The sequence below is a fragment of the Blennius ocellaris genome, assembly GCF_963422515.1.
Source record: "Blennius ocellaris genome assembly, chromosome: 11".
In the NCBI taxonomy this organism is placed as follows: Eukaryota; Metazoa; Chordata; class Actinopteri; order Blenniiformes; family Blenniidae; genus Blennius; species Blennius ocellaris.
The window spans coordinates 20,380,207-20,481,267 of record NC_137660.1 but is presented as its reverse complement, the minus strand read 5'-3'; the positions used below and the strand labels follow the sequence as shown (position 1 = coordinate 20,481,267).

Below are 101,061 nucleotides of genomic sequence, written 5' to 3'. Positions count from 1 at the left end.
AAGCTGGCAGAGACAATATACTTGTATCAGTCACAAAAACTCAGGGATATTTGACTTTCTGTGAAATTTATGGAAAACATAAAAGGCTCATGCGACTGATATTATACCATAAAAGTATGGTGGTTAGATAGAGGCATGCAATAAAGGATTTCCTCATCTCAAGCAATGGTGGGTATATCACAACAAAAAATGTCTCAATCTCAATAACTTCAGCATCGATTCCAGCTTGACAGCGACATCTCATACTGTGTAGCATAAATACTCCCTGGTCCAGGCAAGACAAGGCCTGCGCCCGGTGGTGTGGTCAGGTACTCTTGCAGGTGGTCTAGCATGCAGACCATGCTGATGTAAATGTTTTCCAATGGTCTGAAATCACTCTTGGTGCCTTTCACGTCCCTTAAATGTGCCTGGAATTGAGTGACACTCATCATCCGGTTCTGCAGGGCACCGTTCACCATGAAGCAGTCATCAGCGTGGGATATGACCAAAGGACGTCCTCATCTATGTCTCTCTGTGACGCTCCGATCTCTGTATCTCTGTTCAACCTACTGATGACACTCTGACATTCTAAGCTTGAAGGAAGGAACAGCTGGAACCTTCGTGGAGGGCTAAAGCTGATATGGTACCTGTAGTAGGAGCTCTTGAGCCGGTGGCTCCCAAAACTGGAGAATGAAAATCTCTTGCGCGCACAAGGAAAAACATGTCCGCTCCACACAGACAGAGCCGAGCTCTAACTGAGATATAAACGTAGGTATTCTCTCTATGAGAGGAGAGTGCTGTCGTTTAAAACACGACCGCCCAGTACAGAGTCAATGCCACAGTATATAAAAGCACTGACTGAACGGCGGTCTTTCCTGCTGGCTTGGGTTTCTAATGATTTCAACCTCAACATAACCTACATTAAATCATGAAAGCAGGCAACATGTGCTGTAAAAACACTGCTTTAAATGTCATGTTAATCAAGTGTGTGTGTGTGTGTGTGTGTGTGTGTGTGTGTGTGTGTGTGTGTGTGTGTGTGTGTGTGTGTGTGTGTGCGTGTGCGTGTGTGCGCGCGCGCGCGCGCGCAACTGATAGATGCAGCGAGAGTAAAATGACGTTATTACTGGAAGTAGGGATGAATGTCATATCATTTGAACTTGAAGAAGTTACCGCGTGCCAGCTCACCACCGTAGAGGAGTTTTGATCGATTCTCGGCAGTAAATAGCAGATTTCCTGAACCCCAAAGAAGATGGACATGGCAACCAAATGACAGCCAACAAGCCCTGAGTGATGCCCTGCTGAAACCGAATGCGACCTGTAAGTCAAGGAGGTATTGGACCAAATCCAAGCGGGTACTTTAGAGGGAGGCATAAAAAACAAAACAAAACCGAGGTCAGACGGCAGCCAGGTGAGCACTCAGTAGAGATGTCGATTTTGTAGCTTGTTGAATATCTTTTCAGTACAGAAATAATTCATGTGATTTCCTCACAGCCCAGGTAGAGCAGGGAGATGAAGGCAGTAACATAACAGAGTCTTGGTTAAAGTTGGATGTCAGACTGGAAGCTGGGCAAACACTGAACAGAGAAGAGTTCAAACTGTGTGAGAACTCGGTGCATGGCAGCTTCCTAAAAAGAAGATTCTGGAGAGGTGGGTATGAAAGGTGATGCCTTTCAGCTGAGTCACTCCAACAGAAAGTCATTTTTTTTTTTTTATTTCCGTCTTTTGAATTTTGTGAACCTTCTTTAGCCATTCTGAACCACTCCATTAAACTTTCAACGAGACGTGTGCTATTAAATATGCCCTGTATGTCCCCGCTCCTCTACTATAAGCCTTGACTAGATTCTCGCTGACACATCCACATCTGTGCACATCTGGGCTCCTTCATTTCTAATTTAGCAGTGTCGGCTGTCTCACAGAAAGTCATTTGTTTTCCTTTTAAACACATTTACATTTTACATTAAGTTTAAAATTAATCATCGCAGCCGAGAACACTTTTCTCCTCCTTTATTTCTACTGAAGTTTGTGTCAGGTGTTGAATGTTTAAATAACTTCGGAATATCCCACGAGAGAGAAAGAGTTTGAGTAATAGCAGGCTGCGACTACATTGTAGTCATACATGGCTGTGCTGATATTTCACCGTACATACGATGTTGCGTTTACACAATAGATAGATGAACAATAATTTGTTAGTTGATAGCAATTAAAATTTAATTTATTTCTTCATTTATTTTGTCTTATTAACATGAAATAGGGGGGGGGGGGGGGCACTAATCCACAGTTAAAAACAATGCAAACCATTTGTTTCAACATGACTGCGAGTTCTGTTCCTTTCAATCATGTACTTTAATGTGCAACCAGAGAAAGAACAACTACTCATGTCAATGTATGACACTAGCAACACCGAGTCGACTGTTATTAGTGTCATTAAGGTGGAGCGACACCACCAATCGTGTAAAGTCTCAGCGCTGTAATCCTGAATGTCAGCACACATTGAACATGTCTCGCTCGATCAGCTCAAGTCAGACCGTCGGAACCAACCGTTGTATAATGAGTTGTTCTGAATTTGTAATATATTTTCAAGGTTTGTTTTTTTTTTAAGGTTTTTTTATTCAAATGTTTTATTAACACAATGAAAAACTAAATGTGGCACAAACTAAACTATAGTATTTAACTGTACAAGTGCATGGAAAACATAAAAGATATACAAAAGTCCTGCAATTGTGTAAAGAATAAAAGATAGATATAATGTTTGAAATGCATATCCTGTGCTACTTTTTAAGTCACTTTTAATAGATATTGTATGTGTTTGCAGCCACTCGTCCAGCCAATCTCAGCGAACTGGTCATTTACTTTGATCAAAACTGTTACTGTGAATTTTTACTCCTGATCGCCCTGGACCGGAAGAGATTCTTTCTCATGATTATAGTGCAGGTGAAATGATACTACAGCATTAAGAGTCCAGTTTTTGCAGCAGAAATTACATCAAAAGCTTTACTGGAGTTGTAGAAGAAGTTTACAATAAGGAATTAAAGATGGGTTTTAAAAAATTCAACTGACTGATACAGTAGTGAGACAAATAAGTGCAAGTTGTTTCACAGTTTTGTTGTATAAGCTATTTCTTTTTTCTCCTCCACCGCTGCTCGAAATCGAGTCCCAATGCGAGAAAAGATGAAAAGAGGGAATTTGCTGCTCAAAAGGCAAACTTTGAAAGATACAACTTTGATTTGTTTGGCGCAGTTCACTGCACCCTCATATAAGTTTCATTTGAAACAGACATAAAAAAAGAAAAAAAAAGAAAAAAGAACTGGAGTACATTCTTCTGTAAAATCCTCCCAGATGAGGATCTCCTAACAGCCAAGTGTGGACGTAGGAGGAATTATTAAAGTGACATCCAACTGTTTCTATGCATTTTGTTTCAGGGCTGAATAAATTTGTTTTTCAAACATTAAAACTAGTCGGATTTCTTCCAAACCTTTTTTTCTAACTGAGATCATTATGCATGTAAAAGAGACAATATTGTAGGATGACGAGTTTAACCACTTATGTTACACGACGGCTTTGCAATGAAACTTATTACATATTTCAATTTGATTAAATTAATTCTGACTTTTTTTAATCTATTTATTTTGCTATACCTTCCACTTATTATTATTATTTTTTTATTGTGAGTCTGAAAGGAAATCCTATTGGAAACAAAGCATCCCCGAACCCCCTCGTTTTTCTCCTTTTTTCCTCTCACAGTTCTCTGTTGACCGCCTCAGGCGGAGAGGCCCACCACAAACTTCAAGAACTACAGACAAAGTATGTGATGCTTTGTATTGTTTCTGGATCACAATAGAAAAACATCTGGAATCAAAAATCTCAAATTCTTGTGAGAAAAAAAAAAATCAAAAAATCAAAATCCAACTTCCTTTTACACTCTGTCAATCCTTGTACTGAAAAAAAAAAGTTAAAAGAGTTAAAAACAAAGACCAACGCCAATCCTTTCTGCTGCATTAGGCCTGTCAGTTGTCTCTTTCAGGCAAAGCTGTCTTTCGCTGTCACAGGCCGAGGGGGCAAACTTCTACATGCCCAGTCAGGCTGCACCTGGATGTTGACCACACCGCGACTGCATGACCTGTCACTTTCACTTCAGTCTGACTCAGCTGCTGGAAGGCAGGGTGGTAGATTTGTGTGCAATGAAGGCAACGTGAGGTCAACAGAAAACATTTGAGATGACAGCTGGAGTGAATACAGCTGCTCCTGGTTGTATTTTTACAGTATAACAGTTTCTCCCAGCAGAATCGGTACCTTTGTGGCTGTGATCATATTTAAAGGTGCACTATTTGACTGTGAGCTGCTGTGGCTAAATCCACAGCAGTGCTCAGCTGCAGATCGTTATTGTGGTCACGTCCAGCTACAAGAACTCTGCGGATCCATTCGACCAGAGCTGGATCTTTACTTAATGCACAATCAGTATTCATCCCAGTCAGGCCGATCATTTTCACTCCATCTGCCACTATGACTGCTCCCTAATTTGGATTGAAATATACCCTGTTTCACATAAATCTGAACAATAACTAAATAAGTCTTTTGACAGAGTGAGACTGGACGAGCACTTAAATGTGCAAAAGATTTGTTTAAATCAATCTAACTCGAACGAAAAGGGAGTAAAAGTCTATGAGGATTATTGTTTTCGCACTACTCCAACAGCAATGTCTCCAAACAGACATAGCTGTTGTTTCTGCAATAAAGAAATAGAAAGAGCATCACAACAATCCACACGCATACCTGACAGATTCTACCTGACAGATTTCTGCTATAAAATTGCCTTTTTCATATTTCATGATTTATTTGTGTAGCAGTGGCGGATCCAGAGAATTTCAAAAGACCAGTGCAGGGGCAACCAAAATATTAATGTCGGAGGGAACTAAAAACGGATACAATCAACGACTGGTAGTGAAGGCTCTTTTTAATATTTAGTCCACTGATGAGAAATAAATATTTATTACCAGTGTTGCACCTTTTAGTTGACCTTTTAACAAATCATTACTGCAAGCTTGTTGGAAAATGTATGATCTACACAAAGAGTCGATCCTCAATGGAAATCATAACTTATTTTTGCATCATAAGACAAGCTAAATAATAAACCAAAAAAAATCTGTATTTTACCAGTGTTTTCAGATTTGAAAATGGAAAATCATCACAAACTCGTATTTTTACTGATACAGGCCTGCAATGTGTTTATACAATAGAAAGGGCAAAACAATTTGCCAGCTTAACAGGGTCAACAAAACCAAAGACAGACCTAAAGTACAAGGCAAGTATTGATCTTACACAAACTAACACCATGTTTGTCGTACAGCAATATTTGAAACAGAGTGTGATTGAATCAAAGGTCAAGAGAGCAGAAAGCAGACAGGAGTTCCCAGGCACGACAGGCTCTGCAGTTTCTTCGAGTGACCAACAGGAGGCGTCAAGCTCGACAAAGCAACTCGGTTAAAGAAATTAAATACTCCTATTACTGTTGAGTGATCACGATTCAGCCGGTCATAGGAGGCTTCAAATTCTACATGTGATCACAAATATTGAATGAAAGAGTTAAGATCAATTCGTTCCGTCGATGTCGTCCCATGGTGTAATGGTTAGCACTCTGGACTCTGAATCCAGCGATCCGAGTTCAAATCTCGGTGGGACCTGAGTTTTTTTCTTCGTTCCCAGCAATCACCTTTGAAAATATGTATTTCGTGTATGTCACGTGTGACACGTGCCTTTACTTGGCCGAAGTCCAATTTTCAACCTAAGGCTATACTTCCATGCATCACACATGGAGGACAACGTGCATCCCTCACTTTATCCCACCAATTGGTATATATCAGTGTATACACACGCACACGCACACGCGCACACACACACACACACACACACACACACACACACCCATGTGGGATAAAAACAAATCCAATCCCATCCCATTTCACCTACATGTTGATAGTTTACCTCCAGATTGTGAAGCACCTTTCTCCAACTCTTGCAACTTCAGGAAATGAATTTTTTTTTTCTTTGCAGAAGCAACCAACAATTCAAAACACTGATTATGTGATCATAATGTAGGCTGCACGCAAAGTTGTTTTGCAGCACGAAAGAACCGTTGGACATCAGACTGAAGAATGCTTTTTCTCCTTCGACATGCAGACCACAGTTATATGTTTGGTTATAAGGTATTTTGTGGATGTCTTTGAAGAACAATGCATTCCAAAAAAGCACATGGAAGATACTAAGAATGTGGTCAATCTAGTGCAGACTGTGTGACCAGCCAGCGATGGTCTGCTGTCAATCAGGTGGTCAAATAAAAGCATTGACCTTCCTGGCTACATTATTTCTCATGCCCTCAAGTACCACTCCACAATAGCAGTTAAATCAATGTGGATGTATGCAGGAATGTCAAGTAAAACTTTAGTCTATAATCCAATAAAAAGAAACGTACAAAGATTTGAAATTGCTGTTTGGATCACAAAGCTCGACCACAGCTGGTTCTCATTTTATTGTATCCTCAAGTGCCAGCAGAAAAAGTTGCTTATGTAACAAAAAGAAGAAGAAGAAAAAACAACAACAACAACAACTGGCTTCTGTGTCTCTTACGCTGAATCCACGTGTTTCCTGTCAGTATTAAAATAGTGTTGTGTAAATTTTACATCCAGTCAATGTGTTGAAAGTTCTGTTCGGCTTCAACCATGTTGTATCTTCCTCTTTTACACAACAAACAGCATAACGTTTAACATCTTTGTTGAAATACTGTGTAACTAATTTCAAATATAGCCTGGAACTGTTGTAACTGAATGATACAGCTATGATTTCACACAGAAGCACATTTCATTAATATATAAAAAAATAATAATAATTGGGAAATGTTTAACAATTTTACTCTGCATTTTTTAACTGTGATTCCTTCTCAAAATTGAATATATATATATATATATATATATATATATGTATTTTTTTTAATGCTGTGAAAAAAGCTTTCCCCAGACACTTTCCTGCAGCTGAAGCTCCCTGCCCTCATGGGAAGTTTGCCACACACTTTAAAAAAAACCCCACTGAATTAGATCAAAACAACCTGGCTTCACTGTTGTGATTGCACAATATTGATGACACTGTTAACTCTACCTTGATTAATGTCTTCTAGCAGTTAATTTTTAATTTGTTTGATGTCCCACAGTTTTGTTTCCTCATAGATGTTCTGTTTCCTCCTCCAGACAGCAGCAGTCTTGTGGTTACTGTCATCTTTAAATCCTCCTTGTTATTGCATGGAAGCTAACACCTGCAGACATTTAATGTTTCTGCTTCTGATCTATGGCTCCTGAGCTCATACCCAGCATCCCACTAAGATTAAAACACGTCATGTGAAGCCAGCGCTGCTGATTAATGTTTCTGCAAAGGCAATATGACTGAACTGCCTCATGTTTTAAAAAGCAAGGAGCGTGTAAGAAATGTAAAAAGATAGTTGCATCGCAAGTGGTGGTGACGATGGGCCCATCAGTGCCATGAAATGTGACATTTCAGTAGCAGCTTATTTGTCATGTGGGGAAAAAATAAATCAGTATGTACACGAGGTAGCAGCATACACACGTTAAATAATCAACCACTTTTTCCTTTGCAAAAAAATGCCTTTTCCACTCCAGCTGGTTTTATGGAAAAGCATGGTCATAACTAAGACACAGTCAATTCACAGACGGTAATAGTGTAACTATTAAAGTAATTTACTGTATCAGGAAGACAGAGGGAAATCAGAATGAGAACCAATTTATTAATCCCAGAGGGGAAATTGGGTAGTTTCAGAGTCCGGTATCGTATGAGATGTTTCATATAGTGTGTTAAAAAAAAAAAAAAAGAAAGGGTAAATTCTAAATTTGAGGGTTTTTTTGGAGGTGACTTCATTATTTCAGGCCTTTGGGCTCTTTCACTCTGTGAACTTACCCTTTTTCAACCTTTACTACTCTCGTGACATCTTTGGACGTCTGTAGTGGATATAGATAAAACCAGAAGCTATCGACAACAGTAATGGAAGATTTCAGTTCAGTTGAACAGATCTGTTGGTTTTATTTGAGGACAACATGGGCGAAAGAATCTTTACCCCAGCAGTTATGTTTATAGATACATAACAGGTGGGACAAAAAAAATGATATGAATTTAAAAAAAATGTAAACAACTATCACCTCACTGAGCTGACCTGTACATACAAAACCTGCACTTCCGACAAACACAGATATTATTTCACAGTTTCTGTACAGATATCTTCAATTCATAGATAGATTCATTCTGGGGCTTTCGGTCTGTGTGTGATTCAATCTCACACAGACTAATGAAAACTCTGACAGTCTGCTGCGGCTGCTGACTGAGCATTCAAGCTGTTATTCAGACTCACCAGGCAGATTTGTAATTTTCATATTTTACCCGATAAAAGATCTCCAGTCATGGGAGGAAAGTAACCATTCCATACGTAATGTGGTTATTCAAACGTTATTCCACTCTGCCTCCCTTATATCTCATTTTGTCATCTGAAATATTCATATCTCTAAAGGTAATACTATATCTGACATGATGATTCAGCCGCTGTCTGACCTGTTATTGTCTCCTCAGTGCACTTGATATGGATCTTCCTTCAATTCAACATTGAAATGACACGGCAAGGTATCTCAAAAAAACAATCTGATAGTCTGGTATTAGCAAATCCCAATTTGTTTATTTGTATGAACTGTGTATCTTGACAACCACCACAGAAGGGCAGCAGAGGGCAGGACAATGAGGACATTTTGTCCTTGTCCACAGAGCAACCTGCCAGTTTTAATTTGCATGTGTCCCCTGATTGAATGTCCACAGCTGTTTTGATGACAATGAAATTAGTACAGTCAAAACTATTGCAGTCAAAACTGAAGTGAAAACCTTAGATTTTGTTTCGGGTCAATGAAACGTAGGATATTTCATTTTACATTTCTCAGTGGCTTGATTAAAAGCCAGAATACACATAGAAACACATACTGGGATAAAAGTCTAAATCCACATTTGAACATTTGAACACAAGCAAATAGAGCATGAGGATCAATGTTTGAATCAAAATTAAAAATGTTATATTACCTTTGATAAGACAGCTGTCTAATGTTTGGAGTAAACAATTATGAATAAAAGAATTGTCAGGCCACCAAAAAGCCATCGGTGTGCAGAAACTGTATTATTATATTGTTATATTATTGTTTGCTTGTCTGCTGTTTTCTCCCTTTAACTTAACCAGTGGAGGGAGATGATGAAAGCCCACGGCTAAGTCTCCTGTGATTATATCCTGAGTAACCAGAAGTGACGAGGTAATCTCTCTCTCTCTCTCTCTCTCTCTCTCTCTCTCTCTCTCTCTCTCTCTCTCTCTCTCTCTCTCTCTCTCTCTTTCTTGCTCCCTATTTATTCTGTTTCGCACATGTGTAATAACAGGAACAAAATATAGCCTACAATGGATTTTAGCACCCAAAATAAATTGGAAGTGTAAACTGTCTCACAATACGTATCTACAATTGGTTGAAGATCACACACGGCACCTTGGTTGATTTAGAAGAAAGAAAATAAAACTTTGAATTGTCTTTTATTCATCATGTTACTGCATTGGTAACTCTCCCAAATTAGTATATTGTTATTACAAAATAGTCAAAGAAATCATTTTACTCATTAAAGATATTTTCTGATGTTGTTTGGCCCCTTTGCCTTGGTAGGATATGGCTTCACATTTAGTGCAATTAATCGATCATTTTACCTTAAAATAGGAACAAAAATGAATGACAGTTTGCTTGGGGGATACATATTAGTGCAAATGTGCTTTTTCAATTATACAATACAGTTTTAGGAAGTCATATAGGATTATTGTTATTGTTATTACATCATAAAGTGGGACAGTGGTGCTAAGTAGTGTGCCACCATTCTGTATTACTGAAGCCCAGTAAGAAATAATCTGATTCAGAGAATTTCATTCTTTGATGGTAAATTATGAGTGATTTTGCTTCGTTTAAAACAGGTTTAAGTTTTACATTTTCAAGTAATTTGTTAATTGCCATACAAAGGGTAAAAAGCATGTTTTGTATATTGCTGTTTTGATATGTACAAGCAGTAAAAACACATTGGGCCCGACAGAGGCTTCCACTTTGAAAGTAAAAAGTGGCAAAGGTATGGGCCTGTAACTGTCATCTTATGTTGCTCATTTGCAATTTCATTCTTTCTTTTTCTTTACATTATATTGCAGTTTTAAGATATATATCAATATTAACCTGCGTTCTAAACTTTATTTATTCCTTTTTGTATGACCATTTAAGACATTGCAAGTAACTAATTTCAGTGAAACTAAACAGAAATTAATTCAATAGCTTGCATTTCATTTACCAATTTTAGTTTTATACAACTGTGTTGTACAAAACAATCCCAGTAATATTGTCCTGTATGAGTCAGTATTGCTTAAGTGTCTAAAATGTATTGAAGGATTGCAGTTTGTGATGATTTCATGTGTTGTTTGCATTTTTGGTGTTGGCAAGGATTGTCCCACACATTTTGAATCATCTGCCATGGCTTGAATGTACATCTCTGAAGAGATGTGCTGATGTTTTATTTCCTTCTTCTAATTATTATATTGATTAATATTAAACAAGCAAGAAAGCACTGAAATAATGATGACTTCAACAACAATACATGTACGTTGCAGTATAAGCACAAATGAAATCATACACATATTAAAAATGAAACCAAAAATTCCTAAAATTGTTACAGCTTTTCATATGAACCATTGTCTTCTACAATAGTGATAAGTTTGTTTACAATAACATTTTTCATTATTTTACATTTAGTCATGATAGACAGTTATTAAAGAATTTGTGTATATGTTTTCTAAAACAATTTTCAACAAAAAGTCTAACTTCGTGTTCTATAGTGAGCCTATAAATTATATCCACTTGAACTTGAACCCATATTTACACAACAGTTGTCAGTTAGTTGCAAAACTAACTGACTTTCGTCCTTTAGAAATAAGTTATTTATTTTTCAGATACATTTGTGAGATTCGGTGATGTTACCAAATTCTCCAGTGTTTTGTTTAAAATTGTTATATCACTTAAAATGACAGCTTCCGGTTAATATTGGTGGAATGCCAGGAGGAGGGGGGGATGTCAAACACATAATTGACTCGGGAATGGGGTGAATTATGATGCTCAGAGTCACCAAACTCAAATGATTTATCAAAGAAAGCAGTTGTGAGATGTGTGACGCTCACCTGAGCCGCTCAGGTTTTCTCTCTCTGCTCTCAGCCGCGAGGCGCGTCACCAGTGACGTCGGGGAGGGTTGTAATCAGTCACGTGACGCGCGCACGTCTGGATAAAGCGGCGCTTGAGACTACACAGTCCATCTCGACCAGTCCAAGCCCACTCAGTGATAGTATTATTGTGATTTCGGGGAAACGGATTTAAAAAAAATTGGACAACAAACGGACAAATATTCTTCCTCTACAGAAATCTCATCTTTTTTTTATTTCGACCTGCGCGCATATACTCCACAGATCGTCTCTGTACATCGTCGTGATGTGAGTAGAATTCCTTTAATTATTTTATTTATATTGTGACTAGAAATACACGACGTTCACACTCTGCTTTTGTCTCATCGAGGTGGTTGTTTTGTTTTGCTTTTTGATAACCTGAAATCGAGTACTTGTTGGTGGTGGTAGTTATTCGTGATGCTTTCAGTTGTTATTTTGACGCCGGCTTATTTATTTGCACAATTCATAGTCAGATAAGCATGTTTTGTTAATGTTTGAAGCTATAAGCATTGCTCCAATAATTTAATTCCCCACGTTGGAGCGTTGATGTGTGTGTTTGATTTGCTGTACAAATAATGCGCCCATTGGTTACGGCGAAGTCATATGGGGGATTATTCTATTGCATCCCATGTAGATGCTCCATAAGATGGCTTCTTCTTCTGAGGTGTGCACCAGAGAAATCCCCTCTGTTATTGTGTCCATTTGTATTATTTGCCCTCCTCTGCCGGTGTGCGCTTTACGCGCCTGTCACGCAGGGCTCTGGAACATTTCGCTCTTTCCAGCATCACCTCATACTATTTTCTCTCTCATCTCTTCTCTGTGTTTATCCTGGGCGTGTGTGGTTTCCTCATCAGGCAGCCAGGGTTCCCCCTGTCAAACATAAGGAATGCAAATGGCTGATGTGGGTGAGGGTTGTCTCCGTGGCTAAGAGGGAACAGATGCTGAGTGAAATGTTGTGGTACTTCCTCCCTGCCCCCCTGCTGTTGTCACGGTCCTCTAATCTCCACAGCCTCGGACTGTCCAGCAGCCTCTGCTTCCGTCTCTTTAGGCCTTGTTTACAACAGCACTGTGATTCTCAAAGGCCTTGATATTTCAAGAGGATTTACAAAATGCATGATTCAATATGTCCTCGGATAAATTCCAGAATGAGACAAAACAACAGTCCTGATATCATCTGAATGACAGTTTTGTGATGAGTTGCTGGTATATTAGTGAGTTATCCGAATTGCCCCAGCTTGTTCTGTCCTGCTATGTGTGTTTACACTACAAGGTAGTATATTGACTCACTCAAAAATCTATTAGGATGAATCAGGTGTATGCCACATCCCGAAACAGAGCCAAGCCAGGCCTAAGACAGCCTGGCACTACAGTCGCTCAACAGAGTACATAAACAACAGAGGCATGGCTTATATTTTACATAGTGGCCATTTGAGGTTTATTAAACAAGCCAGGCATGGTCTTAAGATGAAATATTCTGATTGAAAAGACGGTCGATGAATAATCAATAGCATTTTTTTGAAAATTTAGAAAAATGTTTTGGGAGTGAAATTGTGCTTTTTAAACATCCATACAGTTCTGGACCCAATTCCAGGTAACTGTGGGCAAAGGCAGAGTTCACCCTGGACAGCTCACATGGAAAACACAGAGAGACAGAGTAGCCTATCGTACATTTATAGTATACCCACGTTCAATGTAGCGTCACTTCTTAACCTCACAAGCATTACAAGCAATTATCACAAAAGGTTCATTGTATTCTCCAGGTGAGTTCACAACGCAATAAATGCATAATATGCAATAAGCAAAACGCATTTTAAAAGTGGTGCAGAGGTAATGGACATAGAAATTGCAGGTATAAACCAAACGAGAAAGAGCAGTCTGTGTTATCCTGAATGGAGCAGTGCAATCAGAGGAAGCAGAACAACGTGCTGGTCTCTGACAGTGTGGGAAAAATATCATGTTTGTGATTCCTGAAGGGCCAAGCTGAACCAAGTGCTTGGGAACATTGCGGCTTTACAAATTTCTGCTGCTGACGGTTGAAGGTGACTCACAACAACAGTAGTGGCTACGAATAGAGAAGTTGGTTTGTTAGCTGGCTCAAAGAGGAAATCCGCTATGTCTTTATTTGTCGCGTTGTTGTGAAAAAAGACTGGTGAATGAAGAGATTGCAGTTTCTTTGGGGACTGAGAGTGACTCACTTCCAGTCTTCAACTAATGCAGGATTGCCTCCAATAAAAGAAGTAGGGAAACCTGTTTGAAAATCACATTGGAGGTAAAATATTGAATCTGATGGAAACAGATTTATTTATGTCTCCCGTCCATGACCAGGCCTCAAAGAATTTCTCAAGATAAACCATCATAATTTCAAAATATTTATTTACTGAACTCTACCCATTTGCGATTTCAACAGAACTACCCATTAGCCCACAGGATTCTAGTTAAAAGCACCCAGAAGCACTCAGATGCTGATTTCAGCATCAGAGTGAGACATGTTCAATCTGCAGTTCACTGCTCACTTTTAATGTTGTTGCTATGGAGAAGATTAGATTTAATTTTAGGCCTCCACTTCCTGTTGAGGGGGAGGAAGAGACGCAGTGGATGCCATGGTAGTGGGAGCTGGAGATTACATCTATATTTAATCCCAAACCTTCCAAGTATTATGCGACACATCTGTCATGCTACCAGCTGTATATTTAGCAGTGTTCATGCGATGTGTACTGAGAGCAGGTATTTTACAGGCTCTAGAGCACTGCTTCGCTCATACAGGAGGAGGATGAGATGAGTGGAGATATGTTGGACTTTGGCCTGTTAGATCATTAGATTAAATCCGTTGTAAACACAGATTACAAAAGAAATGGTTTTTCCATCATGACTGTGCTTGGCTGTCTCCATCCTGACCATGTTTGTTGAAGCTTTTATGGTGACGAGGCACAATTTGTGACCCGCCGGTGAACCGTCTTAATAGTACATTGCCTCATGATATTTGATAACCTTGAGTATGGGGAGGACTGGCGGGATGTGTTTTAATGGCAGACATTATCTGCTATCGGGAAGACATGTAATATTATAATCAATCTCATATGAAGAGAGAAGTCATCGCATATCATCTTTCACTGACTAATACTTGGAGAAAAACACTGTTTTCTATGTGTAGTTGATTAAACTCAACTTGTCAAATTGAAAATTGCAAACTGAGAAGTGACATTGTGAAAATTACAGAGTTAAGCAACATTTTAAAAATAGCTTTTAATAGATGCTATGTTTCACATTGTAGATAATTCTAATAATTTTAATTATTGGATCGTAACATTTATTTGCAAGATATTTTTGTTTCTCAGCCTCAAGCTCTGTGACCAGCTGCCTTCTCCGCTGCCATTTTATGCATTTAGAAAGACATCTACTTATATAATCTATCTCATGTAAGAAAAGGGTCATCATTTATCTTGGTTGAGTGAAAAATCTGTTTCATTGACTTGTTCCCACTTCACTGTGGAGTCACTGCAGCTTACGGTCTTTTCCAGTGGTCTCGGTCCAAAGCATCCTCCCTCACTGATTTTCTCTGTATCTGAAAAGTTGAGTTTTCATCTCCTGCTTCTTCTCTGGAGCTCCATATTCACAGCTCACAGTGGGTGAATGACTTTCTTTTATTTCAATAATATATTATTCATATGAATATTTTCCATTACTGAAAAACAATGCAGTAAAAATGCAGAGTTTCTAATAAAGTGTTTCTAAAATGTCAAGAATGTCAAAATGTTTGTCTTCAATCTTTCATTGCTTTTAGACATTGAAATATAATAAATATTGTTTCATAAAAGATTGACAAAACATAAAGAGAAACATTATTCACATTGTGCACATATCGATGTGTATTTGTGCACATGCAGAAACACTTACAAAACAGGCAAGTAAATATCCAGGATAATAAAATGAAGTAAAATTATGCAGCAAGATTAATACAATCTGAGACAGTTGGACAAGATTGAAAATGACATATAGGAAGCCTTGGGACTCAATTTTGTTTCCATTTGACTGCATTTTTTTTGTTTGTTTTTATGTTTTTGTTTTTACCACAGATAAAAGATTATGTAGATGAGTGATGAAGAAACCATTGAACATGACAAGTGCATATATTGCATCTAGTGGTATAAACTATTCCATATAAAGAAAAGAGTTCCATTCAATCTCTTTTCATCAAAAATATATGTTAATGAATTCACACGTTAGATGATGGACTTTTAACCCCCTACTGAAAAAAAGAGACTCATGAGAAAACTGAAAAAGCTTGAGCAAACATTATAAAAGCAGATATTTTAAATACACTGGGTTTTTTTTGCCTTGAACCTTAGAATTCACTGTCCATCATGTTTGTTCTTTACAATGGAACAAGCTGTTATCAGGCTTCTGCAGAACTCGATGTCGACCCACTTATTGGAATCAGGTGTGTTGGCATGGAAACATGTTAAGCAACGTTTCTCGGTCTGGTCCTGGGGTCTCACTGCCCCACATATTTCACAAGTATTCCTATTACAGCACATCTGACTCAAATGAATGAGTTGTTTTGATAAAGCAGGAGGCTGGCGATACTCAATCATCCCAAAACCAGGGGTTGAGAAACACTCCTGTAAGTGCTGCTGTTCTATACGCCTCATTTGCCAGGAAGTGAAATCCACTACTGAAAACATAAGGCAGTGTTCAAGGATACCAGGAAAAGATGAGAAGGTTTTTCTGTTGTTGATTCGTCAGATTTACCCAAAAGGCTTTGCACAGCAGAGCCCAAGCAACAACAAAACAGCCATCAGCTCATAAGAGAAAATTTGACATAAACAAATGCAAATGAAAAGACTTCAGGAACCATGAGCGACTTTGTGTTGTTGAGTCATAATTCATAAACACACTGTTTCTGATGTGCCGGACAAACAGGGTTATAAAACAAACAAATAAAAAAGTCCACTGGATTCAAATTTACAGATAAATCAGTTGAAAGCCTTCCTGATTTATGATCAGAGGTTCAAGCAGAAACTGTCATTCTTATTGGAGTACTTACCGACTCTGAATTGCTCTCATTCCCCTGCACAACATTGATTATCTTCTATAGATTCATTCTTTTCATGTCCTTGTATTTACAGCCACTTCTACACTGTGAGCTAGTAAACAGTGACTGGCTGTTGGTCTTATTACAGAGCCACAGGGGAGGAACAACACACGGGCCCATTAGCTTTAAAGTCTGTAGAAGCCAAAGTCTTAAGTAGGTGAGATATGGGCACAGCCTCTTCTGCGCCACAGTTCCTAACAAGTGACATGTCCAACACGGAGGATGACATTATGCTCACTCCCACATATCCCAGTGGGGAAATAGGCAGCTGTTTATCAGTTTGCCAGTGAGTGTGGAAGAACTGCTGAGAGAGATAAAGCAGGCTCTTCAGCTGCAGTACAAAACACTGGCCCAGTGCTGAGAGGGCTTCCAGGGCTCCCTGCTTTGTGATAAAGCCATAGCAAGCTGATTCATAGGCGCTTTCTCTATTCCTCGCGCTTTCATGACATTGTTGAGCCCAGAATACACGCCGGCTGAATTTTACTTTGCAAAAAGCCCAATAAAAGTTTTGCTTGCTGCACTACAATGCACCTTTTTCCTGAACGCTGTGTCACAGCCCCTTGTTCTTATGCCGTCTGCACATGTTGTTTTTCTCTGTTTCCTCCACCGAGGCATGTGTTTTATTTTATTTAACTGGCCATGGCTTATAGCAAGGTCAATGGTCGCCAGCCCTTCTATATTTCTTGGTGAAGTATCGTGTTTTTGCAGACAGGAATGTACGGTAAATGCTTCCAGATGTTCTCATTATATGCTGTTATTTCTTCTTCTTGTAATGTAAGTGATGCCTGCATTTTTCTCGCCGCGTCATATTTCAAGTTTAAGACGGCGAGTACACAGGGAGGGAACTCAAAGAGGTTACAGTTTTTGCCAGCTTAAGATATTGAGATTGTCTCACTTTTCTTGTTTGTTTTCAGGATAGAGGACATTTTGCTGTGATATTAAAATGCATAATGGAGGCCCTGCTCATTTCTCTGCTTTTACAGCCCCACATTGTGGGAATGGGACATGATGGAGGATAAAGGGCCTCGTGTAGCCGACTACTTTGTGGTTGCCGGCCTCACTGACTCATCCAAGCCTCTGGAGGAAGACCTGCACTTTGACGATGCCGGTCCCAAGTCAGTAAAACCCAAAGCCCCCATCACAGATGTCGCTGTGGTGATCCGCTCCCTGGGCGAAGAGGTACCCCCAGGTTTCACCTGTGTAGAAAGCACCCCTTCAGGCCTCTCTGCAGAGCTCAATGGAGCCAGCCTCAGGGGCCAGCAGATATTCTTGTGCTTCAAGCGAGGCCGAGATAAGCCTCCACTGACGGATCTCGGGTAAGAAGTAATCCTTCCTCACGACCCTTCACTCACCTACTGCCACTAATCACCTCTCTGCCTCGGGTCACTGTAATCGGCTCTTAAACATATCCTCTAGTTAGACATCTCTTAAATCTGTAATTTATCAAAGCTATCCAGTTTTGGGAAACATTATATGTAGAGTCACTTCAACGCTGCGTTGACTTCCAGGATCCTGTATGAGTGGAAGGAGAAGCTGAAGTCTGGATGTCACATAGTCCAGACCACGCCTTCAGGCCGCCCTGCCAACATCAGCAGCTCGTCCTCTCAGCGCATCTACATCACCTACCGCCGCGCTCCAAAGAGCCAGCCCCACACTTCTCTGGCCGTCACTGATGTCTGCATCATCATTCCCGGGAAGGGGGAGACGCCCCCTCACACCTTCTGCAAGGTGGACAAGAACCTCAACAGCAGCATGGTAGGGCGAAGTAATACAATATTCATTCATATAAATAAAGCATGTTTGTAGATATGATTTACAAAGTGTTTTTGTCTATCTCTCTCTGTATTTTTCCAGTGGGGATCCTCAGTCTACCTTTGTTACAAGAAGTCTCTGGCTAAGGCAAATGCGATTGCATACAAAGCAGGTGAACTATAGCACTGAAACATGTTGAATAAAAGATTTCTTTCAGTAGTTATACTGACTGCGTGAAAATGGTTTGTGTATGTGTGCACAGGTCTGTTGTGTAGGTACCCCGAGGATGACTACGAGTCTTTCCCACTGCCTGAGTCGGTGCCCATGTTCTGCCTGCCCATGGGGGCAATGATTGAGTGCTGGCCAGCACACACCAAACACTCCCTGCCTGTTTTCTCCACATTTGTGCTTACCGGGGCCTCTGGAGAAAAGGTAGAGCCTCTGGCATGTATTTCTTCCCCCAGTAACTGTGCTCAATTATCCTGCTGTCTTTTTTGCATCTTCTCTGATACTTTTGCAGTCACAAGCAGGTTGCCAAACACAGACTAATACAAACTCGCATTGTGACATCGCCAAGAAAAATACCACTCTCTGTAAAATCTGGCTGTTTCTGTGACATCATCATTGATTACGGAGTTCCCCAGAAGTTCACATTTCTTTTTTCAGCCTTTTAAATACAGAAATTCTCCTTTAATGGCCTCTTTTCAGCTCCATTCCGGCTCCATATCTCTCTCTCTCCCCCTGTGCATTAAGAGCCGTGATGCATTCAATGATAAACTGTGCTGGTATTTCGACAAAACCAGAAAATCCTAATCAACTTCTCGACTCTGACTGCAATCAAAAACAGTCTAAAGGCTATGTTTAGAATACTTAAAGCCTGTTAGCTTTTTCAGAGCAATGCAGCATAAAAAAAAATCTTTTTTCGCAGTTCATCTTCTGAATAATGGATGCTCATGCGCCACTCGGGCTGGTGCGCAGGTTTTAAATACTGAATGCCTCAGTGCTCATTTCTTCCTGCCTGCAACCTCTCGTCTGCAGACTATAGTCTCATGACACTCCATGCCTGAATTAATTTGTTTATTTATTTGAAAGAGGGAACTTCAAAGGACTGAGCATGATTCAGCTGATTTATTAAGATGACAATTCTCTTGTGAAGCTGCCACTACTTCCTATCTCGATATGCACAGTCAAAGGGCTCTGTTTTATCTTCGTTAACTTTGCATTAAGGTTTTAACAAGTGTCTGTCCCCTTGAGCATGTACTGTATTCTTTATACAAATCATCATACCTCAACTGTGATCCTTTTGTGCGCAGGTGTACGGAGCAGCGATTCAGTTTTATGAGCCTTACTCAGAGGAGAGCCTGTCAGAGCGTCAGTGCTCACAGCTCGGCCTGCCAAGCTCTGATCTCGGACCTGATGGGACCAGGAATGTTTACAGCAACAAGAGCATCTGCCTGCTCTCCCACTGGCCCTTCTTCCAGTCCTTCCGGAGTTTTCTCACTTTCCTTTACCGATACGCCATCTCCGGACCACATGCCCTCCCCATTGAAAAGTTAGCAAGTTTTATAGTTGTTTATATTTGAGTCGCTCAGTCAATTCAAAATCTGTTAAACACCTAAATGCACCACCTGCGTGACTAATTGATTGCTTTCCTTTCTACAGACACATTTCTCACTTCATGCACAATGTGCCGTTTCCCTCTATTCAGAGACCACGTATTCTTGTGCAGGTGAGCCTAAAACCTTATAAGCAAAGAAATGACTTCTATTTTTAGTGGCTCCTCTATTTGGTTTTGACATAAACTCATTATAAGCTCATCCAATCCAGTACTATGCAAACACACTAATGCTTTTTTTTGGTGTCATTCACAGTTATCTCCACATGACAGCCTGATACTGAGTCAACCTGTGTCCTCTCCACTGCCGCTCAGGTAGTGAAACCTCAGCAAGTTGCAAAATTGTGACAGGAGTATTTAACTTTTACTTCTGTGTCACTGTTCAAACAATGTTGACATCATTTCTGTGCTTTCTTTTGCGGCAGTGGAGGAAGCCTGTCCACGTTATTGCTGAATCTGGGCCCAAAGAATGCCGCCACTCTGCTGGTGCTGGCAGTCACAGAGCACAAGATCCTGGTTCATTCCCTGCGTCCGGATGTCCTCACCAGTGTCACTGAGGCCCTTGTTTCTGTAAGTCTCATGCTCTCTTATGACTGAAGGTTGTGGGTAATATACATTTACCTACAGGACTGCGGTTTAAATAAATTTATGATAATCATTGTGATGCAAATGTTTCTCGATCAAATGCATTGATTGAAAATGGATTGGTGGCTGTAGAATTGTTCAAAACTGTTGAAAAAGTAAACGCTTCTGCCCCTTTTGTTTAAAATAACGTCAGCTTTAAATAACTAGCAGTCCTTTGATATTGTGTCAGTTTCACCGAGTTATGGGAGTTACTCATGTAAAATCTTTTTAATTGTTTTAAAATGGTCCCTTGAGGTATGATGTATGTTCTTTTAAGAGATTTTCTTAAATTAAATGTGTATTGTTTTCTTTATGTGGCTAGAATGGTATACAGCTTAAGTTAGGATCCCTGCAGTGTCTCAACTGATGATAGTGATCGTGATGGACGTGTATTCTCTCTTACAGATGATTTTTCCCTTTCACTGGCCGTGCCCCTACATCCCTCTGTGTCCTCTGGCCCTGGCAGATGTGCTCAGTGCACCGTGCCCTTTCATCGTAGGTGTGGACTCCAGATACTTTGACCTGTACGTCCCTCCGGCTGACATAAGCTGCGTTGATCTCGACACCAACACCATCTCTCAGTAAGTGACCTCTGACAGTAGCCCACGCATGATAGACAGCCTCGTCCAGCTTTAAAGGTACCCAAGTAAAAATCCCTTTTCCATGGCTGGGATTTTTATTGTTTGCCCTGTGTTGACTTCCAAGGTTATCAGTGTCTGTCAGCAAGAGCCTCTCTTATGTAACGATAGGAGCTGGAATGTGAACTATTCTTACTGTACACATAAGCCCGCAGGGGTTTCAGTGGTCTCCAACATCAATTCAAAAGTTGTTTTGCGGGGAGATTAAATTGTCAATGCGGATGTCAGTGAATCTGGCTCCTTCCTTATTTCTTTATGCAATGTTTCTCCGCTGTCCTCCTGCGTAACGAAGACCATATGCTGTGCTTTCAGAAAAGACGACAAGAAGGCTTTAATGTGGAAAATCCTGCCGAGGAGAGCCTGCAAACATCTTCTGAATACTCTGAATAAGATCCATCAGCAGCTCACTGAGGGTGAGTCCAGTCTGCTGCTGTGTCATATCATAAGTGCTGTCGTGAATAATTTAGGTTGTCTGCATGGGTCTGTTGAGTCAGCCTGAACCATTAACTTTGTAAGCTAAAACTTACTGGATGCAAACACTGGTACATTAAAATAGCTTATGTGGTTTACTTTGTCTCTGGAGAGCTTGTGTATATTGTGCCAGCTATTCCTAATTGTGTATGCTCTCTTCTTCATTGGGCCTCTTATGCTTTAATTACTCTGTGATTCCAAGAATTTATTCTTCCACTAATTTGAATCTTGTGTCTTTGAATATATAAATATCTATTATGGTATTTTATAAAATAGAACCATTAGTTTCTCTCGTCGTGATGGATGAACAGCAATGCAATAATGCTATGAAATAGCTCTTTATTGTCAGATTAATGTTTGGTTTTCTATTGTTGTACCTCAGTTCAGCTAGAAATATGACAAAGCAATGTCATGTGATCTATTTTTACCCAATTTTTACCAATGCTTTTAGTTTCTGGCCATACAGATGGAAACGTTGGCTTATCTTTGCAGCACTTCGATCCAGACAGAAATATCTTAAGAACTATTGATTAGATCGCTCTTAAATTTTGTAGAGACATTTAGGATCCTCAGTGGATGACTCCCAGCAGCTTTGATCCTTTTATTTTAGCACAATCAAAGTACTGTGACGGAATATTCTGTGCACTCATCACATTGTGGGAAAGGTTTTAACTTAAGTCATTCTTTATTGAAAGTCATTGTGATGTTGGTGCACGCGGTTCCCAATATTGGGCTGCGACCACACCTAATCTCGTTCAATAAATCCTTATGATGCTCCTGAGAAGAAGATGCTTACTCATTGATTTGAATCTTGTGTTGGACTGTAAACACAATTGGGGTCAGGGGTAGCATTTACTCTCATAGTGTGATTTCTTTAACCATGCCAGAGTTGAAAAAATGGGAAAGTTTTCTCTTTAGTCAGGTTTGCTTTGCACAGTTATACTTGAACAGCAATGCTGTGTGATTGCCCTGTTGCAATGAAGTGCATAGTAAATAATTGTATGTAATATTTCATACAGCCCAATACTCACTCAATAGCTTAATAAATGCAGTAAGAAGTCAAAACAGAACATTCGCTTACCTCAGTTTTGGATACATGTGACGACTGATGAAATCACACTTGAAGCACTATCGAACTAGGCTTCATTTGAGTTGGACCAAACATGACAGTTGTGGAGTCACAACTTATTCATCAAGCCATTCCCAGTATTACTGGATCAGCTGTGTGAACCTTGGCTTTGTTGTGCTTTTGGTTGGGTCAACGAGGGAGCCTCCAGGTATTATTAACATGCAAGGCAGTAGTGCAATTCTTTGTTGTCAAACTATTAGTGTCTTTTGTTTTGGACTTTCAGGCGGCCATTTAAACCTTGAAGATGCACAGATGGACCACACAATGATGGACAGTGAACTTAACGGTGGAAAGAGCCTCCACACCCTAGAGCTGGAGATCCAGGAGGCCTTCCTGCGGTTCATGGCAGCCATATTGAGAGGTTACCGTTCCTATCTCCTGCCCATCACCCAAGCCCCCTCTGAGAAGACCACTGATGCCAGCTCTCTGTTCGACATCCAAGGTTTTTTTGCAGCTGCAGCCTGTAATGTTTCATACTGCTTGTAATCAAAAACCGTGTTGACACGTTACTGTTTTCATTCCCCTTTGATTTAGTGTTGGAGTAGGTTAGGGGGTTAAGGTCTGAGAGGTGCTGCATCAAAGTTTGCCCTAAATCACTGCTGTGACGGATGTGGTGATTTAACTTAAACCTCGGTGGAAATTAGGCTTGGATGACAAGTCAGAGAAGCCGCTATGATTAATAGCACAATGTCCCAGCACATCTGTGCGCTGTTATGTAAGCAGAGCAGGAGCAAGAATAACTTCTTTTAGTATTTATTTCCTGTAAATGTTGTTTTGCTCTGCAGTTGAGTATTCGGAAACGGAAAGTCTGAATTCATAATGTCACCAATGTAAATCGCTTTTTTTTTTTATTTGTGTTTTACAGGCTTTCTGAAGAGCAGAGATCGCTCGCATCAGAGGTTTTACTCCCTCATGAGTAAGACTCAGATGTTCAGTCGTTTCATAGAAGAGTGCTCCTTTGTCAGTGATAAAGATGCAAGTCTGGCTTTCTTTGACGAGTGTGTTGATAAGGTGAGGTTTACTGCAAATCTTTACTATAGATTTTCTGTGTCAGGTACAATACATCACACTCATCGTGCTGTACGAGGACAACAGCTCAGTGAACAGTATTTAGTCTGGCCTCCACTCAATAGCAAACTTTCTGATCCATTTAGAGGGATGATTAATCACATGCTGTCTTCTCAATTAAGATCTTATGGTGGCTTTCGGTTTAATTTGAATGTGGCTTTCGATTTAATTGGAATGAGTTAATAAATAAATAATAGCTATTAACAAAACACAATTAACATCCCGGCATATCCCATAAGGCTCGAAATAGCATTGGTGCTAAGCTGTTCCCGTCTATACTTCCTTACTCACTCTTTTCTGTCTGGTTAAACTAATTCTTTGTCCTTGTATTATTCTATTCTCTAATTTTCTGCCTTTTGTATCTCTTTCTGCTCTATCATTTGGTGTCACGGTCGCTGCCTCTCAGTTATTCACCACTGGAAGCAAGGTAAGCCAAAAGAAGAAATGTGGCTTTATCTGTCTTTTGTTGTTTTTAGTCAATCTCCTTATTTTAGAGGCAGCATTTTGCAGTATGAGCCCAAACACTAAAACACCATCCCGGTCCTCTGCTTCCAGGGATGTGCATTTGTTCATATATCAAAGTGACTTAAAGCGTGGGACGCCTAAATGTGAGGATGTGCATGAGCTGTCAGGAAGCTGCATTATTGAACCAGGTTTCATTAGAAAAAAATGAGAACTGCCTCCTACTGGTCCTTCCTCCAACTCTTAACATAATGGCATTAATTATATGTGCTTGTTGAGATTACTGTGTGATCTCCTGACGTCAGCGTCCATGAAATCTAACAATGCAACGAAATTGGAAGACAAATGCACCGTGGTAATAATCTGTATTTACTAAAATGTTATGACGTTTTTTTTTTTTTTTTGCTGAAATCCCGTGGGAAGTAGCACTCATTGTTAGCGTGTGCTAATTTTTTGCAGATTTGACAGCTTTGATGAACAGAGCCTCTTAGCATCCTTTGTTGCTCACACAAAAACACACAAAACATCTGCCTCCCGCCCAGAAAAACATCTCCCTCCCCCTCTGTGTGTGATTGCACATTTGTGCAATCAGGAGGAAGTCACCATTTACATCCTGTACCAACAGTTAGAGCCTCCGTATTAAAAGTTGTTGCGGTTAATATTGGGAAGTGGAAGCACTGATTCATTCAGCGTCATTGCTGCTGAGGTTGACAACAAATGTACTATTGGGAAAGACCTTCTGGGTGCAAGAGGAAGGGCAGCAAACGGAGAAACACTGAGCAGAATTGAAGCGAGGGCAAATAGGTCAGTGGGAGTCAGTCGACTGAATCATCCACTCAACTGAGTGGAACAAACCCTTTAATGCAGGAACACTGGGGAAATATTCAAATGCTGTCATAATAGTCATGTTTTGTTTAACCCATGTCTGAGATAAACTGGCAATCAAGCCAGAGAAATCCAGTGACTGAACACCAGCTCAATACGTTTTTTGTGATCTTCCAGTCAAATGCTTTTTGGTGCAGATTTTTTTATTTTTTTTATTTTTTCAGAAAAAGGAACATGCATGTTTTTGCTGTGCTGCTTTGTGTTGCTGCTCTCCTGAGGCAGAAAGCAATGCTTAGTACGACTCTCTCCAAACACGGATCAGTCGGTTAAGAGCTGAAGCAAATGTGGCAGTTTAGTATCAAGTCCTGCTGCCAAAGTGGTACAGCTAAATGATTTCATATCCCCTGAGCGACATAGCATCAATTTTGTCCAGGTCACTGGAATAATTTAGTCTTGGAGGATTCATAGGATACAGCCTCTGCCTTGGCAGTGCCCTTTAGATAAATTATATTGGGGCATAGGCCATATTTTACGATGTTACAAGGCTCATTAGAGGCATCTGTTTGTCTTTACAGACCCTCATATCTGAAGGTCCACTCGGAGTCAAACACTCATGGGGGCAACATGCAGCAGCATTAGCATTTGTCTAGTGTGGTGAAACCTAAAAGCGGGAATGTAGAACAAAGATGGATGTGTGTTTGTTTTGCAAAACAGATTGACAGTGAAAGGCCAGAGGACACCAGACTGATGGAGCTGGATGAATCCCACCGCAGCGAGCACACTGTATATATCAACCCTCCAGAGCTGCCTCCTCTTCCACAGGGAGAAGAGCATCCGCTGTGCTATAGGTACCACCCTGCATATTGATCTTTATCAAACAGACACAAAACAGATTCTTTTTTTTTTGCTCTGTCTCACACGATTTCAATGTGATGCACAAATGCTTCTCCCAAAGGATAAATGTAACTCAAATCTTGCTGAAGCTTTTATCACTGTTGTTTGTCAGGTTTAGTGATATTTTTCTTGAGCTGGAACGCTTTGCTTTTGGTTTCTATCACACTGTTCAAGCTTCGAGGTAATCACACACAAATGGTTGTACTGTTGTGCCGTTTTGCCTGGTATAAAATTTAGGAGATCTATCTCTGTTAAACTTTATCTTGTTTTTTTTTTGTTTTTTTACAGCTACTCTGCCTTTCCTGTTTTGAATGCTGAGCTTCTGGAGCCACTGGAGGGCCCAAATCCATTATCAGCGGGCAGCACCTCGCGTCACAGCAGCCCAGCCAGCCCGACAGCCATCTTCAGACGCTCTAAACAGGTCAGCCACACGAGATTTGGTTGAGATCGATCCATCCATCTTCTATTTTGCTGTATCCAACTCAAGGTTGACTGAAAGATGGAGCTGAGCCAAGCTGACTATGTGTGAAGGGATGGTAAAACCAGGTCGCCTGCCCACCAGAGGACAATTAGACAACCTCTGGTGTACCAAGAAAAAAAAAATTCATATAAACACAGGGAGATCATGAAAACGCCACACAGGAATCAAACCATGAATTAGCTAGCTGTGAGGTGACAGTGCTAACCACTTCACAACAATGACGCCTCTTGAGAACTTCTGACTAGTATACTATTAATTTGTGTGAAACTCACAAATTAGAAAAAATCTCTTTTATTCATGCAGTATTCATTTTTTTTCATTGTGTCGCAGGAGATTAAATCAGCTCAAAAGATGGCCAAAACCTACTCATCGATGCCTCAGATGTGGTCCAAGTGTCTGTTGCGCCACTGCTATGGCCTGTGGTTCATCTGCCTGCCAGGCTTGGTTGGCAACTGCCACTCCAAGGTTCGAGCCCTGCGCACAGCCTACGATGTGCTGAGGAAGATGCAGGACAAGAAGCTGCAGGCTCCAGATGAGGTAAGAAAATGACACAGATCTAAAGATTGTATTTGTCAGATATTTTCATAATCAAGCACCAAGTACATTCAATATTGTTAATGGCTTCCTTTTGTTGAAGGTGTGTTACCGCGTGCTGCTGCAGTTGTGTGGTCAGTACAGCCAGCCAGTGCTGGCCGTCAGAGTGCTGTTTGAGATGAAGAAGGCGGGAGTACAACCCAATGCGATCACCTATGGATACTACAACAAGGTATGTGCTGGTATAAACAAACAAGTATAAATACAGCAAGCAGATAAGTGATACTGCATTATCAGTTTAAATCTTAAAATCTATTGTAACTTTTTCAAGGCGGTTTTAGAGAGTACCTGGCCCTCCACCACCAGAGGAGGCTACTTTCTGTGGGGAAAGCTGAGGAACGTTATTCTCGGTGTGCTTCAGTTCAAACAAGCAGGCAGAAAACAACAGAACCCACACAGAGATCCTCAGCTTTCAGGTAAGAAAACCAACATTCTCCTTTTTCAAAGAAATCAGAATAATCCCACCAGCATCCTAAAATGTACAGACTAGGATTTTTTTCCCCTCAACATCAACACTTATAGCTTAAAATAATTAGCAGAACAAGACAAAATCACATTCAAGATGTCAGTTTACACACAGTAGTCTTCCAAGTCTTCCAAGCTCGTATCGACTTGCAGTATGAGTTTTCACCACAAGGTGGTATGTTGAGTCACTCAAGGAAGCTGCCAAAAACATCATAGCACAAGAATGGCTGATGCTACCAAACAGTGCAGCACTGTACGTGACGAGTGGATATACGTTTACCCACTGGGTCCAATCTCAGCCACTGCAACTAGCAGTCAAAGGACGTTGACCCAAAGCACAGAGACATAAACACACTTTATCCCTTTTAAAAACAACTTTCTGTCAGTAGTCCATGAAATCTCTTATTCTCTGTGTCAGTGCGAGAAATACCCAGAAGACATGAGCTGTTTTTTTACATCCTGTGCTCTTAAACTGACTGACTAAACAACCCAGGATGTTATAGTGTGATTATTTCTTCCCCTTTTCCTTCACCTCTTCACCCCATTATTCATTTTTTAGGTGCCATGCCTGACTTTGTGTTATTTTCATGTTTTAATTTATGTGTGGTGGCGTGTAAAATCTTAAACAATTCAAAATGTAGTGTGTTATATAATTAATGCTGTGTTTTGCCTTTCAAATTAACGATAACATCTTGAAAAATATATCACAGGAAAGATTCAGTTGAAAGCTGCACATGTGTTTGGTATACACAAAGAATTCCAGTTCTTTATGAATTCTTCAACACTTGCCTCAAAGGAAAACAACTTTTGTTAATATTAAAGGGATCAAGTCTCTCTTTCAGTGTGTGTTTTTAAAAATTGAAAGAAGCCTTGATATATAGCTTATCATTTCAAAGAAGCTGTTATCATCTGTTGTTTAACAAAAAAAGAAAATACATCCTACTTATACATTCCGAAGCGAATGATTATTAAAAAACAACATTTCTTAGAAAGCCTTTACATCGTAGTATGAGAACAGATATAGTATGTAAAGTACTCCCACACTGCGTGCATATAGACAGGAAACAGGAACCAGTAGGCATCGCTTAATACCCACAGATAATCAGGTTTTAGGATCTTTAGGACTGATTTATGCGCTCTAGTGATGACTTTGCATTTGCCGGTAAATTAAAGAAATTCTAGAGTGACAGTGTTAAATTTTTCCTAGTTACCGTGTTTCCTAATGAATACATGTAAATGAGTGTGAAGCTCCTCTGGGAACTGTCTTTTCTTCAAGGCTCTTCCCTGGTCTCATTATAAGGTTTATAGCAGCTCCAGCCTCCTGGAGCACTAAATACTTCCCAGTCTGCATTCGTCTAATGACACTAATTAAACAGAGAGGAGAGGTTTTCCACCTCAGCACATACTGCTCACAGGTCTTCCTGATGTCAGTCCCTAATTCCCACAACATAACAAAAAGACTGATTACTTAATGATTACACGTTCTAATGAAAACATCTTGCTTTGTGCTGCTTATTTCCCCCATTGTTGCTGTGTTCATTTTAATTTCATTGACTTTATGTCTGGAAATGTGAACATGAGCTCTGATCTTTGAGGTATTTTAGCGATCATTCAGCTGTGCGTTTACACTTTTTAAAATGCAAATGTGTCATTTAATGTGATTTATTCAACCCTCATTCATTTTTGAGTTGAGATATAAATCATCCCATATTGAGACACCACTCAGTCATGATGACGGCCGAGGGATTCAGAACATTCCTGCATCTTCGCTGTGGAAGATAATGATTGCACCACAGTTCAGCGAGTGTGTGTACATTACAGGAGCTGAACTCAACTCTCGTAATCCTGTTGGTACTGTCATTTGTTTAGCCTCTCATCCTCCCTTCTTCCCTGTTATCTCCCCTCAGACGGCAGTGATCTTGACACAGTCAGTCATGGCAGCTTGGACAGTGCGAATGACTCCGCTGAGCGCGTCTCCATTGATACAGACTTCACTAAAATGGACTCCAGCGATGATGGATTTAGCACAGGTGAGAAGATACAGCAGCACCACTTCGATTCTGTATTTCACACTCCAGTCAGTTTCTCTTCCTCTCTCTAGTTTGAATTGATTGGATTTCATTTGCCACCTTATAAGAGGCCAAATCACATGATTCATCCAAATCACATGATTCATAAACCGTAATCTTGTATTTTCCTGCATAAATGGTCCCAATAAGTTGTTTTGACGTTATTGTGCTCCACACATTCTCCGCTCTGTCAATCATCTGACTCCAACGGAAAGAAATGAAAGGCTTTGGTGCCTGAGAGTGTTAAAACAGTCAGTGTGCACAGTCAAAAGATTGAATTAACATGTAAATCAAATCTTGCAAAAATATGTTGAAATGTTGCTTCAAAAGCAGATTACATTCCTGTGAGATCTCTGAGTCACGATTAAAAAAACCTCAAACAAGAGACAGAAAAGTCTATGCAGATGGTGACTGATACAGCAATATCCAGCTTTTTGCTTTATTGCATCTCTGCAGCTATCAGTGGAGTCAGATGTTTAAAACTTTATTTATACGTGTCTTCTAAAAAACACAAACAACATGGCCTTTAGGGGTATATTAGAAATCTACATTTCTTTTACTCGCAATGAGGCTGGCTCAACTCTCGCTCAGTGGTTTACAAAGTGTAACGTGGGGCGACAGATCGCTTCAGGGTACGCTTCAGCTGTATGCATCGGAGGGCCATTGGAACATCTTTTCCCAGCATGAGTTCCTTCATCTCAGTTTCTGTGTAAAAAGGAAATTAATTAAAACACACTTCGATAATTGAATTTACTGTAAGCGCATTGTAGACAGACAGTGAGAGTCGAGGGATTGGTCCACGCTATACAGGGCTTTGAAAAACCTTTCTTTTGTGCAACCAACCAACCAACCAACCAGACGACACCCTGGACAGATCACAAGTCTAACACAGTGCAAATGTAGAAAAGACAGAATCCTATACAAGATAAAAATTTAAAAAAATGATACAACAGTGAGAGTGCTAACCACTACAGCACCATATGTCCCACCTTCCACAAAATTCCTGGATAGAAAAACAAATTGTAATAGGTTAGTGGTTTTCCATCCTTTTGACCTTGCAAGTGTGATGCAAGTTTTAGAAAGGCCTTTTTTCTTTTCATGCTGCTCTTGCTTTTCTATTCTGGGAGTGTTGCGTGCTATAAGCTGTGGGGAATATCACCGGGCTCTTTTGAAGAAAAACTCTTAGATCAGTTGTGTCTTAGAAAATATCCACTGAGACTATTAGAACAGGTTCAATCCATTCAACTGCCCCCAATGGAAAAGACAAAACAAGTGAGGGGAAATATTGTTAATTACTCTCTGATGAATAAATCTTTTTTTTTATATTTATATTTGCAGGTGGACAATCAGACCAAGGTTACGATTCCTTGTCGAAAGAGGAGGAGAGGTCGTGCGGCAGAGAGAGTGACAACACGACAGTTGTGGACTACAAAATGAGACAGTCCAGTGAGTTGAAGAGGATTTTAATCTCTCATGTTTGACACTTTCTAAAAAGCGAATCACAGCTTACTGCAGAATGAGAGCTATCAGAGTTATCTTATCGCAGCGTGGGTGTAATGCACTCTCTACTCATCCATTTGCTGTTATATTTTGGTGTTTTTTTGTCCTCAAACAAGCTTTGGCTGATGGATGAGTGTTATATAAGCAGGTGATTGCCACTCTGACAGGATTTGTCTTTACTTTTTGTTGCAAGCACTGAAATCCCATGTCTGATGTAATTTCTGCTCCAATCCACTTAATCAGTAGCCCTCACTAATTTGATGAGACTTTTCATCAGAGTTTTGATTTCTTGTTAAATGTAACTAAAGGCATCCGCATTTTCAAGTAAATATTATTTACTGACACATATACCAACCTGCAACTGTACCCCAGCACACAAAAGTCATGCGAATGCATTTTACCCATTTATATGCCATAACCTCAATCACAAAGAAAGTAGCAATCTGTGTATACATGAAGAAATTAATAATATTTACTGATGAACACTGTTAGTTGTAAATACAGAGATTTGGCTTGAAAGACTAAGGGCACGTAATGTGGTCTGGAGTTCCCAATTTGAATAATTAAAAAAGATAATAATCTCAATGCATAAAAACGTGTCAATGTGTGCAGGTCTGTGTGAGCATCGCGACACTTGTTAAAATGTGATATGTGCATGTGTTTGTATTTATTGTTTCCCCCTATTTTCTCTTTGTCAGTTGATAGTAAAACATGGTGAATTGCAGTAACAGTTTGAAATATACTATTGAAATAAAACGTAATTAATTGACGGATGATTTAATTATTCAAATTCTCCAGCACCTGAGACTGACATTCCAGTGAACAGCACATCTGTTTCTGCAAGAGGCTCCAGATCAACAGACACTAATATAAGTAAGTATTTTTTGCTGTTGTTTTATTATTAGATGTTACTGTAAAGACGACATTTTCACTAATTACCCACACAGAACTTAATGTTTTGAAATGTGCTGGGTTTTCTTTTTTTTTTACAGTCAGCGGGAGCAGGATGGTTTCCAGTCCATCGAATGACGCTCTTTCGTGTACAGTTTTACCAAAAACTGAGAGGCCGAGTTCTCTCGACTTGTCTGGTGGAGCGGGAGCCCTGAGGCTCACCGTTCCTCTCCTCAGCTCAGCGAAACACCATTCTGCCGACCGGCTGCACGGAGTCGAGGAGGAGGATGCAGACTCCGATAAACAGAAACCTCTCGCGGAACGTAGTGCCAGCTGCAGTGGGGGGACGGTGAGGCGGACAGGTATTGAAATGGGGTTCGATCCCTTGTCGCTTATAGCGACAGCATCGGTACAAGACTGTGATCAGGACAACGGCAACACGCCCACTGCCCGCCGCAACCTGGCTGAGGAGATCGAGACATACATGAACAATGGAAACAGCCCACTGAGCAGCCGAACACCCAGTATGGACCTGCAGAACCCATCGAGCCCTTTGTTTCGCACTACGTCGCCTCACGCCTCTCCGCAGCCTGCCACGCTTCGCCGCTCAAACACCCATCTCCCTCTACCCGTCAAATCCAAGGAGAGGCTGAGGACGTCGCCCTCGCTTCCTCTGGGTGTCTGTAACAAAGATCGGGAGAGGCCGTCCTCCCTGGTTTCGCCATCCTCTCCGACTCCCTCCGCCTCCTCATTCTCTAGGGACTCGCTTTTCACCCCAACTTTGGACATCTTCAAGAGCAGCGTCATATCAGCAGGGAAGGGCGTGGCCGAGAAGGCCAGCCGCCTCTACTCTCGTTTGTCCTCCCAGACATCATTGACACAAGTGAGTGCAGTTTCATTTATTTATTTATTTTTTTCCCCCCCGAGCAAATATTTCCAACACAATCTGATTCCTGTTTGGCGAATTCCTGGAATATGAAACTTTTCTTCTTCAATCTCCCCTGCAGGATATAAACTGTGATCGCATGAGTGTGTCCTCACTGACCTCGGGAGAGGTAGACTGCTCCTCACTGCTCGATAATGACTCCTGTCTGGACCCAGATGGCTTTACCTCCCCCCAGCATGCCAATGTGTCCCGAGTCAGGAGAAGCCCTGTTGGGGCTTCTCACACCAGCCTGTGCAGCCCCAGCACCCCCAACAGAGTGTTCAGACACAACTCTTTCTCCGGTTTGTTGCACATCCTTTAACCACTAGCATGGCCTATAAAAAAGTAAAGCTGTTAGTTCTTTAATGTCATTGATTGGTATTTAAAAGACGCCAGCGATTGTAGCCTTTTGTGTTCCGTCTCGGTATTGTATTGCATTGGTTTGAACTCAAACACATCTTGATGATCTAAATTTAGAAAAAGAGTCGGTCTCAGTGATGGAAGTACTTGTGTGTCGTGTTAGAAACTAGGCCAACAGGCAAGAGTGTTGATTCAGTGTGTGTAGGCTTGTTCCTGCACCCAGCCACAGGCTCCATGCTAAACCCAAACAGGGATAAATGCACACGTGCATGCATACTCACGTGCACACACTCACAGACACAGACACGGTTAATTAAACCTATAAAATATAAACGCAATTGAGCAATTAGGGATAACATTTGACAACAAAAGGTTATTGCTTTTATGTATTTGTCTAATTTGATCATATTTAATCCAGAGAGGTATATCTTTGATAGCTGTTAAGTCTTGGCTTCTGTTTGCTTGTCTAATTGAGTAATCCTCCTTCATATCCAGGAGGTTTGGCACTTCCCTCTAAAGCTCTTCATACTCCAGATTCCTCCCCCGACACCAGCCGCTTCCAACCCTCTCCTAATTACACCGTAGAGGTGAGGTACTCACATTAAAAAAAAAAAAAAAAAAAGAATCCCTGATCAGACACTTGTCTGCCGACTGACTTGGAATTTAATAACTGATCATTCCTCCCTGGTGTCGATACTCACCTCTGTAGGTTCTGATGTCGAGCTGCTCGCTCTGTAAGACATGTGACTGTCTGGTGTACGATGAGGAGATAATGGCAGGGTGGACTGCAAATGATTCGAACCTCAACAGCACCTGTCCCTTCTGCGGCACGGCGTTCCTGCCGTTCCTGAATGTGGAAATCAAAGATCTGAGACCACAGAGCAGGTAATATGTTCACGTCATACTGTAACTCACAACGAGAACCAAACCCTTTGAATAATTAATCAAGGGCTTTCATTCTTTCCCATTAAATTCAGTATTTATGTGAAGTGTTATGTCTATGATCTCTTATATTTCTCCTTTCTGCTAAAGATATGTGTGGTATCTGTTGTGTTCAACAGAAATGGCTTCAGTTGTTTTTACAGCTATCAAACAAAATATCATGAGGCACCTCAGTCCTGGCCAAAGCAAAGGATCTATTAGCTAAGAAATCACTTTAAATTCTTCACTGGCGCTGACTTATTTAAGTCACGGTTTGGAAGTCTGGCTAAACACTTCCTTACAAAGACTCACTATATTACAAATATGTTTTTTGTTCATTTCAGCAATAATTCATCATAGTGTAAGTTTGTTAAACAATTAAGGTCCCCGCAAAATAAATAAAAATACATCTACATAAACACATGCATTGAAATGCAGACAAAACAACCTTTATCTCTGTGGCCTCTTTGACCAGACTTATTCTGTGTCTCCCCTCAGGTCCTCTAAGACTAGTAATCCTGTTAAAGAGGAGGACACGTCTGTGCCGCTCATTCCCGAGGCCGAAACGTCTGCAGACTGTGCAGCTCGTCCGTCTGTGGCTCCCCCACAGGAGGAGGAGAGCTGTGGCAGCTCAGTGCCAGCCTCAGTGTCTTCTCCAGTAACAGTGCCCTACTTGAGCCCTCTGGTGCTTTGGAAGGAGCTGGAGAGCCTGCTGGTGAATGAGGGTGACCAGGCGCTCTCGTCCCTGAGTGTTGTTGACCAGCACCCCATCGTCTTCTGGAACCTTGTGTGGTACTTCAGGAGGCTGGAGCTGCCCAGCAACCTGCCGGCTCTCATAGTGGCATCCCAGCACTGTCGCAATGGAGACCAGGTGAATGAATTTAAATGTGTGTGTGTGTGTGTGTGTGTGTGTGTGTGTGTGTGTGTGTGTGTGTGTGTGTGTGTGTGTGTGTGTGTGTGTGTGTGTGTGTGTGTTGGACCAAAAATAACACTTTACAGCGCGATATTATATAAGCATATTTTATTCACAAGTGGAACAAGTGACTCTTGTGACTCTGGTGACACCTAGTGTTCATTGAAAAAATAAATTAACAACAGCGACATGCATTTTCGCAGGCATCTTTATCATTAAGAATTTACAATAATAACATTCAGCTATTGAAAACAATAAAGGCTGGTCTCTAAATGGTTGTTTTCTTGCATGTTTTTCACTCATAGACTCACGTCGTATCCTCTGAGGACAGTAAGCAGGTTCTGGTGAGGATCATGTGGGACAACCTGAAACTGCACCAGGACAAAGTTCAGCCCTGCTACGTTCTGTGGAACACACACTGTGAGTGGTTTCTGTATTTACTACCACTGTCTGCAGAATAAAATATTAAACGAGTTTTTCGGCTTATTATTCCGCCGGTTAGGTCAAATATTTACATGCAAATTAGATGATGCATATTAAAGAACCGAAGCGTCATGCATAATTCAGCTCCGCACTCTTTTTAGTTGTGTCATCTTCATCAGTGCCTTCAGAGTTTTATTTTGATTGATGGAGATGAATGAGGCTTTGATCAGGGTGACTTTTCTCTCCACACGTTTGCAGGTGCCAACTCTTTGGTTCGCTCGGGGCTTTGTGAGGAAGGCCAACTGTTCACAGTGGAGCTACTGCAGGGTTTTGTGAGGAGTATTAAGAAGAGCGACGTGTATCATCCCATGAGTCACATCATCCAGCAGCTGGGGCCCGAGTTAGGTTTTAAAAGACAGAGGTGGGGAAAAGAAGGTTGTCGTATTTAAAGTTGCGCATGGAGGCCGTAACAAATGGAAACTGTAATTAATTACTTTTTTCTTTTCGTCTTTTAAAAAGGAGCCTCTACAGAGATTTATTGTTCCTCGCTCTTGTGGCTTTGGGAAAGAACAACATTAACATCAGTAAGTTCAACACGCTGAGATTCAGCCTTTGGTGGTCGTGACAGCATGGATTGTATAACCACAGTGCAAATATGTAGATGATGTCATGATATGTGTTGAAAACTTTGGGATATCCTGACTATATCTCTGTAGCTTCATGAGCTGGCGACTTTTCCGACTTGCCCGTAGTATTACCTGGACATTCTCTCAAAATACCTTCAGTTTTTTTGTTTCTACATCTCGTCATGTGGTGCTATCATCTTGGCACTTTCATTTGCATAGTGTCTCGTGTGAAATCTGACAAACCAAGTTGGTGTTTTCAATATCTGGAGTGTGTGTATGTGTGTGTGTGTGTGTGTCAGCTGTAATTTCTGAGAAAGAAAGAAAACGACTTTATCGACGCTCTCTGAGTGCTGCCAGCACTCATCTACAGACTTCTTGGCTCTTGACACTGTGTGATACTTGGTAATAGACCCAACTGCTGCATGGACTGCACTTTCCCTCCCCAGTCAATGGCGGCTAAGTGTTCAGCACATTATCTTTCATCTTGAATACTCAAAAAAAGCCACTCCACTTACTTCCTAAAGGAGACGCGGGGTAAAAAGTCTCACTCAAGGAGACAACCAGGGAATCTTAACTACAGCAATACTCGAACCTGAGACTTACCTGTACCAAGTGTCACACTGTGGCCACTCCACCGCTGAGAGGCTTTAAAGAAAAAGGGTCATCATTTGTGAAAAAATAAGTCTAACAAGTAATAATTTTGAAGTTTTAATGGTTTTCAGGGATTCCAGTATGCTACAAGACCTTTTTTTTCTAATAAGCTGTTATTTCATTGCAGATGCTTTTGACCGGGAGTACAAGTTGGCCTATGATCGCCTCACCCCAAACCAGGTTAAACTGACACACAACTGTGACCGGCCCCCCGGAGCAGGGGTCATGGAGTGCAGAAGGACTTTTGGAGAGCCCAGTTTATGAGCTCTCCGTCTCAGTACGTTATTCCTGCAACCACCGCCAACTTCAGACCGCCCCTCAGACTCAGGACCAGCGCACCTGACCGGAGCGCAGCGCTCTATTAAAGCACAACGGGAAATCACAGTAAATGTAAAGCAACTGCCAGTTTCTGCTCCACTGTCAAGAGCTGAGAGGCATGAAGTGACAGGCTTTGTGTTTGTAGATATCTAGAAAATCTACCGTATTTTCAGCACAACTATAGTAATGTGTTTGTACAGTTGTTATATAAACTATTTTATGCCTTCGTCTCAGTTTAAGCTGTGAATATGTACGTAAATGTAGATGTAAAGTCACGCTGTCAAAACACCTCAGTGGTCCTGGTGACCTTGTGAAGACTGTTGTGTGTGTGTGTGTGTGTGTGTGTGTGTGTGTGTGTGTGTGTGTGTGTGTGTGTGTGTGTGTGTGTGTGTGTGTGTGTGTGTGTGTGTGTGTGTGTGTGTGTGTGTGTGTGCGTGTGTGTGTGCGTTTTTACGAAGCACTTTGACAAGATAAGCTCTTGCCATTTCTTCTGAGTTCTAAACTGCAATGGCCCAGCAGCTTTCTCCCAGAGTCTCATTGGATTTGTTGTGCGACATTTTCCCTGGATTAACTCATTTAAAGCAAGAGAAAAAAAAAAATCCTTGATTAGAACGTATAAACTGCAAAGTTCTTAAATACTAATTGTATTAATTAGAACCTCAAGTTAAAAAAATTGGAATGACATTTATGACAACTTATTTGTAAGCTCAATAGGCTTGAAATAAATTAGCGTGTGATGTAAATCGGAAATAAAGGAACATTGCAGCATTTTGAATTAAAAAAAATCATCATATTAAAAAATGATCTTTAAAATTCGATTCCATTGTTTTAGATGCATTTTTGCACTAAACTACTGAAACGTGACTTCAGAATTTCTTTCCCTTGTTTTTCAAGAAGGGAACACGGAATAATGTATATGCACAAAGTTTATTTGTTCAATGTTATTTGTACAATGTACCAAAAAAAATAACTCAAAAGGGAGTGTTATATCTGATTTATTTACATCTTTTTTTAAGCAATACCATTTTCAAAGTTGTAATTAAATTATTTATGTGTCACAAGTGTGGATTTCCTTGAAAACTAGAAACAATGAAAACAAGAGAGGAAATCAATGTTTTCTGTTGGTGCAATCAACACATCTTTTGATAAAGGATTTACAAGTACGATGATGAATCCATGAACAAGTGAAGAGTATTTGGCTCTAGTATTTTGTATATTTTCTTTGGGTCTTCACAGTATATTGTGGATGTCAGTTTTAGATATTTAGACAACAATGCACTGTTATTTGTGACCAACACAAGATGAAATGACATTTTAACCACTTTTAATAGCCAGCCAACTCCCCAGAGATGGTGGTGTGGGTTTCTTTGCACTGACCATATTAGTAGATGTATACATGTCAAAGGAGTCGGGTTCGAACAGCAGCTCTGACCTGCCCTAACTCAATCACTTTCACTGTGTTATTACTGTTTTTCACCAAAAACTAACAAGCTGCCCTGCCTCGACTGTTTGTAATGTGACACGGCTGCACAGCTTATCACTGGACTTCAATATGACATTTGATGATACAATGCTGGATCCGATAAGGCTGTGTGCACCGAGAAAAATAAAACACAATCTCTCATAATGTAAATTAGCATTCACCCACTTTGTAACAAGTGATAAAAAAACAAATCCACAATGGTGACCAAAATGTAATCGTATGTCTACATGTTGTTTATTTGTCGGCTGGAACAATGTTTCTGGAGTATTATTTATCATTTGTAACACAGATACTGATTTGTACAATTTTTACGTATTAAAAAAAAACTAATTTCTGCTCTGACTGGATCTATAGTTTGCCTTCATTAATGAATAAACATGTTTATTCTATAAAAGTCCATTATGATTATGTTTTTCTTTTCCTCAGCTCTATTCCTGGCATTTCCACTACAAATTCAACCAAGCTCAGGATCTTTCTAAAGAATGTCATAAAACAAATGTTGGTGCATTTGCATTCTTACATATTGTACAAAACTCACAGGTAGGAACCCATCTCACCTTTAGCACAATCTCTCGTCTTCTACTTTCTTTTAACAGATTATGTGAAAGATTGTTTGTCCCCCTGCCAGTGGTCATTCTGACACTGCAAAAAATTACCCTATTATCATATAGTCCTGCATCCCCTGATGAAGTGAAAATATAAATGTGAAAGCTGCCACTGTTGCAACGAGTATTTAGTAGTAAAGGTCCTATTTGCCAATGGGCTGCGACAACTTGTGACTAACTGGAGACACAAGAATGTGAGAAAAGTTGTATTTTCACATTGGAATCCTGATAATTGGTTAATAGCATGTCACTCAAATATTTAAAGACTGTTACACAAACTCCTGGTGGAATTCAGATCAAAATTAATCCATACAACATTCACACAACAATAGCCAGATCAAAGTATAAAGTTTTGGCAATTGCGGCTGCCTTGCAACAAATGCACAAATGCTGTGTAACAGTTGCAACAGCGATGCCAGGCAAATGAAAATTCTTCACTGTGTGTGACATAAATCAAAATGCAGCTTATGAAAGAAGCACAGAAGCTGCTGGATGAGGAAATGCTAAAGACTTATTTCTTGCACTTTCTAATTTTCTGAAATAAATGCAATAAATAAATGCAATAACTACGAGAGAATTATTTGGGGGAAAAAAAAAGTTGTGCATGCAAGTTTTGCGAGGCCCCGTGACTCACATAACATAATTATGTAGGTTTTCAGCTATTTTGGAAACTCTTTCAATTAAATTCTTCTGTAAAATGTCGCCGCCCGGTGAGATATTAGTATTGCTGCTGACACCCCAGACGTAGCACTGGTATCAATGCAGAGCAACTACAGAAGCATGGTTTGATGGTTTGAGTCCCTACAAACACTCACGAGACCCGGACACGTAGAGTTCAACAGTCCTGCTCCAGGTTGCAAGGAGAAAGAGGAGCTGAAGTAGGTTTTACTCGATTTCTCACTTTTAGATGGAAACGGGACAGACGATGATGCGATCCTCCAGCATGACGCTGAGCACCAGGAAGATAAAGTAGAGTAAGAACATGGTCGAACCCAGCACCTTATTCATCTTCCATTTACAGGTTGCAATAGAGATGGTGACAAAGAGGAGCATGAGGAAGAGCAGCACAATGGCACAGAAGAGCCCGTTGCTGCTGACGGCCACCGGAGCAAAGCCGTGGAAAGACGAGTACAGGAGCCAGGGGACAGGGAGGCTGTGAAGGGAAGGAAAATGCCAGTAAAATGAATCAGATTTTTTTGTTTTTGGTTTTGTTTCCAATTATGTTGTAAAAACAGAAGCTGACCCAACAGTGATGTCAAAGATGTTGCTGCCCACAGAGCTGGACACCGCCATGTCCCCCAGGCCTTTACGAGCCACGATCACGCTGGTGATGAGGTCAGGGATGGAGGTTCCTGCAGCCAGGATAGTCAGGCCCATGATCTCCTCCGAGATGCCGATGGTCTCACCCACCTGGGTGAGAAGAAAAAAAAACACAAAAAAAAACGCACACAAAATGGAAAGGCACATTGTTTTTTCTCAAAAGGAAAAAAGACGTGTCAGTTTTCACAAACAGCAAAAGACAAAGTCACATATTTTAATGATAACATTAAATGCCTGATCTCTGGGATGTTATGCCAAAAATAAGTATTTTTGATATTTTCTAGACATGAGGTACTTTTTCAAAAAGCCAATACACTTAGTTCAGAAAATTAGGTTTATCTATCTTAATTGGTTGAATTACTCTATATGAGATAAATATGAGCTAAATAATATTTCGCACTGTACATACAACGGGTGGATTGTGCTCTTTTTAAAATCTATCTTCTGATTGCAGTCGTTATTTGAAAAACTAACTCTAAGTATTTCGACCCTTCAGACATCATTGACCTGACTGTGAATGAAGCAATATAAAGAATAGTTTGGAAAACCATTACATTCTGGTTATATTTACATTTAACACAACATCTAAAATCTGTGTACATTGTGGGAGAGAAATGGCCTCAGTGTGTGACTCATACATGGCAGCTTGTTGAGACTGACCTGATGAGCCCACCACACCATGAGGTAGGAGAAGACCGCGATCCACACGATAGAGCCCAGAAAGGTGAACACAAAGAACCTCCTGGATTTCTGTGGGACAAAGTCAGTGTTGTAAAAGTGGAAAAAAAAAAAGAAGAAAAAAAAGATGTAACTGCTGCTCTTGAGCATCTCTGTCTCTCACCTGGTTTCGAACATCAGGAACCGTAAGCCACAGAGGAAAGACGATGGGTAACAGGAAGAGGTAGGTGGCTTGTTTCCGTCTCGTGTCGGGCCACCCTAAAGACAGAGGCTCATCTTCTTTTTCCTCATCAGCCTCCTCTTCCTTTTCCTCCTCTTCATCATCATCATCATCATCGTCGTCGTCGTCGTCGTCGTCCTCACTGGATTCGTCGCTGTCCTCATCGCTGTCCTCTTCATCACTGCCAGAGTCTTCTGAGCCTCCTGGATTGTCCTGATCTGCTGGAACATCGTCCTAAGAAAGACATTAAAATGGACGAAAGAAGCAAAAAAGCAACAACCAGACTTGCTTGAAGTGGCAGCTTGACAAAAGCCGTAGCTCTGGACCTTGATTCTTACGTAGACAGGTATCAAAGACTGACTTCTGGGCTTTGTGGAGTGTACCTTCTTGTCCTCTGGCTGCTCCTTCTTCTCTGCCTCTGGAGTGGGGGAAGCCACTGGCTCTTTCTTGTCCTCAGATTTCTCACCACCATCTGTCAAAGGAATCCCAGACTCTGACTTATTCAGTTTTCTATGACAATTCCTATTTATATTTAGATTGCGCAGCCACCTTTACAGAAATGAATGTGGTGATAGGATTTACGTAATGTATGGGATGATTGAATGAACTGACCGTCTTCACAGCATGCATATGCATTGAATTTGATTTTATGTACTTTAGCTTTTCTCCAGCACTGTGTGTGCATTTTAGGTAGCAGTACACTACATCCAGTGGGATATATTTTTGTGTTTCAAAAACACAACCCAGTGTGTACTTAATGTCATTTGACTTCTGAACACCAAGCAAGAATATGCAGAAGAAAGAAAGCTAAGGAAAGTATTATGTCACAATATAATGGAGAGAACTATACATCTATTATTGGTAATTCGTTTTTTAATCAATTTGTTCAGAAGCATTATACTGTGTAATAATAGAAGAGCACCAGTTCAATAGAGGACCATCGCAGCTTTACATGTGTTACCTTCACTTTTGCCTTGAGATTTGCTCTTCCGTCTCGCCACATTATTCAGAATCTCAGCCTTTTCCTTAAATTTCCCTACAAACAATCAGAGCAAAAACAGTCTGAGAAAGGTATGTGGGGTTACTCAATCATGTTACTGGAACAGTGCTGAGTAGATAAGAACTCATCTTTATAAGTGTACATCAATAGCATCATCAGCAGTAAAATCTTTACAGCAGCACTGTTCAATGTGATGAAGAGGAAATTGCACAACAAAGCTAAAATAAACTAACATTAAAAATTAAAACTAATAACAATCAGTGAACTAAAAAAATAGCAACACTACATGTTCAACAAATTGTTTCTTTCACAATAAATAAAGTAACATTACATATTCACCCTGACAGAAATTACTTTACAAGAAACATATAAATGATAAAGGAAACAGCAGGATGTCCAGTCGTCTATATTTAATGTGACCTTATAAAGCCAATAAAGCGGTGCATTCTCGTACTTCCAGGAAACACATTGAAATAGAGAGTATCTATCTAATAAGGGTTATTATTTCTAATTAGGGTCACAAACTGTCAGAAACATGCTGGACTGAAAAGAAAGAAATTGTTGAGTTAATCTCCAGGTGGATATGGAAAGGTCTCTCCAAAAGCACAAACTGACAGATTGTACATAAAGAAAGAAGAGAGACACAGCATGTGCATGTGATCCTTTTTTTTTATAAGCTCATTTAAATCAGATTACTTTTCTGAAGTAGTGAATAGTTTGGTGGCCTGAGGCCTGCAAAACAACTAAAATGGAGGCCGTAGACAAACTGAGAAGCACTTCACTGTTTCACGCCTGCAGGCAAACAGAGCAGAAAATATGTTTTGGTTCTTTGGTATCATAAGAATGATCCATTTGGACACACTTGAAAATGTATCACGAATAGCTGTTTGCCAGCCCATCTTAACCAGCCTTGATTACTGTCTCCCAAATTATATTTAAATAAATTCAAATGAAAATTAAGTATTTGTAATAAATCAATACATTTAAACACAGTGGCAGGTACAGTTTTCTTCTCGTGAATAATTCATTCACCGTGTCACTTCTCTCCCATGATTCATTGTGGACTCACAAATGGATCCATCTGTAGACTGAGGTAGGTATTTATCTGATTAGTATCAATCTGGACTTAGTGCTGCCTTCATATGGGACAGTTTGCTAATCCATGCTGCCATGAGAAGGACGTCTTTCCCAGACAGTCGTCGCAAAAGCAGTTTTCAGGCCCCCAGATTGAACGTGTACTCACCCTCTCCAAGAGGGTCTAAGGTGTGAATCATGAGTTGGAAAATGGTGTTTCTCATGGTGCTGTTGTGCAGAGATGCTGAACTCCCTCCTCTTTGAAGGGAAGGCTTCAACTGTGGAAAGAGATTACCGAGATTAAGACAGCTCCTCACAGTACAGACAATTAGACATCACAGTCAGACAGTCATGTTGAAGTGATTGCCACTTTCTATTTTCTTAATATGTGCCTGGAGGTGAATCTGCACGTGTAAACAGCAGAGACATACAGTATTTATCTATGAAATGGAGGTGAAAAGTCTTTTTTTTTTTTTTTTTTAGCATCCGGGGCATGAAGATGCAGTTAATTAGCAGGATGATTTTTTTTTTTTTTTTTTTTACCTTTAACAGATTCTTGTCCTCTGGAGCAGGAGGTGCTTTATCTTCACTCTCCTCATCTGTCTGTGTGCAACAATGCATTTGTTTTCAAACATCATTCATTAATCAGTAAATTCGAGTTATTTCATTTAATCAATGTTACATATCAGCCTAAGCTCAAAAAACACTGGTGCACTATGGTATTGTCATATTTTACCCACACTGAGCATATGTAATACATTTACAAGTAAAAGAGTTGCAGCTCTTAGCCATGATCTTGAAGAGTTTCATCATTTGTCCATCATCTCATAAAGGTAAAAAAGATAAACATAGTAGTGGGATTATGCAACATGTAATTAAAAATGGTTATGTTTGAATACATGAAATGTGCTTTCAGCAGCATATTAATCTCAACAGAAACTGTTTTAATGAATACCTTGTGTGAACGCTTACTTGATCACGTTCACTACAGTTATGTTGATGCCACAGTGTGAACAGAGGTGTACAGTAACTCTTCAAAGGATTAGCTTGCTGTGGCTGATCAGCTTTGGTTAGTCAATGTTTGCCCAAGTATCTGTGACTCGTGTCATTTCACTATCTGAGCATGGTGGCTATAAAAAGCTCCAAGCAAATGTAGAAAAATCGTATCCAAATCGAATAATTACAAATGTTGGGTTTTGTGTCTTTAAAAAAAACCTTAAAACAAGAAACAGCAGTGAATATGAATGAGATATGTATTTATCATGTATCATATGATGTGACAAAGTTTCCTTTGAGTTATAACAACAGCAAAAGTATGTATTGCATATTTTGTTGAGTGTAAATTATTGTGCAGGATATGCTGTTCTTTATTTTGAAGGGCTACTTTGTAAAACTGAAGTAAGATAAAGTAACCCGGACCTTTGCAAAAATAAATACCTGAAGACCAAACCATTACTCTGTCAAGTAAGGAAATGAGTAATTCCAGTTGTTTACACAAGCCAAGCACAGTTTTGTGAACACACGAGCTCTTACCTTTTCTGGTTCGTCCACAGTGATGATCTTCACAATGCTCTTGTGCTTGTAAAGTTGTGTCTTGAATGCTTGCTCTAATTGTGTATTAAACTTCATGAAGATGACATAAACAGTGTAACCGCCCACCAACATCATGCTCTCCCACCACATGATGACATTGTCCAAGAAAAAGATAATGAGTAAGATGAGGTCAAATATATAGAACGATACATCCCTGAAAAGAGGCCACCAGGTCAGGTGAAGAACCTCCCGCGAAAACAAAGCGCACATCCCAATCACAAACAAGATGTTGAACACAGCCGACCCGACAATTGTGCCAATACCCACGTTGCTGTGGGCAATGAAGACACCGATCAATGAGGTGAAGAGTTCAGGGGCGGAGCCCCCGGCAGCCATGAAGGTAGCCCCTGCCACATCATCAGAGATGGCCAACTTGTCAGTTATTACCCCGAGAGCAGGAACAAAGAACTCATCGCACACGATCGCGAGAGACACAAACATGTACATCATTCCCATGATGTGGAGGAACACCCAGCCTCGTCGACGGTCCTCAACAGAGAAGATGTCCTCAGGGTATTCACCCTTCATATGTGGAGCTTCTGCGGGGGGTTTTGGGGGAGCGGGTGTGGGTGGTGGTGGTTCAGGAGACACAAATATGCAATGCACAAGAGTCCTGTTGGTGGTTGGCAACAATGGAGAGTCAGTCGGTGTAGCACTTTTGAAATCTGAAGTTGTATCTGTGCGATGCACCACATGCATCTCTGGTGTCGTCTGATCTGTGGGCTCGACTTCATGTGCTGCAGTAAGAGGCTCCTCCAGCCCTCCAGTTTCGGCTGTGGCCTCCTCAACCCCCTCTGTTGAACCTTCCCCAAAGTCTCCTCCAATCTGAGGCATTGACAGAGACTCATAGAGCCTGGCACTGATGGTCAGCTGGTACAGTGTACAGAGGAGCACCCCGCAGAGGAGAAAAAGAACTCGGCTCAGCCGCAGGCGCTTCCTCCTTGTACAATACATTGTCCTCCAAAGCAGTCGCACTACTGGCTAGGTTAAGTTAGGATGCATCAATGGGCTTTGGCAGAGTCTGGCTCTCTCCCCAGTGGACCATCGGTTGACAGAATTCACAACCTCAGTAGTGTGATTCATGTCACATCCGTGAATCCTCAGAAAGCCCAGCCTACAGTAAAGTTAAAAAAAAATTATCATCAAGACTATAATGGTATAAGACAGTATCCAGAATACCAGTTTTCAATGCATTCAAACAATTCATTAAAACTCTTTGTGCAGTTGTGTGCTAAGTATTATTGTCAAGTCCTTTTCAAAGGGTCATTAAACAAAATACAAAAGACAAAATTCAAGTATACAGAGTAGGAATGAGTCCACAGTAGAAAGAATATAAACAATATGGACTGTCATAAGGGCTCATTCCCTTATCAAAACCAAGACATCAAATAAAGTATATGTATTTAATGACAAATGCAGACTTACCATATAACCTATCCTTTGACTTACAGGGAGCAACGATGTCCAAAAGCAAATTTCTTCAGTCAGATGTGGTGACACAATCACAAACTCTTGGCAATGACCAAAGGGTTATGTAGGACACAGAACAAGTCTTTACAATGGATCAACATAATACCTAATACCTGAAGTCTTCTAAGAGGATTAATGTGCATTGTCTCACTCTCACTTCATGAGTATGCCTCTGTAATATTTCATTTATTGCAAAATATTTGCAGTTTCCCACCAGTTAATGTTGCTTAATATAGTCATATACCTGTAATTGTTTTATACTGCATAAGTACCGGTACATAACAAACAAACAATAAATGATGAATAATCTAAGATTTGTAACCACAGCTTGCATCATAATAAAACATTTCTAATGAGGGGCAAACATGCTAATATCTCAAGCAATGTACAACTCAAAGTATGATATAAAATGATTTTGTTTTTTGAGCAGTATATCTGTTTAATCTGAGCTTATCACTGTGGAACTGTTTATCCGGCTGCACAGTGTGTCCACCGGTCAGGAAGCAGTGCTGCACATTAACATATACTCTCCAATATTTTGTTTACGTGTGTGTAATGTGGATCTGGATAATATACAATTTATAGATATTACTGCTACAGAGTTCATGGAAAACTGTAATTTCCAATTAAATATAGTTCAAAGGTTTGTTCATCTGTTTGACTTCTCAATGAATTGCTGGGCTTTACCTCGTTTACTATATACTCTTATTATGAGTCGGGACATGAATATAAAATGTTATTTACAAAATAAATGTTTGCAATATGTAGCATTATGCATGTTTTGAGCTGTACTATTTGCTAGTTTTAATTTTTCAATAAAGAACTGAAACTTAATTGCATTCTCAATTGAATATAACCATGCGTAAATAATTGTGTAAATATCAGAACAAACATCAGATTTTTGTGATTTTCTAAAAAGTTTATTTCATTTTACAAAACGAACATGGTCACAATGTGTACGTATTGTCGAAACGTTTGAAAGACCAGCAGCGTGGCAAAGATACACAGGTTTATACCCAAAAATATGTATTTTGCATTAAATCTATAAAAATATACGACTGCAAAAATATTTTGAAATGTAAACAGAAGTAGAAAAAGGCCCCTTGACCCCATGCAAGTACAACTACAGTTACATTGCTACAGTTTTACTAGATTACAAGTGAAGTTAATTCTGTGTTACCTTGGTCTTGGTGCCGTGAAGTCTGGTGCAATATATACATTATAATAGTTTCACATGCAGCGATGTATACATTATAATAGTTTCACATCAGACAGCATACACATTAGATCAGTTTTGCATTCTCTTGTGTCAACTTAGGCTGCAAAACAGGTCCCGGATGAAGGCCAGCTGTTCTGATGTAATTTCCCTGTCTCTCATACCTTTTATGGAAGTTCCACGCAGGACTATTTGGACCTCTATAAAATGAGACGAGATCTTACACTCGGTAGAGTGAGAAGATTGGCAGCGCTAATCACTTGTGCATCAATATATTTGAATATTTGACTGCTAAATAATAATGTTGAAACTACAGACATGTGATTGTTTAAAATGTGCATCTGTTGGTCCCTTATAAGAAAATGTTGATCTGTAATTGCAGACATCATACAGATGTAGGCAGTTATTTTTCTAAATGTTGAAATTCTTTTCTGATTCTACCCAGGCCAATGGACAAAGTCCATAAATAGATGTTTGTGAGAAATTTGAATAGGAAATGGTAAGTGGTTTCAGTAGAATGTGACATTTTACATCCCGTCTCACACGCTAACAGGACAAACAATAATATGATACTGTAGCAGAAAGCTAATGACCAGGAAGATAATGTAGAGCAGGATCATAGTGGATCCCAGGACTTTATTCATCCTCCACTTACAGGACGGTATGAGGATGATGGCGAAGAGGAGCATGAGAAAGAGCAGCACGCAGGCACAGACGAGCCCGTTGCTGCTGACAGCCACTGAAGCCGAGCCGTGGATGGATGAAAACAGGAGCCAGGAGACTGGCAGACTTTGGAGGAAAGTGACAGAGGAGGAAATGCAGAATAATGGGAGACAAAGAACTCAGTCAACTGTGTGTGTTAGCTTCATTCAGCTTCAGTTGGGACACACCAGGGAATCGAAACTCACCCAACAGTGATGTCAAAGATGTTGCTGCCCACAGAGCTGGACACTGCCATGTCCCCCAGGCCTTTACGAGCCACGATCACGCTGGTGATGAGGTCAGGGTTGGCGCTCCCTCCGACCAGAATGGTCATAATGTGATGTGGGATTCCAACAGTTTCTCCCACCTATAAAAACAAGAGTAATGTTCCATGTTCAACTTCACTGATTCACTTTAACAACTGCAGAAGGTTTTGAACTCAGAAATTACTTTTTATCCAGGCTTTAATTTCCTTTCTTTTAATTAATTTCAGATTCATAATTACTGTGAAGTAACATTAGTTATTTATATATTATTATTATTGATTAATTATTATTGTACTTAATGTTAAAAAAATGTATTGATTGCTTTTATTCAGCCTCATTTATCTACTTCCTCTGTTCCCATTTTATTCCCAAATTTTAATTTATTATTCTAATTTTAGTCTACCAAAAAAATGTGTTTGCTTCAAGTGTGTTTGTGTATGGGTTTTTTTTTCGTACTGTTTCCTTATTGAGTAAAAAAATAAACCAATACAAATCTTGGTTTCACTGCAAACATGATTGACTAAAACCACTTGTGCATTAATTAATTATCAAGTCAGAGTTGAGTCATTAGCATTAGTTTTTTGTGAACAGCTTTGTTTCTAAATAGTTTCTTGTAAAGCAAAAATGTGTGTATTGCAGCAACTCCCAGGACACATGTAAAGAACGGTAAACATAAGGCTTCCCAGCAACAATAATAAATCTGCAAGAGACTGAACCAACGTACAAAATAGCAAAAACTTCCCTCTAATGGTTCCTTTAAATTCCCCTTAAAGGAAATTGCTTTGGGTTCCACTGATCAGTCACATCAGTCAAGACATAACAGCATTTTGTTTGTCCAAGTGATTCTCACCCGCACTAGCAATCAAATGCATAAATATACTTTCCCCGGGATGGTCAGTAAAGTATCTAATTGTAAAGTGATTACATAAAAAAAAAAAAAAACACTTTTCTATCCTAAACGGGTGAAACAACTTTGTTACACTCTATTGTTAAGGAAATGCCCCCCAAAGAAATCCCTAATAACAGTTTATTATGAGAGAACTTCCTCACAGTACTTAGAATTGTCAGGGGAAAACATTTACACATTTTTTTTTTCCAATTAATGCTGTTTGCATTAACTGACCTGATGACCAAACCACAAAATGAAGTACATGAGGACAGCAATCCACAGAATGGAAGCCAGAAAGGTAATCACAAAGAATCTCCTGGATTTCTGTAAAAAAAAAAAAAAGAAAAATAACATGTGAAAAATACACAAAAAAGAAAGCACACAAGAAATCATGAACAACAACCCATAGTCACCTGGTTTCGAACGTCAGGAAGTGTGAGCCAGAGAGGGGCGACTATTGGCAACAGGAAGAGGTAGGCAGCTTGCTCGCAGGGTGTGTCAGGCCACTTAAAAGACAGCGGTTTATCTTGTGTTGCTTCTTCTTCCTTCTCTTCTTTGCTTTCATTCTCAGCATTCCCATTTTCACAGCAGTCATCACTGTTTTTCTTGCTGTCATGTCTGTCCATGCCGGAGTCTTCAGATCCTCTCGACTCATGGTCCCCTGCAGGCACATCATCCTATAGGAGGTATTTTGTGGACGATGACTAGCAATAGTAAAAAGGCATCTGCACAACAATTGACTGACTGTTTAATGTTTTTCAAAGCACCCCTGGCTATTCCTTTTCCCAGCTTTTTCTCTGCCGATGTTACCAGTTTTTCATAGTTTTATCACTGCAGATCAAAAATGACTACATTTTGAAAAATGAGCTCATGCAAGCCTTTTTCCTGTTTTTTACACAGGTGGGAACACTTGTGTACAAACAGTGTGTGTGAGTATCATTACCTTCAGTTTAATACTTAACTAACAATAGTTAAATCAATTATTTGCACCAATACTTAACAATGTATTTAAAATAGGACAATATTATTAGTAATGAAATGAGCCCATATATTTGACTCAGAAAATTAGACAAGATTAGCTTAGATTTTTTTTTAGACGAGAGAAGTTTCACACGAATGCTTACCGTTTCCAGTTCTTCCACAGCGATGAATTTTACAAGGTTCTCATGTTTGCAGAGATGGGTTTTGAACAGTCGTTCTAATTGTGCATCAAACTTCAAGAACGTTACATAAATAGTGTAACCAGCCACCAGCATCATGCTCTCCCACCACATGATGACATTGTCCAAGAAGAATACTATTATTAAGATAAGGAGAAACATGTAGAATGACATGTCCCTAAAAAAAGGCCTCCAGGTCAGATGAATAATCTCCCGAGAGAACAAAGCACACATTCCAATCACAAAAAAAACGTTATACACAGCTGGGCCGACAATTGTGCCGATACCCACTTCGCTGTGTGCAACCACGACCCCTATTAGAAATGCAAAAAACTTTGGGATGGATCTCCCTGCAGCCATGACAGTGGCTCCTGCCACATCATCAGAAATGGCCAACTTGTCTGTTATTACTTTCACAGCAGGAACAAAGAACTCATTGCACACAACTACAAGTGCCAAGAACATGTACAGCATCCCAACAATGTGCAGGATCACCCAGCCTCGTCTGCGTTCCTCAAGAGAAAAAAGATCTTTTGGGTATTCATTCTTCAGGTGTGGTGGGTTTTCTGGGATAGATGGTGCTGACAAAAGTGTGGATGTTGATGCTGGTTCAGGACTCACATTTGTGGTTGGTAAAAATGGAGATTCAATGGTTGTGACTGATGTGAAATCTGAAGCATCACTTTGATTTCCCACATGTATTTCTGGTGTTGTTTGGTCAGATGGCTCTGGATCATTTGCAGCAGTGAGTGGTGCCTCCAGCCTTTCAGCATCCACATCTTTAAACTTCTCTGTGGAGTCTTTTCCTGAATCCTCAACAATCAGAGGACTTTGCAAAGGCATATGCAGTTTGGCACTGATGGCAAACTGGACCAGGATACAGAGGTAAACCCAAGAGCAAACGTTCAGTGGTAGTTTCTCTGTTCCTGTGTGATTCATGTTGTTTTGAAGAAACAGTGTCACTGGTTAAAAATGATCCACATTAAAATCAAAGTCCAGCCTTCGGACTAACAGACCATAGGGAAGCGAAGTCCAACACTTCAGTGTAATGATTTCCTTCACATCCTTATTCAGCTGGGAAATCTAATTCTGTAAAGATGAAAGGACAATCAGATTAAGCTTCAGAAGAGTATGTCTGCGATTGTTAATTTCTATTCAAATAACAGCAGACTGGTATCTATAAGACGGGTATACAAAATCCTTAAAATATGTATAAAGAAGTCAGTATGATTTTCTATTTAAAAGTTTCACAAAAACTACATTATAATTGAGAGTCTGACAGCGGGCGATAACATTAATATAAGCATTGAAACGTGGTTTGAGTATTTTACTAAGACAATGCTGAAATCACAACAATCTGATGCGCTCATGTTCTCGAGTATAATTCCGGTAAAAAGAAAAACATATGGATTTTCTATCCTGGGGGCACTGATGATTTGCAACTCATTTTAACACATCGTACACGTACATCGTTCCTGACTTCCGTAAGTATTTTTGTTTTTTACATATGTCGATCTTATTAACGCGTTTTTCTACGAGAAAAAGAACCTAAATTTTATACTTTAAACTTTATAAATGTACTTCAACTATGACGAAGTCGAATATGTCGAATTACCGTCACTTGTTCTCTCTGAAGATTTTGCACGTACGCTTCTTGAATTGCAAGAAAGTAAACATATCATAGGAACAATTTATTCCTTACAAAGTACGCCCATGTCGCCCGGACGGATATAACGGGTGCACACGACACTCGTACCACTGGATCCGAGTGAAGAGTTGAATGGCACGTACTAATTTATTACGTTTATTTATCATATAAACTCGTGACTTTATTTTTTTTAGTGGTTACTTTTCACAAATCATTTAATGCTAAACCAGATGGTTTCGTTTATCGGCACTTTCCGTCGCGGAATGCTAATTTATCCGAATAACTAGCAAACGTTAGCTCATTTCTTCTGTCCTGACGTCGTCGTTACTAGTGTTTGTACAGTTTAAATAAACACGCATAAAGACCAAGTAACGCTGAATGTACAACTTATATTACAGCTCAAATAAATGGCGCACAGTGCTGACCAACGATCATGTTCAGGACAAGTTAGTTATTGTTTACATTCAGTTCAATGTAGAATACTTTACATGAATGTGTTAACAATACATATTATATTGTTAAACAATCGTGAAGCACGTCAGTATAAATATGTATACAAGTCTTATAGTTATTGACTTTATAATAAAGTAATGGTAAAATGTAAAAGCATGTTTGGTAAAGCATCGCGATGTAAAAAATGGGGTGATTCAATTGCATACATGTTTTGAAGATTATTGTCCTGGAATGTAATTTATATGATATGATTTGATTCAAATGAACAAGCACATAAAACAAATTGAGGTTCTTCAAACAGATTGTTTTCAAGTGATGGCGCTTTGGAAGTAAAAACTAAGTTTTATGTTTAGTTTTCAAATCATGTAGGGTAAACAATTCGATAGTTGCTGTCTGCATGTTTTAAACCAACATCGTTTTGATATTAGGAATGCATTTCAGATGTACATCCCCTGTTCAGGCCATAGAATGTTCAACTCAATTCTTAAACACACCAGTGTATATAGAAACAATAACAAACTTAGAATTTGTTTTTGTTTAGTTTTTTTATTTCGTTTTTTTTTTTTTACATAAGTGTTTTGCATAGTTTGCACTTGGTGTTGATTTGTAATTAAAATCTGATTATAATTACAAAAAAATAACAAACAAACAAAAAAACAATTCCAATTATTTGGATCAGGTGCAATTTCAATATGAATCACAGTATTATGTTTATATCAGAAAGCATACCCAGGTTTTTTTTTTTTCAAGTGGTCTCAAAATGCACTGCTGGCATATGCACACATAATAATCATACGTTTCTTGTCTTGTGCTCCAGACGAAGCACTTTGGAGGACAGTTTCGGTACACTGTAATCTTGGGGATCTACCTAAGCAGAGAACCATGCCTACCGTGGTGTTGATGGACGTATCTCTGTCCATGACACGACCAGTGTGTCTGGATGGCAGCGAAGAGTTTCAGAGGAAGAACCTTGCTGTCCACGGCCTCAACATGTTGTTTGAGCATATGGCCTCAAACTATCGCTTGGAGTTCACATCACTGATGGCCTTTTCTTCCCTCTGGGAGCTATTGGTGCCTTTCACCAGGGACTACAATGCTTTGCAGGTAAATTGCACTTTATATTTAAAGGCCTAAGTTGCTATGTTTAAATGGGGGTCGGAATGAGATTTAAGTGATTATGTGTTTTTTTGTGTGCAGGAGGCTCTGAGCAGGCTGGAAGACTATGACAAGACTTGTATTGAAGCAGCACTTAATGGCGTCAGTAACGTAGTACAGCAGGAGTGGGGAAGTGCATGTCCCTGTCAGGTATTTTAACTATTCAAACACTATCAGTATTTATCATTAACTCCAGAAACTGATATTTATTTGAATAATTTTGTTACTGTGATTTCAGTTCTTGGTGTCTATTGCTTATATTTTTGTGTTTTTTTCCTTCTCTGTCTTTCAGTTGGTACTTGTTACTGATGGATCTCTTGGCATCGGAAAGGGTTCCCTGAGACACTCGCTCCAATCACTAAAGCAGCGTGGAGATGACAAGAAGTTTCCTCTCCCTTTCCCTTTTCCAACCAAATTGTTCATCATGTCTGTAGCCAATGCAGAGGAGGTACTGACTCATCCTTTTTGTTACTGCCTTCTCACCAGCTTCACTGGCCCGATTGTTGTTCACTTTGAAAATAATAATTTCAAAACAAACTGGTTAGTTGAACTTCAGAGAGCTGCAAAAGGGATCTTCTGCTAAGATATTTGAAGGAAATGTTTCAGAATAATGGAAAGCTATTATATCAGTGGTTAAGACAATTGTACATTGTGATGCGCCAGGGAGTTTTTATTAGACCTGCAGTCTGGTGAGCAGCAGCATTCCACAACAACAACAACAAGCTTTTCGACTTGCTGATGACAATGTGCAGAGGGTGACTGCCAGTGGCCATGATGTCCAGTCATTTGTCCAGACTCGTCTTCTCTGTAACTGTCACCAGAGTGTGCAGCTCTGTGCTCCCCACAGAGCCGGCCCACCTGAGCTTGACACCGCCACCATGGATGAGTCATACTTTGGTGTGCTGCCTCCCACACACATCACTGTGTAAAACAAGGCCACCACAGATCAAGAAAGCATACAGAGTTTCCTGTAGATGTTCAAAGATCGTAGCCTCATCAGGAAGTACAGTCTGCTTTTGCTCTTTTGTACAAGTGATTGGTGATACTTGTCTAGTCCAGCCTCAACCTGATGCACAGTTACAAGTGTACAGCCTCCAGGTCAACCAGCCACATGTTTATCTTGACTTCCCAAAGACTTTGAGGTGCAGAAGGCACTGGACAACAAAGTTCCTCAATGAACTCCTGTGCACTCTTTTATCATCGCGAACACACCCATCATGATCATTATTTGTTGTTTGCAGGAACATGTTTACATGACCCCCATCTTAAAGCAATTCATCCATAGTTCAAACCTTTTGAAAACTGAGATTTTCGTTTGCTGTCTAAAAATGAGACCTTGTGTCTTTTGTAACTGCAGTTGCAGATGACCGACGCCATGGACAACTTGGAGGAGCTCCTTCGCCTCAGCGGAGGGGATGGGCAGATCTTCACTGTGGACGGACCACTATGCATGAAGAGTGTACAGGGCATGTTTGGGTATGACTCTGAAAAACATATGAGACAGATTCAGGATTGTTTACGTTTTTCTTTCACATACACATTACAAAATTTGAAGTGCAATTTTTAGGTCTCAATTTGACAAAAGGTTTTATAGAATGATAAATAAGATGACTGTAAATAGTAATCCTTTCATACAAATATTCAAACAGAATAGTGTACTCATCTCATACCATACTTCAAGAGAAAATACTGTATGAGGAAAACACTCATCTTAAGTAAGAAACATTCTGTTTGTCTTTCTGTAACTGCAGACGGCTGATTGACTTAGCGTACTCTCCGTTCCACGCGGTTCTGCATTGTGGCAACCTGTCGTCAGACGTTCAGGTGTTCCCTCGTCCCGAGCCCGTCATAGTGGACGACGAGGTGGAGCCCATGCCGCAAACTGTCAGCACAGGTACTCACCCTGCTTCAAACTTCATGATTACACTTTAAAGTTAAAAAAACTTACTCTCCATACGTTTTATGATTCTTTCCTATGTTTCGCAGATTTGGAAATCGTGGGATTCCTTGAAATCGCTGACATCTCTAGTCCGCCTGTTACATCCAGACACTTGGTTCTTCCTATTGCTGTAAACAAAGGTTGGCTTGAATGTTTTTAATCCGCATGCAATGCGGGGTTTGTCATTACCTAACATAAAATATTATAGTGTGGCTTTTGAGATTTCCAAACTTAGACACGTTGGGATGGAACTGAGTCTTTAAACCCATTGAGATTCTAGAACAAACAACTAAAAAGGAGAAACATGAGGTAATGAATCCGATGTTAAAGCATTAGAAAATGGTTTGGCAAGAGGTACATAAGAGATGTAAAAATTCTCCTTATACTCAAAAGGTATGTCTATATATCTATATCTATATCTATTGGGCTCAATGGCTAAGAAAAAGTGTTAAGATAATGGACAATCTTTTCATAATTAGTACTGTTCTTCCAGATTTAAAGAAAATATTAATTTAGAAGCCAGAGGCCAATTCTGGAAGTACCATCACATTTGTAGTACCACGATCATTTTTGTGGCTCTTAGTCTGTGACTGGTTGGCCACCCCTGTACTAGCTAGTAAATGTTATGGTATTTTTAAATTCCAAATATTAATACAGTATTTGGAAATGTGAAACAAAATGATCTAATTCTTATTATGTCACAGCTTCAATAAACATACAAATTTTTCCCTTAATTTCAGACGTGGATGAAGTCGGTACCGGTGCCACCGAGGAGCTTGAGGAGGAACCCTCCGCCAGTCAAATGGCAGGAAAAAGTCCCAACTTCTGTGTGCTACTGCATGGAAGTCTGAAGGTGGAGGGCATGGTGGCGCTGGTTCAGCTGGGGTGAGATTCTGTCAAGTTGTTATCTTTGTCTGGTGGCGTTTCACTCCAACATTAACAGTTTGCTATATTTTATGGTGAAATGTTTCAAACGTTTGTTTGCCAGGCCAGAGTGGTTCGGTATGCTGTACGCACAAGCAGATAGCAAAAAGAAATCCAACCTGATGATGTCTCTGTTTGAGCCCGGTTCAGAGCCTCTGCCGTGGCTGGGAAAGATCTCACACCTGGGACCAATCTCAGGTAACTTTCCTCTCCTTCGCCGTGTCAGTGTCAGGGTTCCCATCAAGTTAAACTAAAACCTCTGTAAATGTTCACAACAGTCTCTTAAGCATCCTCTTTAATACTTTCTGTTTCGCCGTTATTTCTGTAGAGGTGAGTTTGTTAGAGAACCCTGACCTGCCACACAGTGATACATAAATGACTGCGTGAGCGCAAACGACACTGCAACAGAGCAGTCAATAATTGAGCCAGCTCTCTTACAACCGTTCTGATTTTGACAAGGTTATTCAACCGATTCATGTGTCCCATAAACGTTCATATATTTCAGAAGCTGCAGAAAACCCGTATGGAGAGGATGACAGCAAGAGCCCTTTCCCTGTGACGCCGCAGGCCAAAAGAAGTTACGCCCAGAACGTCACCGTGTGGATTAAAGCCAGCGGACTGCAGGTGAGGTCAAATACACTGGAAGAATCTCCAGTTGTTTGTCGATCTCCAGAAATCAAAAGCAGCATTTCAATAGATACCGGAAAAGGGAAAATTCACAAACCCACATTTCCTCTGTGATGTGAATGCAATGCTGCTTGATACAAACACTGCCTTACACTGAATGTTAGAGCTTTCACAACAGCTTCGGCTTGAAGAAATTCATAATTTAAACATGAGATTAATTTCTAGTTGTCGTTAAAAGGTGTTTTTATGCTTTTAGACTGATGTCCAGAAGATCCTGAGGAATGCAAGGAAGCTGCCTGATAAAACACAGACTTTCTACAAGGTGAGTTGAGCCAAAATGGGTCAGAAACGGGAACAAAGCTGGGACTTTTCAAGGAATTGATTACTGCTTCGTCGACGCATCTGTGCAGGAGCTGAACCGCCTGCGGAAAGCCGCCTTGGCGTTTGGCTTCTGGGAGCTTCTGAAAGGAGTGGCCGAACTCTTGGAGAGGGAGTGCACATTGCTGCCAGACTCCGCCCACCCCGACGCCGCGTTCCAGCTCACCCACGCCGCACAGCAGCTCAAGCTGGCCAGCACTGGTGACTCCCAGTACGCCGCTTTTGATCACAACATAGCTCCCATGCACACCGACTTCTCAAGCTGAGCCACACCCCAGTTGGCGTGAATCATCAGAGAAATATGGACGCCTGTGTGCAACGGCCATGGGGTGTATTTCACACGTCGGTTGAAGAACTCACAGGGACACTTCACGTGTTTGTAATGTAAATGTCAACATGTACATAGATTTTGTTTTTTAACGTGTCTTTGTAGGAATTTTTCAGAAACAGACCACATTAAAACTTCATTTTTATTCAGGGTTGAATAACTGCCACACGTACAGGAAACATTGGAAGGAGTAACTCTGAAAATAACCAACGGATTGACAAAACATTTAATTAATATGCTCATAAGAGCTTATTATTGAGTGAACATGATTTCCCAGCATGTTTTTTCCCTGAGCTTTGTAAGACGGGTGCATCTGGAATCATAATAACTTAATAACTATGAATAAGGTCGCCTTCTTTACATCATTGACTTTACATGATATCAGAACAGCAGATTTTCCTAATAAGTGATTGTTAGTCAAAAATACCACTGCAATGGGGGGAAAAAAACGGATCAAACAAACTTCAAACAGTAAAATGGAGAATACCAAAACCTGTAACTTTAAAAGAGCTTTTAAGTCTCCATCTGATTTAAGAGAAAGCATTTAGTAGTGAGTGCCATCATAATCACATACGCAGTGATGAAATGCTGTTAAATCTTATACTTGATGTCTGCACGAAAGAACTGATTTTATAATAATAGGCCAAACTTAATGTCTGAAACACAATTTTTATCCACAAAGGTCAAATAACTAATTTCAGAAATGAGCAGGCAGCGAAGGTGTTTGAGGAATGTCATCGTGGCTCAATTTCAGTTCGCTTTCCTCTTTTTGGTTCGGAAACGCTTCTGCCTCTGCTTGTAAAGGTGCCGGAAGTTGATAAGAAGTCCTATAAAGAAGAGGAAACTGGCAGATCAATATCAGAACAAAAATTGTGACATCAGAATGTAAAATATGTTAATAAATCCTGATTTACGGACTTACCCAGGAACATGAGAACAAGATAGAAGTACAAGAAGTACGAGAAGTTCAGAGAGGTGCCGATTGCTTTTGGTAGAGGAATGCTGAAGAGTTTGGTTTGGTCAAAGATGGAGATGGATTGTATCACTGCCACAGCTGCAATGGGTTGAGAGACTCACTTCAGTAACTGCATTGAGGAATTGTAAACATTTCATAAAGTGACCAATCTTACCTTCGGCTAAAACGCCTAACGGGTACAGTGGTATCCAAACGGTGTACCGCAGCCAGGTCAGAGCTTTCCAGTTTGTGTTGAGACAGCCCAGCATGTAGAATGGATACCTGAAAAAAAAACAGCAACACAATTGGAATTAAGCGTTATTGTATTGGCCTATAACTTGAAAGGATGCTGGTTATTATAAACAGTAGACATTAACTTCAAATTTGTTGTACAGCAGGAATTTATGCAAACAAATTGTAAAACACAGTACAGAAATGTTCCTTTTAGAGTCAAAATTGAATGTAATTTCCTGCTATTGATATCTAAGAAAGTAATTTTGTTAATACTTCCAATGTAACGGGTCACAAAACTCATTTTCTGTTTTCGGTCACAGATCATTCCTTGGTTTAACTTAAAGGAAGTAAAACATAACACCAGGTCAATTGCATAACGTGAGATGCTACAATTCTTTCTTTTTTTTTTATTTTATTTGAAATGACAGCTTTTAATTTTAGGAAGAAGGAAGTTCAAACAGCTGACATCAGCAAGATGGCGAAACTTCAGCCTCAGTCTGTGACAATCAGCTGCTTTTACCTTCTTCAATAAACCTCTACTTGCCTGACAATCTCAATAGCACTCCACAAGTAGAATACGAAGAAGACGACTGGCTGGTTGTGCATTTGCTCCAAACTCCCAAAAATGATGAAGAGGATGAAATTCCTTCCGACCACCTGAGGCACAAAGAGAAGCGACAGACGCACTCGTCATGAACCGAACATGATGGTATTTGCAACAAGATACATGATTTGTCTGAGATGCTATAAACAAACTAAAAGAACAGGTACCTGTATAAGAGTTGGAACAACACCTGTGTGGACAATGCCGAAAGCGGCATTGAGAACTTCTACAGATGCCAGAATCTGGCAAAAGAACATCACATCCGACATCGTGTGAAATGTGTCGTAGAAAGAATCTGAAACAAGAGCATATTTCTGTGACTCCACTGGTCCATCAATAAAAACAACTAAAAGCTGTAAAAAGAAAAGAAAAGTGGTGATTCTCACCTTGTCCAAACATAAAAAGACGCACAGTCATGTTGATGAACATCCAGGAAAAACCAAGAAACTGGACCAAGTTGTAAACAAACAAAAATGCTGTTTTCAAACTGACAAAACCTGAAAGATTACAAGAAAATGTTGAATATGAGGGTAGCTGATCCATAATAATGAAATTTAGCAGAATACATCCAAGATGATAAATAACATAAAAAAATGACCATCGGGCCTGTGATACCGCGGCCTTTATAGAGCAAATCTGGGATCTGATGTTTGAATCCTTTTGAATCCTACAGACGGTTAGATTTTGATCCAATGTGGTGTAAAAGAACTGAAATATGAGGGATTTTGCTGTATCTCTCAGTACGTCTGGTCAAAAGATGCTCACCTTCTTCTTTATGCCTCACAGCCTTGAGCCTGTTCTTTCTCTCCTCCTTGTAGAAAAAAAAAAAAAATTTTTTAGAACTCAATCATTCATTTAGGTCAGTGGTGCCATCTTCAACTGAACAAGTGTATTTCAAAGCCCCCACTCAATGGAAAAATAAATTTCCCCCAACTTTTATTTGTTGTACACAAACTTGCTGTCCATTTATCTCTGGGTCTGAACCAAATAACTACCCAAGAAATTGCATTTTAGGATTTTTCAAATCAACTTTGTTCCTTTTCTCACCTTGTAAAACAAGTATGGGATCTTTAAAAAAAAAAAAAAAAAAGCTTTGAAATGTGTGCGGATCTCTATAAACAACACAAATTTAACCACACCTTTTCCCGAATCTCCATCTCGGCATCTGACTCGTCCAGCCAGCGGTCGAAGTCGGGCGTTATGAAGATCGGCCGGCGCTCCTGCAGGGTCAGTCTTTCCCACCAGCCCCGCTGCTCTTTCCTCACCGTAATGTTAACCTGCCGCTGCGTGGACTTGTGACTCACCTGGGAATGCAGGTTCATGTTTAAATGTTTAATTGGTTTAAATTTAATAAATTATCCTTAAATATTAGCAAGACCTGTTATATTATTTTCAGCTCAAACAGTCAAAAGTGCAGTGATCAGGTCATGTATATAAAAATAGATGGTATAGATATTAAAAAGTTTATTCCATAAAATGTTTAGGAATCCATATATTTTATAAAGCATATTAAGGAACTAGTTAAAATAATGGCTAAAATTGTAGGCCTACTATTTAAAATAAGACATGTACTGTTATTACTGTACAGATCTTTGAGCCTCACTTGAATTATTGAAACATTTAATGTATTTACTTTTTGTGTTTAGCACCACACTTGTAGAGACATGTGTGTTGTTTATTTATGTGTATGTATGTATGCACAAATTAGTCTGCCTGGATGATTTCAATTCAATTCAACTTTATTTATATAGCACTACTACTAACAAACACATACCTCTGGCTTCACAGGTAAACGAAACTCCAAGTTGAACTCGTATTCATTTTGTCCCTTCGCACCATGTCCCTTCGCTACAAGATAAGACAATAGATAAATGTTGCAAATCATGCATTTTAAAATGTTTTTTCTTTTTTCTCAGGGGAACTTGTGCAATATCAATGAAAGTCCGTTACCTGCAAAGTGGAGGACATTTCCATGCACATGGACGTCAATGTTCTGGGGTGGGAACAAAATACATAAAATTAAAGCACTTCTTGTGCATGATGACAAAAAAAAATGGCATTTAAAAAAAAAAAATCTACAACTGAAATAATCAATCAATAAAGAATATAATGTATATCATTGCAATTCTATGGAGTAAATCCCTCCCGATAGTTATTTATCATAATTTCAGTCTTTATTTACTGTAAATTACTCAACAATTATCCACTTAAATTAAATTCTGTGTTTTATCAAAATGTAGAGTTTAAGTCCCTGCATATTTCCTCTAAGCATAACCTTTTCTGAATAATTTGTACAAAACTAAGGGAAAGGGTCCCCCACGATCCTGACTTTTCCTGCTGTGTGAAGCCATGAAGCTCTCTCGGTTAAGGCACTGATGTAGATGAAAAACATATAAAGCCATATGCACACATTCATGCTGACTGTGTATTGTTTTCATGCATAGAAATTACATTTCGATACGAGAGTATTTCCTTTATTTGTGAACATTTTTGAGTAAATGCAATGGGCCGATTAAGGGGTCCAATCTGTTTGTGCACATGTCTGTCTACACATTTCATATCTGAAAATAAAAATATGCTGTGCAAAGAAACTAGTATGATTCCAAGACCTGGTTGCAGCCAGAAGTCAGGAAATACTCCACCTGCCCCTCATGTTTTATAGCTTCACCTGCAGACTCACACTTTGTACCTGCATTGCATGTTTATCTCTATGAATGTGACCCACTAATCACTCATTCACAAAACTGATTACAAAAAACAAACATTCCATGTCGACAGATACTGAGAGGCCTGATGAGAAAGCGGTGTAACTATATGAGCCATCGATTCATTGGATTTCCTTATTTATACGGGCACCATCTGCACAGCATAGAAGTATTTACACCAGCTTGTAGCCTTCATTTTTTTTTTTTTTTTAAATCAGTAAAAGTTTATTAGTCGCCTGTAGTGTAAGATTAGATTGTGAGACAGCACTGTGCTGATGTGCCGTCACGACCTGTTAACTCACCTGAGCGTCCGTCAGCTCCACGCGCAGGTAAACTTCTTCGTGACGTTGAGCCCAGTAAACAAGAGGGGTGAGCGGCATGGCGACGCCTTGTTTTCAGTTCTTCCTGAGATGTTTCAAGCTGGTCTAATACTGGCAGGGGTCTTCTCGGATCATGCTAGCTGCACAGCGAAAGGCTTCGGCAAAAATACCCAGAATATTCTCCGAGGCGTGCACTGGCTTTCCGAAGCTGCTTGCGTCACGACGCACTGTGCTGTCCCCTGCTGATTGGCCCGTGGAGAATGTTTACGGAAGTGGAAGTGGATGGCGGACACAGGCAGCGCCCTGATACAGCACGGTGCACGGCAACCCGTGAAGCACTGAGCTCGCCGTGTCGAGGGAACATGCAGACAGACGAAGACGTTTTGTGTTCAAAAACGGACTTGTTGAAATCCCCTGGGACGTTCTGTGTGCTTGTTGGTGTTACAGGAAGCGTCGCAGCTTTAAAACTGCCTCTGCTGGTGGTACAGCTGCTTCAGCTCCCCGGGGTGAGCTGCTTCCTGCATGTGTGACTCGATTATCGACAGTCGTGTGTTCGTTGTTTGTTATTTGCAACACGCGCGTTGCTTCTCAACATGTCATGGTGTGCACAAACTCACATTGACCGCAAGGTGGTGATGTTACGCAGCTTCATGCCAATTTAACTTCAATATCAAGGAGAGTTGGTTAAAATGTGTTGTGTTTTTGTTTACTCATTGCGTTTATCAACGCTCAGGTGACTCAACCAATCCATTGCTCACATCAAAATATAACAAGTTAATCATTTCCAATATGTTTATTGTAACGCCTTTTCAAAACTGTATTAATCTGATGACATTTGGTATGAAAAACAACAACCCATATTTGCATTGCATTTGCAATCACCACTAAACACCATAAAAGCACAAGAATTTTGGCTAAAAGGGTGATTTTTTTTTTCTTTTTGCCATCAATATTGTGAATAGCACAGTGGCACCATGTTGTATCTCACAGCAGGATATGTTTTTTATCTGGTTAAACAAAAGTGCATTTGAATGTCTTTGTCCTGTTTTATGGTTTAGGTGGACGTAAGAGTGGTCACCACAGAGCATGCTAAGCACTTCTACAACCCTGCAGAGATATCAGTCAAAATCTACAGTGACAAAGATGAGTGGGAGGTAATATTAAACACTATTCAAATGTGTTTTTCTGTCATTTGTATGTGTCTATAGCAGAGACACTTGAATGTGTTGCTGTTAATATATCAACGAGACAGTATAACATTCCTAAAATGACTAACCCTAACCGTATCCCTTTCCAACAGTTTACATGTAGATTCCTTCATACTCTTTCAATGGAATATATGAAGAATTATTGTTAGTGAAAAACAAGGCTGTGTCAGAGGAGATTGAGATTTTTTAACATAGCATCGCATATTCCAGAAAATAAGTGAAAGAGTCTTGTTAATCTGTACCAAACTGCTTCTCCTGTGTAGCTGTGGACTCAGAGATCTGACCCTGTGCTACACATTGAACTGAGGCGCTGGGCAGACCTATTTGTCATTGCCCCTCTTGATGCCAACAGCCTGGGGAAGATTGCTAGTGGCATCTGTGACAATTTACTGGTGAGAACATTAGAATATGATGAAAAAAATTGTTTACCATATAATTTATATGCAAGCATTTCCAGGTTGATTTGTGTTTAACCTTTATAGACGTGCGTGGTGAGAGCCTGGGATACCAATCGTCCTCTCCTGTTTTGCCCTGCCATGAATACTGCTATGTGGCTGCATCCCATTACAACCCAGCAGGTGTCCAGGCTCCAGGAGTTTGGATATGTGGAAATCCCCTGTATAGCCAAGAAGCTAGTGTGCGGAGATGAAGGTGGGTTGTAATACAAGGGAAGCTGATGTTTAATATTTCCATATACAGATTGGAAAATGTTGCTTCTGCCACTATGACATAATCTCTCTTTTTTTTTAAATAACTTTTCATTTGTTCCCTTTTTTTTAAATTTCTATTCCTTAAATTATACTGTGATTTGGTCTGTATTTACTTGACATTTGCCTGCGGGGACGTTGAGTATGATCACCATCACCTGCAGGAGAAACATCAAGTTGCCAGGAGACAGGAGACCTTTTTGCGCTGTAGTTATGCATCAAAGTATTCAGTTTCAACCATATGCCATAATTTAGATACACCAAAAGAAATGACAGATTGACTTTTCTTTTTTAATATTTATCCACGATAAGATCCAAGATATTTATTGTCATATATACAGATTAATAGACATTTACACTGTACAATGAAAAACTTACTTCACTGCTCCCCAACCTATAATTAACTAAAAGATATTTATATAGCTTTATCTCTGTGAATTCACTTAATTCTATCACACAATCAAGCCGAACGTTAGACACTAATGGTGACGACTTGCCATGCAACGTGCTCTCGCAGCTGCTGGAACAATTGAAGTTTTGTGCCCCAAGGCCACTTTAACAAATGAACAAGGCAGGATGAGGGGTCTTACCACCATCATTGGATTGGGAAAAAAAAAACCCCAGCTCTACCAACTCAGCTGTGCCCAAAACTGAGAAATGAAATGTCTTAATTAAAATGATTCACCACAACAATTGCAAATATTTACAGGTATTCTGTTCTCTTCAGCCAAGAGCCTTTTTTCCAACATAGCTTTTTGACATGTTTCAATGGTGTCCTCCCATCTTTATCAGAACTGTCATCTAATGGTGGTGGATGATGTATTTTCATGGCAGCCAGTGGTGCAAATATTGATTTACAAAGAGAGTATCTGCCCCAAAACATTTGCTTCCTCCGTTGATTTGCCTTGGTGATGATTTGGCTCCTACTGGACTTATTCTCAGTCTCAAACTGCTTTGAATAAGATTGGCTCAGGCTGTGGCTTCGGGAACTTGATTCTGAATGACATTCAATAAACAAAGCTGATTTTACCAATCCGGTATTAAAAGCAGTCGTATAAGATCAGTTATCTGGAGTGGATTTTGACAGAAAGTAGTGACACAGGTATTGATTTTATGGAAAACATTCTTCTCTGCAACCTCGTGATCAAAGATATGAGGAGAATGTACATTTTCATGGCATGTTTTAATCCTCAAATTTAGAAAGTTGTTGTTTCATCAGAGTGTGTCATGTGATTAAAGTTGATGAAGAAAGAACCTTGTATAATGTCGTCGGAGACCTACTGACCCATGTATTAATTGATTACTACTACTGACTAAATCCATGATTTTGTGTAATATCATTGCTACATTAGTGTAGAGGCAGTTTCTACTTGCAGAGACCATTAAAATGTAATTAAAACTATTTGGGGTTGCAGAAGTCACTGTGAAAGGCGTAAAGTCTCACTCATAGAAGTCACAAGTGTTATAATGATCCAGCAGCAAGTGTGAAAAATAACTAATTTTAAAAGCTATTGTTTTCAAGTTTAGATATTTGATGTAGAAAATAAAGGCAATATTCTTCAATCAACTCGTAGGGACTGAAGACCACTTAAGTCTCTTTGATTTACAGGCTAACTATGTGAGGTAAAACTCTTGGCATTGTCTTCACACACATTGTTATATATTATGTATTGATATCCAGTAAGAAGATAGTAGACACATTGTTTACATTTCTGTATTGTTGGGCTGTATCCAACAGAGCTGTTGGATGGTATGCGAGAGGCTCCAGCCTGCCTTTCTGAAAGGTTCAGCCGACTTTAATAGCATTTAGTCACGAGTGGATCATTTTGTTAGACCTGATGATCACATGATCATCAGCTTCTGTTTGTCTGCATTGGCCCCAAAGCATTGTTCTTAAAATTTCAGAGATGGACAATGTCCTTCCTGAAGACATTGCGGCATGGTGTAATTTCCATAGACCACGAGACAGCATTAAAGTCAACATTTGGTTTAGTGGTCAAGTGATACGAGGTGGGGGTTTTTTTCATCCTCTCCTTCTAAAACTGTATATAAATCAATGGGTCACGGCATTGAAATCAGCTGCTGGCATCAGATTTAACTGTTTGTTGCTGTAACTTTGCCGGAAGAACAAAGGAAACCTTTTCTTTTATTTCTAGCTGAGTCATTGGGCATCGTGCATGAACTGTTTTGACACTGAACACTAATTTTTGTTAATGGTTGAGTGACTGGTTACTGACTAATCCAGTCCAGGATAAACTGGTTTAGCGTTATACCAAGAGTTGTGTGAGTAAGCAAGCAGAAACCTCTTCTCTGCAGTTCAACACTTTTTTGTTCATTTTTCTATTAAGAAAAGTTTGAGTGACTTTTAACTTTTTTCTTTTCCGCAGGTAAAGGTGCCATGGCAGAAGTATCAACTATTGTCAGTGTTGTCAAACAGTATCTTCAGAAACCAGATGCATCACGTGAGAAAACGTGAATGGCATCATGCTTTTAATGCCAGCTGAAACTAAAGACCAATAAAGAATCAACACGATGGCAGCTTTTACCTTCAAGTTATTTGCTTTTCCAGCTCATACACACGCATGTAAAACGTGTGCGTGTTGGTGTGCGTGCAGTGTCTCAGTATTGTCACATTTGATATTCTTAGGAATACGAAGGCCTCAACAACTGCATACAAATGTCAAACACTGCAACCAGAATAATAAACAGCCTATTGTTTTGTTGTGGAGGAATGTCTTGTGAATTCAGTGTGTTGTTATGTCTTTGTTATTTTCATTAACATAAATGTTCATAAATCTATTTAGCTGTGCTAATACACAGCAGATGTGTAATGACCAGTATGCCATTTCAGTTAAATTTAAAACACCTCAGTAATCTTCATCATGTCACCCTGATATGTGAGGATCTTGAGTTCAGGTTTGATCTGGGATGTTTTATCCTGTCACTTTATGACCGCTTGCCTATGCTCGTTCGTTTTTTTGTTTATATCTCTTAACACCCTGGTCAGGCCGCCAGTCCATCACAGGTTTCCTGTCACAACTTATTGCCAAGTCAGCTTTAGGGTTCCTTTCATGTAAATCCCAGCCTGAATGCAAAATCCAAGAGTAGTGGGAAACGGCAGGGTTCTGTGCTTAGTTACATTAAAATTCAGGACAAATTGCTATTGGGGTATTCAATGAAGCACAAGGCACTCTAAAGCACCTCATATATGCACGTAATGTTGAATTTGTGAGAGACTGGGGAGTGGGATTATTTTTACCCAGTGCTTGGTGGAAAAAAATCCATCTGAAAGCTGTGAAGCTGGGAAATTTGAGTAGTTTGGTAGCACTTGCATGCGGAAGTCGCATCTCCCTATGTTGTTCTGTGTAATAACGTTTCATTGCAGTTCAAGTGAAAAAGAACTTTGTCTTGTTCGCAATGATAAAACAGTATTGTCATGCGCATGCTGAGCAACCCATGTTTAGGTGGTGAGAACATTATTTGTCATTTGCGCTTCAGATTTTCATGAGGCAAAGTTGTTTTTTGTTGTCTTGCAGATACTCCCAATGGATAAATCAGCCTTTTCCCAATGGTAACTGAACAAAAGCCTTGCTGCATGCATGCACCATTAGTCGTCCATTCTTCATTTTGTGGCTTGACTATGTCCATAGTGTATAAAGTTTTGTTGAATAATTATCCTTTTCTGTAAACACCATTATGAGTGCCTGTGTAATCGAATATACTATGCATGATGATTGAACCACAACGATGTAACAAGATTATAAATGTTAAAAAAAAAATGGAAAGCAAGCCCGAACAATTATAACTGTGTCTCAGAATAGCCGTGGAAGGACGAGAGATCAATCGCAGGCCGTGGAAAGGCCAGAAGTCAATTATAACTGTATCGCAGTACAGCCATAGAAAAACCCGGAATAAAGCCAGATGGCGAACACTATACGAACGTACGATGAACAGATAAGCGCTAAATAGGAGCCTCCCACACGCATTATGTCCATTGTGAAGAAACAAGGTTATTTCCAAATTAACGATGAATGATCAAGAAGAAAAGGGGATGTGTCTGATGGGAGGGGGACGACCCCAAAGGAGTGTATTTAAAGACTGAACCAAGAAGCACTGACTTTGTGTCCACTGGTCGACCTGGGCTCCGAGTTTTAGCAATAAAACTCTGTTTGCATCCAGATCTCGTCTCCCAGCCTGTTTTCTTTGTTTTGTAGACTAGCTGAGGACCAGTATAGTTAGAGAATTATTGACATATGCTCGTGGAAGATTTCTGACGTCGCACTTGGCCCTGGACTGCAATCCATCCAAAATCCACAACAGTTTCTGTCTTGGAGGGATCCACTAAGGCCTCTCTCTAATAATCCCCGCGCAAATCTGTTCAGGACTTGTTGAACTGCTTCCTGACTGTTTCATTGTCATCAGGAGGTAGCAAAAGAAAACTTTCCACAGTTTAGTGTTTTGATCTCCTATTTCGTCTTTTAAGCCCTCGTCTTTCCTAAATAATCAAAGTAGCAAATAACTTCTCTCACACCTGTGAGTGTACAGAAAGGAATGCTGCTGCGACAATAACAGCATTCAATCCATGGGAGTACATTCATCTTGTCATTCAGGCTTATTGTGTTAAGGCATTTTTTGTTTGTCTCTTCGATATTCTTGGCAGAATCATTTGTATTGTTGCCAATTCTTTGAAAATGGGTCAGGTTGGTTGAACAGCTTGTGAAAAACTTGTCAAATCAGCTTGCGTCCACATTTTGGAAAATTAATACATATATCATAATTTCATTTTTTTTTTAAAACACAAGCAAAACTTTTCTTGGGGTTATTTTTTTTTAATCAAACATCATTAGCAGCAATTATCATTAGAGATGATGTAGGGTTAAGAGGAAATGGTGCATTATTCCATCTATCTATCTATTAATACATCTTAAGAAAATGAGTTTGAATTGTGTTTGAGTCAAAATGTTAATCTAATAATACTAATGATACAAAGATAAATTGTAACAACATAAAGTTCATCATATGTTTGTCATATAGTCTGTAGATATCTATAGACATGTGATACGTCACAATAGAACAGACCGGCTTTACTGCACCGGCAAATACAATTATTTATCCAAATGTGGATGTCTGAGACTCCGTAATGAGAAGGTGCCCTTCCCACTTCATTGTGTTGTGTTGACAGGGCTGCGCAGAACATCTTTACCATTTGTGTGAGAAAAAAAAGTTTCCTTTGCCTCAAACATGTTTTACTGAGTCTTTTCACAAATAACCTCAAGTAAGAAAGGTCACATGTGAAGAAACACAGTCTCCCTTTACTTTAAGATGTGTTTATCTTTCTTTAAGCCCTCCAAAAGGAAGTGTATCTGCCTGGACTGTGTCCAGGAAAAAAACTGACAAGATGATAGTAAATCATCTCTGACAACGTGTGTAATTATCAGTGTGCTAAAATGTGCAGTTAGCTCACTGTCTTGTGTGTTAAAAAACAAAATGTTGCTGGCAGTTACAAAGGTGTCAGAGTAAACTAATTTGAACCATATGCTTCGCAAATCATTAAGATATGTTTTTACAAACTAATATCGCTTTGTTTTGGTGCAGAGTTTATTTTCAAAATGTGTTTTTCTCTCAGCAAGTCTTCTCGATGTCGGTTTCACAACACACTTCAAACACAAGTCATCACACACACCTCAGGTGACTCATTCCTTTTATTTCCTGCTCATCAATTACAGTCATCAGTTCCCGAAGACTGATATCTCTCTTCCTTTTGAGAAAGAATGGTTGTGTCACACCAAACACATGCAGATATGTGTGATTCTTGTGTGCTTTTCTGTGTTGTGTGATTAAAAAAAAAAAATCTATTCCTATGACATATGTTATCTGTGGGTGTTTGTTTCTGGTGTGAGAATTGCACCATCTGCAAGTTGCCTTGATTTCTGTCTCTTTCCATAGGAAGCATTTTTGTTTCATGTCACATCCAATAATAAGATTGTGCTCCAATATCCCAAACAGCCCTGTAATCTTATACAATATGGAGACCGGTGACTATTTATATAACTAATAAATGCTGTGTCTGTGCATTGATTGTTGGTATAATCAGGTAATTTACTTGCAGTGAAGCATGTATTGCAATGTGTTTGTATGTTGTTGGGTATGTTTTTTTTTTTTAAATAAGAGAGACTCAGCCTTCACAGATAATGGTGTCAACACATGCAGTGGAAAATACGATGCAGTAAGAGCAATGGGGAAGTTCTGTGACACAAGTAAAAACAAGAAAATAACTGCCGTAATTGAAACAGTAATGGGCCAAGGTCCAAAACCCCAGAAGGCTGACACGGATAATTATGAGAAATTGGAAAGATTTAATTTTTGATTGTGAGGCCTAAAGCTCGCACTAACATAGTGATTAGAGAGGGGGCCCAGCATACTATATAAAGAGGGCATGATTTCAGTAAGAGGTCCAGATCTTGCTCTTATTTGTCTAAGTGAAAATAAACTAGTTGCATGGAGCACTGCATAGCTCCCGAGTCTTTGTTCACCTTCTTCAGGCCACTCAGGGTTTTTAGAGAAGCATCGGGGAAGATCAAGATTCAGCGACATCATTTGGCCCAGACTAAGATTGTTGGCATTTTGCCTGGACAAATATTTTCATCTATGTTTCTGTGTGTTCCTACTAAATCCAGTAGAGCCGGATGAAATTTGGTTTGCAAATAGCTGGGGGCTTTGTTACTGTTGAGCTGTCGAGTCATCATGGCACATGGAGCTGTGTGAATGGCTCCCTAAATGAAAAGCATCCCTGAACCATAACCTGTCCTGCTGCTATTGGCTGCTGTGTGATTCTATTAATGAAGCCAGAGCAACATTACATCAGACGGATTGACAAGGGGAGTGTCCCTGTGGCCTTGACAGCACTGTGGAGGAGGTAGCAGTCTGCAGGTGTGTTTAATGGGAATGAATGCCACATTCTCACAGCCAGGAACTTTTTCCGAAAATATCTGATAAGCAAGCACAAGCAATGGGAAAATCTCAAAGGAGCCCTCTTGAAGACAAAGCATACATGTTTTATTTCCATCCGCTGCAGGACATGCTTATCAAACAAGGATTCCAAATAGTGCAATCAAACTAGAGCCCCTTTGTTTGGGATATGCAAGAATTCACAAAGAGGTAGAAATCTGACTTCAACTGTTGAGCTCTGCAGGAGAATCACGCTGCTGCACGCAAAAGGACTCTATGCTTTTATCTTTTTTTAATGACAATGATTGTCAGCTTAGCTGAAGTTTCTATAATTGCTATGAGTTACACTTTCATGGAAATAAATGGCCGATTGTGTTTTGTCTAGATAATTATTACAATTACAACCAAAGCCTCAACAAAAAGTACAAAGTTCCAGGTCCTGGGAACAATAAGTACTGGCCACAGCCCTCAACAACACTGTCAACTTGAAATGTGTCAAATGAATGCTGTGAATACAAACAGGGCATGGTAGGTCTTCTCCTATATCTCTGATTGTACCTCACAACATTTTTTTTCATATAAATAATTTTTATATGTATTTTTTTTTGTTTTTAACATTTATTACCCTTCTTTTTGATACATTCATATTCTAATTACTTTTTATATGTCATGTTATTTTCTCTACTGTTTCCTTTGCATGCATTGTTATTACTTGTCTTGTACATACTCTTTCCTTGTTCTTTTATTTTATTATCGCTGTGTTACTATTTCTGCAATATAAATGAAGACTGATTGAATCACATTAATGTTGGGATATACCATATAAAGCATGCATTGCTTTTATCCTGCTTGTGTGTTTAATGAAACAGAAAAGCAGTAAGATGACCTGATCCTAGCACAACAGCTAGTATAGCAAAAACATTTCTGACTCACAGTTACAATAAAACCTTTGTTTTTGCCAGTTAAATACAGTTCAGATAAGGCTAATTCTATTTTGGTCATATGTGACTTATGATGCTGTCTGTAACAGGAAATTGTAATGATTTTTTTTCTTATAAACTCTGTGACACGTCAAACAGAAATAGTTTCTATTTTTGCATAAGCAAATAAGTCTACATCTATGTGTCAATATGTTTGGTGTTCAGAGTGTCTGATGCAACTCGAGCTGTCTCCAAGCGAAACACGCTGGTTTCAGTCCTCTGGAGATATTCAAGCGTGTTTCATCAGACACTATATACCCTGAGAGATCAGCTGCTCTGTGTCACCACGATTGTTCTTATCGACTCTGAGGTATTTAAAAGTGGTAAACATCCAATGGATTCACTCAGGGCGAGATAGAAATGAACGTGCTACATGTTGGTTTTATACTGAAATTTGAATGTGCTTGTCATACATATTTTATGTGCTACGCATGCATGGAATAGTACAATTTATAATTTTTTTTCCAATTTGAAAACAAAAAGATATGTACAGGGGAAAAAAGAGAACATTGTGATTTTTGAGTCTCTGTTTTAAGAATATATCATAGTCACATTAAAGTAGAGACAACAAAAATAAAATGCATCTAACTTTGGCCTTGTGCATTTGTTAAATAATCAAATGTGCATTTTCTTTTTACATGTAATTTGAATGCGAAGTGTTGTGAGCTGACTATCGTATAAATAGTGCAACTTGAATAAGACTATTTAAATGAACTCTGACAGAAAGATACACAACATACACAAAAGCTCAAATTAAATAAATGGGACTTGAATAAGTTGAGCAATATATGCACATTAGATAAAATCATATGTTAGATTTTGAACCTGATCCACACTGATAGTTATATCTGTGATAGTTATATTTGTCAAAGATTATGTAGAAGTAGGACAGGTGTATTCAGCAGAAGGGTACACACAAAGGGAAATTATCTTTTGTGTATAATCATTTGCAGGCTTAGAAATCTGTAACAGGTTTGTTTGGGGGAATTCAGTCTTTAAGAATTTTTTAAGCCATTTTCTCCTGTTTATGTTCAACCAAGCTGCACCACTTCTCTCCCAGTTGAGTATGCACATCAGTTTTTGTTTGAGGATTTGTCTTGTCCCTTGGCGCCGTGTGTTGGTTCGCCTCGAGCTGTAACACCATGGCAACTGGAAATGTGGGACATGTGAGAAGTCTCCAAAGAGAATTTTCTTTCTTTCTTTCTTTCTTTCTTTTTTTTAACCTGACTATTCTCCTCAATCAGCCCCCCCCAAAACATGCACCTCTTCACATGTGAGGACCTCCGGGACCAATGAAAGCCACCAACTTGTCTAGACTAAACTGTGGCAGCCTGAAGGGACCCACAAATTGGCTTCCATCTCTCAGGTGGAAAGGGACAGGTATGATGCAAGCGCAACAAGACATTAAGTCAGTCAGAGAACAAATCAACATAGAGTGGAAGAATTTGGTTTTTCTGATAAAGCATCTCACTCTAATTATTGACCAGGTTGCTTATTTAAACATGTCTGCTATATAACTCCTACTTGACCACTGCAGCAACAGTCGTTCTGTTCCATGCCACGACTCATGGTTCAGATCCACTGAAAGGTAAACTGCACAACATGATTAATGGCAAGAAGTAAAACAGTGTCCTTGAGGTAAAGGTTGACCTGATTTTAACTTTGGTCAGCTAAAGTAAACCATTAACTACATTAGGATTAGGTCAACAAACAGTAATTCTGTACTATAAAGCCTCTTTCATGGCATGTTTTGTCCATGTCTGGGATGGTTTACAATGCGGAGGGGCTTTCGATTTCATTCATTGCTTATTTTACTCTGTACTATAATTGACTCAGCTAAAAAGAACAATTAAAGACTTGGTGCTGTCCAAAGGATGCTATGAATTTTTGTTTGTCTTGCAGATAATGTTAAAGTGCATCCCAGCTCACGGGCTCCAATCTTTCATTTAGTCTTAACCCAAATGAATACTCTACTAAAATTCACATCGTTGTGAAAATAATGTGGGACAACAAATATGGCCAGTGGTTAATAAATTAACTACAGGCAACATAAAATAAGAGAAGAATTAAGTTAATTCAAAAATGTATTAATTCCTTGTGGTGATGTCATTTTTTTTTTTATTTAAATGGGTACAATACAATATAATTCCAAACAATAAAAACTGAAAACTTCACAAACTCAAGACTGCCAGATGCAGTAAGACCCATCACAGAGTGAAAATGTTTATATAAGGACAATAAAGCTTTTCTTGATCCTCCTGTTGTGTTTCTTTGTCACCAAACCCATGGTGATCACTTTTCACTGTCATTTCACCATCAATATGAATCCACAAAAACACGTAGACAAAATAATCACCCAATGTCATATAAGGTCGTCGTTTTTTTTTTTTTGTATTTTTTTTATCAGCCTCAGCTCATGGGAACGTCACAAGTTTTGAGCTCGTGTTTGCTGTGTATGTTCAGCTGGTCTTATTTACCTGAGCTCATATTAGCGCATGTTTTTTTTAAAGATGATACTCAAATGATAGCTATATATATATATATATATATGAAATATTTTCCAAAGTCGTTTTTTTTTTTTTAATCCAGTTGATTTATTAAAAATGGTGGCACAATAAATTAGGGGGAGAAAATAAAATCATATCCCTGGCCAAAGTAACCAATATTTATTTATTTATTTATTTATAGCAAAACCCTTAATGTAGAAAGAGCAAACTTAAAAATGTTTCAACCATGCATTGTATTAAGACATTTATAATTCTCTCATGGACCTCTGGCACTTTTGGCCTTTAATGAGCATCTCAAGGCCATTGTGTCTCCACAGACTGAGCTGTTAATTTAGGCCTCCAAATGCCTTTATACACAGAGCAGCACGAAAGTTATACCACTGAAACGATGTTGCAGTTTCAATTTTCAAGATTCGGTTTCTATGTGTTGAAATTTATACAATTGAAATTGTCCCTGTGAAGACGTGCAGTGGATTCTCAAAACATGTATAAGATGTGCGAGTCAAACAAGAGTGGAAATGCTCCTGATTTGACACACATTTCCAAACCGTTGTGGGTCACGGGGTGACGGGGTCAATCTGAGCAGACTGCGGATCAAAGTGGGGTATAACCTGAAGAGGTCGCCTGCCCATCACAGGCAGGACATGTACGCACGCATGCACGCTCTACAGAGATACACAGAAAGGCTTCCAGGACTGGACTTGAAACGGCTCAGATGAGAGCACTTACCACTGCATGAGCATTTCTCTATGTATTCAAGCGCCAGGTGTAAACAAGGTGATGGAACCTTGTGACGATTAGATGAAGTGAGCTGACTTTCAAATCAGTGAGTTACTATAGAAGAGCAGGCTCTATTTTCAAAGCAGGATCCAGGCTCTTAACATCTGTTGCACCATGCTGAGGATGTGCAGTTTCTCAGACATCAATGATGTGCAGGTGATAAAGGAACCTCTGCTCACACCAGCTTCATTGCATAAAAATGGGTTTATTACAAAGGCCACTATGGTTTGCCTGGGAGTCGACTTGGGAGTCAGAATGAGTCTCTCCCCGAATCCCAGCTCAAAGCTCCCTTATATAGCTTTGTATATAGTTCAGTATTCATGAGAACCTCCCATGGCATATGGTTTCCATCAGTAATGGGACCCCACTTCTGCAGGCACCAATTCCATCAATTCCCACGTGTAGGAGCCTGTGATACATAAACATTCCAGAACCATTTAAAGAGAAACATATGAGACACCATGGGAGTGTAAATGTTTTGCAAAACACACATATTGAACCATCTTCAATACCTTTCCAGCTTTGGGTCGCAGGATGCTGGGGTCAAGGAGGGGCTACCAAGTAACCGCAAATGCATGTTTTTGGAAAGTGGAGGAAACCGAAGCCTCCATATTAAAAAGCATACAGAGGGCGGAAACGCAAACTGTTGAGGAAAAATTCACATTAGCATGTTGAAAAAGACATGTATTCCTATGGCATATGTCATGTGCATGATAATGAGTTTCAAAGGACATCTCGTCATATCATGAATTATAGTGTGAGGTTGTCTGTTTATCCGTGGTAGAGCTGAACCTCCTGTGAGCCTTCTTAACAAACGTTTCCCCATGATCCGATCCCAAGTGGCGAGCTATAAAGACGTGTGTGAACAGGCACCAAAGCGTTTTCACTCAAACCACTTCCATCATGTGTTGCGAATGCGTCCCGGGATGGAGGCGTCGCAGGAGAATACATCCTATGTAAACATCATCAATGCGTGCGTGAGTTATACAGTCTTTCCAAAGAAATAATAGAAAAGAACATGAACGTCCGTGCCTGGAGGTCTGCAGGAACATGATCCTTATAGCGGCCTGGGCAGAGAATACTGTCCAGAGCAAGCTGGGTGACTCATAATTGCGCACAGAGATTTTTAGCAGAAGTGACTTAGAGGTAGCAATACAATCCAACGGGTAAATACAAGAAGACGAAGAGTTTGTATTATACGAGTTATGAGCTGCCCACACAGGGTACTATAAAGGAGGAACTCACAAGACATGATGTTAATAAGAGGCCTGGGACTGGCTCAGAGTTTGTGAAGAGGATCTGAGAGGAAACTCCATCTGCATCGAGCAGTGCTTATCTCCAGAGTCCCCTTTACTTCGGCTTTTTAAGATGCATTGGGGAAGATTGAGATTCGGCACATCCCAACATGAGCAAGCATAGGTGACGGTGGAAAGGAAAAACTCAGTTTTAACAGGAAGAAACCTGCAGAACCAGGCTCAGAGGTTCGTTTGGGGATATAAAGAGAGGGCAGAAATAGAGAGCAAGAAAACCAATTGTCCTAAATCCAATCGCTGCAGACTCCTCTGACACATCAACATTACAGAACCATTTAAGGAGTAGCATTTGTTCCATATGAGATGTACAGATATACAGATGTTTTCTGAGTCGCTTTTGCGTTTGGTGACGGAGACGCAAGATGCCAACTGACTGAACAAGCTCATCAAGAACATCAGTGATGTTCTTCAGCGTGGGGCACTGGAGGTTCAGATGGTGAATAAACTGTGTGCTATTGTGAAGAGCGACATGCACCCTCCACATGACGGTTCACAAAGCACAAGAGCAAGTCATTGTAAATGCACCACAGGAAGTCATGTGGCCACTTGTGGTCATCAGACTTTATAATGCTTCCATCTGAAAGCTATACACTCAATTAAAGCTGATAGTTTCAACAATCCTCTTTGCACAAAGCACTTTTATCTCATATCACTTTCCCCTGAGGTTATTCAAGTATTCAGGTCCTGATTTGAGCTAATGTGACGCATCTGCAGTTCCGTGGAACTTTTCTCACACACATACACCATGCTTGCACAATTACTCTTGACAAATTGCCCCCCCCCCCCCCCCCCCCCACACACACACACAAAAGATTGACAAGGCATTTCCGCTGTTGAAGAAAGAGGAAACTCTACATGGTTTTTCAGAACTGGAATGAAAACTGAGCAGAGCTGAGTTGCATCTTCATTTCAGTTTAGTTTGAGGATCCGGTCAATAAAAAAAAACCACCAGCGGGAAAACATCACGTGTTGAAAACAAGCCGTGGATTGACTGGAGGGTGTGACTCCGCCTATTGATCAAAGACCATCCTCCTCTTCTTCCTCCTCCTCCCTTTTGTCTTTCCTTCAGTTTGTTAACTTCTCTTAAAGCCTCGTGGACTTTGGCAGAGCCTCGCTTCATCAGGGGAATTGGTGCGCATCCGGATCGAGAGGAACAGAAAAAGAAACACAGAAAAAAAAAATCAGCCCCCCCCCCACTCCCTCTTATTTTTTTCTTTTCTTAAAAGTTGTGATGCATGTAATCTTCGTGGGAATCTTTTATTATCACAACAGCGAGGAGGTAAGAAAAACTTAAGTTTCCTGATCTCACGCGGTAATGATAAAGCAGGCGCACAAAAAAAAAAAAAAACAACAGAAAAACACGCGCAAAAGGTGGACTCCTGTCAGTCAACCTGAGAGTGTGAAAGTATCTCATACAAAGTCGCCTCATGCGCCCTCTCCTCTGCGCCGCACTGTGGTTTTGAGTTTGGACCCGCGGTTAATGAGTCTTTCGCAGCTCGTATGGAAATGAGTCACACCGTGATCGAAAGTACGCGTGAGTTTTATGTTCATATGATTTGCATCGCATCTAACCGGGGAGCACTTGCAAAGCTCTGTGTGCGTGCGTGTGTGCGTGCGCGCGCGCGCGTGTGTGTGCGCACGCGTGCGTGCTTGCTTTCCTATGTTTTAACGGCTGGAGGAGCGAGGAAAGAAAACTGGAAGACGCGAGTTTTGAAGTTCCGTTTTTTTTTTTTTTTTTTTTTTTAACTGGTGAATTTAAGAGCTCCGGGACGAAGCTGCCTCCTAGTGCCATGTGAACATACTGACATCTCCCAGCATTCTTGACCCGACTGTCTAATTGGCTGACAGATAAATGATTAACGACTGTGAGGCGCGCAGGAATTTAGTGTTTTCTTTTCTTCTTCTTTTTTAATCATTGTTATACACATCCCCTCTTTCTTTCTCACACTCCATCACCCTTGCTTCCCCCCAACACACACACACACACACACACACACACACACACACACACACACTTACTTACTTCTCGCATCAGCCCGTTCTGTACTTTAATCAAAGATAGTATTAGATAACCTGTGGCTGCGCTGCTGCCATCAGAACTGGATTATAAGCCTCAGTGGGATTTAGCAGTGAGAACTCCATGCATACGTTTCCACATGCAGCTGATTCACCATCACATTCTCAATTTGACAGCGAGTCGATAAATAAATAAATAAAGTCATCACATTTCAAGTGGATGTTAGAACAATAACACATACTCCGGCAGATCATTTTACAGTATCAGGCACACTTGCATGACACAAATGTGATCCAGTAAACTGGTTCCACTGTAAATTCAGATTTTATAGATCAGAAAATCTGGCGTTTTAGTTTAGTCGTGAATGTTGGTTCTTGATCTGCTCGCAGAAGGTCAAAAATGATTAAAACAAGTGAGTGGCGTCTAACTGCATGCAAACACAGGCTAAATACACAAACTCAATAAGCACTTCATATTTTTAAAGGCACCATGAGATGTATGTGATTGATAAAATAAGTGATTTGGAGTAATCTGAATTCAGATGAATACAATGAAAGCTCATATATATATAAATAAATAATGGACCAGAATCATAAAATAAAAGTATTTTACAAGTATTCAGATTGCACAAATGTATGAGAAAAGAACATTGTGGTAACAAGGTGAAGAAACATCAAGTCCATTCTGAGGCTTTGTCACAAGATGTAAATCAATGATAAGAAGTGCAAATTATTTCACACTTACGCCTCCTGTAGCACTCAAGTTGTGTAGTTTTCAAACACTCTGGTCCATTTTCAATGATGTGCATTTTAATATGTCACTAAACAAACTGGTAGGTCTGGTGGTGATTGATTCCAAATTTAAGTTGTCCCTACCCTTTCTCAGTCCTCTATGTTCTTTGCATGGACATTATTTCATAACTTATCCAAGCACAATCCTCATATTGTAACTTCTCTTCTACTTGGTGCATCTGTCTTCAGCTGTTCATGTGCATTAGCTGATGAGGGTGTGTGTGACATGTGTTATAAGCCACGAGATCCCTCAAGGTTGCAAAGATGCCGCAAGCTGGAGTTTATCCAATGGAGACTGTTGTGCATACTGGGGGGGTTCTCATGCGGTCCAATTTTGTTTATGAGGTGAGAAGAAAAATGAACCTTGTTTGAGTAGATATTAAGTGTCCCATTTGTTTTCATATTCTCAGGTCTGGAGGAAAATCAAGTGCACCATCATAAAGCAACCACACGATGGGCAGCGAATCCATGCAGACGATCACTGACCCGGCACTTCGGAGTAAGATCCCAATATTCAATGGGACGCTACCATCCACAGGACTGTCAAAACAAGCAAACATGTCTGATCTCCTGGATAAGCAGACGTTGAAATACAGCGGGTCAAGATTCACTCCCCCTTGGAGCCACTCAAAGACAACCCTGCATGATGGCAGAAGTCAGTTGAGTCACCTCTCTGGCACGATGGGACAAAACCACATCATTTACAAGCAAGACGGCACTTCTTCAGACGAAAGCCATTGTCATTCTTCCTCTATGCGACATGCACCATCTAAACTGGGCTTCATGTTGTACACTAAAAGTCCTGAGGTCAGCAGTCCTGCAGCTGCTGTGTCCGGAGGAATTAGAAAACCAAAAAGTGGATGTGAGAACTCACCTTCTCATTCTGAAAACTCTGTTTACTTAGCCATTCCAAAGCCAGTTTACAGACACGCCCACTGCTGTAATGAACTGGGCTGCATGATTGGACCAACATACAGTGCAGAACGCGGTAATCCCAGTTTACCAAACACTGTCTATGAGCACGAATGGATGCAAAGTGGTGCTCACTACACTGAATTATCCCCGATGCAGCGGAAAGCACAAGACTCTCTGCTGCGGCAAAGAGGTTTACAGCTTGCGCCCACTGAAAACATGCAGAAGAGGATCGCTTTGGAGCCGTACAGCCCAGGGAGAACGAGGACTTTGCCCACTATTATTGAACCATCATACAGTGGTTACCCCTGTGCCCCAACTCGTTCACTGTTTGGTTCTTTAAGTGAGCACGGCCAGTCGTTACAGAGTCCCCCCAGAGGCTACCCTGGCCTATACTCCTCCCATCCTACATATGAGCGTATGACCTCAGAGGTTTATCATTCTCCCATGTCCAAATATGGCCAGCTTGCACAGCACCCAGTGTTTTACTACCCTCAGGCCAATGTGGAGGGAGAGAACAGGGCGCAGTGTAAGGATAGTGGCAGTAAGAAAAGAGAAGATGTCCCCGTTATCCATAAACACCCAATCACACACTCTCAGGAACATTACATTGTGCCTCAGTCACTTCATGCTGAAATCCCTTTGCCGAGCACTGAAATGTTGCCAACCCATTCTTTTATGCCGGGCCTTGAGTATCCATGTTATGCAGTTCCAAGATTTCATTTAGATGCAAGACAAATCAGATCGCCCCTAAAAAGGCAACATGCATCGCCTAGTTTTGATGCCAGTTTCATAAATGATTCCCCATCCAGCCAGCACAGACATCTTTCCATGGCCACGGCGGGCAGTCCTCACAATAACACACCCATGACCGGCCTGCGTGTTGATCACTTTAACGGATCATCACCATTCCTACTTATGGACCAACCAAGTCCTACTAGACTTGTGAGCCAACCTGGTGTCTCACCAGCCAGCATTCAAATTGGCAGGTTTTTCTCTCCGCTCACTGGCATGCACTTGGACCCAGCTGTGTTTTCCCCTGCTGGCTTAAGCAGAGACAGATATGTGGACTACTCCTCTTGTGAAGCTTACCCAATACAGCCCAAAAGCCTCCCTGTTCCCTCAGCTGGGTGGAAGTCCCATACATCCGGCCACGATTCAGATCAAATCCAGACAGCTGGACCCAGTGATGCAAAGCTCCGAAAACTGTTTTCCCCTGTTGTTGACACCGTAAACAGACAAAGGGCCTCTGTGCCGCCTTCAGAAGCCACAGATCATAAACGTGACCTGAAAAGAAGTATTTCGCAAGTCACACCACCCATCAAAATAAAAGAAGAGGTTAAAGATATATATGAAGTGGAACTTGCCAAGAAACAAAATATGACAAATCTCCAATTAGGAAATATATCCAACTTTCCTCCTATGCCAGTTATTGACACAGTCTTCAGCTTGGCACCATACCTGCAGGCGTCTCGGAGGATATTTCCTAGTGGAATACCACAAAAACCCATCCACTCCCTTGACCAGCCTGAAGTCAGACCCATATTGGATGCTGAGGAAAAGACGCCTCATAAAGGCAAGCAGGATCGTGTTGCTGATATGGGTCCTGAAGAAATCCACTCGGATACTGTGATAAAAAAAGTCAAAAATATCAAAGTAGAAAAAGTCGAGCCATCTGATATAGATCACGCAGAAGAGACTCGTGTTCCTCACACCGATTACAGCGAAGTGATTATCAAAAAAGAGGTCAGTGACGGTGATCCCTCTGACAGTGAGGCCATGCTCCTGAAAAGGACACATGAATCTGATGAGCGAGACGTTGAACCACCATTAGCAGCTCATTATGAAACTTCAGAAGAAACCAAACCTGTCGTGTTGCCACTGGTGAACTCATCACGTCACGGTGATGCACAGTCCCTGTACAAACAGGCAAGCCATCAACATATAGCTGTCCAGGTGCCTCAGATCAAACTGGATTTCAAGAACATTCCTCCTCAGTGTCTTAAACTTAATAGGTACAACATTGTTCTTCGTGATGGTACTCTGTCTAGTTCTACTGTTTTACCATCAGCGAGGCCACCTGCACAGCCAACAGCTGAACCTGGACCAAAACTAGAGATTCACACACCAGTTCGCAAGCACTTTTTGGAGTTGCACCATTCTCTCTGCAAGCTACTATCCAAATCTGTGTCGGCTTCTTCAGAGACGGAGCTCAAGAATTGGTTGTCTCAGCTACAAGTAACTGATCCCAAGTCTCCCTCAACAAAAGTCCAGCAAGTGTCCTGCTTATTAGGGGTGAAGGCCAGAGAGGTGTGGATCAATGAGGAGATGAAGCTGGCCCTTCAGGAGGTCCTTCAGCGGTTGAGCGAGTACAACGCCCAGGGCCGCTGTCCTTTCCCGCACGTCTATCGGACAGGGGCCGTGTTTCTTCCCATGCTGGTGGTGAAGGAACTACTATTTCCAATGGTCCAGGGCAGTTTCATTGACCAGGTCCTGCAGGAGCACAAAGTGGGGCTGCGGCCCACCACGCTGTCTGAGGAGAAGATCCTCATCCAGCTTCATAAACGAGCCTGTTCCTCCAGACTCAGGAGGCTGATGTCCCTCAAACACCTGCCTGACATCTACGCCGACATGGTCAACATTTTGTACTACACCTCCGTATGCAAACATCTAGGTGAGTACATGCTGGCCACTGCAGAGGTCTATAAACACTGACAGGAACAATTTGGTCAAGAACACTTCATTTTCTACATTTAAGGTCCTGTACAGACAATGTATGAGTTATACTCGCATAACCTTAACATACTAATGCAAAACTAGAATACAGTGGGATTTTTTTTTTTTTTCTTCAAAATTTAATTTGAGCTTCCATATATTCTAGATTTCTTGCACAAGAACTGGAATATTTCAAGGCTTTAAAAAAAAAATCTTTATGCATTTACGGATAGTCTAATTTGTGACACAAATCAATTTGTTGGCACAGAGGAAATGCCATAAAGGTGCATATGCATCTTTATTTGGATGCTAAATTATTAAACACCCTTGTGTGCAGTTCTTCTCTGAACATTTCTCACTGTTTTATAGAGAAAAAAAACTTAAGCATTTGGTGAAGGAATACTGCAATGATTGGTATATATTACTAATATATGACCATTAATAGATAACAATAAGGTTTGAAAATTACACTTTTCATTTCATGGTGTCTTTAAAGCAAGTCAGACTCTTGTACACGTCTGGATTTGTTTGATAGTAGTTTGTCTTTCAGTCCCTGGCATAAGAGACCTTTCAAATTACAGGCGTTTGAATTAGTGTGTGAGTGCTAATAACCCTTCAAGGGGCAAAACTTGACACGTATTTGAGTTACACTGACAATAAACAAGTGTTTATGACTGTCAGGAATATGTTTCTACATTTTTAACAACAGTTCTCAGCATTGACAAAACATTTAGTTTTGCACAGTTAAGTTTTCAGACTACTGTGAATATATCAATAAAACTGACTGATTTAGTTGGTTTTTATGTGCTTCAAGTTAGATGTCAAGACTATCAGAATTTATAAGGATACAATGACTTCGTTTTTTAACCATGTGACACACAAACAGTTGCCTGAGCTTGCAAATTCATGGAAAACCCCTTTCGGTTCAACATGTTATTTAATGATTCTGCTCTAATTTATTATATTATGTTTCACATAGATTTTCTTCAAACAGCCTTTTTGCTCTGTATTGTGTGCATTTCTCCCCATTTTTGTGAAGGAAAATTCACAGCAGGACATAATTATTCAATATAAAATCAATTTTTTCACAGAACCAACTTCACCAGATGTCCAAAATCAAGTCCAGGTATATTTTCTTTTTTTTTTCTTTTATGTTGTCCCTCAAGCTTTCTATGCTTTGCTTTTTGTTCTGACTAGAATCCAGGCTCCCTTTCTGCTAACCCTCAATAAAGAATCACATGAAGCTGAATTACTGCATTCTGGTTGCTGTGGATGGCTAAAGGAAGTTGTGTTTGTGTGTGTGTGTGTGTGGGGGGGGGGCATCTGCTGGGCTGCTCTTAAAACACTGGGACTCTTCCTTGTGCATTTGTTACTGATGTAACCTTTAAGATTCTGAGGCAGGGTGGCAGAAGGCATCACCAGAGGAAGGAAGTGGGGGGTGAATACAATCGGTGGAAAGGAGGGTTTTTCAGAAGACGGTGATTCCTGACGCTTACATGTGACACTACACTGTGTGTGTGTGTGTGTGTGTGTGTGTGTGTGTGTGTGTGTGTGTGTGTGTGTGTGTGTGTGTGTGTGTGTGTGTGTGTGTGTGTGTCACACTATACATTGTCAGTGACAGTCCTATTTATGCAAACACTCACACAGTTGAAGCTTGGATGAAAGACAACACATTGTCTTCAATGCATTTCTTCGTCCCAGGACTATTTTTTGCTATTTCTGTTCTCCCTGTGAAAGGCTTTGATCTGAACTGCAAGACTCATTCATACAAATCAAACATGCTCAACGATTTCATCTTAAGTGATCAAAAATGTTTTTTTTTTTTTGGGGGGGGGGGCGCTTAAACCTTGTAGTAAATAAGTGCTTTGTCTATTTTCTGTAGTTCCAAAGGAGTCGTCTAATATTTAGTCAAAAAGAACAATAAAGATGATTGAAGACATTCTAAATGTGGCCTGATTTAATTTTTACTCCTTGCTGACTATTAGTTCACGCAAGGTTACAAGAACAGGATTTTAGCGTTTGAACATTTCACTGCTCCTCTCTGCAACACTGTTGTTTGATCCCGACCTGATCGCACCCCTGCTTAGCAGCTGACTTTTTTTTTTGCCTGTTTACTCCCACAATATCTTTTTATTTTCTTCTGCTGCTGCTCAAAGGGTGTTTCACGGTGGAGGATCATGCTGTCCAATTGCCACGTTGTAGCTGATAATAGAATACTTTCTCTCACTGCTCTTGTCTGCTGGATAGGTGGTTTGAGAACGTTCTTTTGTCATCCTGCATGTGGAAAGTGGACATTGTGGAGGCTGGTTGATGCTTTTAGGGATTATTTGTGAAGAAAGTGAATTAATTCTCTGTAATGTTTCCCTACTTATTCAGCAAATCTCTTTTGTCAGCTAATTGTAATTTCCATGCTCCCTCTGTGTTTCAGAGTCAGGTATGGAGTCAGACCGTCAAGAGCAAGATGTAGGCTGTGAAGCCTCCGACAGCTGTATGCCTGCTGTATTTTCAGACTCCCCTGCCTCGGCAGCGTCACCCAGTGAAACGCAACTGCAGTGGATTAAGAATAGAAGCAAAAGCAGAGTAAAGAGCAGTTCCAGGCGCATGTTTCTAGACAACAGTTTATCAGATGATGAGGAGGAAGAGGAGGAGGCAGCAGACATAGAACAGACTGTGACTGGAGGCGTTCTGGACTCGTTTCAAGAGGAATATCCAGGTGCTCATGAGTGCCAGGAGACTGAAAACGGGGAATCTGACCATACGGCTGCAGAGCAGGAGTCCTCGCACATTGCACAAAGCCCAGCTGCTGAAAACTCATGGACGTGTCCTTTAACATTCGACGACCTGCCTCACAGTGACAGAGAATCTGAGAAATTGTCAAGCATGTGGCCTGTCGATCAGCCCCCCAGTTTGGTCAGAACCAAGAAGCATCCGGGCATGATTCTCAAACTGAGGAGGATGCTCAGCGGAGGCTTCAACAGGAAAAAGGCACATTACCAAGCTGTGCCAGAGCTGGGGACATTTGCCGATCCCTCTCCGTTGCAGGCCGATAATGGGGAAGGAGTGATTGGCGAGACGACCGCCACAGTGACCCGCCGGTGGCAGAGATCAGAGGGCCTCCCTCACGACTTGAGACCCCTCGGCAGCTCTTCAAAAAGAAAACGCAGGTCACTGCTGAAGATCAAATACTGTCCCTACTTGTCTGCCTGCCACAGCGCCGAGCACAGGAGGCGATGGGTGCTGCGCTCGGCTGTCCAGAGGGCCCACAGGGCCATGAGGCTCCACTACCCAGACCTGGTAGGGAAGAGAATCCACCATCTGTATGAGGAGGATGACAAATCCGAGGTGTGGTACCGAGGAGAGGTGCTCCGTATCCACGAAGCTCACACCAACCCTCTGAAGACTATATTTGAGGTCCGGTATGACAGCGAGCCAGAGTGGAAGTACTACTTAGAACTGCTGATAGATTACAAAAAAGGCTGGCTCAAAATCGAAGACTAGGTTTTATGTTTGTAAACTGGTTGATGTCAGCATGGCCTGCTTCAGGAAGGACGGAATGTTTTTTTTTTAATGAGGTCACCTTAACATGTCTTTTCACTTGAGAACGGAGATTAAATTTGTATCTGATGTGTCTTAAGTTTTTATCGTCTTGGATGCAGAGTGGCTTCTATCGTTTGTCAAAATCAAATTTTGTGAGCAATGTGAAAAATGTGCCTTCGACAATTGAAAAGACACATCAGCAAACTCACTTAATATGAATGAAATTTAAGCACCCATTAAGTTAGGTATTTATATTTTTTACAATGTTTTTATCCATGTTTGTGTTGTTTGATATTTACAATGTGTGCGTATAGATTGGGATTTTTTTTAAAGAATAGTTAAATACGGTAGTTCACATGAAGGCAATGTTGGGAGAGTTTTTCTGTGAAGCAGTTGCAGGCACATTTACATAGGTTTACATAAATACAGAGCCAGTCTTGTGATTGTAGTAGAGTGATTTTGACCTTAAAGACTGGTTGGTGTTTATGCTTTTGTAACTAAAGCTGAGCCAAACTACATAAGAGGCTCAATATTTTCACATTAAGATGTACTGAATCACTGTGAACCTTCATACTGAACTTTGGATCATTTGAATTTTGTAAGACTTCATATGATTCAACCCTTAAGAGCATTATTCTCACAATTGTCTTAAATAAATGTGTGCATCACTGCTTTATTTTATTTCATGTTTGCCTCCAATTATCAGCAACTCCTCGGGACACAACATACATAAGTTTCCAAGCTTTCGAGATTCCTCCAGGCAGACAACCCCACCATTCATGAAACTTGTGTTTCGGCAGTTAATTTACGGGGGTTACGAATCATGTGATCTGCATGTTTGAGGTTTTATACCGGATGCTCGTTCTGATGCAATCTGAGCAGTTGTGAGCGAAGAGCCTTCACTCGTTGGATTTTTAAAAACTTGCTTACCTAATGTTTAGGTCACAACTGTCACATTAATTGTTTAGATTATGAATTTATTGAGCATCACTGTGGGTGCAAATAAAAACTGATTAGTTTCTTGAAATTCTACAATGTAACAAACATCAGAACATTAACTTTTTATCTTATTTTCACACCAAAAATTATTTTAGGTGTCAATTCAAACCTTTTACTCTATTCTGTGGCAACAAAGCTGGCTGAAACTTTATACTTAAACTACTCAATGCCAGCTATGTGGAATTGAGTGACACAATACACACTGGGGCTGTTTAATACAGTTTTAAACATCCCTGTGGCAATTTTTTTTTAAAGAAAAAAAAAAAATGCTTTCACAACAGAGGCTTGGGTTCGCCATCAAACAACCAGCCAGAACGATGTTTGCAACATTTTGCACTTTAATATTTTCTCCAAAACAGACATCTATTTTTCCCCACATTTTTACACTAAAAGGAAATAAAACACCTTTGATAGCATAAAGAAAAGATATGTAGAAAAGTATTAAAAGTTTTTGGATGCCTCAATTTAATGCAAGTAGCTGCGACCGTTACTTCAAATGTTAAATTGAAATGTTCATGAACTACTAGCAGACACGAATGAAAACAGAATGAGCCCTGGAGCGCATGTTAGCCTAGGATGATCACAGGTGTAGCTGGTGTTACTGCAAGAAAACCTAAGAGAAAATAGCCCATCTTTTATCCATTCACTTTGTGTCATCATCCGTTCGTTGACTTCAGACAAAATTAATTCAAAAGTGACATACAAACAACCACCTCCTCTTATCATACAATCTCCAAAGAAAGTTGGTGCAAAAAAAAACTGCTAACATTTTCATCTAAAATCAAAATTATTTAAAGTTACCAAATTAAGTCCACCCTATTCTGGAAGACACAGCTCAGCCAAGGTCTGTGGTACACTACATCGCAAAATACATAGCGCAGAAATGCATTATGGATGTTTTGGGTAATTAATATGCTTGAGATCAAACCTACTCTAATGACACACAGTACTCCCAAAAATGAGATTTCTCATGACATTTATTCAAATAAACAATACAGTTTATAATTTGCTAGGATAAAATAATAAGTTTGAACACATAAGAAGCATTTGGGAGAGAATTCCCCAAAGATCTGAAACTGGGGCAAAGGATGTGTTTCCATGACGGTTGACACTTTGGTGTCATCTAACTTGCATCAGTGCTTGTTTATTCATGCCCCCCCCCCGCCCACCCCCACCCCCACCCCAGTCAGTCTTCTGAAGACATCCACATTGCAGAGACATGAATGAGCAAGCAGAGTGCTTGACAATCGGAGCACCCACCACACAGAACAATGCAGAAACCAGGCGGAGCACTGACATTTCAATGTTGAACCCTCAACCCATTTGCAAAAAAGAAAATAAAGAAAAAAGAAGAAAAAAAAAAAACAGCCTTTAATGCAAAAAACATAACTGCGTTACAAAACACTCTTACAACCTTTAGAAGTTTGTCCTATATTCCTCATCTGCTTAAGGATCACCCCCTCGTCCATCTGCGCGTCTTGGTTTAAAGCAAAGTTCAGCCTCACTGCAAGGCAGGAGATCCCCTCCAGAGGCGCTGCTGCCACCAGCCTCATGCCAACCAAATAATCCCTGCGAGAGTGAAGCCAACGCCTGACCCTGTTTGACAGCGATCGAGCCCAATTAGCAGCACCAGAAAAAGCTGTGCCGTCAGTACATTCTATCACCTCTTCCAATCGCCCAGGTGCAAGTGGAGCTTTAGGAGTGCTACCTCAAGCCACGTCGGGAAAGAGAAAAAAAAAAAAAGAAAGAAAAAAAGAGTGAATGTCACTCAGTTTGGCTCTTAAAAATAATTAGTAATGTTCTTAAATGTTAAACAACCCCCCCCCCAAAAAAAATAAAAAATAACTAAGGGTACGGAAAAAGGTTAGCATAGAGGGACACGGGCCGGTGCATTCTACCTTAACCTTTGACCTGTAAAATCTTTTCAGCTCTTGGTTTTCTCGCTGGATCATGGACTTTCACCAAGTCCTTTATCTTTCTATCAGTCTCCGATTTGAGTCGCTGATAAGGTGTCATTTGTGCACTGCTCTGAAGAGACTGAGGATGATAGGACGAACGCCTTATTGCCAAACTCCTCCAACCTCCAAGTTTAAGAAGGGAGTAAACAAACTCAACCTACATGGCAAAAGTACACCTTTTACTTATTGGTAAAGAATAAATATTTCAAAATTATGCAAACACGTGCCACTCTTGCTCTTTAACTTCCATGCATATGGACTATTTACAAATTGAAAAATACAGACTTGCCATTTTGTTCTTTTTATGCGTCTTCTTCTTTTCCCCTCTGAAATGTCTTTGCCCCGTTGCAATCAGCCTATCAACATTCAGTCACCCAGACAAGGATCTCACCACATATTGCAGACATGGCCAGGACAATTAAAGCTGTGTTGAAAAACATTTTCACACTAATGGGAAAACAAAAGTCAAAAATCAAAACAGAAGAGATTCACAAGCAAAAAAAAAAAAAAACAGAAACGAAAGGAAAATATGATCTTTCGGGGGAGGTATTACAATACAAGCCAAAGGATGCACTTGTTTAAGATGGATTTTCTGGTTTCTCAAGACTCCACTCTGTTGCTAACAATACTGTAGTACACTTTCATTTTATTATTCTACCTTTCCTTTAAATATAATTTACTTTGAAGATTTTGTTAAACAAATCCAAGGGAAAATGACGCAAAAGTGGTTGGTTTGCCAAAGGAGAGGCGGCAGAAGGCCCGTGCTGCCCTGTTTAATTGCATCAGCGCTCTAGTTTGTCAAGATACTCAAGAGTCCGTTGCATTGAGACGTGTCCTCAATCCTCAATGTACTCCCACAGGTCCTTCTCATAGCCTTCATGCACGTGCTGTAGCAGCACTCTTCGCCTGCTCTCACAGTATCTAGAAACACAAGATATTCAGTGAGTGTCCATGACGACTCATCTTCATTGTGACAGACCTTCACACGTTTCCTCTTTCACTGACCTGTACTTATCTTGTACTTTCTGCTTGATGTCCTGCAAAGAGTCCTGGGAGATATCCCGCTCTAGGTAGCCTGACAGCACCTCGGTGGCATTTTCCAGGTCTGCCTGGTTGTTCTGAAAATTAGATCCACAACACAATTCAATGCCACAGCTTACAGAAAAGTCAGTGATCTCTGATAATGTGCTCCCTTTTCAATCTAAAGAGAAACAAATGTAAAACTAATATGACCTCGGTCGAGTGGACCACCCCCTTCCAATCAAAGAGAACAAGTTGATGGCAATATAATCAATGTAGAATGTTCTCTGAAGAGAAAAATCAATGCTAAAGAAATATGATGAATAAGAACAGTGAACATATTAATGAAGTGGAACTTCATTCCAGTCCATCTGTGTTCTTGAATGTCATATATTGTTGTGACACAAACTCTCAGTTAATAATAAATATAACTAACTAATATATTTAATAAACAAAATCGCATTTTAAATGTTACTTCACTCTTCACCAAGCTGCCTTGCAATTGCACTTTATGAAATTGAAGAGTGGCGTATTTCATTCCTGTTTTGATTCGACACACCATCACTTACACCTCTGCTTGTATCGTACCTCAAAAATGATGGACTGGTTGTTCTTCTTGAGGTAGAAGGCAAAGACGTAGGTGAACATGAGCGTGGAGCGGCACTGGCACAGCACGTCCACAGCCTTCTTCAGAAACTGCACTTCAATCCAGGACATGTTGTGTTGCTGCATCTCCTCCATCTTCTGCTTGACCTGAGCGTAGAGCTTGTGCTCGAAGCGCAGACTCTGCATGTGGTTCATGTAGCGGTTGCAGTAAAACAGGTACCTCTGCAGAGCTGCTCTGGAGCGCTGCAACGACAGGGAACGGGTTTGAAATTTCAGCACATCTTAACCGTTTCTCCGACTCACTGAAATCTAGATCATCAGCAACGGACGAAAATCAAACTGGGTTTTGATGAAACGTCAAGAAAATGTACTGCATGACCACATACATAAAGACATACATTTGAAAGTTGCCTTTTTGTGACTATTTAGGCAAGTTTCAAATGGAAACCATTTTTACAGTAGTAATATAATTTATTACCTCTTGAGCGTCTCTGGCTGCCTTTGCATCATCTTCATTGTAGCGATTGCAGTTGTACCTGGAAAGTTTCCAGAATAATGTAGGTCATAGCAGGAAGTACGTTTCTATATAGTTCTTTAAACTGACTCGGCTAATTCCATATGGCCAACTCTCGTCAGCATGTAGTTTTGTTTCAACGGTCACATGATATCTCCTTCTAACGCAGTAGGTGGGTGTATTTCACGGCTCCATTTTTCCACCCAACAGATCCACTGGTGGAGGACAGTCTCAGGTCTCTAATGCATGTCTAAATTATATATAAGTGGCTGTATATCTTGCCCAGTCAAGGTCGTTTAAATTAATATTTAATGAACCACTTAATTTGTAGTTGATAAAAAAAAACACAGTATTAAACAGCTATTAACAAACTGCTGATTTTGAATTGTGATTATTGAAACAAATCAAAAAAGGAGGAAAATGATTGTGGGGAGGACAATGTTTTGGTGAGTCCTGTATATACTGTCAGTATTATATGACATTTAGTCTGTAACAGAGGATCAAAATAATTTTCAGAGGACACTGAAACAACAAACCAGACCTAGAGCAACACTGGATCATGATCATCAGCTTTCTTACCAGGCAGAGCCGTGAGGCTCCCATGGACCCAGGCAGACCCAGCAGAACTCAGCTTTGCAGTTCTGGTTCCGACACACCATGTGATTGCAGCCACCATCCTTCTCAATGGTCACATGGCATTTTGGACACTCCTGAGGTGGGGGGGAGGGTTCAAAAGCATGACAATATGTTACAAAGAAACATCTCAACCTGCATATCATTACATTTACAGAGACAATTGATTTGTGATACAACAGAAAAAAAAACCCCAAACAAAACACTTTAATACCTTGGTATTTGCTGCAATCCAGTTGGAAGTTTCACTGTCGTCATCACATTTCTTGATCCATTTTCTCAGCCACTACAAAAGCATCATGTTATGGGTCAGAAAAATTCATGCAAACAAAGACCTAAACTCACCTTGTCAAAAGCAGAGAGATGAACATAACACTAAATACATGAAAACAATAAAACCCAACAAAAACAAAAAAACTCATTTCACATACCTTACACTTCACGGGGTCATGCCAATTCTCTCCACAATTGAAGCTGCAACAACAGGTCCATTATCAAACAAATGTCAAGATATTCACTGTTGACAATTAGTTTAGAGTGAACAAACACTGTCAGTTTACAATAGTCTAAAAAGGCAGGCTTACCAGAACTGGCGGCCACACTTGCATCTTACTGGCTTGGCATCTGGGTACTGGACTTTGACAACGTGATGGCAGTCCGGTGCAGGGCACCACTTTAACAGTCGATTGCACTTAAAGAAATAAAAGTTGAGAGTTTAGACGCACAGCAGCTACATCCTAAAGCAGAGCACGTAGAATAATATCCGATAGGTGAAGAAGAATTTCGGGGCTTACCTCTACAAAACTATTTGTGATTAAATGCTGGTACTTCAACTTCACTTTGGAATCCGTTATGAGGCGCCTGTGGAAAATGTAAATAACTTATTAGCCATTGAAGAGAGGTTATTGGTATCAAAAGCACTGTGTCTCACAAATGAAACTAAAGGAAACAGAATCTGAATTAAAACCATATTTTGTCAAGCATCCATATAAAAAGGCACAATATGACAGTGAAAATTTTTGTATTACAGAAACAAAAATTACTGCAACCCAGTTAGATAAAAGCCACATCTAATGAAATAAATTGGAGCATACAGAGCCTATTATATCAATGTTTACAAGGGCCATAAACTGATAAGTGAAAGCACTGTGAGGTGTCTTGCGAGCCGATATTCAGAATGTAGGTTAAGACCATTACTGTCAGCTTAAGAGCTGCGACAAGAGATTAGTGTCTGTGGAAGTATATTTCGCAGTACTCCAAGTTGAATATTAACGTTGCAAAGTAGGAAAGAAGTGATCTCATTTGGGACACATAAGGAGGGAGAATGTCCGGATAAAAACTCTGCCAACAGCCTTGAGTGAGTTAGAAGTAATAACAATGAATGAAGACAATCCAATGTCCCAGGTCAACCCATGACGTGGTTTTGATTATTTTTAATTTACTTCAATGACTGAAATGTTTGACTTGTTTTAGGGCCTTGTTGCTGCAAGTTGGGTTTTTTTTCTTTTTAATTACAAAAAACATTCAAAGCCTAAATGTTTTATTTGTTTTTACTTTAACTGCCCACTATTTCAGGGATGCTGAGCATTACTGACCACTGTGTAACAACATGAAACAAATATATACACAAACAGATACTCACATGACTGTGTTGTCATCAACCAAAATGTCACAACTATGAGCAGGACAAGAAATGGTCTGAGAAGACAACATAGGAGGCAAATTATTAGTCAGACGACCATCCAATGACTGAGGGATTTGTGACATTAACTGGTGCAATTGTTTTGTTGTTTTTTGTCAAAACAGAGGAAAGGTTGTCGCTAGGAATGACAGAAATCACAATTTCATACTTTCAAACAGAATCAGACAAAAACAACCCTGTAGTTGATTTTATACAAATTGTAACAAATCATTTGAAAAAAAAATCTAAATTGATGTAACATCAAAGACTAAAGGAAAGATGGGAAAAATTGAAAAAGAAAAATATTAATAAAGCCTGTAATAACAACAGTATTTTGGCAAACATTTGTCTATGATTCTGATAGTGTTCACTCTGTTTAGCAGCGCGATGCCAATACAGTAGTTGGACAGTGGAGAGCGACAGCCTGTGACTGGAGATAAGATGATACGATGGGAGCTCCAGGTTTAGATGTATGGCTTGTTAATTCCATTTCAACACAAAAAAAACCCCCACAAATTGGTATCTGAAAACCAACAGAGCACTGACTAGTCACTTGCACTTTGTAATAGAAAGAAAAAAGGAGAATCAAGCCAGTACCTGTCCCATTCCTTCCTCTATGATTTTGGTGGTCAGATAATCACCCCAGCACTGCATGCAGAACTTGTGTCCACACTCCAGGCCGGTAAAGTACTGCAAAAGAGAGGCATCGACTTCACTTTGTTATAGGGACAAGTAATGAAGCTCAATTCGTTGGAAATGTAGCTAGTGAACTTAAAACAACAAGTAAGAAGCTAACAATATATGTGGAAAATGTTTTATTACCATTATAAAATCAAATCAATTCAAAGAGAAAAATACTTAAATCTGTTGTTTGAGCACTATGAATAAATAGTTATTCTACTGTCTTGAAAAGGTGGTGTTATCCCATTTTGGGACGTCAGCAATATTAACATCTTTATTTGTACCTATTGTGTGCAAATGTTATAAACAACACAGCCTCAAAGAGGAGTCCTCATGCTTGACAAATGACAATATTGCAGATATCTGTGTTGTGTAATTAGAAAAATATACAGCTCTTATGCATGTGAAGTTGAAGTAAAAACATTCTTGTAAAACAGTGGAGCTGAACACACATTCCGCTAGTGCTGCATAGGCTGCTGCCATGAGGGACTCACTGAGTTGGGAAAGTTCAGATAGCAGATCTGACATGGCATGTCCTGTGCAGATGATCTAGTGTTGATTGGAGGACGGATTCGGGGCTTCTTACTTGGATTAATGACATGACACTCAGAGAAAAGCTTGTCCAGATTACCATCAAAATACCTTTAAAGTTAGACAGAAGGAAAAAAAGACAAACGCCAAAACCAAATCACAGTTAAAAACACGCAGAGAAACGCTAAGCAAATTACAGGTGACTAATTAGGAGTACAGCTCACCTTTCCATGAGCTTTTCTTTGTCCCAGTTGAAGTGACTGAGAAGGATGCGCGTTATTGTTGCAGGATTCTGGAAAAAGAAACATAGCTGGTCAGAAATCAAGTAAAAGAGTCATGCTCAACAACTGTCCATTTGTACTGCAAAAACTTAATACACATTCAAATGTTATCCTGTGAAACAAAAGTTGGGTAACTGATTTTTTTTTAGACGGCATTAAGGCATTTTAATGTATTGTCTACATGTGCATTATGGCAACGATGAACAACAGCTACATAAACGTCCTTCATCAAAGTAAAATCCAGCACAATACTACCATAAACCACTCTTAAGCTGATGTCAATCTTATCTGAAATAGATGGTTGCTTCTATGCATTCCAACTGGGTGCGTAGTAGAAAACAAAAAAAGGATTGTAAATATTAAGAGGTGCTTTGTTGACAGAGTACAAAATGTACAGTCATTTGCAGGGACAATTGCACAAAGTTTTTGGGGTGGGAAATATGTCAACGATGTACGTCAGTGATGATTTGCATTGCATTCCTGTAGGTGCCATTCTATTTGTTGAACACACCCACCAAAACACAGTAGGAACAACACTGCATGCATGGGCCAGAAGCAATATTCAAAAACTGTAGAAGTTAAGAAGAACTTGGACCCAATTCTCATCTGAAGTAAACCCTTGTAAAGAACATTTACAAAAGATTGCATTCATTGCAGCGCTCCTCCATGAAAAAGGAATTCCACTTCTTGTCTAACCCACCGTAGTTAACAGCAGAAACTGAATTCAGCAAATGATTCCTAACTGCGTAAAAGCTTTTCATTCATCCGACATCGGACCCTTTTCACAGGCAGTTCATGTTTCAATAAATTCGAACAGGATGTACAAGATCACTTTGTGATGGGGTAACCTTCCTTTGTGAGATCGATCAACTGGGACCTCGGGCTTAACCGAAATGAACATTCAAAGTAACTGAAAATTCTAATTACCTTTTGGTTTTTATATTACCGCGTGCAATATGTATTATACTATCTTTAGCATTTTAATTTTATGACAGAAACAGAGATGGTACACAATCTTTGTACACACAATGTCTGCATTCCTTGGTCAACTCTTGACTTGTTACCAGTGTGAAACTGCTGTTTCCAATAATCACCTGAGAGTCCCGCTAGGTTTTCTATTTGCTGATCTAAATCTGGTATCTTGTTATGTTTGGACAAAACTCACAGATAAAGGTTTTCAAAAATACAACAACAAAAAAACAAACAAAAAACGTCCTATCAGGAAGTGAAGTCATACAAAGTTGCCAAAAAAAAAAAATAGTGACGTTAATCAAAAGGTAGAGTTGGTAATAAGTGATAATGATTCAGTGATGTTAAGATGCAAGCATTAATATGAATGTCCTGATGCTTTGTGAGACCATGTTTCATGAGTCTCAAAAATATGACATTTCTAAATAGGACATACAAAGTTTCATTACATTTAGGTTAATGTGTTACCTGCTGATTGCCAATAGCTTTGTACCTCTCATATACACACAAATCTGCATTTATTTTATTTTACCATCAATAAAAGAGCATGTCCACCTACTTGTTGCCTCCAGCTAAAAGACCCAGGCTGTATTCTACGAGTTAAATTCCTTTGAAAGAAACGCCACAAAAAGTATCTTTGTACTTCACCTTCACATACCTAACATAGTATTAATGCATAAGAAACATGTTTCACAGTTTTGAAGAAGCCTAAACCTATAAACAAGAGAAATGACCAAAATATAGTCTCCTTATAACTGTTCCAATCCTGGTAACAAAATCACTACAAATTCCAATTGGCTTACCATACACCTTGTATTTTTTTTTTTAAGTTTCTTTGCCTGGGTGAAAATAATGCCTTCTCTGTTCTGCAGTATTTGCCATGGAATGTTTTTCTTACCTTTTTAAGCAACTGCAAAAACTGTGCAGGAGTAGCATATAATACAGCAAATAACAGTTTCAACATTTAAAAGGTAGCACATTAGGTTGTTAGCTATAACATGAATAGGTATGAGAATATTTTTTTTACATGAAACCGTTAAGACAACGCTTATTTGATGCCATCTTTGGAAATGAATGTGAAAAATCATTCAATAATTTATGCCAACGTAAAGTAGTACCGTATATCAAATTTCCTGTAAATGAAGCTGTTGCACTAAAGGGCACCAACACAGTTAAAAAAACTGACTTAAAATGTTTCTCCAAAAGCAGATAAACATTCAGAAGATGTTCGGGGGAACTCCATCCACCTTGGGCATGAATAAGCAAAAATACGTCTGACGAAATGGATTAACTTCAGAATGATTTTACATGGAATTAAAGTAGAAAAACCTAAAGCCAGGGAACCATGGCATGAATTCATAAATGAAGACAGAGCTGAGTAACAAATGTAGATGTTTTCAATTTATTGTGTCCACCTGTAAAAAAAACAAACACACTTTACAAAAGACCTGCAATTATTTCTACCGCCAGGAATCCTGTAATGTCAATCCTTCAAATCCTCAAGAGAGATGGTGACTTGATTAAGTATTGATGTTGAAATGTACAGTTCTGGATGCTGTTGAATAAATTTGAAATGTAGTGTTTGCGCCCAAACTTGTGTTGTTCTTTTTTCTAGTTTGCTGTGTATGAACACAAAGCTTGGCTCCTTGTAAGCTCAGCCTCGAGGGATCAGTAATGTGCTTTTTTTTTTTTTACACGTGAAAGTACTTCAAGAAGAGAAGTACATCCAAGTAAAGCAGTGCTTTAATTATATATACTGTAGAAAGAAATGTGCCATCAGACCATTTGTTGAAATTTACTCTCAAAGGGTATATGTTCATGCGATTAATTGATGGAAATTGTGTACCAAGACACAACTATTTTTAGAAGAATCACCATGCCAGTATATGTAACTGCCATGCGGCCGTGCTGTATCCATTAATATATTATATACCTGGTGTAGGTTATATGTTCGTTACTGGTGCCGGTACTGATGGGTCGATTCACAGAAATATAACAGGATTTCTTCCTTAAATACCTACATAGCGTCTATTAACACTACTTTCCATTTTATAATGAGCCCAATTGAAGCTACGTGAAAGGAAATGGAGGCCTGAGATAACGCTAGATTTTAACAACAAAACGATCCACTGTGTTTCGACACCATTTACTTCTGACGTCCACATGCAACATCTTGTGATGCATCCAAAGTTTTGTTTTGTAAAATAATTGTTGGTTTACGTTGGTCTAACTGACTTAGCATGTAACTTGCTAACCAACTCGGCGGCCAAGCGTTTGCACTAACGTTGAACAAATTACATTACTGGAACCACTATTTCTTTATTTTAGGAAGGTCTAGTTTTAACTGGTCTGTCCACGCACTCGTGTTGAGCTTCGTGTGTTAGCTGGGAAACATCTTGATTCTGAAAACACAAGACGCCGAGGTTTTCCATTAAGGAGGCTAAGCTGGCTAACGGATAAGATAGGAGGCTGAAGTTAGCCTCTCGTTCATTGCTTACGATCAGTCACTATAAGGGGCAAAATACGAAAAACTTAACATACAACGTTCTCCAGGTCTACACGATCTAAGACTGACAAATTCCGAGTACAATATATGTGGTTCTGTAATAATGTTGGAGGCAATACTGTGAAAATTACGATTGATTACACTGGGAGAGATGATCTCGACTAATGATACCAAGCAGAAGGAAGAAAGTGTTGAATATCAACTTCCTACATACAAACTCGGTAATCTAAATCAGAAGTAAATCTGTGCTCGCTAAAACAATACGGTACATATTTGATCATCGTGTACTTTGTAGCCGCGAGGATATAAAAGGTCCTGCTTCCGGTATTTATCTGTATAATGTCTTTTAGTATTAAGGTTCTATTTGCGACATCTAATGGCATTAAAACGAGGTGAACCAAAAGTATTTGACCACTGGAAGAGTAAGTTTGATCCCTGCCTTTCCAACCGGAGGCTTCGCGTCGGAATCTGACTTCAGCGTCACCAGTTAGAGTTGGCTCGAAAAAGGAGCAAGCTAACTAATGGCTAAAGTTAGCATAGCAGACGTTGCTACCAACTTCTCAATCGGGATTAGACTACTTCCTGGAACAAAACTCTCATATTCATACGCCCAGTGGACATTCAACGTTGATACAGTTTTTTTTATCTTCATGTCGACACAACAGAAAGGCGCTGGTATAGAAATGAAAGATACTAGTATGAAAAACTCAACATTGTTGTGTCACTGTCAAGTTCCAGCAACTAAACTACTCCGAAAGGCTAAGCTAACGTCCATGGCCTGTTTACGGTTCTCGGAAGCCCGGACCACGGTCATTCTTGGCGCTGACATGCCAGAATACCTACCTGGATGACCTCGTTGACCTCCCTGATGCACTCCACCATATGCTGGAGGATCTGCTCGGCAGTCAAAACCTCGAAACGGTAGTCCTCCTCCTCCTCCTCGCCAGGGCCGTGGCCCCCTCCGCCAGTCTCGCTGCACTCGTCTCGATCTCCACCAGCCACCACGGGATCGACCAACTCCACCTCCCCGAGCTCCAGGGTGTCGTCCTCGGGCTCCTCTTCGCCGCTGTCCTCGCTACATTCCTCCTCTTCGTCGTCGTATTCATAGTTATAACCCTCGTCTGAGTCCATTCCTAGGGCGGTTATCAGCTAATGACCAGCACACCTAAAGCTATACGGTGTGTGAGACGGTGACTGCGGGAGAATATGAAAAGCAAAACAATTATCCGAGACCGTTTTTCAGCTGCGGCGAAAATAACAACAAAACGTCGCTGCTGCTAAGCCAACAAAGAGAGACGGCGTCACCAACTGACGGCGGCCT

The 101,061-nt window shown here is 40.0% G+C and overlaps 8 protein-coding genes across 8 annotated transcripts; 4 read left to right on the top strand and 4 right to left on the bottom strand.

Moving 5' to 3' along the window:
* Positions 1 to 17,390: 17,390 nt before the first annotated feature.
* Positions 17,391 to 36,946, top strand: dennd4a (DENN/MADD domain containing 4A; the record flags this gene model as incomplete). The annotated part of the gene is made up of 29 exons (XM_080505458.1): positions 17,391 to 17,701; positions 17,894 to 18,140; positions 18,240 to 18,309; positions 18,400 to 18,569; positions 19,451 to 19,689; positions 19,800 to 19,866; positions 20,009 to 20,067; positions 20,178 to 20,322; positions 20,782 to 20,957; positions 21,327 to 21,427; positions 22,838 to 23,056; positions 23,480 to 23,625; positions 24,089 to 24,109; positions 25,684 to 25,817; positions 26,152 to 26,284; positions 26,675 to 26,881; positions 26,982 to 27,110; positions 27,210 to 27,354; positions 29,311 to 29,433; positions 30,811 to 30,918; positions 31,965 to 32,746; positions 32,871 to 33,090; positions 33,644 to 33,735; positions 33,858 to 34,033; positions 34,568 to 34,940; positions 35,288 to 35,402; positions 35,664 to 35,826; positions 35,925 to 35,989; positions 36,810 to 36,946. 29 exons carry the CDS (start codon positions 17,391 to 17,393, stop codon positions 36,944 to 36,946), a joined length of 5,073 nt encoding a protein of 1,690 aa, XP_080361584.1.
* A 2,886-nt stretch (positions 36,947 to 39,832) lies between these two features.
* On the bottom strand, positions 39,833 to 45,927 carry LOC308136647 (sodium/potassium/calcium exchanger 1-like; the record flags this gene model as incomplete). Its single annotated transcript, XM_080505088.1, has 9 exons — positions 39,833 to 40,241; positions 40,332 to 40,498; positions 41,069 to 41,158; positions 41,250 to 41,540; positions 41,690 to 41,778; positions 42,268 to 42,342; positions 43,550 to 43,658; positions 43,924 to 43,983; positions 44,914 to 45,927. 9 exons carry the CDS (start codon positions 45,925 to 45,927, stop codon positions 39,992 to 39,994), a joined length of 2,145 nt encoding a protein of 714 aa, XP_080361214.1. The 3' UTR covers positions 39,833 to 39,991.
* A 1,468-nt stretch (positions 45,928 to 47,395) lies between these two features.
* LOC308136648 (sodium/potassium/calcium exchanger 2-like) lies at positions 47,396 to 52,351 on the bottom strand. Its single transcript, XM_080505089.1, has 6 exons — positions 52,292 to 52,351; positions 50,641 to 51,765; positions 49,930 to 50,193; positions 49,751 to 49,840; positions 48,568 to 48,728; positions 47,396 to 48,448 (listed from the first exon to the last, which is right to left on the bottom strand). Exons 2-6 carry the CDS (start codon positions 51,613 to 51,615, stop codon positions 48,199 to 48,201), a joined length of 1,740 nt encoding a protein of 579 aa, XP_080361215.1. The 5' UTR covers positions 51,616 to 51,765; positions 52,292 to 52,351; the 3' UTR covers positions 47,396 to 48,198.
* Positions 52,352 to 53,599: 1,248 nt separating this feature from the next.
* ints14 (integrator complex subunit 14) lies at positions 53,600 to 58,285 on the top strand. The gene is made up of 11 exons (XM_080504320.1): positions 53,600 to 53,881; positions 53,975 to 54,082; positions 54,225 to 54,380; positions 55,290 to 55,408; positions 55,684 to 55,826; positions 55,919 to 56,011; positions 56,612 to 56,756; positions 56,860 to 56,993; positions 57,301 to 57,419; positions 57,679 to 57,744; positions 57,833 to 58,285. The coding sequence occupies exons 1-11, from the start codon at positions 53,660 to 53,662 to the stop codon at positions 58,064 to 58,066; spliced, it is 1,539 nt and encodes a 512-aa protein (XP_080360446.1). The 5' UTR covers positions 53,600 to 53,659; the 3' UTR covers positions 58,067 to 58,285.
* hacd3 (3-hydroxyacyl-CoA dehydratase 3) lies at positions 58,282 to 63,086 on the bottom strand. Its single transcript, XM_080504321.1, has 11 exons — positions 62,929 to 63,086; positions 61,872 to 61,914; positions 61,696 to 61,769; positions 61,061 to 61,225; positions 60,687 to 60,732; positions 60,308 to 60,418; positions 60,089 to 60,216; positions 59,862 to 59,974; positions 59,259 to 59,365; positions 59,051 to 59,182; positions 58,282 to 58,955 (listed from the first exon to the last, which is right to left on the bottom strand). The coding sequence occupies exons 1-11, from the start codon at positions 63,004 to 63,006 to the stop codon at positions 58,879 to 58,881; spliced, it is 1,074 nt and encodes a 357-aa protein (XP_080360447.1). The 5' UTR covers positions 63,007 to 63,086; the 3' UTR covers positions 58,282 to 58,878.
* A 146-nt stretch (positions 63,087 to 63,232) lies between these two features.
* On the top strand, positions 63,233 to 67,483 carry ppcdc (phosphopantothenoylcysteine decarboxylase). Its single transcript, XM_080504957.1, has 5 exons — positions 63,233 to 63,452; positions 64,005 to 64,100; positions 64,418 to 64,546; positions 64,637 to 64,805; positions 67,249 to 67,483. Exons 1-5 carry the CDS (start codon positions 63,309 to 63,311, stop codon positions 67,335 to 67,337), a joined length of 627 nt encoding a protein of 208 aa, XP_080361083.1. The 5' UTR covers positions 63,233 to 63,308; the 3' UTR covers positions 67,338 to 67,483.
* Positions 67,484 to 83,675: 16,192 nt separating this feature from the next.
* On the top strand, positions 83,676 to 88,031 carry cUnh15orf39 (chromosome Un C15orf39 homolog). Its single transcript, XM_080505234.1, has 3 exons — positions 83,676 to 83,783; positions 84,916 to 84,950; positions 86,253 to 88,031. The coding sequence occupies exons 1-3, from the start codon at positions 83,770 to 83,772 to the stop codon at positions 87,320 to 87,322; spliced, it is 1,119 nt and encodes a 372-aa protein (XP_080361360.1). The 5' UTR covers positions 83,676 to 83,769; the 3' UTR covers positions 87,323 to 88,031.
* Positions 88,032 to 89,557: 1,526 nt separating this feature from the next.
* On the bottom strand, positions 89,558 to 101,008 carry arih1 (ariadne ubiquitin-conjugating enzyme E2 binding protein homolog 1). The gene is made up of 14 exons (XM_080504409.1): positions 100,584 to 101,008; positions 96,209 to 96,276; positions 95,948 to 96,095; positions 95,370 to 95,462; positions 94,734 to 94,789; positions 93,886 to 93,952; positions 93,676 to 93,782; positions 93,523 to 93,565; positions 93,306 to 93,377; positions 93,038 to 93,168; positions 92,423 to 92,480; positions 91,927 to 92,187; positions 91,324 to 91,436; positions 89,558 to 91,239 (listed from the first exon to the last, which is right to left on the bottom strand). The coding sequence occupies exons 1-14, from the start codon at positions 100,869 to 100,871 to the stop codon at positions 91,155 to 91,157; spliced, it is 1,590 nt and encodes a 529-aa protein (XP_080360535.1). The 5' UTR covers positions 100,872 to 101,008; the 3' UTR covers positions 89,558 to 91,154.
* Positions 101,009 to 101,061: the final 53 nt, after the last annotated feature.

Bases quoted from the DNA above. Each gene is read 5' to 3' on its own strand.
- ppcdc (XM_080504957.1), top strand. From the start codon at position 63,309: ATGCAGACAGACGAAGACGTTTTGTGTTCAAAAACGGACTTGTTGAAA. The intron at 63,453-64,004 runs GTGAGCTGCTTC...TTTATGGTTTAG, and splicing joins AGCTGCTTCAGCTCCCCGGG to GTGGACGTAAGAGTGGTCAC. The intron at 64,101-64,417 runs GTAATATTAAAC...TCTCCTGTGTAG, and splicing joins GTGACAAAGATGAGTGGGAG to CTGTGGACTCAGAGATCTGA.
- arih1 (XM_080504409.1), bottom strand. From the start codon at position 100,871: ATGGACTCAGACGAGGGTTATAACTATGAATACGACGACGAAGAGGAG. The intron at 93,783-93,885 runs GTAAGCCCCGAA...TATTTCTTTAAG, and splicing joins TCACAAATAGTTTTGTAGAG to TGCAATCGACTGTTAAAGTG. The intron at 91,240-91,323 runs GTCAGTGAAAGA...TTGTGTTTCTAG, and splicing joins AAAGTACAAGATAAGTACAG to ATACTGTGAGAGCAGGCGAA.
- cUnh15orf39 (XM_080505234.1), top strand. The intron at 84,951-86,252 runs GTATATTTTCTT...TCTGTGTTTCAG, and splicing joins ATGTCCAAAATCAAGTCCAG to AGTCAGGTATGGAGTCAGAC.
- hacd3 (XM_080504321.1), bottom strand. From the start codon at position 63,006: ATGCCGCTCACCCCTCTTGTTTACTGGGCTCAACGTCACGAAGAAGTT. The intron at 60,419-60,686 runs GTGAGCATCTTT...GTAATCTTTCAG, and splicing joins TGTGAGGCATAAAGAAGAAG to GTTTTGTCAGTTTGAAAACA. The intron at 59,366-59,861 runs GCAAGTAGAGGT...TTTTTTTTTCAG, and splicing joins AGTGCTATTGAGATTGTCAG to GTATCCATTCTACATGCTGG.
- ints14 (XM_080504320.1), top strand. From the start codon at position 53,660: ATGCCTACCGTGGTGTTGATGGACGTATCTCTGTCCATGACACGACCA. The intron at 54,381-55,289 runs GTACTGACTCAT...TTGTAACTGCAG, and splicing joins CTGTAGCCAATGCAGAGGAG to TTGCAGATGACCGACGCCAT. The intron at 57,420-57,678 runs GTGAGGTCAAAT...TTATGCTTTTAG, and splicing joins TTAAAGCCAGCGGACTGCAG to ACTGATGTCCAGAAGATCCT.
- LOC308136648 (XM_080505089.1), bottom strand. From the start codon at position 51,615: ATGAATCACACAGGAACAGAGAAACTACCACTGAACGTTTGCTCTTGG. The intron at 50,194-50,640 runs GTAAGCATTCGT...TACCTCCTATAG, and splicing joins CTGTGGAAGAACTGGAAACG to GATGATGTGCCTGCAGGGGA. The intron at 48,449-48,567 runs GTGAGTTTCGAT...TTTCCTCCAAAG, and splicing joins ATCTTTGACATCACTGTTGG to TCTGCCAGTCTCCTGGCTCC.